The 144179-nt window shown below is 40.5% G+C and overlaps 3 protein-coding genes across 3 annotated transcripts; 1 reads left to right on the forward strand and 2 right to left on the reverse strand.

Moving 5' to 3' along the window:
- Positions 1-19710: 19710 nt before the first annotated feature.
- QRSL1 (glutaminyl-tRNA amidotransferase subunit QRSL1) lies at positions 19711-34363 on the reverse strand. The gene is made up of 11 exons (XM_075707156.1): positions 34340-34363; positions 33909-34068; positions 32649-32747; positions 31104-31200; positions 28141-28317; positions 25651-25826; positions 25413-25525; positions 23682-23874; positions 23172-23289; positions 20694-20899; positions 19711-20161 (listed from the first exon to the last, which is right to left on the reverse strand). Exons 1-11 carry the CDS (start codon positions 34361-34363, stop codon positions 19953-19955), a joined length of 1572 nt encoding a protein of 523 aa, XP_075563271.1. The 3' UTR covers positions 19711-19952.
- Positions 34364-34667: 304 nt separating this feature from the next.
- On the forward strand, positions 34668-59060 carry RTN4IP1 (reticulon 4 interacting protein 1). The gene is made up of 9 exons (XM_009492539.2): positions 34668-34923; positions 37010-37161; positions 37960-38028; positions 38273-38397; positions 43637-43685; positions 45227-45363; positions 47534-47717; positions 49033-49125; positions 58944-59060. The coding sequence occupies exons 1-9, from the start codon at positions 34668-34670 to the stop codon at positions 59058-59060; spliced, it is 1182 nt and encodes a 393-aa protein (XP_009490814.2).
- A 2831-nt stretch (positions 59061-61891) lies between these two features.
- On the reverse strand, positions 61892-104079 carry CRYBG1 (crystallin beta-gamma domain containing 1). The gene is made up of 22 exons (XM_075708120.1): positions 103313-104079; positions 98048-98098; positions 96152-97616; positions 95891-96067; positions 93281-93328; positions 93054-93172; positions 91539-91701; positions 90415-90554; positions 87538-87664; positions 87174-87209; positions 86627-86769; positions 86239-86365; positions 86002-86147; positions 79558-79684; positions 79355-79387; positions 77480-77589; positions 77080-77209; positions 73145-73284; positions 69245-69368; positions 67889-68047; positions 64866-65028; positions 61892-61980 (listed from the first exon to the last, which is right to left on the reverse strand). Exons 1-22 carry the CDS (start codon positions 104062-104064, stop codon positions 61892-61894), a joined length of 4569 nt encoding a protein of 1522 aa, XP_075564235.1. The 5' UTR covers positions 104065-104079.
- Positions 104080-144179: the final 40100 nt, after the last annotated feature.

Raw genomic sequence — 144179 nt, forward strand, 5'->3', positions numbered from 1 at the left:
AGAGCAGATCAGACAAGTATCGGGAATTAAATATATATACTGGGTTTAACTCTCAAAGAAGGCTGGTAAATTATTTCCTGGGATCTATTTAGCTTTGTTTTCTTTTTTGTCCTTTCCGCCCTCCCCCCGCAATAGGTGGGTCTTTAGTCCTTTTCATAGAAATCCCTGAAAAACCTGTGCCGCCTGGGTTATAGCCCTGAGGTTTCTGTATCACTAGCAATGAGTCAACTATTAAACCATGCGCCGAGGCACCTCACGGAGCCGGTGCTTGTCGAGGCCTTTGTTCATGGACATGCTTTCCTTTCGCTCTCAGACTGAGCGTGGTAATCCCCAAATGTGGGCTTTCCTCTGTGACCTGACTGCGGAGTCAAAGCAACCCTAACAGTGGCCTTCACAAGAGGGGAATTGGGCAACCACTAGTGGCTTATTGCCAGGGAAAGTAAATTCATAAAACCAGCCTTTAATGGCCATCTGGATTAGAGATGAGCCAGAATAACCAGGATTAATTCAGCTACCTCTTAAATATCAAAAGAGATATGTATGCCACACAGTTATGTGGAGTCTCACATGCCCTTCTTGTGATTTTCATTTCAAGCACAGAAGTGCTCATGGCTGACAGTCAATGTCTCATGTTGAGCTATTCACCGACTTTGGCAAGATGTCATTCTCGGAGTCATGGTCTCCCACCTCAGGATCAGATTTTAATGCATTTGTTTCTCTCTTTCAAAGAGCACACAGAAAAAGATGGGGTAACTGGGTCAAGAACATTAATTTTAGAATACGTTCCAAAGCATTTTTATGTTACTCATAGTAATAGATCCTGTGCTTCATCCACACTTCACCAGGTGGCATCTAGCTTTACTGACATTGTTCTGTCAGCTTCTAGTTATCTTGTGATTTACTGGACACTTCAGATTTTGAAATCATGCTGAGTAGCCTATAACTTTCTCAGGTCATACCTAGTAGCCGCCTTTGGCAATCAAGTAATTCACTCGCTGAGTTTGGTTTAGCACTTGGTGTAATCTTCTCGCTATTTCTGTTGCATTTAGCTAGTGACAACTGCAAGATTGTCTTAGTACCTTTACACTGTAAGCTAATTCCCAATAACACTAGTTATAATAGTAACTAGCTTGCAAAGACAGAAAAAGAACAATCTCTTTGAAAACACCAGAATGAGTGAGAATGAATGAAAGTTTACTGATTGATTTATAAATGGGGAAATTAAAGTTAATTTATAATGGCTTATTTAATCCCTAACTGAATGTAGCAGTAACTTTCTAATGAGAACAAACATGCATATTAATATAAAAGTTAAAAAATATAGTACAGATGTTTAGGGATTTGTTGGTCGACCAGTCTGGCTTTTTTAACCAGTGGCTCAAAACTAATAACAAAATAAGCATGTTATACAATGTTACAGCTGTAAGACTTTTAATGCTGGCAGGGGAGTGCTTAAAGAGGTGAAGGAAAAAGTTGCTTTTGCCTTCAGACTGGCTACAGGCTGTAGTGTGGGTAACACAAGGACTTGGGCAACTGCTGCCAGTGCGGTCTTAATGGGAGGCTACGCTGAAGCAGAAATTCAATTCAGTTTGGATTTATATTGTATTTTCTCTCCCTCCTGAACATTCATACTGGAATCTGGCACTGTGTCTGAGAGGACAGACTCTGTCTGAAGGACTCAAGATACATATAGGGATCAATCACATAAAATACAGGATGCAGAAACAATTCACTGAAAATTAGTTATTTGAACCACAGCCACATCAAGCCTTTCTCCTCCTTATAGGCAACCATAAATCTATAAAAATTAAACTATCCTTCCCTTCTCACGTTTTGCCAAGAAGTTACACAAAACTTCCTGATCAGCATTTTTGTCAATGCTTTTCGCAAGGCTTGGTGTTATAACTCATCTTTATTTAAGCCCGGAATAGTGCCAGAAACGGGACTGAAAAATTGTACCTTGGACATTTCAGAAGGAAATGCCTGACTCTTGCCCAGAGCAAAAGAAAAACTTCCAGAAAAATTTATTTGCAATGCCTAGATCATTCCTTGTGACTGCAGCTGTCCCACTGGAGAGTATGGAGCCTGCTTCCTCCTGGTGCCTCCAGGAGGGCACACCATCCCGAAGGCGCAGGGAGGAGCTGGAGCTGAGGTGGCACTGCCCCCCTCAGCATTAACCCAGGGTGTTGGCTGGCCTTCAAAGGAGGGAATAATGCATGACCAAAGCAGATGGCAAAGCCCAGCTTCTCCTGCTCCGCTCCTCTACACCTCCTGCAGGTGTACCTGCATCCTTTGATATCCTTAAAATCAAAGGGAGCTGCTGAAAAGTCTGCCTAGGACTTTCTAAAACCCTCATCAGCAGTCCTTGCAGGTCAGGTAAGATTGATAGCTAGGTATGCCCCTGGTTTCATCTTTTTTTGATCAATACAATTGCATCAGAGGCTGCTGGGGCCCCGAGGTAGGGAGCTGGGTGCAGCACAGCGCACGCTCACGCATCTAAATGAGCTGTGTGACCAGAATACAACAGCGCCGTGTGTTTGGGATACACAAACCCCTAGAAACAAAGACTAACAGTGTTGAAAAGGATCTAATTGTTGAGAAGTACAAGCCAAACAGCTCTGCAGCTTTTTGGAGGTTATGTTTTCAAGCCCTTGTTTTACGAGCACTGCTTAGGCACGGTAGAAGTGGCCGGGATGTAAAAAGAACAAACAGTTCAATGTCAAGAGCAAATCATGTGGCTGCAAGTCAGCCTGCTTGCGCGCCGCACTAAAAGTGCAGCCAGGTTACAGCTGGAAATTCCCATTCAGGACATTAAATTGGAAACTGTTTTGCGCTGAAAACAGTGGGGGCGTGGGGGGGAGACAGCCATCCACTACAGCAGGGAAACTCCTGTGTTCTTGAGAGGGTTTCAAGAAGGTGGAAAACCAGATTTCGGGATGAAGGTGAAGTAGCAATGGTACCTTGAGACTTCACTGCAGTCCACGGAGAACCTTGCGCTGGAGCCAACTATTGACCGTGCTGTTCTGCCACGCTGCCTGCCCCTACCTCCGAGCTTCCTCCGGCAGCAGCTGCTCCCATTTGGGCACCCCAGTCCCGCCAGCTGTGCCGCTGCCCCACGGCCACCAGGCAGCTGCCGGCACACAGGGGACAGTCACAGCAGCACCTGGTCAGGCAAAGTCACTGGGGACTTGCTGCCGAAGCCCGATACACACAGGCACATGCTGGCAGAGCAAAGCCAAAAAGGCCTGGGGAGGTTTGTTCTGTAGAAGTACTCTCGCCCCCCTTGCTTATTTTTGGCAAAGATATTTCCTACGCTCACTTTAGCAGAGGACTGACGATATGTAGCGATCCTTTTTTGACATTACGCTGTTCTCGGGGCAGCAGGACTCGCTTCTGCTTTCTCTCCCTGTTTAACAGTTAATGATCTGGAAAAAGCAATGAGGGGTAAGGTGACATTGGCAGCGCTGCAGCTCCCGGGGGAGACAGGCTCTCTGCGGGGGCTCGTGCCCTGTCTGGACATTGGTGGCCAGTCGTGCCACACGGTGCGCATGCCAGGGAGGGACATCTCTCCGTAGGGGCACCTAAACCAGGGTCTGCGCTGGCCCCACAGTGCCCTGGCAGCTCGGCTGGGACAGCTAAGGGATGGTGGGGTGCTGGCACAGCCCAGCTGGCAGGGTACTGGCTGGCCATCCTGGGCAAAAGGGGTTGCAGCCAGAGAAGATGGCAGACGGATCTCTGCGAGTGGGTAGCACATCAGGAACAGAGTTCAGGTGGTGGCACATGTGGGGAGAGATGCAAAGGGAACTTGAACTATCTGTGTTGCAAATGTAAGCCTGTAAGAACAGCCACACTGAGAGGTCAGCATTGCCCCAGGTGGCTCCGAACCAGGGCCAACACCTTTGTATTAGTCGTGGCTGAACTTCTCTTCCAGGAACGTGTCCCGTTGCAGTAATGGGCTGGTAAAACCGCAGTGCACCGTTAGGAGCTCTCATAAGCCTGTGTGGCGTGCTCAGAGAAGAAAAAGGCTATTAAGATGCCGTGGCTGCTGTCTGAGCAGGGACTGAAAACACTCCAGCCAGCAAAGCATCATCTCGTTGGCGGCACTGCAAGTTGGACACAGCCCGGCCTGTCAGCCCATTTAGTGGAATTGGTCACAACACCAGTGTCTATACAGGCCTCCTTGCCTGTGGCTCACAAATGCCCTTTATGCTGCAGCAAATAGTTTAAACAAAAGTCAAAATATTTTCTCATGGTAGGGACAGCAACAGCTAATGTTTGTGTCTCCTGACGAATGCACATGTGCGTGTGACACATCACTTGTGTACATGCCTGCGGGTCTGTGCGGGCATCGTGTTGCAAGGAAGGGGCTGGTGGCCCAGGGTGCCGCAGACCTGATTGCCCTTCAGCAGGGCTCCAGACACGGGGCTCATCCAGGAGCCCCCCTGGAAGGAAGCTCCAGCCCAAAGAGGACTCAGTCCTGGCATTTTTTGCCTTTATAAGAAATGGCAGTAACAGCAGTGAGGAAGAAAGGGGGCTGTACATGTTGCTTTTGGTGGTAGATGCCTCTGCACATTTCCAGCCTTTGCTGCATGAGCCTGTCTCGCCTCGCAGAGCAGCCCCATTGTTCACTATGGAGGTATGGCTTCCACGAACAGCATGTCTGCATGTACTGGCCTGGACTCAAGGCATGAGACAGGCAGAGAAAGATTTTGAAGGTTGAAACAGTAAAGGCTGGTGATGGAGAGAGCAGCCCTTGTGTGGGATGCAGGCAGAGGCAGCTCTGCCGTGAAACCGGCCTCTTTCTGCTGACGGTACAGTGACAACTGTGGCAATGGGGGTGTGGAGGACTGCAAGAAAGCAGCAAACAGTGACTGTTGAACTTGCTGGGGCAGCTAATAATTACCAACGAAGTGCTAATTCAAATGAAATTAAGATACGCTTGACGTAGTTGCTTGGTGAAGTTGCTACCCACGTCACGGAGAGTCAAAGCTCCTTCAGCACCTGCAGGAAGAGCTGTCAGAAGCACGCTGGGTCTTGCAGTGAAACCCAAATCTGGACAGGTCCTGGGATGCGAGAGGAAAGTTACAATGCAGTAACAGGAGTTTAGCTGTTCCCATTACATCTCTTATCCTTGAGACTGGGATGGGAAGGCAGTACTGGGAACTGCAGAATACATGCTTTGAAAACCATTGCCAGACCAGGGTTGACTTTATTGGCCATCCTGGACTTCCAGAAGATGTATTTTCAGGGAGAAAACTATAAATGTTTGTGAGATACAAACACCCAGTTGCTGTTTTAAAATTGGCAACACATCACGGCCCACTCAGGTATCAAGAATGTCATCAATACAGCAGTGTGATAGAAGCAAGGGACTTTACCTCCTGCCTTGGCTAAAAATACCATCATATTGTAATCCTAGTCATAATATTCTGATTCTTCAGTTTATAGCGGAGAACAGAATCAGAGGTGGTGAGAAAGCATATTTCAGTTTTACACTCTCAAAAATATTTCCAGTATATTTATATTTTTAGTTGGGTGAACTGCTGGAAGATTAAAGGCTTTATTTCTTACCTGAATCCAAGTAAATGTGAAGCATTGATTTAAGAATAAATAAGCATTAATCCCTGTAGTCATTGTCACTTTAAAACTCACAGTGGCAGTGCTGCTTGGAGAAGGTGAACAATGTATTTTGTTGGCTTTTCAGTTGCACAGCAGAGAAGACGAAGCTCTTCCTGCTCAAATTTTTGATGGTGCACTGCAAAATGATATGATAATTATGTCACATGGGGTGCATGTTCACAAAGTCAGCAGCTCAGTTTTGCTTAGCTTGCCACATGCAGTGGGCGCTTAGGGATGCTTTTCCATTCACCAGTGGGATGGGATGTTTTGCACAGCAGTGTGGCTTTGGGACTTTAGACTGGAGATAATCAGAAGATATCTGCATGGTAGTTTCAGTTAGACCTTCTCCTTCTGCTCCTTCAGCCAAATCATACATGTGTACTCTCAATATTCATATTTCTGTTCTGATGTCAGTCTTTTCTGTTCTCACTTTGTTTCTGCGGAGAACAGTTCTACTGCATTTTTTCGGAGGAATGATCAAAAAATGCAGGTCCCCAGGCTTCAGAAGCATAAAAATGTCGTTGGTTCAGGTGCTTCACTTTAGAAAGGTGAAACCATAGCAATTCAGACTTCTCAATTTCCCTGCATCCCATCATGTGAGACACCTTAGGTCAGGTTATATGATCTGGAAGGGCAAAACGCTTGCACAACCGATCACGTGCAGGAGAATACGATGAGACTGCCTCGGCACAAGGATGCATGGGCTGGTATGTCTGCACCCCTGCGCCCCCGGGGAAGGACCTGGGGCTCAGTGATTAGCGATGCTGCAGTGGGGCAAAGAGAGGCTGTGGCACAGCGCTGCTGCCAGGGATACCGGTGGCACTGGAAGAGGACTACAGAGCTGCAGTCATCGGGCAGGTCTGATCTCGGAACATGGAGCTGAGTGAGCCTCGGGGATTCAGTGTCAGATTCAGGGAAAAAACTTCCTTACAGCACGAGTGGTACTGGTACTTGCTAAGCAACGAGCATTTTGTTTGCCAAGCAGAGTAATTAATTCCAAATAACCATGATCCCAGTTCATGGCATCCGTGGAGGCTGCTGGGGACTGGTTGCATCCTTGCTACCTGTGCCAGTAGGTTTCCTCATGTGAGTGGTCCTCAGTAACTTTGGTAAAGGATATGGGCAAGGCAGGCTGATCAGAGCAGCTCTTTGGAAAACGTTAAAAGCTTTAGGAAAGAAATTGCCCTGTCTGTGGGCTGACCATGGAGGAGGTGGGGAGTAACTGTTGCTTAAATGCAGCTCCGAAATGCAGGAAACTGTTCTAGTTTCACCTTTTATGCTCCTTAGGACATGCCTAGAGAGCACAGCTTGTTCCGCTATGGTCTGTCATGGTAGATAAAGTGGCACAAGCTCATTAATGTGGGTACAATGTAAAGCAAGCAAGGTTCATAAAGAAAGTAATAGCCCTTGTTAGAGCAACCAGTGCACTGAAGAAAACAGAAGATTTCAGGTACTTGGGCCTTTTTGCAGATTGCCTGCTCCTTACACAACCACAGATACAGGCATGGTTACTACAATGCTGTAGAGATGCAACGTAATACATAGCTGTTCCTATGTGGAAAAGGAAATACACACAAACTTATGTAAAACAGGTAACAAGCCCTGTAGCGGGTTGTTGTATTTAAAAAACAAAACAAAACAAAACAAATCAGATCACACTAAAACAATCGAACCCTTCCCAACTCAGTTTGGCTTTAAATCAAGCTTTAAAACCCTTAAGTTCATCCTGCCACATATTACTAACACATGACTTCGCAAACAAGTCTAGGTTCTCCATCTGCACCCCTGCACAGCAGACAAAAGCATAAGCTTTTTCATTGAAATGTAAAGCTAATAATTTCTTTTGCTGACAGACCAATTTACATAAGGCAGGTACACCTGGATGCTTGGTGACAAGCAGGATCTTAAGATTGCTTCAAGGCTCCTGGCTGCCGTGACATGAGGTCAGGGCAGGCTGGAGAGTCCGAGCAGCCGCTCTGAAAATTGATGAGTGATCAGTGATGAAACAGCTAAAAAACTCATTATCCAAATGGTTGTCCGCAGCTTGGTGACCAAGCAACCCATTGAAATGCGTGAGGCAATTCACGCTTTCCAAACAACATTGATTTAGTCTGGCTGCCAACTTTGGGAATTAACGCTGTAGAGATTTGCACTTGTTTCATGTTTTCATAGCCGTAGATCTGGAGACATAGATCCAAAACCAAAATCAAGCCCCTAAATTTTGGAGGATTGGGGGATCCTGAGCTCCATGGAGTATTGATGAAAGAGTATAAAATCATGGATGTCATTCAGCCATGCTTATTAACACAGCCTGTACCTTTGTGCTTGGTGGCTATTTTCTAGACTGTATTTTTTTATTTCTTTCTTTTTCTTTCTTCCAACAGACTTGCAAGGAAATCTTTTAGACCTACAATAGCCTTGCAGTGGTATTGGCTTTGAATTGAATCAAGTTTCTCTAGGCATTTGAAATAATGAGTTCATTAAATGTGAGTTTTGTATTGGGCTAAGCAAACTGAGTAAGAAGTGGTTACAGAGAATGCAATAAACATCTCCTAAGTAAGAAAATGCTTCAGATGTGGGAGGAGAAAAAGTCCTGGCTTTTAAAGTGGCTGTATAGACAATAGTTCCTTTAGGACCCTCAACTGAAAAGTTGCTTATTTCATCTCCCAAGAAGATGTAAGATCTCTTGGCAAAAATGCTGAGCCTTTAGGAGATTTGGATTAGGAAGGAATCATTTCTGTTCTGAGAGTAAGGGAATACTGCAGCTGAGATTTTTATTCTACAAAGACATATAAAGGGCTAGCAGCAGAACATTGTGCTACTGTATTGGCAAGATGACAAGATTTGAAAGTGGCAAACATTAAATAAATAGGTGGAAGTGCAATTACTTTGAATAAAGTGCTTTTTCTCTCTTCTTCTTTCACTATTTTTCTCACTTTCTTTCATTATTGCTGTTAAGTACTAATTACACTACGATTTGTATTACAATCTGTAAGAATAATTGGTCCTGTTTTAAAGCACATCCTGTAAAAGGACCATTTTACAAGGCATTGGCAGGAGATTGCTAAAGCTGTTCTCATTTGGCGTCCAATACATCTCTGATAAGACGCAGCATTGATTTCAAGAATGGGCTTCTGCGGTTTTGATTATTTGTGCAGGATAACCATCCTGATGAAATTTTGGATCATACTAGAAATCAAAGGACACGACTGCATCATGAATGCCTGAATTTATGTGCAGTAAAACAACTTCAACCTTTAACTGACCTCTGATATTTTTAACGCCACATTTCCTATAAAACAATGAAAGCTAAGAGCAAGGATATGGATACACACAAAGAATAAGCTCGCTTTAAAGGTTCATTCCGTCTACCTCCTCTGAGGTGCAAAACTACTCATGGGGCAATGTTTTGGGTTCTTTTTTTAAGGGGGGAGGAAGAGGCAAAGCGACACATGGTCAGGTATTAACCAGAGTAATGACAGAAACCACTTGTGCATGCCAAAGAAAGGCTGCAGGCATAAATTTGTTTAATGTCTCCTGCCTTTGGCTGTGGGGGAGAAGGAAGGCTCCTCTTCTTGGAGGGTTTCTGGTGAGCGGGCAGCCCCTGAGCCAGCTGGGGGAAACTCCGCTGCTTCTGCCCCTTTGTGAGAAAGGGACCAACAGCAGACAGTGTGGGACCTCCGGCAGCCCCGGCGTTAGGAAAAAGTGAAAAGGGGAAACAAAGGAGCACCCATTTAACCCCAAAGCATGCCATGGTGAATAAAACCAACCCAAATGCCCAAGGACATGATAAGGAGAAATTATTTAGCTGCTTAAACCAATGTGAGGGTCCTAGACAATAAACAGAGGAACTGGAATTGCTCATTTATGAGCATAAATTCAATAGAGATGGCATTGCTGGAACTTGATGGGAAATTTCTGGTGACTGAAATCTTTAAATCACTGGTTATAATCTCTTAAGAAAGGTTTAGTGGACAGAAGGGGATGAGAAATGGCACACTATGACCAAAAAAAAGGGCATGATTTATTTACTAGTGACAAATGACAAAGAAATGATCTCATGGATTGATTTCCCACCATGAAAAGTGCAAAATGGAGTATGAGTTGCTGTCTGTGAGAGAGCAGCCGTTTTTATGGAGGAACAGGTGACTGGCTCCTTCAGCTACTATCTATAATGTATAGGAAGAAAAAGAAAGTTGCATTTTCATTAATCCAAATGACATATGCTGGCATTCTCCTGCTGCCAGCACTGAAGCATCTTCAGAATCACTAAATAACATTCTTAATTTTCTTGCCTAAAAAGTATTGCACCAGAGACCAGGGAAACTCTAGACTAGACTTTTGCCTCTGCAGAGGGGAGGAACCACAGTACTAAAAATTAGCAATACAATAAATAAATAAAAATGTTCATAACTTGATTACATTTGTTGAAGGCAAACAAAATGCAAATCAGTAGCTTTAGCTGATACAATTTCACAAAGTGGAAAACAATTCTGAACTAAGTCAGTTGGGGGAAAAAATGTAAATGATAATTGGAAAAGGTCTAAGAATATTTTACAGGTTGCCTAATAAGCCATAACTGGGAAAAAATAAGGGTACATTAGTTTCAAGAAAAACAACAACATCCTGGCTGAGAGGGAGCTGTTAAAATAATAATCCTCCTCTCTGTGCATATATAATAAGTAGAAGAATGGGGAAGCTGAGAGTGACAAATATAAGACAGCAGCTTCTAACTGGAAAAGCTGATACAGCTTTCTGTAGGATGAGATACTAAACACTTGAGAAAACGTAAGATATTAAACACTTGAGCCCTAAGCTTTCTTAGGAATAAAAATCAACCTTCCCTTCTCAGCCCAGCTGTGCTCCTGGTCGCCTACGGGTGCCACTGGCGAAACGAAAGCTTTGTCTCTACCAGCAGAGGAAGGACTTAAAGATATTTCTAGATACATATATATTTCTAGATTTCTAGCCCTGGCATACAACTGTATGATATCTTCCTCTCCAGTAATAATTTTGGAGAATGCTAAATTGCAGCTTAACATTTGAAAATGCGTAACTTTCCTCCAGGAAACTGAGGGGGGCTGATGAGAGGCTGTTGTGAGCGTTGGCATGGCCACTGGGGAAGCCCCAAGCAAGGAGGTGTTAAACCTGTTAGCATTTCAATGGGCACAGCCAATCACAAGTCTGTTGGGTCTTCGTCACACGAAAAATAATAGAAACCATGATGGGGGGCCTGGACTGATAGCGCTTTGAAAATAATATAATGAGTGTCAACAGACTGATAGAAAAATGCTTCCCGTCAAACTAACCTGAGAGCTTTGTAATGTTGTTATAAGAGGTGGTTGATAAGTAGGGAACTGACAATGTTAGCCTTATAGAAACAGTTAGATATCTCCAAAGGCCATTCATAAATAACGAAACTTATTTTCAGATTTCATCTTCATGTTTGGAGAGTTCATAATTTTTCAAGACTGTTTCTTGCCAATGTTCCTTAATGGTAATTACAGATAAAGGCTAGTGCTTGCAGCAGGTCCTAGAAAAAAAAGGCTTAAAAATGGACTAGATCAACAGAATAATCAAGTGGTATTTAGTCTTCCTGTCCCCCACCCATCCACTGTGCTAACTGATACTTAAGGCAATGACAGCAATTTCTGACTGTGAGAACTGAAGTTTGAGATGAGTTAAATTCTCGTATCTTAAATAAGGTTGAAATACATTCTAAAATGGCTTCAAAGCATTGTTAATTCAATAGCACTTTTGCTCTGGTAATGCTAGATTGCATGGAAACATGACGTTTGTTTCGTGAGTTGGTTCATGAAAGCCACACATGATGGTTTAGGGAGTGTCTGTGCTTTCAGAGTGAAGAATGGCAGGAGAAGGAAGTTTTGGACACCTTTGTTAGACCAGCACACACGTTACTATGTTTATTGATGTCTCTTCTTGACAGCAGCACATCCATTCCATTTACAGCAAGTAGAACCAGTCTTCTTCTCACTGTTGAACAGTTTCCTCCACCATCTCCAGTCTAGCAATGAATTCCATGTTTATTAGCCAAATTCATTAGGAAATCTTGGTTTTAAATGGAGTAAATTTAGTGGCAATGAAGTGTCAGACTGGAAGAACAGGAGTCAGAAATGCTCTACATGTAAAGTGCAAAGGTTGCACAGAGCAGAGCAATAGTTCCCTAAAGTTCCTTTACGCCGTAACTTGTCTTAAGTCTCACTTTTAAAGAAGAAAGGGAAACATTACCTTCTTTATTTTCAGTTAGGATGCTAGTTCAGTGCAGGTTCAGCTGAAATCTGTTTTTCACCAGGTTCAAAGCATGTAGATCAAGTTCTAATCCTTCAGTGCTCCAATTCAGTCTCACTGAGATGATGGCACTGGAGCAACGCACCTCCCTTTCATCAGGCTGTTTGCAAATGTAACTGTGCTTGAAGAGCAAATGCATTAGAATATTTTGCTGACTTGCTTGCAAAAATAATTTTCTCCTTTGGTGTTCCGTTTCGCCTCCCCTCATTTTTTAAGGCATGCTACAAGTTCCCCACCACCATGCTTTCCTCTTGTAGCGTGTACTAGAAAAGGGGAATCTGATTTTCAAGAAAAACTTGCCGGGTGGGAGAAATACACTTGGCACCTGCAATGCCTCAGTCTGTATTCTGGGGACAAAACAAAGAGTATTTTGTCTAAGAATAGTGTGGTTCACCGAGTTCCTCCCCTGGGAGAGATACTAGGAGGTGTAATCTCCTCTTCCTTCAGCTGAATATCAGTAGGGCCCCTTTGCTTGCTGTGTGAGGGAGTCCCTCCTGCCAGGACGTGCTGCGGTCCAGCTGGGCTGCCCTCAAGTGAGAAGGTCTCACGGCAAAGGTGTGCAGCAGTGATGGCTGCAACACAGAGTCAATGTTTTTCTGGTTTTGAGGGTGATTCTGTCAACTGGATGCTGCAAGTCCCAAATCAAACAGGCATGAGCAGAGCTGGGTTCTTGTTCCTCCCTTTAGACACATTCCCCAGGGCAGACCTTATGCCTTGGGATGTGTTCTCACCTCGACTGCATAGTCAGTGTTTCACATAGCCCTTGTGGCTTTTATATGTTCCTCACACTCACTGTGTGCTGCTATGCATGCTTTGAACCTTGTGATCGATTCAAGATTCAAGACTGGGATGGGAAATGAAACCCAAATTTAGCTTTGAGTCCTTGGAAGCTAAGAAGCCGAATAATTATTATCATCACTGTGCTTGAAAACTCTTAAGTACAGACCTATTGAAAAACAGTCCTGAGAAATGCCTCTCTCCTAAACATGATATTAGCTTTCCTATGGGCCAACACTTCTGGAGAGGCACCAGGTCTGCCCTCATGTCTCCCCAAAGACAGCCTTTGCCCTGGTGTAGTAGGTAGCCCTCTCAGTGACAGCTTTTCTTCCTAAATATCTTCTCTGACTTGTTGTGTGGCCAAGCTGATGGAGCCCAGCACCTTCCCACCACCACTCGTCTGCACAGCAGGCAAGTTGGTGTCCCTGGGAGCGGGCAGATTGACTCAGAGCCGATGCCTCTCTCTGAAAGTCTTTTTGAGGTATTTTTGTGCTCTCCCTGAGCCAGGCTATATTGGCAAAGTCTGTATTTTCAGTGTCTGTATTATCAGCGTGGTTGTGTAGCACAGGGGACAGACACAAATACAACCCGAAATGGAAGACCCAGCTTACAGTTCAGTTCAACAACATGAACATCCCCCTGCCTGTCACATTCCTGATCGGGACTGCAATAGAGGATTTTGTTGCTTATCTGTTCAAATACGGTGAAGTTAAATGTTTTCTTCTGTAAAAGAAACGGCATTGTTTTACATGCTGTATGAAAAAAGCACAGCACAAACTTTGCAACACAATTGTGCTTTTCCCCTGTTTTTTGAGTTAATAACTGCCAAAGTGCTATGACTACAATATCTTTTTAAAGTAGTAACATCTTCCCTGTTTAAATGATGCCATTTTCCTTCATGGTTTATCCTGTCCACTCCTCTCGGGGTAAGTCTTAATTTTAAGCATTAAACAAAATGCTACACTTTGTGTATGAACAAGAAAGTAACATAATGGCCCCTCCTTCTAGCCCCAGTCGCAGTGACCATCTGGAGACTTCCCTGTTCAACTTTGCATGAACTTCAGCTGAAGTACGAGAGCCAGTTTGGCTCCATACAAGCTGTTCCAAGCCTCATTGTTGCTATTAGCAGTTTGTCTTAGTGACAAGGCTGCATTTTGCCTATTGAAGGTTTGGTTTTAGTGATTCAGCGTGTTTCCATTGTTCGCAATTGAGAGTAGATCATTCAGGCTCTTATGTTTCCAGCGCTGTGGATACAAAGCAAAAAGGCAGTTCTCGTTCACAATAGCTTATTATCCTGGGGCGTTTTTTTTGTTGTTGTTTTTATGAGGGGTTTTGGATAGACGCACAATAGATGCAAGCTTTCTTTCTTTTCTTGATATCCTTGCACAATGTTTATCGCAACGGGGCTCTGTTTGCCTGTAGCCTTCAAAGCAAGCCAGTTATGGAATAGGGTGAAGATGAAAACCCCGATTTTTAAGGGTGGCTGCAGCTCCTCAGTCTGTATCCAGCTGTTGTCAACAGGCAGTGCATTGTCACGATTCATCAGGGCACAGGTGACACTTATAGAGGCCACATAGGAGAAGCTGGATTTTATTGTCCTCTAAGTCCCTTGGCAACAACAGCTTGGAAAATGATTGCAATGAGGGTAAAGTTATGGCAATAAGTAAAGTTATTCGAAGGACACATTCTTTGTTTCTGACGACATGAAGCTGGGAGTTACTGTCAAAACAGCAGAGTTGGACTCTACAGGAAAAACTGGAAAACACTGATAATTTGAATAGCAGTAACGAGAAGGAGTGCAGGGTCATGAACCTAGAGGCTTAATAATGAACTCTCAGCTCATACCAGAAATGCTTAGCCATTGAAAGTAATGGAGACAGAGAAAGCCCCGAGTGCATTGGCTAATCATAAATTGGCTTTGAGCTACTGGTGTGGTGTAATGTGGCTGAGTGAAAGACAAGAGCGACTCCAGAGTGTTCTGGGGAGGAATTTTTCAGGAGCAACGGGGAAATACTAATGCTGGTGCGCTTGTAAAACTGCACCTGGGATTGTCTTTACAATACTCGTCACCCATGTTGGAAGACAGATGAGTTCAGCTGGAGCAGGTGCAGTGAACGGCTACAGGGATTAGCACTGGGCAATCTAATATACAGGAGTAAACTGGAAGAGCTTGACTTATTCGTCCTAGCAGAATAAAGGCTAAGAAAGAATGCAACTGTGCTCTATAAATACATCAGTGAATTAAACACAAGGAGTGAGAAGGCATATTTAAACAAAAGAACAATATTGCCTTGGGCAAATAGGTGTGTGTGCCTTGGTTGTGATTAAAGTTTCTAACAAAAGGTTCTGGAATACTAACAGGAGAAAGAAACCAAAATACTCTTTAGATAGATTTTAACAAATTTATGGAGATGACTGTATGAAATAGTTACCTCTGAAGAGAAATCGAGCCCATGAGGTCCCTTTTGCAGTGTGTTCTGAGGCTTTCTGAAGTCTGTTGTTAGTAACGTGTTTTCCTTTTCATTTTTGTGAAGCACATATTATGTGTGCCTGTGCCAGGCATTACGTGTGCCCAAAGAGCACTCACTTTGGGACTAAAAGCTGGCAAATGCAAGTCTTAAACACCCTGGTCTTGGACTAAATAAAGCAGACTCTAGTTCAGAGAGGTATAATTCACAAAGGTACCCACCTTCAAAGATTTCAATTTAGGAACATGAAGTTGGGGCCCCTCCTTCACCAGAATATTTCTACTTCCTCATTCCTGTGTCTTTCACCTCTTCAATCTTCCTCTCCAAAGTCTCTGGCTTCTCAAAAGAGTTACCAGCTCCTATGGCACTTAATCCATCCCCACTTCCACGTGTTTTCTACCTCCTGGTATTTCGCATCCTGCCTAAACAACCTTTCTGTGCTTCTGTGTGTCTCTTCCTAAGCTGAAATGTCCCCTCTCCGGTGGCACAACGAGGTGCCTAGTGCTTTTACTCCATACACTGCAGCGCAGAAGCTTGTCTCCCCCTTGGGATTAGTGCTGGCAAACAGCAGTCGCAACCCAGCAGCTGTCCCCGTTCACAGGACAGTGCAGGCAGGTGCGCATTTGCTGCCGGCCAGTACTGATCACCTCCCCACCTCTGCTCCAGCTCCCTTATCGCTCCCTTATCTTTTACACCTGCCTGCAGCAGCCTTTCAGCCAGTCTTTCCTCTGGCCTGTAAGTCCGAGCCCTTTTCCACTCCCACCTCCATGCACCCTCCCCTGAAGAGGGGCATCTAACCCAGGAGCCTCCGCTGCCGCCCCAGCTGTCTGAGCCAGCACACGCGACAGCAACCCGTCCATCATACGCCATGAGCAGTGCGGCGAGACAGGCCACACAAATCCATTCACCAACCAACGCAGCGATGCGCAAAAACAGTCCCTCTAGCTAAACAAATCTCAGTTCCCACCACTTTGAAATCCATTTCACCACATATTGCGCCGCAGCATTTGCTTACGACCCTCGACAGCACGTACACCCTTATTGTATGGCTATCAAACCGCAGACCAAGCTAGAAAACCGTACGCAGGACCAGGCAAAGCTGCCTGGCTGGATTCCCGCTGCCTTCTCTGAATGCCCTGCACTGCTGAGCTAAAGACACCTTTTATCGCCATTCAACAAGAAGCACGGCAGGATGCCCACGCTGGGTGGGAAAATAACCTTTCTTGTGTTTACAAAAAAAAAAGGTTAGCTTGGAATCCCTTAATTGCATCTGGACATTAGTCAAGCAAAGGTGTGGTAAGCTAATTAAGATGATTCTGAGTGTTTTTCATTTCCTGCCTCTTTCTAACATTCCTGTAATTGGATACCTTCCCCTTTATTTGGGAGACATAGTGAAAAATAACAAACTTAGATAAACCTTTTTTGCTCCACTGACTTTTTTGCTTTTTTCCTTGCCCTCTCTGGTGGCATTGTGGGCACCAGTTTAACATGAAGTATGACTGCCATATAACCCCAGCAGTCTCTTAGATTTTTAAACAGTCTGTGCACACCTCTTCATCCTTTTTCAGTTGCCTATCTTCTGTATGTGAGTCCAGTGGCATTGCTCTCAGTATTCTGGGGAGCAGAGCTGAAGGGGCAGCCCCTGGGACACCCCAGGTAGGCTACAAAACCCATTCCCCATTACAGCTTTCCACAGATCAGTTCCTAGGTGAATCATAAAAGTGATGGAGAAGTGACTAGCAGTATGTAAGGGGAAGCTGCAAGGAAGTCGCAGTAACTATTGAGTGCCCAGTGCCTGAAAACTGACAACGGCAGGAACTGAGAAGTAGCAGCAGTCAAGTTTGCGTTCACTCCTTACAGTGAGTCTGTTAAGCAGGGTGAAGGGAAAAACACATGTACGGAAACTGCATGAACTGCAACATCAGATAGCAGATGTATTTAAAAACATCTTACAGCAAAAGCTCTTAGCAATTTTCTTCTCAAAAATAACTTTTCCACTATATAATGTCCTCATGGTTTCTCATTACCTGAAGAAAAAATTTCACACCCCCAAACATTTAAGCAGATGGCTTGTTTCCTAAAGGTCTAGCTTGTGTTTCCTTCAGGAAGCACTGGAATTATCCAGGCTCACTCCGTGCCAAGGTTACACCTACCCCCTGCTGTGGCTATGCTGCAATGCCATAAAACTTTGAACTCTATCGATAATTTCAGCAAATTGTTTTTCAAAACATCTGTCCAAAGTGTTTGTATAAGCAGGGGGTTTTTCCCGGTTTTTTTTTGTTGTTGTTGTTGTTCCTTCCTGCTCCCTGGAATTCCTCTACTTCTGTAATAAGGGGTTTTGACAGTCTAACTATCCATCATAGGAACTTTACTGTTGTAACTCTGGAGCCGTGACTTGGCACCAGTAGCAGCTGCACAAAGTCCTGCTCAGAGATACCCCCCACAACCACTGTATCTACAGGCAAGCCGGGGTGTTAAAACTACTTCAGGAACTGCTGCGAGGCCAAGCCAACTACTTTGAGATGGCTTTCTAATGTGAAGACAGCAAAAATCTCTAGATCTCCTCTCGCAAAACTTGAGGAACTCTTGCACACGTCCTAAAGCTGCTTGACCATGCTGGTTCCCAAGCTCTCACCTTGGCTTAGTGAAATTCCAGCATTAGATAGTGGAGGACAGAAAGAGGTATATGGTCCCCAAAAATGCAAAACAGCTGAGAGGGGAAGAAGTCTACTTGTCTGGTTTGTACCTTCTCTACTGCATATTTCATTGCATACTTATTCTATACTCGGAAATCTACTAACAGAAGAAACTCTAAATAGAGGCAGAACAGCCAAGAGTCCTGATTTTCTGAATGCTTGTTTAGAGGATGCTGGAGACTGGAATCAGAGCCCTGCTTTAAAAAACAGTAGTGAGAACAGTTTCCCTTCACCTACCACTCCTCCAGCTGCTTGGCAAATGTGGAGTGGGGATCTTTGCCTTGATCCATTTTTTCCATCAGATTTCTTTTAATGTTGGGGGAAGTTTAAAGAGAAAGATTGCCAAGCATAAGTAGGCATTTTCCTCTGGACCAGAAGTCAGTCCAGAATCAATTCCCCAGGGATAGCACGATTCTCTGCTTGTTCTCTTCTGTGAGTAACACTCCAAGGCTCTTCATGTCCCTCCAGGAATACTATCCACAGGCAGGATTTTCTCTCAAGCTCTCAGCAGAAGACACTGACCCTTACTTTTTGAAACAGCAAGTGGCAGGTCTGGGTTTTGTGACCCGACTGCAAATCAAAGAGCAGGTATTTCAAATATATATCGAGGTATTCCAACTTGGACAATGGGTAACCTCACTGAGAACCCTGGCCAGCAAGCTGCTATGAGCATGCATAGTGACAGTATTCGAACACACCTAAATTATTGAACAAGACAGCAGTGAAAATCTTCTGTTGGGATCCCCACTTCATCATTGCCCACTAAGAGAAAAAGTAAGTTCCTTGGATACTGTTATATATAAAGAAGCCAGATAGCATGAGACTAGAAACAAGGTATACCTTGGTTTTTAATATTTAAATTAATTTTAAAAATAAAATTTTATTCATGTGGGATTTTTAATCATGTACCATTTTAATCATGTGGGAAAGGTATTGTAATAGTTCATCTTGGGGTGTGGAAAATTCACTGATTCATTCGCAATTTTGAGAAATAAGGTGATTTTTTTTTTTTTATACAGGTGACAGTATGGTGTAAGACAAGATGTAATTCAGGACGAATCTGTATGTTACCATATCAGACTAAGTCACAACCATTTTCCCCACCCTACACTTTTTACATCTGTGCAAGCTGTAAACTATGACTGAAAGCAAATCTGATGCAGAACCGAATCTACCAACTTATCCTTCTTTTTAACTTTCGAAAAATGGGAACTACAACATTCACAACAGGTTATCAGTTGTTCGGTAGGTCTTCCAGCCTACCAACATTATGGTTTTGAAATTTGTTTCGAATTAGTATTGTGTTGAATGACCATCCATGAAGGAATAGCTGGTATTACTCTTACGGAGAGTTACACTGAAGAGTATAATTTCTTTCTTAGTAAGTATTAATTTTAAGTGCTGATTATAAAGAACAGTGATAAGAAAGAAGAAAATAACTAGTCAAGGACTAGTAGGCATCTTTCCCCAGAAGAAATCTGGAATTCATAATTCTTACAATGAATGTAACCAGGGTAATCTGCATGATTTGTAAACCTGGAGTTTATTTTACCTCCTGCATGAGTTTGCTAGAAGGGATTTTTTTTTTTTTTAAAATTAACTATCTATATGTTATTCCCTTGTTTCCTTTCATATTTACCTGTTGGTGAACAGATCCTTGATACCTTTGTTCCATTAGAGCTTGTCTGGTTGTTCCATTACAGAAGTCTATGCTCCAGAAGGAAACCAACCCTTTGGCAACGATGCAATTTTCACAGGAAGGTTCAGGTTAGTTCTTTAATGGGCCAGATACCTTACATGCCCTCTGGGGATGGAAAAAAGCAGCTCAGCCATAAGATATATAATTTCAAACTGGTGTTTTTAATATCAGTTAGAAATGGTTCTTAATAACAGACATGTTTACTTAATGATTCACTTTGCCCTAATTACATAGCAACAAGCTGTGATGATTCCACCCTGCATTACTGTATATATGGTCTCTTTAAAATGGATTATTATTTCTACAAAAGAGGATTAACTGCAGGAATACATTTTTAGACCATCCCCACAGCCTTCTTGCTTTAGCTGACTAGCGAGTCCCATGTTATAAAGAAGAAGCAGACTTCTGATGCTGAAAGGCACCATGGTCGTTCCTCTTCATTTCTAGCTGGATGATTGGGAATTTTACTTGTTTTTCAAACCACTTGGCTACAGTGAGAAGCTGCTTCTCCTGGAACGGCCGTCCAATGAACTGAAGTCCAACTGGCAAGCCTCTTTCCGAAAGACCTGTAGGAACATTTATGGCTGGCAGTCCTGAAAGAGAGACACATGCAAAGACTTACTATTAAACAAATCCAGTTAGAGTAATTTTTGTAACAAATCTACTCTTAGAACTGTTTTTATGCAGGGGAAAAAGACTAGTTTTTGCCAAGAAAGGTTGGAACAGATGATCCTTGAGGTCCCTTCCAACCTGGTATTCTATGATTCTAGTTAAAATAATTTCAGTCAAATGAACTAAGGATACTGTTAAATGATCACAAGAAATGAACTAGCATGATTTAAGGAGTCAGTATCCTCTGAAGAGAGAATAAACTCTCCTAAGAAAGAGATTTTGGTCTCTGAAACTTGAATGGATTCATCTTATCTGCAGCCCCCACCCATTTTAAAATCTGGTCTTACATTTTAAAGCATTTCATAAATAAGCTACCCTTATACCTGGTTATCATTGTAAGAGTTATAAGGTGAAATATTTTCATTCTAAAGACGAAGTTAAATAGCTGAAGGGAACGGACATGAAAAATGACTAGACCGGCAAAAATGTAGCTGAATTCCTGTCCCTGCTCACCAGCCATGTTTGCAGCCTGTGTTAGGATGTCATCTTGTGCGCTGCGGGTTCTGTTGTCTTCTTTGATGAATTCCATATATGGTACTGCATCACTCAGAGTGGTAGGAGTGAGTAAAACATCAACACCACCCCCAAAAACCTTCACAAAGTCATTGGCAATGAGACGCCTGACTTTCTGTGCCTTGATAAAGTAATTTTCATAGTTCCTAGAAAGAAATATGGACATGAGGGCCTGACACTAATTCCAAAAATACAGAACTTAATTTTTTAGTTAATGTAGAAAAGACAAGCCCAGTATTCCTTCTGGTTAAAAGACTAACGCTGGTACTTGAGTTTTTGATATACCAGAAGCTTGGTCATCAAACATGGAATTTATGCTCTCATAGCAGTGAAGCTGTCAAGGAAGGAAGAGATGAGGGCATCCTGCTGAAGAAAGGTGAAGGGAAAACAAAACTCTAGTTTAAAATAATTAACTAAAAATCAAAACATCACTTTTATCACCTTTCTGAACCTAAACCGTGTACTGAATTTCACTGCAGGGCAGCACAGTAAAGCCTAGAAACAATGCAGAACTAAGCAGGCCTGGAAAATAGGCATAAATCACTTAGGATTCAATCCAACAAGATACTTAAAGCATGTGAAGAAGTCCCATCATCTACGGAGGACTCCAAATGGACTTAAAACTATGTAGGTGTTTGTAGTATACTTCTCTGTAGAATATTATAAAGACCTTATCTTTCCCTAACCTTTTTTTCCTCACGTAAACATGTGTTCTGTGGATTTCTAAACTGTCTTTACACAATTCTGAAGCAGAAACAAATCAGTCAGCTTTATGTCTATTGTTCCTTTTAACTTCATACGCAGAACTGGTAAATGTGGAATCCTTAAATTCAGAGAAATTCAGTTTCAAAAGTAATTGTCATCTAAAACCACAGCTATTCTAAAGAAGAAAAAAAAAAAAAAAAAACAGGAGGGAGGTAGGGGGGTATTAACAACTGCTACATGCCAGAGTTTAGATAAAACAACTGAAACTGCCCAAACGCCACTTTGTTAGAGTAATCTAAAGATTTACATTTCTGAAAAACTGCAATGAAAATGGTTATAATCAAGAACAGACAGCAGATTCAAGTTAAGAAGTCATATCATGGGAATTAGCCATTTTTCTACAATCATCCTAGCTGTTAACTTCAGAAAAACAGTAAAAGGAACAAAAGGGACCTCAAACAATATTTTAAGCTGGATGGACTATTTTGGTTTTTTTTTTTTTTTTAAAAAAAAGTGAAAAAATACTGTTAAATCAAACACATACTCTGTTAATTCTGATACAATGTTGACAAGCTTCCATTGCTTCCTGAACAATCACCTAGTTATTTTACAGATTTCAAAAGCAAGATAAAAATAACCTGTAAAATGCAACATTTGCAGGAGACACAGATGTTTTTTCTCTACTATTTATTCTAAGAATGCTTTCTGAACCCTGGGTTCTGTTCTTCAAAAGTAATTTCGTGTGGACAGGAACAGGACTCTCCTGTTCAATCTTGATGGAAGCCCATTGCATATTCCTTCACAGAAGAGTGAACTACATGAATTTTAAAGCAGCCTTAGGAAAGCTTATCTGGACAGTTGTAACCAGGAGGAGCATACTTGGCAGGAATAACGGCATTCCATAAAAGCTGGTTTTTACATACTGACTGACAACATTCCTGCCTCCGAGAGCAACTAGAAGTCACATCTGATGAATAGTCTTGCTGACAGAGCTCCTTCTGTACTGCACTTGCTTGGAGACTGACTACACGACTAGTATTTCTGTCAGTATCTCAACAAATTAAGACAGAGAAAAACAGCACTTCTACTGACATAAATTAGGACTGTTGGATAAGGATGGAAAACTAAGAAAAAATTGATCCATGCACCAGCTTCTCTATATGAGCTGGATAAAAACCTGTCTTCTGTAAAGACATCAGTTCAGTACCTTTGCCAGTACCTTCCTTTCCCTGTATACTGAGGCAAAGAGCTATAGCTACTTTAATTGCCCTATCTTCTAGCTTTCTCTAAAAGACCTCACTAGAATGTACCAGCAGTTTTTTCTATGCAGTTTTAATGAGATTAACAGCTACAGAACTTTTAACACTACAACAGTAATGGCTTCAGTATGATTTCAATGTCATACATCGGATAGATTTTTGCTTAATTTAACTACTGGGTGCCAATAATACCCTTGTAGGGGGGAAAAAATAAAAATCACTAAGTTGTTTTACTTACTTAATTAAGGAGGCTCACTGAGAAGACTAAGGGAAAATATTTTCATTCATTATTAACAGTTCACTAGGTATTACATAGCTAAAGCAACAATAATAATACAAGTAGCTACTAGTGTAAGGATGATTTTTTTTTTTCATGTCATGATGAACAATTAATCACCATTTGCTTAAAAAATTGTTAACTTGGCAAATTTGAGTTTCAAGATGTTCTGCTTACTGTTTCAACAAGAAATAGTTTCCTGATAGAATTCTTCCTCTTACAACATCATTAAAGCCTTCTCGTCGTGTTGCAGCATACATACTTTCTGTGGACTTGTTCATGTCAGAACGGTGTCCTGAAGAGAAAAAGCAATTTGGAAATTAATAGTTTTTGTAATCCTTAAGATTTAACTACATAAGGTAATGTTATACATAGTAATACAATAGGCCACTGTTTGCTGCAGTCTGACGTGCTACTATTCTGAAAAAACAACAAAGCATATTCCTGTTTTATTATAGAAATATTAAACAGACTTTTAAGCCCACTCACGTGTCTAGAAGCGAAATATATTAAAATAGGCACTTATTTACTCATTTTTATTTGGACAGCGTTTTTACTCTATTCCGTCTTGGAGAAATAACACCAAGCATTCAACCATGAAAAGCATATCTATTCAAACTAATACTTTTTAATGGCATCCAGCAATGTTTCTATTGTCTGAGAAAAAAGCTTTTTCAAAGGCCTTACCATATTCCAGTCCATCAAACCTGGCCATATTTGATGCCACTTCTGCTGCGCACAGCACATGATAGCAGACAATTGAGTAACGAGTGTGTGGTAGACTCACTTCAATTACTTTAGCACCTGCATTCTCAAAGAGGTCAGTAGCCTTTGACCAGAGATCCAGAATTTCACTAGAAAGCCCTAGTGCGTGATATTCCTTAGAGAAAAACAAGAAGAGGAGTGATTTTACATACTGGCTTACTTCTAATGGCAACCAAAATGCAAACACTCCTTGCTAAAAATACACCGAAACTATTACCTGACCACTATATGATTTAAAGTACTTTAAAGCTTCTTGCATCTACTAAATATTATACAATCAAGCAGCATTAAATTAACAGGATTCAGTCTTCTTAAGAATATTATGTTCATCTCAGTAGGATCAACGCACATATTGCAGACCATGAAATTTCAGCAGTTTCTTCTGAAGGAGAAATTGCCCAGTTATGTACTCATTTGCCTATTCATGGAGATAGTACCACACTGCTCTGCAGTTTGTGGGTAGAAACTCTTCAGGTTTAAATCCTAATACTAGGGCTGCTGTGAGTAGGAAAGATAAAAAAGAAACTACAGCCACAGCGTATCAGTGGCAACTGGCATGCCTCAGTGAGACAAACAAAACAACCCACCAAAGAAGAACTACAATCAAGCGGTTGGGAGAAGATTTAGATAAGCTATGTTCCTGTTTAAGAATTAAGTTAAAGCTATTCTATTAAAACTCTCTATTTTTGAAGATACTTGCTTTAGTTCTAACTCACAATATCACGGTCATAATACTGTGACTTCAGAGTAGCTACAACCCATGTTTAATATATACATGTCTCTGTTTAGGATAATTTGTAGCAGTAGAAAACAATTGTCCAAAGGATATGAATAATTAACCAATACCACTATTTTAGATTTATCGAAATCTAAATGGTATGCAGTTAATTAATTTTCTAGGCATACAGTTTTTGCAGTTCACAGATCCTGAATAATTGGTCAGTGGACATCTCTGTTTACCAAATTAAATCTTTTGGTATCCCTGTTCTAGCACAGGTTCAAATACTGAGAATCAAACCAATAAATACTATTGACGTTGTCTCTTTGAAGGCAGAGCCTTTACTAAATTAAAAACAGGCTGAAGCCCCAAATGTTGTGCCTGAATTGCAAGTATCCTTATAGTTACAAACACGATTGAATTGCATACATCAGGAGCCAGATTACAGTTGTCTTTCAATCCTTATTAGAGCTCTGTGAATCACAGTTCCTTGTGCCACTCAACTGCCTTTAAAATTCTGCTTCATATTAACACAGTGCCATTTAGACAAGTATCTCAAAGCATTGCACAAACCAGTACTAAACTTGCTGTGTGAGAAGGCACTATGAGCAACTTGTTTGAGGTTATACAGGTGACCGATGAAAGAGCAACAAAGAGAACCAAGAATTTAAGTTCCCCATTTTCCTTGGAACTTCCTCACAGTGCTTCCCACAACGATGACAAAACGTTTTAGATGAAGCGTTAGCATATGCTCGCTCCGAGTTGCCTGCACAGGCAACAGAGCACAAACTGCTCTTTTCCAGGAGCTGCTCGCACTGTCTTCACTGTTTTAGATCATGAGAGACTAGGAGGCGGTGGGCAAGACACAAGTATTTTTTGTTAGGTGTCCTATTTGCTGTTCCTGCCCACAATTGTTGACAGGATTTAAAAGTTACCTTCGGAATGCCTATCGAGAGCTTGCTGACATCAGTCAAATTGGGCAATTCAAATGGCTTAAAGTTGTCCTGAATTGTGGTAGAGTCTTTAGGATCATGTCCAGCAAGTGAACCTGAAATATGACATGACATATGAAGAACAGGAAAATGTACCTTGGGTAGCCAGAACTCAATTTGTTTTGAGACAATGTTGTAAACAAAGATATGTTGTATACAAAGACTTATGTAGTAGCAATACCTAACACAACTGCTGCGTCATCCACACATCTGGTTAAGATTCCTGGCACATCCATGGAGTTCACTAGAGGAATGAGACCATGGCGAGAGATCAGTCCATATGTTGGCTTTAAACCTACTACACCACAGTGAGCAGCAGGGTTTCGGGTAGATCCTCCTGTGTCTGACCCTAAGGCTCTATGGTTTCAAAAGGATTATCATTAGTAAAATAATTCAGAACATTGCCAAATAATAAAAACATACGGCTTTAAGATGCATGGATTTAAAACTGCGTGAATTCTTCCAGATTAGAAGTCATAATCACACAGCCTAAATTTCAGTCTAGTCCCTATGTCTGCTATTTTTTTATCTGTTCTCTTATTTTTCTTAGGGTCTCTGAATTAGCCATTAGGAGAGTCCAGGTCCCTTCACAAAGCAGAGGTAGATAGGTAGAATTTAGGCCACCTGAATACGGCCCTACATATCTACTTCTGCCTTCTCTGTTGGTCGGTTCCAATTCTGTGGACCTAAAAGATATGCCTCATGTGATTCAGTGTACGATTTTCAGACATTGAGATCTTCTTTATTCAGTAGCCAATACACTATGAAGCAGCATCTTCCAGTATACAAATAAATAGTGACACAGTACGCTTCTTGCCCCTACTAACAGGGCACAATTTTCCAAGTCTAGGATGTTTTTCCTGTTTCCAAACCTACTTATCATAGCATCAGCTTACAGTAGCTTAGGTGCAATTTTAGGACACAGTATTTTTTTTGTATTTTTTTTTTTTTAAAGTTGACTTCTTGTTTTGTTCTTTCACAGGTGAAACCTTGTTCTTTCTAAATTGAAATTTTTATTTCAAAACCTGTAACGGAATTGGAAATTTGTATTGAAATGAAACCTGCTCTTCTCTTGTTTTCAATAATTTTAACTCAAGCACCACTTAAAAAATAAAACAGCTTTCATCCAAATCCTTGCCAAAAATAAATTCAACTTCAGAAGGAGGTATAATTTTTATTGAAGTGGGTATGTGACTTTTCCCATAGGCATCCGTTTCTGAGATGGCTGAACCAATTCAATTGACCTTGCTGAAGTGGAATTTTTTCAAAGCTTTTATGTTGATACAAAACATGCTCAATTTTGTAGCATTTCTGTACATCCAAATCTCAAATTGAAAAGAAAAAGACTGGCAGCATTCCTGATGCTTAAAAGAAACTAATAGAGTGGATATATAATAGGTTATAGGCAATAAAATAGCTGGATGAAAAATCTCCCTGATCTGACAAAGTGCTAAGCAGTGCAAAATGGGAGTTCAGCATGCCCAGCAACGTAACAGAAGGCGCCAGACCCTATCAGGATCAGCCCATTCCAGCTCAGGACAAGGAGCAGCAGTCCTTGGGAATGGCTGCACTGAGTTCAGTTTCAACAGTACTAAAATGTTAAGTAGACTACATCCTAGCAAAGGGCAATGAGATGAAGAGAGCTATCATTTAAAAAAAAATCTTAAAATAAATTGGGTTTTGTGTATAAAAAAAAATTATGTTTTTAAAAAAAGCTGTAATCAACTTTAGCAAAAAATATTTTAACAATGTTAAAACAGACACTTATATTCTATGGGTAAACAAGGACACAGTAACTAAAGAGCATTCTTAAACACCTTCCAGTTAAGAGCACAACTGAAATCATCTTCTATAAAATGTGCCTCACTATGTAAAAACTGCCTTTAAATTGCCCCTGCAATTTAAAATCTGCATAAAATGAAAGTTGTAAAGTTTTAAGGATCAGATTTCTTTTAACAGTTGGATGGGGAAGATAGTATAGACAACTGACTTGTTAAATAGTGTGTTCCTATTCCATGCAGATAATAATTATTGTAAAAAAACTAATTCTGGCTTGTTTAAATTCCTTTTTTTAAAAAAAAACCAAAAGCAAACCCCAAAAACTAGGACTCTCTTGTAACTTTTTAAAGCAGACAAGTTTGTAAGTATCTGGGTAGTAAGTATCTGTGTATCCTTTTGTAAAGTCAGGGATTTGAAAGCCTTTAGATCCCAAATCTCATGTATTATTACATAACTCTGCTATGAAAACAAAGGAGGGGAGGAAAGATTATTGTACTATTACACATTAAGGGATCTCCTCATCTGCTGAATTACATTTTCAGTGTGTATTTGTGTAACGCACAGACTGAGGAAGAGGATGTGTCACAAACCCAATGTTAATTTTAAGAGAGTGTGTGGGAATAACAATAAAACTGTTGTTCCTTTACTGCCATTATCATTTTATTTCATGCAGTGGAAAGTGGTCATATCAGTATGCTGAATAACACTTAAAATGAATAAGCCTAAATTTGCCTACGTGGATTAATTCTGGCCACGAGTAAACTAGGGATGCTGAAATAAATTCTTGCATGCCAGTGCAATTTCAAACTAGGTTATGAGAAAATTACAAAATTAAAACCTTCCAACATATTTTGAGACATTTAATAAAAAACAATTTTAAAAAGCCTCTTACGCAAAACATGTGAAAGATGACACAGCAGCTGCACTGCCTCCTGAGCTCCCTCCTGTTATTACCCAGTTAGACTCTTCGTCCTCAGAATGGGATTTTGGGAGAGATTTTTCCTTGTACTGTCTTGAATAACTCCAGGGATTTCTGACTGGTCCAAATACCCCATCCGTACTCCCAGATCTAAGATAGTCAGGCAGGACAAATACACACAGAAGTGACAGATGACACACTGCATTCACCAAGTTTTTCTTCCTTATCCTATTCCTCATCTTTTGCCCTAGCAAATTCAATTTCAACACAAAAAGACTGGTACACATAAATCCTTGTGCAGTCAACATCAACAATGTTACACAGAATTGTAAAGTTCATAGACACAGAACCTGAACTTGTACCTCTAACTTCTGCTAATGCCACTGAAAAGAACGTAATCACAAAAACATAAAGCTCATTTAAGGTATGTAACAGTAAAGCTGCACATCTGCTTCAAAACAAAGGTCTTCTGGTTTCCTAACCCTGCACTTGGAAGAGGCGAATGAAGATGACCACAGTCGTGTGGAAAACCATGCTGCTGGCGGGGGGCCGGGGGGGAAAGCCCCGCAATAGCAGGAAGAAGCACTTCTGTGTAAATAACACATTATTACTCACTCTGTAGCCCTCTCCTGAGGCCACAGTTTGCTGGTTCAGAGTGCTAGACTGGCTTCTCAGAAACTGGGAGCAGTCAGCTTGTGGTCATCTAAGTGCGAGCTGCCACCAGAAGCGGGGCCGGGGGGTACTTTCCTCCTTCCTCACAACCTTCACCCCATGTTCCCCCTGACTCCAGGGTGCCAGTGTCTTTAGCCAAATCATCAGAGTGGACAGCTGACACAAGAGTTGAAAACTAACCTTCCTGAGACATCAGCCCAACTGCATGAGGTTCAACAAGGCCAAGTGCTGGGTCCTGCACTTGGGTCACAACAACCCCATACAATGCTACAGGCTTGGGGAAGAGTGGCTGGAAAGCTGCCTGGCCAAAAAGGACCTGGGGGTGTTGGTGGGCAGCCGGCTGAACATGAGGCAGCAGTGTGCCCAGGTGGCCAAGAAGGCCAACAGCATGCTGGCTTATATCAGGAATAGTGTGGCGAGCAGGAGCAGGGAGGTGATTGTCCCCCTGTACTCGGCGCTGGTGAGGCCGCACCTGGAATACTGTGTCCAGTTTTGGGGCCCTCAGTACAAGGAGGACATTGAGGTGCTGGAGCGTGTCCAGGAAAGGGCAACGAAGCTGGTGAAGGGTCTGGAGCACAGGCCTTATGAGGAGCGGCTGAGGGAACTGGGGTTGTTTAGCCTGGAGAAGAGGAGGCTGAGAGGAGACCTTATCGCTCTCTTCAACTACCTGAAAGGAGGTTGTAGTGAGGTGGGTGTTGGTCTCTTCTACCAAGTAAGAAGTGATAGGATGAGAGGTAATGGCTTCAAGTTGTGTCAGAGGAGGTTTACATTGGGTATTAGGAAAAATTTCTTCACAGAAAGGGTAGTCAAGCATTGGAACAGGCTGCCCAGAGAGGTGGTGGAGTCACCATCCCTGGAAGTGTTAAAAAAAACGGGTAGATGTGGCACTTCGGGACATGGTTTAGTCTAGTCTACCCTTGACTGGTTTAGAGTGGACTTGGTAGTGTAGGTTAATGGTTGGACTGGATGATCTTAAAGGTCTTTTCCAACCTAAACGATTCTATGATTCTATCCTTTCCAACCTTAATGATTCCTAGTTTTTACTTTCATTAAAAAATAATCCAGCCACCAAGCCAGGAAACATGAAATCGCTACTCTACCCTTACCTGGTTTAGTGGTGGACTTGGTAGTGTTAGGTTAATGGTTGGACTGGATGATCTTAAAGGTCTTTTCCAACCTAAACGATTCTATGATTACTTTTGAGCTAGATCAGCTCCCTGATCAAGCTCATGGTGCAGCTGTGTTGCTGCTAGCATAAGAGACCATGCAAACACACAGACCAGAGATGAGAGGCTAGTGGTGGCATAAGCCTCTTTAGGAGTATCCTGTGCTTTAATGAGCTTAGACCAGTTGTAATACTGTATAATCAGTTTTTCCTGTGCTTCTTCCCTGCTATTCCTCTGAAGAGTGTCTCTTTGACACTGAAATTACTTTATCCAAAACAATACAGTCAAAGTATTTCTACCCTATCCACGTGAATTCCCAATCAAACCTCTGTCTTAGGTTTAGGTAAAAAAAAAAACCAAACCAAAACAAAACAACAACAAAACCAAAACACAACACTTACTGTTTCTTATAGGTAACTAAAGTCCCAGACATCCCTTTCCAGACCCAGCAGTCGTGGTGACAGAGACTCCCATCCCTAACAGCCCAGTGCTGTTCCCTGCTATAGCTTGGTTGTCTTCACTGATTTGCTGGAGAATCGATTTGCAAGAGCATTTTCCAAGGTGCTCCTGACAAAAGGTCACCACCATTAGTTTAGGCAATTTAAAGAGTTGCTCTAGATTAGCCTATTTGCAGCAAATCAGGGAGTACTCACACAAATTACTCCAAGTGGCTGACCAGCAGAGGCAGTGATTGCCATCAGGGGCATGACAGTAATTAGCTAAGGGCAAAAACCACCAGGAAGGAGAGAGAAAAAGGCAGCAATTAACTAGTGTTGTAACCAATTCTACTAACACACTACTGGATCTGGAAGAAGTCTGCTTGTCCTTGGCTTTCTGCAAAGGCTGTACCGCTTCCTTCCCCATAAACACAGCTATAGCTGAACACTATGTTCATGAAACTCAGCATTTATATCATTTACACAACAGTATAAATGCTCAGGATGAAATTCATGCAACTCTATATACCTTCACGGGTAAGTACTCACTATTTTCTAACCTCAGAGAAAGAAGAGTTAATGATTACAGATAGATCGGAACAGATGGTGTGTATTCTCTTTAACGTGCAATCACACATTAAAAATAATAAACATCACTCACCCCATTGCAAATTCATCTAGGTTTGTTTTTCCTAAAAGGACAGCTCCCTGATCCAGTAATTTCTGAACTACTGTAGCATTATAAGGGGAAATATAACCTGAAAACAATCAGAACAATTAAGAGTGATTGGTGAGACACAGCTGATTTTTAGAAGTAGCTACTCAGAACACTTCAAAGTTGTCACTATTTATGCATAAGAATTGTCAGTTCGCAGTGCCAAAATTTTGCTTCCAGATAACATGAGTAATTTCCAAAATTTAGCAAAAGTAAACCAAACGCTGTTTTGTTTGCAATGTCTTTTTTTTTTCTCTCCACAACTTACAACCCAGTAATTCTGGATTATACACTTCTAGAGTGCAGCGCTAAGACTTCACATAAACAAGTTACCACAAGGGTAGCAAATTACTGCATTCAGCCAACTTGCAGGAACTGTCTACAATTAGAAGAAATGAGAAACAGCTCTTTACAGAAAAGTGCTAAGCTATCTTGAATTATCTCCCATTACCATGAGATAAAGGAGCATATGGTTAACCACAAGCTGAAATACTAACTGGCTATCTTGTGATCAAACATGTGCACGCTTGACCACTTAGACCTTACATAAACTAGCACGAGAACCATGACATTTACATGAGATCCTAGGTAGCGACCGATTCCTTTTGTGAATATTGGCAAGGGTTTCTCTGACCCCACCCTCAACAGGAGCAATAAGGACAACATCACTCCCAACACTCAGCCATGACATTGCAATCAATCACAATGGGTCTGAGAATGTGCTTTAAGGAAAAGCATCTCAGGTAATATAACATTCTTTAAAATGACAAAGTCATATTTTGTTTCTTCTGCTATTAAAAAACCCCATAATCAGATTAGGGTTCTGCTGATTTACTTGAGCTATCTTCCACAAAACATATCTGTTTTATTCTGCAAAAAGTAAAACTGAAAAAAGAAATGTTTTCTTCTTTTGTTTTTACTATGAAAACATTCTAACACCTTGAAAACATTCACAGCATGTTAACACAAACAATGAGCTTAGGAAATTTCAAAAAATTAAAAAAGCCTTATAGAACGTGTTTGTATATCAGGTATATAGAGAAAAGAATTGTTAACGTCTACTCTTCCTACAGCCATATGAAAAAAAACTACTTAAGTCAACAATTATCAAGAGAACAAAAAAACCCCCAGACTGTCTCTAGATTTTGCTAGACAGAACTGCTCTCCTGTAGACCTAAAAGTAACATGAAGCAAAATGCAAACTATAGAACAATTCTATTTTAGTATATACGGCATAATAAACATTGCGTTATTAAAAGCATGTAACTATATGAATAAAGGATGTAATGTGCTTACACAAGAAAAAGATGCATCTATAATACCAGACGAGCTTGTCAGAAGAAATGAGATAAACTTATCTTCTCAAATGAGTTCAGCTCATTTTTTTGAAAATATTTAGATTTCTGGAAGGCTCCACTCCATAAACCCTCTACAGAGAAGAGCAAGAGCTCTGAAATGAGATCTAATTTTACTTTAAAAGCTCTACTGTACCTTTTAGCATGTTTGATGCACATGTTGTCTCAATGCCAGCTGTATTAAAGTTGTCTTTTACTGCAACAGGAATTCCATCTAAAACACCCAGCGGCTGACCTGCATTTGGAATTATTGTGAAGACAACAGAGATTAAAGTATGCTATATGTATAGCTGTCTTATAAATTACAGTTTATTTTACATGTCCCTTCAGGTGTTATTTAGAAGCAAGAATGCTATCCACTTAGCATTTAATAGTTGTCTGTTACATTTTCAAGAACCATATTCCATTCTAACTCTAGCATTGAGCATTCTGCCCAAACCAGACCTGGCCCCACAGAGCAGAGCTCTGAAAATGTGTCTAAGCCCACAAGACAGGCAGCTGCTTTCATATAGGTTAGCCATCCCAAAGGAGTGCTTACCTCTTCAAACATAACCAGAAATCCTTATTTCAGCCACAGGTGCTGTCTAACCTTACTCCACCCCTATGCTGGGAGCTATAAATTTTGCCTACCTGACATACACAGTAGATACGATTGAAAAAAATTACCAAAGCAGAGAAAATCTTCCCTAGGTGATCAATTATCCACCACCCAGCAAAAAAAAAAAAAAAAAAAAATTAAAAGCCTATGTCAGGAAGCAAAACACTCTGGCTAGCGATTTTCTTAAGCTACCAGAGGACAGCAAGTGTCACCCAGGAAGGAAAAAAAAGTACCCTATTAGGTGAAAATTTCCCTTTTCTGTCTTCTGGGAAATGCAAAGGAAAATGAGGACGGTCAGCCTCTAAATGCTGCAGATAACAGGACTGACTGCTGTTCCGTTTACCACCAATAACTGCAATTAACTAAACTGCTTTATTTTCATTTGCTTTCTTAATTGAAAACCTGATAGGCTGAGCCAGGTTGTTTGTCTACCCGCGTCAACAGGCCTGCAAAAGACCACTGCATCTTTCTCTTTGTGGTAACTGTTGGCTACCAATTCAAAATAAACTGCTGAGGGAAAGAAGCTGCAACCAGTAGCAGTGCTGTTCACGAAGTACAGAGCCTATTTAATCTGCAGCGCCTGGTGTGGTCCAGCTTTTGGCTCTGATTTCTTGAGCTGAATACACTACTGGGTGCCAAGCACACACCCACAGAAGCCTCAACTCAAGCCTCATCCCCTAATAGCCAAACAAGTAGCACGTCCACCACCTCCTTTAAAAAGAAAACCTGCTTCATCTAACACAAGAGCTCCTCCACAACAGCCTTTTAAGGACTAATATCAAGTCAGAGCAAACATACCTCTTCTGTATCTTTTCTCTGATTCTTCAGCCTGCTTCAAAGCAGTTTCTTCCGCTACGGTAATGTAAGCATTAAGAAACTTGGTGCTTTTGATGAGGGAAAGGCACCTCTGGCAGAGCTCCGTCGGAGTGACATGTCCTTCCTTCAACGCTGCCGACACCTGAAAGCGCAATCCCCCTCTCTCAAGGCAGCTCGCTAACAGAGCCCGCCTCGGGGTATTAAGGGGATAAAGCGCGATCCCCGCTGCCGCTTCGGCAAGGAGCCCGCGGAAAGGGCCTCCCCGGGCCCCGCCGCCCCAGGCTCCGGGCAAGGGACACGGCGAGGGAACACCGCGGCGGGCCCGCTCGCCCCGGTCACCTTGCGGGCACCGCCACCGCCCCGCTCCTCGGCGCGCCCTCCCTGGGCTCGCAGGGCGGGCTGGCGCTACTCACCTCACGGAGAGAGGCGCGCAGCATGGCGGCCCCCTCCCCGCCGCCTCACGCCCGTGGGCCCACCGCAACCCTTCTCCCGGCGCGGCGGCTGGGCGCCGCCATCTTGCCGCAACACCGAGCGGCACCATTGGCAGGGCTGCCAAGAAGGCGACCGCCCATTGGCCGCGAGTGCCTGCGGGGTGAGGGAGGAGGGCAGGCTGGGTCGGGCCGCGCCGCGCCTCTAGGGCTGAGCGGGGAGGCGAGCGGGGAGCGCCGCGTCCCAGCCCGATCCCGCGGGGCACCGGCTGCCCGGCCCGGCCCGGCCCGGCTCGGCTCGGCTCCCCCGGCCATGCTGTCGCGGGGGGCGGCGAGCGGGCGGGCGCTGCGCGGGGCGGCGCAGGCGGGCGGGCCGCCGCCGGTGCGTGGCCTCCGCGCCTCTCCGCGGGCGCGGTCCGCCATGCCCTCATGGGTCATAGACCGGTACGGCCGCAACGACGTGCTGCGCTTCACCAGGGACATGGTGTTCCCCACCATACACTTCCCGAACGAGGTCATCATTAAGGTTCACGCTGCGAGCCTGAACCCCATCGACCTTAGCATGAGAAGTAAGTGCCGGGCCCGAGCGGCCGGGGCCAGGCTGGCGTGGTGGCAGGGGGTGTGCTTGGATTGCGGCTTCCACACGTCCCCCGGCGTCCAAAATCGTAGAGACATTGTCACCGGCCTGCCCCGCTAGGCACCTGTCTCGGCAGCGCCGAGGGTTGCCTCAAAGCACGCGTTGCCCTGAGCCCTGCGGGAAACCGCCTCTTCAAAACTTATTTTTTTCAAGTACCTTCAGGAAGAACGGTACAAAAAGCCATTGCCCTTCTGAAGACAATAGTGTGTGCGTGTTGTGGGGGTAAGCTTTTAATCTGAGTGACTAATTGCCATCTTCTGCAGGCTTGAAGCTCGCAAGTCTGCTTCCTTTTGCTAGTAGCATAGCCATGGTGGGGTTTATTTCCCGGCCTTCTCCCCCGTCCCCGCCATCTGGGTGGTGGTACTCTCTTGACCAAGGGCCTAGCCCTTCCAAGGAGCAGCATTTCCCCTGAGAGGTGCTGGATTCTCCCATCTCTTTGAGGTGAATGGGGCTGAAGGTCAAAGTTACCGCAAAGTCGGCACGTGCGATCTAATCCAAACCGTGTTGTTGTCATGCCCTTTCTTCCTGAATTGGCATCTGGGTGCCTGCTGTCATCTTGCTTAGGAAATCTATATCTTTCATTGACCAGTTCTTTGACCCATTTAATCAGATTTTTTCCTCGGTTTCAAGGTTCAAAACACAAGAAGGAAGTTGTGGTAGTAGAAGACCTTATACTTCATGTTGAGAAGTGATCTTGCATATCAAATCAGATTCAGTAGCACATGCAGAGATATCTGCCGGAAGCCTGCCGACAGAGCTGTAATTTGTGTTATGGGTCTCTAATAAATGAATTTTTAAAAAATCTTTGTGTATAGTTGTGGGTTTGATTATGGGACATTTGCTATCCAGGGATTCCTGTTGAATGACCCACTTGAACTGTGGGCTGCAACTAGTATTTGGAGCCACTGTAAAAGTACTTGGAAGAAACTACGTTTTCATCCTGCTTTTGAGGTGCCTGCTTTTTTGTCTGTTTCTTTTCTTTTCAATATTAAACCACTTTCTAGCGTAATAGGGCACCCAGGCAGACTTGTGCAAACGATTGAAAGGGCATACATGCCCGAATGCAGACCTTTTTTAGGCTGAGCAGAGTTATTAGATGGGTAATTCTGAGAGTTCAGAGCATTTAGCTATTGCTTAGTGAATAGAAGTTCAAGTTACTCATCTTGGGAGATGAGCCTTAATATATTTTACAGTGATGTTCATGTTGCTTTTTACAGTACTTTATTTGAAAAGACAAATGGAATCATAGAATCGTTTAGGTTGGAAAAGACCTTTAAGATCATCCAGTCCAACCATTAACCTAACATTACCAAGTCCACACTAAACCAGTCAAGGGTAGACTAGACTAAACCATGTCCCAAAGTGCCACTTCTACCCATTTTTTGAACGCTTCCAGGGATGGTGACTCCACCACCTCTCTGGGCAGCCCGTTCCAAGGCTTGACCACTCTTTCCGTGAAGAAATTTTTCCTAATATCCAATGTAAACCTCCCCTGACGCAACTTGAAGCCATTACCTCTCATCCTATCACTTGTTACTTGGTAGAAGAGACCAACACCCACCTCACTACAACCTCCTTTCAGGTAGTTGTAGAGAGCGATAAGGTCTCCCCTCAGCCTCCTCTTCTCCAGGCTAAACAACCGCAGTTCCCTCAGCTGCTCCTCATAAGACCTGTGCTCCAGACGCTTCAAAAAAAAGCTAGGAGTTCTTTTGGATTTGTAGCTACGTGATGCTGTTGGAAAATGGAGCATTTCCAGTGGACTTAGAATTTCTGACAGTGTTATCACATACTAAATATTTTTATAATGGAGAGCCATTTCATGGACAAATAAGCCAGAATGAGATTTGCTCTTTATTTGTAAAGTCTGAAAAAGTATAAACTATTGCAGATTTTTTGCATGCTTAATTCATAACAGAAATGTGGCACATTAGGTACAGACAATGCTTTCTAATTGGAATTGTCCAGTTAATAAATGAAAACTCACTACGGTATGTCATGGTTAATTTCATGTTTTGCAGGTGGTTATGGTGCAACCGCATTAAATATGAAGCGGGATCCCCTGAAACTCAAAAGCGAGGACACTGAATTTCCACTAACCCTTGGTCGAGATGTCTCTGGTGTTGTTATGGAATGTGGACTGAGTGTGTCCTATTTCAAACCTGGAGATGAGGTGATACCATCAATCTCTTTTTTTCCTAAAATGTATAGTTAAAATATACTATGAGATGTGCACCTTTCATTTTTCTCTTAAGAAAATTTTTTTTTAATGTTGTTACACTCTGAATGAGGACTGTCTGGCAGTAAATTCCTAGAATGCTTTCTTCCCTACCTTTTCTCTCTGAAAAACATGGTCTTTCCCAGACTTGCTTCTGCAAGTTAATTTCCCTTCTGTTTTTTAATTTTGGTCCATTTTAGTGATAGCAATAGAGGAATTTATTTATTTATAAGTGCACATTCAAGATGCTGCTTCATTTTTGACTGAAGATAGAATTCTAACAGGAAGGGGTTAGTTGGGGTTTTTTTTGCCTTGAGTAACTTAGGGTTGGAACTTTGGCATAACCCAAGCACCACTTCATGAGTCCCCACATAAATACTAATATTGTTTGCTTTCACCTTCACCAGCTGCTTTCACATTTCACCAGTTTTAGTATAGCAAATTCAGATTCCTTCCTGCCCCATCCCCTCCAATCTGGGCTTTCTTGGCATGGAAGCAGTTTGGAGTTTTTGAAAAATTAAGTCTTATACACAGTATGGTACAATTTATTTACATAGCTCTACAGTCCTTCACTTAGTCAGTCTTGTGATTTTTTTTGTGTAAAGAGTAAGCTAAAACTGGTTTCTGATAAGCAATAGTGAAGACATTCTGCAAATTGGAAAAAAGATTTCTGTAATGAAGAGAACTTTTCTGTGTAGGTACAATCATGTGCAAAGTCACAAAAATTGATAGTTGTTTTCTGTTTGGTTTTAGGTGTGGGCAGCAATTCCTCCGTGGAAACAGGGCACTCTGTCAGAGTTTGTGGTAGCTAGTGGAAACGAGGTAAACCTTCAGAAATGTGGCTAATGGACAAAACCCCAAAATTGTAAAGACTGGGGTGGTGTTTTTCTTCAGTGTCTAAGCAACTGTCTGTTTCTTGGTGCTTGGATTGATTTAGACTCCAGCTAGTTATGAAGATAGTTGAAAATGTGGAATACACAATCTGGAATTCAGTAAAGCTTGTTTAAATATTTCAGTGTCACATAGGATCTGCTGTGTGACTTAGATACGATTGATTTTATTTCAGGTGTCTTTTAAGCCAAAGTGCCTCAGTCACACGGAAGCTGCCTCCTTACCATATGTAGGTCTCACAGCGTGGTCTGCAGTTAACCAAGTTGGAGGACTGAACCAAAGTAATTGTAGTGGGAAAAGGTAAGTAAATAGTTCTGATGCTAAAACTTAAGTGTTTTGTTTTTATACTGATCAGCTGCTTCTAAGACATGTCCAACAGTGATGAAGACTGTTATACCATGACATTCATAAAGACCAGATGGCCGGAAGATGCTAGGTTCAATCTACACAACTGTTGAGAGAGAGACTTCTTTAGAGGGAGACTCATAGGAGGACCCTGAATGAAGTGTACCTAGTTGCTTCCTGCTTGCTTCCTCTATATAGTGACTATATAGAGGTAGTCCAATGTACATCTAACGTATAGGACTATATAAAGAATTTAAGGATGGTATCTCTAGGAATTTATAGGGACTTTGCCTTTCTGTCTGCTAGGACAGCTGTCCAAATGTAATATCATCTCTCTGAGTTACTTTGGCAACTCACAAAAAGCCCTCTCAAGCACAGAGGTGTGGTTCACTCAGTTCCTGCATGCATGGGCTATTTGGAACAGACTGGTTTTCCAGCTTTTTAGAAAAAAAAAGCAGGTGACTGGGTCTTATTTGACCTGTACGCCAGAACTTTGGTGAGGTCAGGAATGCAGAACAGAAGAGGAAAATGTGCAAGTCATGCTGCTGAATCAAGTAGAAAAATTGGCTTTGTTTATCAGCCTGTTAATCTGAGAATGGCAGATGGAGGACAGAAGAGGAAAAATGCATTGAAAGATTGGAGCAGATACCGTTTTTCTCATGATAATTGAAATTTGCAGTTATTTTGGCTTTTGGATGTTTCTGTAAATAGATAGCAAAATGCTCAGAATGGAAACAAGGGCAAAAGTAAAAATACTGGAATTGAAAAATAATCATTAAAATTACTATGCTGCACCAAAAATTTAGGTCATAAAGTAATTATTGGGCAGTAGGAGTCTAGATGCCTGACCTCCTCTTATCTTGGGTGTTACTTTTGTAATGCAACACATTGCAAAGGACGCTAGATTTATTGAAATTCTTCACCCGCATCTTTAGAAGATAATTGAGCGAGTGGTTGTTCATATGTCATGGTAAATTTCATCATGAAAATATCAAGTAATTGTTTGTTGTAAAGATAATCAATGTTTTGAGGAAATTAAATTGCAAAATCTAAAGCAATTTCAAAGAGACTTAATTGAAATTAACTTCCAGCTAGTGATAAAAATCTAGATACGTTGCCTTCCTTTTTATTTTTCAGTATCTAGACTTTTTAAATTATCTTAACTTTCACATGTAAACAGAATTAACCTAAAGATACGTTGATAGGCTAGCCTTGTTTAAAGTATCTTTCCAATCTTCAGGTAAGTGTTTAGACTGTTAAAAGTGAGATTCATTTGTATCATGTCTTTACATTTAACATTTACTTTCCTGTTCCCAGTAAATATTCAAATACTCTGTCAGCAAAAACCATTTTAATGTACTTAAAAAATTACGATGTTTCCCATCTAGAAGTTTTGAATTGTAAAAACAGCAGAGAATGACTTACGTGATGGTAGCTTTTTTCCCCTGAAAAATTTATTGTAGGAAAATTCATAAAATGCATTGAAGGGGCTGTGCAAAAGTATATTCCATGAAGTTTACATCACTCTCTCAAGGCAATAATTTCAAAAGAAAAGAATTTACATAATGTTTCTTAATTTATTGAAATAATTTAATATGTTTGGTAGGAAATTACCTACATATGTGATTTTATGTTGGTCTTTTTGTCTCCTGTAGGTGTATGTAAGTAGCTATGTACAGGGGTGTATATACACACAAGAGTGTGTCTTATTTTGAAAGAGCAGCTGTATTCCTTGATGAAAGCTACTTCACTGATACTTTATTGCAGTGTTAAGACATCTTAGAAACAGCAAGATTTTTCTATTGGTGTGTATTGTTTTCTTTGCTGCTTTAATGTGGAAGGGTGGGCTAACCGGAAACACTCGCTAACAGTCCAACATCTGACTGTGTGTTGATCTGACAGGAGTATCTGCTGCATCTGCACATGCTTTCACAAATTTTGTTTTTACAGGTTACCTGAAGTGTGCTTACATTGTTCGTGAGCTCCAGTCGTTTCTCCATAATTTTTATCCTATACCACTGTAATTTATGTCAATATTCTTGCACAAGCTAAAAGTGAATGTTCTTGTTACCCAGAATGTTCAGGATGACTCTGTTGTTTTGAAGTTCTCTGTGGATAATACCTGGAGAGCTTCTCATATGTGCCAGTGTCGTGTTTTGAGTAGAAGGGGGATATGCTCGTTCAACAATAGCTGTTAAATATCCTGCTAGCTGTATTCACAAAAAGCACGGTAGAAACAAACGTGGTAATTTGAGAAGTTCTTGAAAACATTTACGTTAATATTAAGTAAAGGTCTTTTATATAAATACAGAGTCAATATTTTATGTGTTTAAGTATACTGGGGAGAGATGCTGGATTCCATTACTGTAAGCTATTAAACATACACTCCTGGTTTACAATGAACATTTGAATGATATAATACCCCAAGAAAATATATTTTTTTAACCCTATGTTATTTCATCATTTTATCTGTTAAGAAGTACAAAGTGAGTGTAGGCTGTAAAACTTCTTGATAGGGTAAATGCTTCTTGATATAGGAATAAATGTCTTAGGGATATTCTGTTGGTATAATCAAATGGAATTTAATTTTTTATAGAGATATATGAAAATTGATATATTTATTTAATAAATGTAATATTTTTTATTTGGCATGTAGCTGAGTCACTGAAAATTGTTAGTTTTTTATAATCTGGAGAAAGCGTTAGTCCTTGACTAACACACTTGTACGCACCCACTCCCCACCCCCTGTATCTTTGGCGGGGGGGGGCAGGAATGACACACAGCTGAAACAGGTCCTGGCTTTCTGATGCTAGTTTCTGACCACACTGTAGTTCCAAGCAGGGCACAGGGAGAAGGGCTAAACTCTCAAATCCCATGGTATGCTCCTCTGGAGAGATCTGACTCTCTGATCATCTGAAGTGCTAGAGCCTCATACGGGGCTTGGTGAATGCTGGCTTGAATTACGTGCCTTTGTCAGAAGGGAGCAAAGCCTGGGGTATGACCATTTGTTTTGTTCTTTTGAGAGAATTGGTTCTCTTGGATCTCTGTTCAGGTCAAATAATTTGTTAGTTTGTTCCCTCATGCACGTGCTTATATGTTAGTTTACTCCTGAGCTCACCTTTGCAGTGAAACAGGTAGTTTCTCTGATATGTTTTCTCCTGGCTGTGTTTTCCTGGGGCAATGCCACCAAAACTGTGCCTGCTTTGGCACTTTCTACCATCTGTGGTCCTTCAGTACCGTCCTAACAGGTCCTGCACCTTCAAACGCTTCCCCACTTTTGTGCTGTGCCAAACAAACACTGTCCTCAGTGCTGTAAAAATGCTGATCTCTTGAGCTGTGGCACATGGATCTCCTGTGCAGACATAGTTTGTCTCTGAAGCAAAGAGCTTTCTTAAAATCACAATGTATGGAGAGAGTTTTAATAATTAGAAGGTTTGGGAGAAAATAGCCCACATAACATAGGAGCAAACCAAATCTGGAAAGTATTTCTGCCTGAAGAATCTCAAGGGCTTTTATTGAAGGGGAAAATAAAAGAAAGTCCTAGCCAAACAGCTCCCCAAAACTGAAAATGTTACCTAAATCCTTGAGCAAAACGTACGTTTTAAAATGACAGCTTTCTCCAAAATGTGTAGTGGAAGAAAGGCCCTTTAGGCAAGCAGTAAAATTGGAAAAGGCAGTTTGACAAGGTTTTTTTTAAAGGATTTAATTGTGACTGTCCTTTGTGAGTATAAAGATGGGCTTAACCCAGTATCTTGAGTGTAGCATCCCTGAGCCTTTTCAAGTATAATAAAATCTAAATATGAACGTTGCTTCAGGCATCTGTTGTTAGAAGCATGGTTCTGAGGATAAGTACTTTTTGGCAGATTTAAAATCTGTGGGCATTGTGGTTTCAAATTCATAATCTGAATTTTGCAGCTTGGATCAGTGAAATAGGGAACAGAATCTGATCAGTTACAAGAGAGGAAGCATTTTAAAATGGATTCTGTGACCAAAGCCAAGTCTCTTAGGTTACTTCAAAGAATTTTTGTAAACTGAGACTCCAGATTGTATAGTACAATTTCACACTGTAAAAAGCAATTTCCTTCAACATCCAGCACAGTGAGATTTAAAACAGGACCATCACCAGCTTCTGAAGATGCTGAATTTTTTCTGGCAAACAGAAGTTCTGAGAAACATGATGTTCCCCTGTCCTATGCCAAGACTTCATCTTGCATCTTCCTTTTGTCCTAGAATTAGCAAATGGGTCCAAAGTCCAAGCACTGTTTGTAGCTTCAGCAGCAAGGATTTCTTACTAATTCCCTTTCTGAAGTTCAGTTATTTAATAAAATATTGGGATGAAATTTTTGAGCAGTGACTAGGCTGCTAGCAGTAAGGTTCTCACACCACTAAACTTGCATTCATTTTTATGAAATTTTGGGTACTAGTTCAGTTAAAATGAACTCTTATTTGCTAATAATTTGGCAATATACTCTTTCATTTTCTTGCTTGTGTGCCAATTTCCACAACCTGGCATTTACAGGGTCTTGTTGAGATGTACTGAACTAGAAAAACTCTACTGCCTTTTTTCTAAAGAAAAAGGCACATGTCTTAATTTAATAGAACTTAAACTTGTTTATGGTGAGGCTACTTCATTGTATTTTTGTCTTTCTTTTAGATAAATATTATGCAATATGGGAAAATTATGTTCCATATATTCTGAAGTTCCCAGTCTTCCTAAATAATGTGATACTAAACCACTTTTTCTCTTAGATAACACCAATTTATGTAAAATGTTGGTGAATCAGATTTTTTTCTTTAGGAGATATGACAGGGGAGTCTGGGAGACAGAAAGACTCTTAACTGATTTTGTCCCAAACTGAGCAATTGTGTTTGGGAAACTGAGGACAGGGACAGGACTTTTGCGTGATAAATGTTACTGCCTGATGGCTCCACTGCCTGGTTTTAGTGGACAGCACATATCAGGGAGTCTCTTTGGCTGTGCTGAGATAATGCTCTTGGCACAGGAAACATGATCAGCAATGTTAAGTCACATTACTGGCTATCTGAGGAGTTAACCGCTGAGTAACACTGAATGACAAGTACAATCTTTTGCTTAAAATAATTTGGTGTCAGAGATGTAAGAAGCATTAGACTATGTAGTTACTATAGAGTTTATTTAAAGAACTATTTAATATATTTTAATTTTCTCTTACAGAGTATTAATATTAGGAGCTTCAGGAGGAGTTGGTACATTTGCTGTACAGGTAATACAAATCAGCATGCCCAGGATGTATCTTCAAACTATTCAATATGAAAAAAAAAAAATAATGGAAAGGAATTGAGGGAAGGAATAGTGAAATAGCAAGCTACTGATCAATCTGTCTGATCAATATTTCCAAAAGCAAAACATTTTCAGATTTATTGCTTTCTATTTGTTACATTGTGTTGGTTTAAAGTAGGAAGCAGGGACTTTCAAAGAAAGGAGTTGTGAGCGTAGGTAGTGAAAGGTCGCATTTCACAGTTTGGGTGCAGGAAACCTCTAATTGGTGTAACTTGAAATATGTAGCCTGTTTTCATTATCTTTCAGTCAGCTCTGCTCCATAAATATGAGAAGAACTTGGCGTATGAGTGGAAAAACTGATGGAGAATGTATCATCTAGCGTAACTCTTGTAGGTGGTCAAATGATATGAGAGGCACCAGGCTTTTATGTGCAGTGTATGTAAAGCACAGTGGCTTAGACTAGCTTTCCCTCACCGTCTTTGCCCTGCTGCCCTGTCTTCATTCCAGTAGCTCTAAACTTTGGAGAGTCAACATGCTTTTTTATTGATCCATTAATTGTGGAACATCCTCTTTTCATTCTCTCATGTATTTGGAGATTTTGATTCTAATCGGTGTCATCTCATGCTGAAACATCTTTCTCTTGAGAATATACAAAAAATATAGAAGTTGGGTGATTGCATCACTGCATTCCATGTCACTAGACCATAAACATAGTGGTTTATAAAGAGGCTTACAGGAGAATTTTTAGTGATACGCTATTTGCCTGATCCATGATAAAGCAGGTGGCTAAATTAGATCAGTACGAAAGGCTGACCAGCCACTGACTAGTTGTGATTTCTACCTGATTAATCCTGAGTAAACTACATTAATTAATCCAGAATATATGTAAAAAAGATTACTGTGAATGAAAAATGAGATTACAAAAGAGATAAATTTAACTCACAAAATTCCTTCACTTTGCTATAGCTTTTGGAGTAGATAACCTGACATCCTCCCTGTGGTAAATCAGAGATGACTTCCTTCTTTTTCTCATTATTAATATTTAAGCTATTTACAGTGAGATAGATATATGAAATACTTAATGAGCAGGTAGGAATATAAAATATTTTTATTTTAAATACTTAAAAATATTTAATGGTTGATGTAGTGACAATTTCATAGATTGGTAACTTGGACAATACCTCTTGGTACACATTTAGCTGACAGATTCAGATGGCAAACTGAGTATTTTATTTGAAGCCTTGTTTATCCTGAGACCTGATATCTGTAGATGGCTTCTTCCTTCCTCCTTCCTCCACACCAACTCCTCCCTCCCCAAAACCTCCTTAAATGTTTATAAATTCTAACCATTGTTAGTCTGTGGGATGTGTGACATGTTATCCTGTGTTGGAACACAGTCTGCCCACTCCCTATTAAAGGTGCTCATTTATTATATAAATATAAGACGATTTTGGCTTTTTAAGTTGTTCTCAATGTTTCACTAAATTTTAAACTTTGGACTTTTTTTTTTATACTTGTTTTTAGCTAGTGAAGGCCTGGGGTGCTCACGTGACAGCAGTTTGTTCTCATGATGCCAGCACACTGATGAAAAAGCTTGGAGCGGATGATGTGATTGATTACAAATCTGGAAATCTGGAAGAGCAACTTAAAACATTACCCTTGTACGTGTTTGTGTTGCTTAATACTGAGATGAAGGAGTTGGCAGTCAGGCCGCCTGCTTTTTGATTGCTTGACTCCAGTCTATCAGAACTCCCTCTTTTTTTTGTTTTTTCCCTATTTCTAAAGCGTTACTTTGTAAAGCAAATTCATCCCAACCCTTTTTGAATGCAATTCGCCAAGTGAGTATCCCAAGCGCAGATTTCATTGTAAGATTAAGCCAGTTAATTGGGCTCGTGGAGGCAAGCTCACTTTCACATGCTTCTCTTCAATGACTGTGATTTGAACAGTTTTGTCAGCTTCCATCCAAGAATCTTGGAGCATTTACAAAGCATGAATAAATTAAAATAGGTCTCAGAAATCCTGTGTGAGGTTAGTAAATAGTAAAATTGATCTTCTAGGGGGAAGAACTATGTCATGAAGCAGTTAAGTGACTTGCCTAAAGGTCTTTAGCCACTGTGCAACTTAACTGGGAGTAAATTTCTCTTCTGTAACATTGGGTACGGCTGCCTCTGATAAACAGTCGCACTTATCTTGTCACAGCAGTTATGTTTAAATTAGCTTGGGGGTTTTCTTTAGAACTGAAGTCTTTTTTGCTTTTGTAATCTTTCCATCTGTTGAAACTTAGTCTACTGTGACTTGTATTTGAATATGGTATTTACACTGCTCTTTTTAGCTAGATTGAGTTAACCTTCTGGGAGGGGAAATAGAAGCTGTTCAATCTATGAAAGAATCTTACTGGTAACTGTGCTGAGAAGGCATATGCCCTTTACCTATGGTGTGGTTGTCAGCTGGCCTGAGGTCAACTGTGAGGGTACTGGTACTGTCTGTGTGGGGAGGATGTGCAGCAACTAAGTTAGCAGTTTGCAAGCAGTGCTAAATTTGCCTTTGTGCAATTCAACATCCTAAATGCTAAACACCCATTCTAGCAAGTGACCCTTTTTAACAGCTCTAGTGACCCTTTTTAGCAGCTGTCCACAGCACTGTCTTAGGGTGCAGTTTTATGATTTAGCTAAGCTGATCAGTCAGGTATACTGAGGGGGATGGTCCTACCTGCCTCCCCTTTACACTTGTAGTGACTCTTCAGACTCCATGGTGAGCTAGTTTTCCCTGGAGCATTAGTTTTCATGATCTTAATTTCTCTTGCTGGCAGCTAACTGCTAGGTTGACTGAACTGTAACATGAAATCACATCCTTGGAAGACAGGCAGGAAAACTGTCTTTCCAGGGATAAGAGCTTTTCTATTTAATTTGCATAAAGTATTTTCCCTCTTACTTGTAGGTTATTTAGATTCAACGTATGTGTGTATACATATCTGTTGCAATCTGGAGATTGCTGGAAATTTACAGATGACAATGAGAATGAGCTGTGCATCTAACAGAATAGGTGCATAGGTCCCTGTTGCCCTATTCAACCTTTACAGACTCACATGCTGGGATAACGAGAAGGAACACTGAAACTGTGGCTTGTTGCCAGAGGTTGCACATAACCAAGGTTTTAGGGAAGGTTTTAGACCCTTTCCGTTGTAAGGTTCTACGTCAAATAGGTAGATTCAAAGAAAAGAACTGTCAGTAAAGGTAAAATGGTCCCAAAACAAATAGGGAGGTCAAAAAAGACTTCCAGAAGTGAAGCTGAGAATTGGGTCACAGAAAAGGAGGTAAGGGTTAGTAGAATAATTTGTTTATGTAACTTTGGCCACTGGATCCAACTTTCACATGAGTACAGCATGTACAGGAGATGTTCCTAGTCAGGGTGTGAGTCCAGACTAGTTTTTACATGCATGTAGCATATTGTTCAATGCTAGGACCAGACCTCAAGACTGTTCCAGTAGTCTCAGTGGGAGGGCTGAAGAGACAGAGCTCTAGAAGGCTTTAAGCAAATAGAGAATGTAGTTGTGCATCTAAGAGTCTGGAGTTTGTTACCTAAATAGCCTGTGTCTGCTGTGCAGTGAATGGGCAATAACCTGTAAATTTAACTCCCATTGTACAATAAAGCTGGGATTTAGCTGAAGTCTTTGGACTTTCTTGCTACTGTCTTGCAGGAAGTTATTTTAATGCATTGCAGTGATCTGTAAAAATGTGAACTACAGCCAGTTTCTGATATGAATTAGCTTAATTATGATGAAATTATTTTCCCCATATCATGATTTTAAACCTGTTCTTTACATGTCTGCAGATTTGACTTCATCCTAGATAATGTTGGTGGATCCACTGAGAAGTGGGCTCTCAATCTCCTGAAGAAATGGTCAGGAGCAACATACGTTACCTTAGTGACACCTTTCTTGATCAATATGGACAAACTTGGAGTGGCTGATGGCATGTTACAAACAGGAGTCACTGTTGGTTCCAAAACTGTAAAGGTATTTGAGAAAATCCTATATACTTTTATATTACATAGTACTCTAGTGTCTTCCTTTGTGGCTTCTAGTCCTGTGGCTCATCTGTCTTATTTTTCTCATATATCATGGAGTATAACTCAGATGCATTTTTATTCTTTCCTTCTTTCGTGCACTGAAAAAGAATGTGTTGGGGTGGTGCTGATTGGTGTATGTGGTAGTTTGGGGTGCTTTGAAGTTTTGACATCCTTATTGTGCTTTTCATTGTGGCCTTTTCCATATGGCCCCCTAGTGAGTTCTGCTGACAGCTAGTGTTTCATAGTAAACAGAGCAAATCCCTGCATCATTGAAGTGAGGGTAATTTTGCTACTTGCTTTAGGCTGGTCAGGCTTTCTCTCAAAACATTGTTCCATGACTGATTCTCTTCATCCTATTCCAGCACCAGAGAGTAATAGAAGTGGTTGAGGGTGGCTAGAAAGTCTTTCATCTCTTTCATGTTCATGTGTCTGTATGGTGATACTGATTTTTCTAGTTTTCGTAAATGGATCTTAAAACATTCAGCCAGTGGCCAGATCAGTGAGGCTTTTTAGAACTTTTCTCTTTCTTCTCTCAACATGTGTACTTGCTCTCCAAATGAATGCTTTTCGAGCAGTTGCCATGGTATTCCTGTGATGGCATGGTTGAATGAGATTCTAAGTCCTGCACCGGTACTTTCAAAGGAAAGCTCAAAAACAAAATGAAAAGGCTGGGAAGAAATAATGTAGTATTATTTCTCAGTGTGCATATTTCCATGGAGGAGCATTGTATGCCATGTACTAAAAATCATCTGGCCCTCTTATTCCTACTATGACTTACTCAGAGGTGCTCTTGACTTGTGCTTGTGAGATCTTCCCAAAATGCTTTTCATGTGAGCTGCCATCTGTCATTGGACGGTGATGACTTTGGAAAATTTAATCACTGACACTGAGGTAGAAGGTTCTAAATGTCACATTGCTGAGTTTATTTCACCCCCTTTGTGAGTGTGTATAAACATATAGTATCATTTCTCTGTTACGAAACAAATAATGCTGTTTCTAGCTGCAGAGACAAGGTGGTTGTTTTTCTCAACTAGCTGACTTGTGCAATTGGACACAAAATTCACCCTGATCCTATTGTGGTAATACAACATCCCTGTCTGTACATTTAATCCACATGCTTAGGTGACATTTTTTTCAGACACTAGCATATAATTTCCATGTCTTTTCCCTAAGTTACTTTTCTAGTGTTTCTGTCATTAATTTTAGTTCTCATTTCAGTTTCCTCTCTTGATTTTTTAATATATTTGTGATCTTTCTTGCAGCATCTCTTTAAAGGAGTCCATTATCGATGGGCATTTTTTATGCCAAGTGGCCCAAGTTTGGATGAAATAGCAGAACTAGTTGATTCTGGAAAGGTATGTCAGTAACGGTTATTTGGCTCTTTGTGCTGAAAGAGGTGCTGCTTTGACTCAAAAATGGTGTAGTCTACAACTAGGGAATAAAATATTAAGAGAGTCACAGTGAAGAAGACTCGTTAAGAATTGATTTGCTCCAGTTTCTAACTTCTGCCTTTTGCATGGAATTTAGAAGTTCGTAATCCTTGGGACTCTAATACTTTCTCCCTCTCCACCCTACCTGTTTTTAAAAACAGAAAGCTTACTAAGTTATGAGGAAAGAATGTCCAGCAATTGTTTATTTTTGCCAGTGGGAATCATTTAGCATGAACTCTGGTGTTGAAAAGGGTATGTTTGAAGAGGCCTCATTTGGTTCATTTGGTCAGAATGAACATGACTGTGTGTATCTACATATGCAAAATTGCCTAGCCTGGGGGATCAGGAGTCCTGCCCGTAACGTGCACGGAACTAGAATATTCAGGTTATTGCAGGTCATAGACGATCTGCATTGGCAGAGTGGTGACAAGAATCTTGTGTTTCATTAGTTCAGTGCTTCAGAGTATAATGTTTGTGCTAATTCAGCACAGTGACTTGGAATATTGTAGGCATTCATAAGCTTTTGGGGAATCTCTTAGTGGACTTGTGGGAAAGGCATGAAGTGGCAGATAGATTACTGCTTTATCTGATCTTTTCAGGTTTATGAGCTTGTTACAAAATGTGAGAGTGAGCAGTTGATTGCCTGTTTATTGGACTGTGTGGTGCTGTAGGTCCTGGCAGTGTCCTCTTTTGGATAACTTCATGTTGCCAGAATTCCCAGAGTAGAGAATACGGACAACTGCTGTTAATCTTTCTACATGGTACCTAAGCAGAAGAGGAAGCAGAGTCTGCTGTGACTGCTAGCAATTCTTCTATGTGAACTGTCAGGCCATCTTGTGCTCAAAATTTGCGCATATTAGGAAAGTTCAGATCTCTCAGAGTTTGAGCGTTGATCTCCTTTTTTGCTGTGCATTATGTTCCAGAGTTTGGAGAATAGTAAATAAATTGCTGTCTTACTTAAGGCCTGATTGCTTCTGCTTGCCACCTCAGTGCTGCTGATCAAATAAAAATCTTCCTGAATTCAGCCACTCCTATTCCTGTCGTGACCAGTGTGCTGCTGACACAGCCAGTGGAAAGTCTCTGTTTCCTAAAAAGTTACCTGCTCATAAACAGAGGCTGCAGCAGCAAATGAGCTCTGGTGAAGTGTGTTCCTGGCTACAGCTTTACGCCACTCTGCTTTGCGTTATGCCCAGTGCTGTAGGCATTATCCCACAGTCAAGAAAGAAACCTGAGAAGATGCTCCTCACTGTGTGATTGCATCCAATCACACTGCTAAATTATAATTGACTAAGAAACAGAACTGCCCTTGTCTTTGTTCTTACCATTTGTCCTGATTCTTAGCCAGTCACAACTTGTTTTGTTCTGCTCCTACCTTGTATGCAAAACAAATGCAGAATTTGCCCATGAAAGCCTCTTGGGAAACACCTGTTTATGCAATAGAGGTAGGGCTTAATCAGTGTTCTCTGCCTAATAATCTGGACAGGTGAATTACAATGCCATTTAAAATGTACGTCATACGTATATGAATGTCCTGATGTACTTTTTGTTGTAAGATGATCATGAGGACAAAGATGTTTGCTTGGTCTTTTGTTCTCTGTGGAAAACCAGGTCATAATGTCAGACTGTTTATCTGCATAGTCATTATTCTAGCTGCATTTTACTCTATTTTGTAAAATGTTGTAAACACCCATACTATCATCAGTATTTTGTAAGACCCAGATGTGTTCCATTTAGACAGATGTTACTAAGACTACGGCCCTTATTGTCTAGACACAAGAGTTCTCTTAAATGGACAGATCATCCATTCAGAAGAGTAGGTATTTGGAAAAAAGGCAGGAGAATTACTGGAGGAAGTGTACCATAATTTCCTGTAACTGAGTGAAAAGAAATGTTCATGTTTGAATAGGAGAGAATAAATGAGAATTAAAAAAAAAACCATACACACAAAGCACTAAAAGTGTAGCAAGAAAACTTGGGAAGCGAGCAAAGTGAGCTCATGTAGTTGAACTTCTTAGTTTTGAGTGAATACAGTTTTGAGTAATGCAGATTTAGTTATTTTGAAATTACAGTGAATCGTCTTTTCTGTTACAGACATCTTAATTTTGAGATTGTATGAAGTGTGAATAGGAGAGCAATTGGAGAGCTCCTGAAAATGAGAGGCTTTTTTCAGGAAAGTATAAATCATGAGGGGGGATTTAAATGAAGGAAATTAGAAGGAGCTGATGGCTTAAAGAGATGATGTTACAGTAAGTGAAGCTTTGAAGAACATACCCCTGAAGCAGTTACAGATCATATTGATTTGTCAGTGTTTTTCCTGTTAATCCTATTGCACCAACACAGATTTTTAGTTCTGATGAGTTCATCATCTTCTTTTGCAAAAGCAAAAGGGTTCTCAGTCCTCCAGTGGATGAAGAATGAGCAAAAAGGGCATTTTGTTTAAAGATACTTGGCTTTCACACGGATGATCTTCGCAGTAAGGAATAGATACTTGCAGAATGTCAGTGATGAAGAGGAGTTCTTCTAACAGCCTTTTTTAATGGGGAGGAGGAGGAGAGGATTTGATGAGCTGGTAGTGCAAGGAAGGAGAATAATTTTCCTTTTGTAATTTACATCCACATCAGCTCCGTTCTGGGGACTGTAAAACCACTTCCAGTTTATGAGCTGTTTTCTCTGCCTTGCAGCTGGACATCTTGCAAAGAGAGTATTATGAGACTGAGGGGCTGGGAGGCTGCTTGTAACAATAGTGGGCATGGAGAAAATCAAGTATTTCCTTGTCAAATTTTAGAGATACTGGCTACTTTCTAAACTGCTGGGAAGTACCTGTTGTGGGTTGAACTCCGCCAGCTAATTGCGAGCCAGTAAGGATTGGCTTAACATGGGCTCCACCAAATCAGCTGATGAAGCTCATGTCAGAAGCTGGGTGTCTCTTCACATGGCAGAATGTTCCTGGTGAATTAGAAGGTTCTCATCTAAAGACAACTGAAATCAACAGAGCCTTTAGTTCAGGACTCAGATTTGCTGGCGCACTGTTCACTGAAGCATCATCACTGGTCTCTGCTGCCAGCATTGTCACTGAAAGGCTTGTTAGGAATTAGTCTGATGTATTTGTGGTCAGTGTTGTGGATTTAATATTGACCATCTTGGGCTTTGCTGCTTGCTTAACTTTTTCCTCCTTTCTAAAGATGTGCCATTTAGTCCTTGGTGCAAATATACCAAACTCATATAACTACATAAGTTTGTAGAAAGGCTCTTAATTGAGCACTTAACTTTGCTTTTTATAAAGCCTGATAGAGGAAGGCAGGCTCAAAAGACTCCTTAGTGTCGTAAGGGGGAGCACTAAGCATGTTGTATGTTCCTGCTGGACCATGATAGGATGTGGGTTAACATGCAGCCCTACAGAAATTTGACATTTTCATTTTAATTCAGTGCCATTTAAATGCAGCGTAGGGGTGTGTGTGTGCAGTGGCTTAATGCTCTTTCCTTCAGAGCAGAGTTGCATCAGATGGGCTGATGGGTGAAAGTTGATTTTGCAGAAAGAAGGCTAAAGGACAAGTAGAGTCTCCAGTCGTGAAATTAATAGATCGTTCTACTGTGTTGTTTGCTTTCTAGATAAATATTACAGTGCAGGCACACATAAGAAAAACAATTGCATGCCTATATTAATGTAATTTGTATGGAGTATTGATTATACATTTCGCTGAAGACTAGATGCTTTCAGCTTAGCACTTGCTGTTGTGGTTTGGTGGACAGGATGCTGGTTCTTTGGTCTGGCTGCTGTCTTCCTGTGCAATGCTGTACAAATCGCATAACCTCTTGGTATCGTAATTTCTCTACCTACTAATGAGGGCTAATGCCCTTTATCCACCTTTGGTGATTTGCGATGAGATACCCTGTTAAAATGTGGAATTCAATTGTTTTCTATTGCTAGTCTTGGCTATTCAGGAAGTAAGTAACACAAATGGATATGGTCATGCACTTTGATATTACTTGGGTTTTGAATTGCTTGGATGGTGATGATTTAAGATGGCTTACATTCCTCCTAGCATAGAGCTTCTTGACTCTGTATCCTAACCCGTGTGTATAGATTTGCTTCCAATTCATCTTGTTACAGTTCTGCAAGTAGCTTTTTCCCTGGCCTTTGTTGTACAGTTGTTGCAGATTTCTCTCATCCATATGAATACCAAACAGCTAATGTAACATATTGAGTCCTTGAACGTTCTCCAAATCTGGCATCTCTAGATGTGGCCTTCTCTGCAGTAATTCCAGTCTTTATCTTTAAGGCTGTGCTAAGGTATCTTAAGGTACCTGAGGTGACTTGCTCTTGGGTGGTGCCTGCTTTACTCTCCCTATCTGAAAAAGGACACTAAAGTAGCAATTCTGTACTTAAATGTCTAAATAGACTACAGATCAGTCCTCCATACTCTCTTTAGTCACTCATACTTGTTCCAACAACCATCCTTCTCCATGCTAAATTGCAAAGCTTGCACATTTTCTTTCTTTTTTTTAAATTTTCTGTTTTCTTGTTGCAGTACTTTTGCTTGCCAGGTTTGTTGGCTGGAGCCCAGAGATGTTGATCAAGGAGACGTTGCCAAAAGCTCTGTTCAGTCCTTTCTCTTCCAAAAGGAACCTCTATCTGCTTTTTGTCATGGCTACCAAAGAAACCACTGTGACTTTTATTAAAACACATCTGCTCCTCTTCCTCCAGGACATGGTAGCTTGCTTATGCTCTTTATGAAGTGCTGTGTGATCACATCATAAAATGTCTGTGAAGACTAATGGAAATTGCATACTGTGGAGAGATAGGGTTTGAATATGTAAGTTCACATAAACCATGATGAGGTCTGGAAAAATTTTGTCGTATAGCAGGTATTTAATCAAATGTTTTGCCTCAGCCTGATGTCATTGCATAACCTGTAGGAAGTCAGTCCTAGCGTTCTGAGCTCTAGTTCCCTACTGTAGGAGGGAATTACGTCCAGCACAGCGGTGAAATGTGGGGTCAGCAAGACAGCTCTTGTCTGTTGTGAGTTTAGTTTTCTGAGACCTAGGGAGATGCAGGTCATGCAGGACTATTCCTCTAATATGTATAAAATACATAATGTGCTTTCATGTATAAGCATATGTATATTCATATGTATATATATAACTGTACTGAAGTTTGTTCTGTCTTAATTATATGGTAGCATTGCCCCAGATTGATTTCATTACCAGCATAAATAGCAGGACAACTACCATCAACATGACTGCTAGGGGATTCCAGAAGAGAGAGTTGCTCTTTCCTGTATTTAGTAGTTTTTCAGCATGGTTCAGTAGGTAACTAAACTCAGGATCTTCCTCACTTCTCCTGATTTAAGCTCGGGCTAGGCTGGCACACACTACAATTCTGGGCTTGTTCCAGTTTCTTACTGCTCTTCATTGTGTTCTGTAGAAGCTGTTCTGCCAGGGCTAATTAATGAACTAGAGATTTTTTTAAGCCTTTTCTACACTCCGAACCATACCCTGATAGCCTGCTTAACTGGGATTTATCTTCTAGCATTTTAATAATTGTAGATGATACTCATGAGTTACTGTGGGCTACTGTTAGAGGCTTGGTGTGAAAGAATGTACCTTGGCTTGAAAAACAAATGAACAAACAAAACCTGGTCATGCAGTTGTTTGTAAGATGACTGTGGGAGTGGACCCCAGGACACATGCCTTCCATTCTCGTGTCTTAACCACTGCACCACCATTCTTCTCATGGGTGTATGAGACTGGATCGTTGGATCATTTTTACTTCTGTTAGGCATTTGGGACAGACATATCACATACCTGATGCCCTTTAATGTGCTCTTGGATGAAAATGCATATTCTCCGAAATACAAGTTAATCAAAACCAGTACTGTATAGTTGCAAAGCTACCCATACAACGTGATCAGAGCCAGCTGTTCCAGAAGATAAGAACTTTAATCTTTGTCTTCAGTGAGGGTTGATCCTAGAACCTAATGATGGCAAGCAATATGAAGCTCAGCATACATTGTTGCATGCCATTTTAAGGGGAAGGAAGGATGAAGAAAGGCGTGGGATTAAGACCCAAAGAATGTGGAACTTGAGTACAGCAGAGAAGGAGATGCTCAGCTAAAGGGAAGAAATTACAGAAACAGCAGTGTCCCAAGCCAGCATTTTTTCCATGAGATGACAATGAAATACTGAACGGATAAATAATTGTTTAGTTCTTTGTAATGATTTCTGTTCAAGTCTCTTGTTGACATTGAAGGGAGACTCACTGAAGGCCAAAGGAGAGCATCAAGCTCTGCATTTGTGCTCATATACCACATTTGGGCATGGTGGTAATTTCTGGAGGAAGACAGCCTTTATCTTCTAACTCAGCTAGTCAGAATGGCAAGCAGGTCTTTTCCATTACGGCAAGCCCTTAAGAGGATTTTGAGGTCTGGTGGAGCAGAACAACCAGACCAGAACAACTCTTGTTCTGTGCACGTGCACGTATCTTTTCCAAGGCGCGTACGCAAGCCATGAGCAGACTCACGGCTGCTCACCAAGGCGTAAGTATTAGCGTGTGTGCGCTGGGAGGCAGCAGCTGGGAGGGAGGCACTCTGCAAAGCAGGTCTGCCCTGCAGTTTTGACACGGCCATCCTTTACAAACCTGGGGGAGAGCCAATGGGCTGTCATTGCTCTGTGGAGTGGGGGGACTTTTTTTCTTTTCTGCTGTGAGCTAGGCTTGCTCTGAGGGCCTCTGAGATTTGGTTGTCTCTCTCCTGAGGATTTCAAGGCTGTAGCTCTCCCTCCAGTGGCAGGAAGCGGCTCCACACTCACTGGAGCCACTTGTTGCTAATACGAGGGTCAAAGCCATCTCTGTTCCCTTTGTGTTTTCTCACTTGTCCCCTCTTGATAAATTCAGACTGTGTCCTTGCTACCACAGAAAAGGGGACCTCCAAGGATGGCCTTGAATTTGCCATTAGCGGGAGTGTGTTCCTGCTGACCAGTCAACTCCTGCCAGCGCCTGTTCACTGCCTGCTGCGTTCAGAGCTGGATTGGCTGGGATACCGCTTCTGTGCTCTGTGTAGGCTAGCCTTAATCAGCATCAGCAATTACTCTTTTTATTTTTCCAAACACATGAGTTTGTTTCAAGAGACCTGAGATTCATTTCTATAGTACATCCTGCATCGGAGAGAATGAAGAGGAAGAAAATAACTTTCAGGCCCAATCTGTTTTCAGATGAACATTTCAATGCGGGTGTGTTAATCCTTTCTCTCCCAGACTTTAGTTTAATCCCTTTTCCCTGAACAAATAGGTGTCCTCTGGCAAGGAACTGATGTGTGGCTGTAAATAGGCAGTGTTTTTATTATCCAGTTAATCTCCATTTATTATCACACATTCAACAAACAGCAGACGCTCCCCTACTTGTTTGCCGGCTCACAGGAAGAAATTTTATCTTAGTCAGTGGATTATGGTAAAGGCTGAGTGAATCACTGTGCTGCAACACGGTCAGCCCTTTCAGGGTTATTCAAACAATAGGACTGACCAGCCAGCCAGATAAAATGTTTAATGCTCTAGATTGTCAGGATCATCAATTTAGTATTCATGTCTCTCTATAGCACTGCCCAAAGCCAGTGTTTAAATGGAGCTGGAGGTTACATCAATGTAGCAGATGGGCTTTGAGTGTGTGGTGGCTGCAATACACACGGTGTTTTGAACTGTGAGGCTGAATTCAGGGTTCCTCTGAATCCCTGTGTCACCACTTTTCAAATGCGATGCTTTGAACTTTACCTAATAGGCTGAGGATGTAACATACCTTGTTCTGGCAGGTTTGTAAGCTGCAACCTACAATATATGACTGCAGGTAGCAGAACATTGAAGTGCCTTGTTAATTTTTTTTTCTCAGTTGCTGCACGTGTCTGAAACTAACTTATGCCTTTCCCTGGAATCCCTTGTGCTTCACACCCCTTGTGCTGCTGCACTGCTTTCTTCCCTGAATAGGATTCCCCTCCTCCCAGCCTCTTGTCCTGCTAGGGTCATCTCTGTCCATGCTCCAGCAGGCTGTTTCTGTATTCTTTTTTTTTCTTGACTGAAGCACAGCTTTGTACATAACTGCCATTAACAATAAGTACTTGTACAAGTGCTGCACTTGTGCTTGGCTCAACAAGGTTACTGCATTGTTTTTTCCCAAGCTTCTGCTATGAAAGCAAGACTTGGTCTTCCTCAAAATAGTCACTACTGATCAGCAGCACGTTCCTCCTGCTGATAGTCACAGCAGCTGCAGTTACTCGGATGCTCAGTTTACCCAAAGCCATTATCTCATTCAGTGTTTGTGCTACCCTGGGTCCATATCCCTGAATCTGCTGATACCCAAGACAACATTTACATTCTGTGCTGGACGCTGACCAAACACGATTTTGTCTTGATCATTCAGGCCCCACATTTCTTTCCCAGTTGAGCCGCAGAAAGTGTTACATGGTATCTTTCCGGCTCTCTACTGTGTGTTACTACTCATTTTGCTAGAGGTTTGTTTACAGAGATCATCCTGGTAGAACAAAGGGAAGAAATTACCCAGCCTTGTACCCTGCAGCATGGCAAGTTTGAGGCACTTAGTGAATATGTTTATTTGCACAGTTGCTTTCATAGCGATTTGGCTGCTAATTCTGACTTTTTCTTTGGAGGAGGTTCACTCATTCCTACTTCTCTACCACGTAAAGTATCACAGTACTGCTAAGCTAGCTGCAGACTCATCTACTGTTAATGTTTTCCTCTGATAAGAAGATTAGGATCAGTTCATCAGTGCAAAAACATGCACTGAGACCAATCTCAGGGTAGGTAGGACCTCTGGGAGGATGTGGGAGAGGTACTTTTGTGCACAGATCTTATTTTGGCCTCTGGAAGGCTGACTCCGAACTTCATGATAGAAAAAGTCTCTTCCCTTGGACCAGCAGTTGCAAGTATTTTTCAGAAGCAGCTGGGATTTCTTCTGCCTCTGTCAGTACACTATGATGTCTAAAGAAAATGCTCATAGGGTTGTCGGGCTCCTTAGTTAATAATGAGGACAGCGATTAGGGTAGTTTCATTGCTAATAATGAAGGTGAGTCTAAAACAATCCAGAAGGCTACTGTACAAAACCAGTGCCAAAAGAGCAGTCGATGCAAGCTGGGCTTAATGATGTATGCCTACTGAAATACACAGTGGCTGAGTTTTCAAGTGTACCTAAATGATTCAGCAACAAATGGTCGTGGACTCTTTTTTGTACTTCATTTGTGGCCAAGTCTTTTAAGGGTACTGAGGCATGTACCGATGCAGATAGGCAATTGATTCATAGGTATCTTAATTTAAAACATCTGACCTTTTGAAAATTCTTGGGTTTAACAAGAAAACCAGCAGAGAAATATGAGGAAAAAAATGTTCTTCCTTTTCCTCAGTGTATCATTGTGGACAACAAAAAGTTAAACCACAGTGTCAGCCTTTAAAGGGACTTAGAAGTTAGAGCCTTGCATGGTGACTGTATTGTTAAGAGCCCCAGGTGAGGGCTCCAAACTGTGCCAGTAGAGAGGTCTCAAAGCTTGGGCAAAGAGCAGCAGAAAGCCTTCTCCTGCATGCAGAGGGGTCCCTGGAAAAGTTAAAAGCTAGTGACTGCATCATTTGACAACTTCTGCCCTAAATCCTGTAAAGAAACCTTCCCCCTTTCTTCATACAGTTTTGAAGTATGAAGGCGATACATTGTTTTATTCCTAATATAGTGACGCTTTTTCTTTACTCCGTAGATTCAACCAGTTATTGATGAAGTCTTCTCTTTTTCTGAAGTTCCAAAGGCCTTTCTGAAATTGGAAGGAGGACATGCACGTGGAAAAACGGTGATCAATGTAATTAGTAAAAAATAAAGTATCTCTAACCATTATTCTGCCCACAGTCAGTCCTTTACTGGTAAATTACACTTGAATGTGAATTGGTACATAGCAACTGTTTCTTCTTTAAAAGCTCACACAGGATGGCTAATTTTTTAAAAAAGCCTTGTTTTAGAAAAGCCTCTTTGATTCCTTCATACTCTGCTTGTTAATAACTGTTAATATGCAGACAAGAAATACTAATGTCCCTTAGGTGTTTCTACATGAAAACCATGTTAAGAATGTAGTTGTGACTTTTGCACAACACCCCTCACTCTTGGGATAAGAGGAACAGCTGGAAGCATTTTCAGTTGGTAGATCTTGGAGCTTTCATTTTCCAGCTGTTTTAGCTAAGTCCTGAAATGGTGAGACACACTTTTATGTAATTGTCCATATGAAACTTGTGCTGTCCTTTTTCCCTTGGCCCTTCCTAGTTCTGTTCACCTTTATTAATATATCTTATTACTCAATCTAGTTCATTCTGAGAACATGTAAACTATTCCTGTATTAAGTGGTCGCATCGCTGTCCCAAGACCAGTACTTTAATCTTGATACGGCAGATCTCTCATGGCTTAACTAATGTGTGTAGAAGCATGGAACAAAATCAATCTGTAACTGATAATTTTTCTAATTGCCTAACTCCTGGCACAGATTCAGCTGACTACGGTGTTCATGCAGGTAGGCTAGACATGATTTTGTCAGTAATCAGAAGACCCTGTTCCTCCCGTGCTCCCTATCACTGCTGGTGGTGAAGTGCTTGAGGGGTGTGTGTCTGTTGGTCTTGCTTTTAAACTTACCATTTTGCCAGAGAAGGGCTACGGAGTGACTTCCCCTGCAATTACGCAGGTAGATCGAAGGAAAGTGGTAACCTTTTAATTGAGAACTGCACATTTACTGCGATGCAACTATGGTGATGGAACAACCACGTCACGCAGCGCTTCCACCAGGGGACAGGAGCAGCAGCCATGTGAACTGCAGCCCCATGTACAAATGCAGTGAACATGTGCTTGTGTAGGAGAAGCATCCATTCCTCAGAGCCTGCAGCTATTCCACACCATGCATTCACTCCTCATTAGCCAGCTGTTGTAGAGGAATTATGGACAGAGAAGGGCACAAGACAGAAGCAAAACTAACAACCGTAAAATGTCAGCTTTCTATCTTTAAAAATAATTTCAATAAAAAGTTACCTAACTTAAATTTATTTGTAAAATGCTATATTATATATAGCAAGAGCACATCAATATGACAAAGTACCACTCTTTGGAACCAGTAATAACACATTTTCTATGAAGAACTAAAAGCAGCACATTTCAGAGCAACAAAACTTCAGTATGTCTGTACAACAGGACAAAAATTAGTAAGGCACTTCCTCTGGGGTGGTAACAATAAAAGCACCAGTATCCTTTGAGGCAATACAATAGTAATGAAAATGTTAATTTTAAACAGACTTACTATGCAAGACAAAGGCCTGGATGCTCCTAGGAGCAGCTTGTAATAACACTGGTCTAAGCCAGAACAAAACACAGCAGCATAGTACAAGACTTTGTTTGTATTTTACCTTTTTGCCAACATTATTAAGGAAAACTAACAAAACCAGATTAAGAGCAGGGCAACAGAAGAACCTCCTGCAGTCATTAGTATGTCTTACTTGTGACAAGCTCTTTACTAAAGCAGTAATGCTTACTTTGAACGGGCATGGCCCCTGTGACTGGGCACGTATCCAGGCCTGGCTATGCCCCTTCCTAGAGCAGTCTGACGCTTCTGCCCAGCAGCAACCAGGAGCCAGCGGCCCACCACCGACATTGCTCTCCAACACCACCAGAAATACTTGGGAGTCTGGCATGCTCTGTGGTAAGCCCAACAAGCAGTGGCTGAAAAATTTAGTAACCACAGTGCTTAGGTGCTGTTGCAGTCATCTTTAGTGATACTTTCTCTAAGAATTCTTGTTTTCTATATGGTTTGGGAGCTCAGGAAGACTATACTTACTGGAACTGTTTTAAAAGGTAAAAATCTGACCTGGCAAAGTAGTAAAATACCCATAATTCAAAAAGTTAGGCAGCCTAGAAGATGGGCAAGTTCTTCACATTCCGATGCATCCTTTTGCCAGCCCTTTCTTTTTCTAACAAACATCTGCTAATTTACATCATCTCTACATGAGAAAAACTAGAATTTTTTCTTAATTTAGGACTTACTATATTAGCATACTAACTATGTTTGAAGCCACATGTTAAAAATTCTTTGGATGTGCTGTGTGCTAGCAGTCTTTAAACTTTCAGTAAACCTAAGTTTGTTCCAGTGGAACAAATATATTATTTTCCAGTAGTGAATATTTCTCTACACTACAGCCCACAGGTCCAAGCTGCTGTACCCTCATACACACTGCACTCCTGTCCTTTATAAAATAAACTTTAATTATTTTTTAGCCCTTCTCTCAGTTAAAAAAAAAAAAAAACTTTAAAAAATAATTTAAAATTATGCTTATTGACTATTCTGGATTAACTACTCACTGACACAACTGTAACTCCATGGGGTCTCTCCCACCTTTAGTTCTTCCACTCTAGCCTGAGGCATACTACCACTCTCTATCTCACATTGAGTTGTGATGACTTTTGTTTTTTAAAAAAAAAAAAGTTTGAGAGATACTCAAGCTTTTATACAGATAATAATCTTAGACAGAGAGGTGAAATCATTCTGTTGCTTGTTGTTTTTAAAATTGCAAAGAAAAGACAAAACTCTCATTGTTGATCCTGTATCCTTCAGAGATGGCAGTGCCAATTCTAATGTCTGGAATAGTTGTCAATTCAAACGTCATCTTTGCTTTTTTGGGTTTATACAATTAGTGGTTCCCAACACTGCGTTAACTTTTCTTCATTGACTGTGTTGACAACAACATGGTCACGATCATATTGTGCGCCCCCTGTAAAGAAAAATTTCAAAGAGTGTAGATTATCTTTGAAATAAGAGACACGTACTCTAGGTTTCAGGGCAACTCTAGTAAGTGCTGGTGTAGACAGTTTCTCTTCTCCCCAAGGCACTGAAAAGACAAACTCATTTTCATCACTGCCTGCTTTTGGAATTAATTTTGAAACAAGGGAGACTGCCTGCTCCTCTCCACCCCTTCAGTAATTCAGTACCTCAGCTTTTTCAGCCTGGATAGGAAAGGAAGGAAAACACTGCAATACAGTCAGGGGTAGCTCCTTTAAGACTTGTCACTTCCCAGAAGTCAAACTTGGCTGTTCAGCTTCCCCTCAACAGTTGTAGTCATCACTTCATTCTAAAGATGGTGTTTACACGATGAAATAAGTCCTGCTGCTAACAGACAATACGAGCACAGCCACACCAGGGACAAGCTCTGGTACTCATTTACTCTTCACCATTTATAAGCCTGTATTTTGACCAGCTACATCACAAGTCATCATACACATAGTATCACCCAATGTTCAGCTGTTTCCACTGGCAGCTGAACATACCTGAATGCAAAATATAACACTTTCTTAGATGGGCTTAATTTACTCCTGTGATGCAATGCCAAACATGTTGCTATGGAAGAGCACCATTAGTATTCTGACTTAAGAAACTTGGAAACAAATGTTCTAATAGAGCTGAAAGTCAGAACTGGCATTTTTTTTCTCCTATCTAGTACATACTGCAGAAGCGTAGGACACATGCATCTCATGTGGTACAACACACCTTGCAATAGCAGGTAGTATTCCCATTGGAAGCAGCCATCTGAGCCAACCATTTATACAGAGCACCAGGACACTCCTACAGATGCTGTCTTCCATTCTGCACCCCTATAGCCTCACCCTCCCCAAATGAGCAAAAGACAAGTCTGGCAGCTGAAAGCTTATGATGAGTGTAAGAAATATGGATTCTAGCAGATCTCTGAAAGAAATATGCTAGGCACCTGGAGTCCTGCATGGGCAGGCATATTTAAGAGCAGCTCTTTTGTACTAAGGAAATGCCATCTCAAGCACCTTAGCTGTTCCCCGCTTCAGGAGTTTGGGGAGGCTTTCTGGTGCCACTGTCCCAAATCAGAAAGGTCTCTGAAAAGGTTAACACCAACATGATTTCTCTCCTTGCCATCACCAGGCAATTACTAAAAAGCAGTAGAGATACACAGCAGAAATACTTGCAAAGTTCTTCAGAAAGAGGGGAAAAAGAAGGGAATACCAGATCAAATACTCCCACAGGAAAAAAAAAGCCTAACCAGCAGCTACAAAAAAAAAAAAAAAAAAAATTAGCTACATAGCTCAGTTATCACTGTGCATGCACGAAATATTTTGTAAGTGGTGTCTGATAGAATGTAAACACGTTATAATGGGATAAGGTGGATTTTTTTCTCAGTGGAACAAGAGACTATTTACTTTGATAGAGCGGTGCTCTGGACAAAGCTGTGTGCTATGCCAGTATACCCACAAGGTGGCATTGGTAACTGCGCAGTTGAACAGCTGCATCCATTTGCTGAAGAATTCATTAATGCCCAATTTGTGGTCAAGAATGGATCAGCAGAATTGGCAGAAACACGTAATGTTCCTACTAGGCTTTCTCAAATGAAAGCTAAATGTACTTACTCTTTCATATTTACCATGCAGGTTTACTCTTTTTTAACCTAAGAGTGCATCTATACTTTCATCACCAGACCTATCCATTGTGAAGTTCTTCAATTACAAATGCAGAATACATAATTATTTTTAACATGATTAACTGAAGACAAGGCCATGTAACAGTATTTCCGCTTGTTTGGTGCAACTTGGAACTGACGTTAGAAAAAGGTATGCAGAGTCATTGTGACTTAAGACTCTCCCTCAAACTGAAGTCTTCCTGGTAAGTTTATAATTAATCATCACTAGCTTTTTATGGCAGTAAAGAGAATTTGTGACTATTTATGCCAGTGTTGTATTATGTTCAGACATTAGATAACCCTTTTCTCCAGTTCTGATAGTCCTGTCCTTTTTAGTTCTAAAGTACTGACTGTTGACTCTGGTTTTTTTTTTTTTTTTTCCTTTTGGTAATTGCTGTAATTAATGTCACAGCACCAATGCAAAATTAACTTTAAAACAGCTAAAAAAATTAACAGCTATAGAAAATTATTACTCCCCCCACCTGAAAATGTGGAGTTATGTAAGAACATCTGATTATGCTAATTCTGCTAATCATTCCATTTGTTGCTTTTTCAGACCTTCTATGAAACTATGAAAATAAAGTTCGGAAACAGTATCTACATGAATCAAATTGCTGTGACAAAAGCAACTGTAAAACACGCATCAAGCATGCACAGACCTTAGGCTGCAATGGCAGAATCTCATGTTTGCAATAAAGGTATAGCCATTAATAGACAAATGCAAAAACTTTTTGCATCTAATCACATCAGTGTACAAGCCTGCCTTTGCTTTCCCAATATCCTTTGGCTATTGCATCTACAACTACTAAGTAAGAAAATTTGCTCTATACAAATTAAAGTTAATGAGAAGCTAGGTTTTTCTTGCTTCAGCATTTTAAATAATTATATTCACATCACCCAGTGCCACATAAAATGAACTGAGGATATCGACAGTGAGTGGACACTGGGAATACAAGATAAGCAAGTACTGTGAGTTACTAAACTCTATGTAGGAAAAATGAAATTGAAGTCCTAGGGCCTGTATAATTCAGGAGGTCAGACTAGCTAATCGGGTCTTTTTGATTCTAGATTAAAGTAACTATAACACCATCCTTAATTTATAGGCACGTTTAGTGCCTATCCCACTGTAAATACCATGTAATTAAGACACAATGTAATGAGATAACACATTTGCTTACCTTTGATATCTAAAACCAGCTTGGGTTTCATCTTGCTATAAATCCTGCCATCAGGACTAATATGCCAATATTGTTTGTCTTCGTTCCGCTCAAATGACAGACCAAGTTTAGAGCCAGGAGTTATAAGATTTCCAACAATTGTCAAGCAGCAATCCTCTGCCATCTGTAACATCAGAAAGGCAACAGCAATTATTCAAAACGGCCTCACTTCTGGTTTCCACTGTTTTTTAATCAGATAGACGTCAGCAGGTGAGAACAGAATCTAGGAACTACTTTGCCTAAAGGAACGTATTTTTGCCCCAAACTCAAGACTACTTATTTTTCTTTTGTTCCTGTTTCTGCTGACACTCTCCACTACATAAGAACATTAAAATAACCATGCTGTATCAGATCAAAAGGTACAATTAGCACCTGCCTCTAGCAGTGGCTAATAACAGATGCCATGGAAGATTACATTCCCTCTGCTCTTGTATGCAGTATATTCCTGGTAATCTCTCCCAGTCTACAGCAATTTCCAGCCCAGAGGCTTTTCCAGAGGTGGTACCTTTAATACTCAAGACAGTTTCTGTCCCATATGTGAATTTGTTAGTCACTACCCACTGAGATCAATGTAACCCTTTTACATGAACACCCTTCTGTATCATAACCCTTCTGTGGCAAGCAGTTCCAAATCTTAACTATCACTATTAAAAAAAACCAACAAAAAGAAAAAATAATTTGACAGGCAACTGCTATAGTTTTATTTGATGCTCTCCTCACCCTGCTCCCCCTCCCTTATTTTAAGGGATGTCTTGTCCACACTATGTTTACAGAGACTTCAATCATACCATCCCTCAAACTGCCCCCTTTGCAGGCTAAAAAGTCCTAGCTATTTCATCTTTTCCTTGCATTGAAGTCCTCCACCTTCTCTGTGCATCCTTTTTTTGTTCTTTAATCGTTTCTAGTTCTGCAATAACCTTTTGAGGTAAAGTACATAACTGCACAGTATCAAGTGCATGAATTTCACAGTGTATCACAATAATATTTTCTTCTTTGTTCTATATTCTTTTCCTAGTCGTTTGTATTACTTGATTTTGAAACTCTGCAAATGTCTTCATGTTAACCACGAAAAAAAAAAAGAACTGGAAAAAAAAAAAATCAAGCTTACTTGAAAAGAATATTAAGGCTGTATTAGTAGTACATTACAGTTAATTATTCTGTGTGAACGGTGATTTTCAATAGGTCACCATAAGCCACTTCTAACTTTTGAATGGACTTCAGTGGCAGATTAAACAAACACCCATCTGCCATTGTTGATATGGCCCTAAATTATTAAATATACAGTTTTGAAGAAGTAGTACTTCTCACCTAGAATTGAAGTAAGGCGATTTAGTTCTGCAGTTCTGAAATTCTCATCTGTATCTAAAAGTCATCTCTAGTGGGACTCAGAAGACTCAAAGCTTACACATTAGATCCCCTAGGCCACTACTTCACCCATCTCCAAGAAACTCATGAAGAGTGAGGAGACCTGAATTCGTATCTGTTTCTGACAAATGAGCAAAAGGACTTTCATATCCTGCTTACTGGTTATCCCACCTACCTAAAACAGTCCCTCCTTGAAAACCTCAGGCATACCTCAAGGTACTGTGACTCAGTCAGTGAGATGACCTAAGCCTATAGGAACAAAAGCACAAGTTCTTCCAATGACCTATGTCTGCCCATGTGCGTGTACCTACCCACCCACGAGCTTAATTTTCTTTTTAAAATATGGTGAAAAACATTTTTTTGTGCAAAATACATTTACTGTCATCCAACAGAAAGATGGCAGAGCTCTGTAAGTGGTCAGTCACTTAAGATCAATGTTGCCCGCTTGCACTCTGCACTAAGCTACCTGATTGCTACACAGCATGAGTTGTGTGTTTTCTGTGCACAGAAAAACTGCTTTATCAGATACAGAGACTGGGACAAAACCCAAGAGCATTTATCCAAAGCCATATAATACCACACTGTCTTGATATGAATACTTTCAGTGAAATGTTTGAGAGACACTGTTAAGAGAGAAGTCTTTTGTATGCGATATTAAAGCTTTTAGCTTACTTTGCATCATTTGGCTGTCTGCATAAATACCTTTTACGACTGCATGTGTCCTGTAAACATGTCCAAACAATGCCTTAGCTTATTAACAGTAAGATTCTTCCCTCCAGCATAGATGACATAGTTATAAATAGCTCCTTTGAAGTTATACTATCCTATAGAAAAAGTTCACATGATTCTTTGCAGCCAAGCTGTTTAACAGTATTCAAGTAACTTAATTTTCTTTGGCCGGCATCCCTACCTAAGACGGTTCGTGCTTAAACATTATGAACTGTGCATACCTCTGCTCACCTCAATGACAATTTGCACATGATTAGTTTTATGAACTGTGAGAAAAGTAGGACTTCATTTGGAAACTTGTATAGAGGAATGGGAAAGGGATGAATTTGACAAATACAGGGATAACCAGAAAACAAAGAACCCCCCCCCAAAACCCAAAAGAGTAGGGTTTTATCTTTAAGCTTGCCTGAATGCAGAAGGGGATACAACCTACATTACACTAATCGACCTACCACAAGGTATGCATAGTTCAAAACATTATCAGGAAGCATCTGCATTTTAAAAGATCTCCTCTGCTTTGACATTTTTGTGATATTTTCATTGTGGAGAAAGAGGGCATGAAAGTGGAAGGAGCTCATGAAGAGAAATACAATGATCTTCTGGTGCTGATTGTACTTATGAGGCTGGAGTTCTTTAGGGGAAAAGTAAATCATAACTAAAATATCTCAAAATTTCAGTTACATCAAAAAAGGTATCATACAACTAGTCTGTATCACCTGAAAAGGTCAGAGTTCAATTAAAAAAAAACCCCAACCCTACAAAAAGATTATATTACAGCTGAAACAGAATAAGCCTATAAAATAAATTAAGATGCTACAGTAGGAATTGAATTCAGAAAGCCCTGCTATTGGAGAGAAAAAGAGAAAATTCACATTGAACTTGAACCTCACCCGGCACTTTATGAATCCATCCTGATAAACCCAGATTTGATCATCTGAGTCTGTATCTTCTGCAACCTGTATTCTGAGAAGATTCAGATTGTCCAAGTTTCCATCAGCTGACATGAATTTTCCCGTTTCCTTGTTTCGAAGCCTGAAGTACACACGTTTCTGCAGAAAACAACAGAATGCTTTAACCACAGTCTCAGCACAGATCACATCCTGCTTTGGTTAACTTCAGAGCAACTACTGTTCAGTGCTGAACCCCGTGCCTCCCTCCTCCTTTCAGAAAGCTTAACTTTTGGATTTGAGAATTTAATTCCAAAGTTCCTAAGTGTGTAAGACAACCCAAACTTTGAGAACTCGCCAGTCTGCATGGAGAGTTCTAGGCTTTCCTATGTACCGAGATCAGCACACAGTGGAAAGCTAAGAATTTTTAATTCAAAGCAGCACTAACTTCTCTCTGCTAACTTCTTGTATAGATGCTCCTAGCTTTCATTAAGGGTGGACTTGTGCAGTGCTGCTTATTTCACAGGCAGCGAGTATTACACTGCACATTCATGCTGTGGCTTGTTACACATTAACATCTCTGTTTAGACAAGCTCTCGGCCAGGGCACTCAAAATGCATTACTCCTAACTGCTTAAGGCTATACAAAGACAATGTTATGACAGCAAGCAAATGCATTTGGTGACAGGTACAAGTAATCTGTGAATTAGAAAAAGTTGTTTCCTCAATAAAATACAGCTCAGCAAGAACCTCAAATGTTAAAACTCACAGAACTGCTGCAGCATTGACCCAAATCACATGGTCTTTATTTAGAGACCAAAATGGAAAGGACACCATGAGAGTAAGTTTTGCATTAGATTTGCAAATTATTCTGCCAACTAATAAGCAGGGAAGGACCTTCCCCCCTAAATCAACACAAAATCACTACTACTTGAAGTATCCAATTTTGTTGGCCAATTTTCTTGTTGTTCCAAAAATAATGCATAGTACAGACAGTACGCCAGTGACCAGTTTGGGCACTAATTATAAACCAACTTAAAATAATTTTTATATATAATAGTAATATCCATTATTTGTTAAAATAATTTAGCCAATCCTCATATGCTGTCTTCTATATTTTTGTTTTTTTAAAGTATGCTTAATGAACAGTTTAAACAGTAGAACTGCAAAGCTACGCAGCATAATCAATTAGCTTTTATTACAAGCAAAACTGTCGAGCTATTTCTTCACACAATTGCCATTGCTGAAGCTTGTGACATACATCAAGACTGTAATATTGCTTTCAACTGTATAATATCCCCCCAACACCATTAAAAAATATAAATTAGTACTTGACAATCTCATGTCAGAGCCTACTCACCTGCAGTAAAGGTCTCAGAGAACCTATCTGACTATAGCCACTCACTTCATACCAATCTGGAATTTCATTTGGTGATAACAACATCTGACGCCCCCTGTAATTACTATGCTCATAAATTATCCAGCTATGAGAAAAAAGAAAAAAAGAAAGTTTTTACTGCCAAATCCTGTTTTGGAATCAATAAATGGGTTTAATAGAAATCTGTCCCACAAAGTAGTAGTGTTTAGCTTTGGAAAGCCAATGACCTTCTTTTTAACAGGTCTTCAAAAATAATAAAATCATGTCCTGATTTAGATCAGCCACATTAAGATAAGTACACTGGAGTTCACATTTTAAAGCCCTGTGATTTAAAAATTACAAGCTGAATGAAACAAAGCGTTTTCTTGCCTTTAAGGGAGAACCCAACTTTTAAATATCATCTGTTTTCATGAGGTACTGTGACTCCTCAAGGAGCATATATGTGTATGTTACATATGCTGTACATGCTAGATTGCTGCCATGTGCAGAACCAGCAATTCTGTGTATCTTAATTTGTACAGGCTTGACTCACATGGGAAAGAACTACCAGGGATGCAGACTGCAACAAGCAAATACTGGAAATGCAACAGGGTGAAGTTCTCCAGGGTATTGTGATAGAAGTTTTATTTCAGAATACCTTTCTTCTTTCCACATACCGGGGGGAGGCGGGGTGGGGGTGGGGGGGATCACATCGAAAAATTTTTTTTAGCATTCACAGAATCATAGAACTGTTTAGGTTGGAACAGACCTTAAGATCATCAAGTCCAACCCTCAACCTAGCACTGCCAAGTCCACCACTAAACCATGTCCCTAAGCACCACATCTACATGTCTTTTAAACACCGCCAGAGATGGGGACTCAAACACTTCCCTGGGCAGCCTGTTCCAACGCTTGACTACCCTTTCCATGAAGAAATTTTTCCTAATTTCCAACCTAAACCTCCCCTGGCGCAGCTTGAGCCCATTTCCTCTCGTCCTATTGCTTGTTACTGGGGAGAAGAGACACCCACCTCACTACAACCTCCTTTCAGGTAGTTGGAGAAAGTGGTAAGATCTCCCCTGAGCCGCCTCTTCTCCAGGTTAAACAACCCCAGTTCCCTCAGCTGTTTCTCATAAGATGTGTGCTCCAGACCCTTCACCAGCTTTGTTGCCCTTCTCTGGACACATTCCAGCACCTCAATGTCTTTCTTGTAATGAGGGGCCCAAAACTGGACACAGTATTCAAGGTGCAGCCTCACCAGTGCTGAGTACAGGGGGACAATCACTTCCTTGCTCCTGCTGGCCACACTATTCCTGATACAGGCCAGGATGCTGTTGGCCTTCTTGGCCACCTGGGCACACTGCTGGCTCATGTTCAGCCGGCTGTCCACCAACACCCCCAGGTCCTTTTCGGCCAGGCAGCTTTCCAGCCACTCTTCCCCAAGCCTGTAGCGTTGCATGGGGTTGTTGTGACCCAAGTGCAGGACGTGGCACTTGGCCTTGTTGAACCTCATACAATTGACCTCAGACCATTGATCCAGCCTGTCCAGATCCCTCTGCAGGGCCATCCTACCCTCAAGCAAATCGACATTCCTGCCCAACTTGAGAGTCATCTGCAAACTTACTGAGGGTGCACTTGATGCCCTCATCCAGATCACTGATAAAGATATTAAACAGAACTGGCCCCAGTACCGAGACCTGGGGAACACCACTTGTAACCAGCCACCAACGGGATTTAACTGTTCACCGCAACTCTTTGGGGCCAGCCATTCAGCCAGTTTTTTAGCCAGCGAAGAGTACATCTGTCTGAGCCCTGAGCAGCCAGTTCCTCCTGGAGAATGCTGTGGGAAACAGTGTTAAAGGCTTTACTAAAGTCCAGGTAGACAACATCCACAGCCTTTCCCTCATCCACTAAGCGGGTCACCTTGTCATAGAAGGAGATCAGGTTAGTCAAGTAGGACCTGCTTTTCATAAACCCATGCTGACTGGGCCTGATCACCTGGTTGTCCTGTATGTGCTGCATGATGGCACTCAAGATGAAGCGCTCCATAATCTTTCCTGGCACTGAAGTCAGACTGACAGGCCTGTAGTTCCCCAGATCCTCCTTCTGGCCCTTCTTGTAGATGGGTGTCACATCCAACACATTCCCTAGCACATATCCAACCACGCTTACAATCACATTGAGAGCAACCTGTCAGAACCCGAATTCTGCTTTTCTACTGTTGGCACAGGCAGTGAATTACAACTAGACTTTGAAACAGGCTGCAATACAGTGCAATTTGTTGAGTTTTCTCACGCTGATTTGCTGGGACTGTCCAATAGCCATTGGTTTTTGAGTACATGAACACTCAAGACGCACATTTTCCTGTTACCTTCCTTCCTCTGATTGATTTGTCAGTAGACGCCTATATCCAGAAGAAGCACAGTCACCTTAATTTTGATACTTTTTCATAGCCTAATACACATCTATCTCCAGGTATGAAATTAAAAGAATTATAAACGGATGTCTCTTAGCAAAGGAAGACAAGGCAAAAACCCCTTCAATAAGGGAGGCAGTAGGGGCAAGGACACTCTTGAAACCTGTATGTCGACACATTTCAGCAGCTGACACTGCTGTAATGAAAACAGAATTTTCATATCATACTCTATATGTTTCCAGTGATCAACCAGAAAAAACATACATATTTATTGGACAGGAAACACACACAATTCATGACTCCATTACTGGGAATCACGGTAACCATGTTCTTGGCAAAGCAGTAACTTGATGTTTGACTTCATGTTATTTCATGTTATGGAAAGTGAGAATCGACTATATTGTGATTATGGTGAAAGATACTGAAATCTCAGGAGACTTAAGCATACAGAGCATATACCTTTTCTTATGACTTTTATGTTTCAAACTTCAGTGTGCTAAGGAAACTCTTTGACCAACTTACCCAGATGGGGAAAATGGTTTGCTCTACAGATCTGGTATTAGCTATCCACTTGAGGGCAGTCTTAAGCTATCCAACAGCATCTCTCTAGCACACACCTTGCAAATTTACCTCTTCAAAAGAATACATTTAAATGCAAAGCAACACTAACGTGGATCTATCTTAATAACTCACTTCTTCAAGTTAGAAAAAACCTGAACATATACTTGGGGCAAGTATCTTGGAGGTAGAGGTTAACAACAGGAAAAACACAAAAAGAGAAATTTAACAGATATGCTGGAACACTGGAAGAACATAGTACAGTAGTTTTCAAAATGCTTCCAGACATTTTTTTAAACTTCATCACACTGTTTTTTTACATGACCTTCAAAAGTAAATATAGAGAACACAACTGCTTAAAAATAGCTAAACGAATTTAACTGCTCGATTTAAAACCAAGAGTCTGTCCCAATTCCTGAAGTAAAAGGGATTATTACTAATGCCAAAAGGGGCCAGATCATGATCTGATTGTACCACTGTGTCCATAATAACTAGGTAAAAGGATGAACGTGAAGACTTATTAAAACATTTTGAACTTATGACACATGACACGGATCACAAACTGAATGACACAGATCACAAACTGAATGATTTTTTTTATGATTGAGACCTAAACCAAGAGCACAGAAGTTGGTTTTAAGGATGCTATGCAAGCTGGCTTTTATAATATGGCATGAGAGAAGACACCGTTGTGAGCTTTATTCAAATTCATTTTGACTTCTAGCACAGGGCACCAGTCAGTGGTAACATGTTGAAACAGGATGTGAAAAGGTTCTGTAAGAAGAAACTGCATTAATGCACTACACACATTATGATATTCTAATTTTATACTCCTTGGTTTCTAACACTTGTAATTTTTCTGTTGAGTACAGAATTTCTGAAGAATGAAATTTCATTTCTAAAGAATGAAAAAGTGATTTTAAACTTACATGCCACCAAGGACTTGAACTGAAGCTATTCGAGGATTGTATCCCAGGAACTGGAGGTTTAAGATTTCTGTAATGAATTCCATTTTCTTTCCTTGGAAACCCACCTTTTCAAAAAGAGCTATGCACGGCTCAGACAGCTCCTGCAAAAGGAAGATGACACTTCTATAGGATGTTAGAACTCCAGATGGTGACTGTGAACATCATTACTCCACACAGCCCTTTTATTTCAGAGGTTTCTTCTTGATTGTTTAAGATCAAAGACCCTGAATAATGTTTTTGCTCTGCAACAGGTTACTTAAAAGAAATAAAAAAAGTAATAAAAAGCCCTTATACAAAACACAGAAGGGTTCTTTTTGCATGTAACATAAAACTTCCTTATCTTAAGGCACACACAAATTTCTCTGTGGTTGATTCTTGCACAATGTCTTAAGTATGTTTTAAAATACATTTTAATTAATACCATATCCCTCTTCCATTGCGCTGAACTCCACTCTTTGTAGGAATTTTCATCTTCAGACCTGAACACACAGTAAGATAATACTGATTTCTACAGCTTCAAATGATGACAGCCTTGTCAGCAGTGCTTATCACTTACTGCTCTCATTTTTAACTCTTATAGTAGGTTATGGTAACACCAATATCTGACTAGACAGAAGCTTCAAGATTCATACATCTGAGGTGAAATTCATGACTCAATGTAATCTGTAACATCTGAATCCTCCAAATTGCTGTGGGGAGATGATTCTTCTCCCTCTCTGTCAAAACACTTCTAGTGTCAAAGGGATTCTGCCCATATGAAGCTCCCTGCATCACTGAATCCATTTTAAATGTCAAACCTTAAATAACAAATAAATAACCTCTAAATAAATAAATAACCTTATTTATTTAAATAAATAATCTTTAAATAACAAACCTTGGGCTCTTTTCTGTGTGGCAAGGTATCTGTAGTGGACTGGAAATAGCCTCTCACAATTAAGGCCTTCTCCTGGAAGCTGGGAGGTAAGGGTTTGAAATATCTCGGGGAAAAGTCAATTAAGCCCAAGTGTCCTGGTGCTACAGTTTACGCTCATAGGTAGAAATGACCCTGCCGCTCCCCTTCTCGCAAGTCTTCCAGCAATGACTGCATAAAACCAACGCCAAAGCCAGAAGAGCTCCTTCTGGCTGGTGTACGTTTGGCGTGGTCTAAACACATCAACTGGATCGGGAATGCCCGGCATGATGCGAAGTCTCGACAGACTGCCATCTGGCCTCAGGGATAGAAACAGGCCCTCCAAGGCAGAGGTGACGCTGTACATGCACGGCAGCGGATATCCATGCTTCCGTGTGACTTTGCTAGGCAAGACCTCATGTCTACCAATTTCTAGACAGTGCTTAAATTCCTCTTTAATATTCCTTTAGAAGTTTAAGGGCCTGGATGACAATGTTGCATGAGCGTCACCATTATCTCCGCAGCAGTCCAGGTTATTGCACAGCAGCTGAGCTATACTTCCTCATTGCACACACACTGCTAGGCTGTGGAAAATGCCAGGAGAGGCCTCTGAGCTTACTCCAAAATCAGAGTACACTCATCCCCACCATGAAAGGTTAACACCAGTCAGACTGTCATGCATCATTGTGGGTAAAGAGCCTAACAGGAACAGTCGCACCATGATGATGTCCCGGTGTCTCTGACCCCTCAGCCCTTTTACAGACCTGCACCTGCACTCTGAGACACACAACTGGTCAGGCAGCAGCCCTTGAGCCATATGCAATGCTTCAGAGATCATCTGCTTACAAAGAAAACACACGGACAGAAAAGGAAATCCTCCGATTTTCTGCCACACCTTCCACTCTGGGCATTTTTTAGATTCGGCAGCAACACTGTTATATAAAGTGTTCCCCACAGAGAGAAGTGCAAGGTCAGCTCACGAGCTTGCTTTCAGTACTTCCCATGTACTGCACTGTATGAAGATGGTGCTCCTGTATATCTACGTTTAGTTATTTCACAGAGTTGCTCATTAAAAAGAAGTATTTTCAGCATGACTGTTCAAGCATAAACTACATTCACAGTTGTTTTTACAGTATGTGCAGGAAAAAGAACATGTAGCAAATTCAAGAAGGAAAAATGCTATTTTCTTTCTGCAGCACAACCATGTGGAGCATGCAAAGCAAGCATGATCAAGCAAAGACACAGTGGTATAAAAAAAACCCAAAAACCTCAAGCTTATGAACAAAAGCCTTCTTAACTTTCACTTCCAAGTTCATCAAATATCCCTTTCATTTCCTTTTTTTATGGTTCCTTAGAAATGGATCCCTACAAAGGGGATTTAAACTAGATTAGTATAGTAAGATGACATATTAAAAATAGCAAAGGTGCTTCTTGTATAGAAATGTCACAGAAAAATCACAAGGAAACTTATGGGAACGGCAGATGGTGGGGATGAATTAAGGTTGGCACTGCGAAAAAAACAGTCCCAAAATAAACCTGACAGGTGAAACCAGTATCTAGAATAATAAGGTTCAAGCTTTTGTAAAATTATGAAAAATGAATAGTATAATATGATCATTTCCACCTAACTTCTTATTCTCTGTATTCTGGTTTGCTAATAAACTGCTGAGCAAAGCAACCCATTTTCCTCTTCTCCACAGGTAGGAAGCCTCTGAAGAAGGAAGCAGCAGCACATGACTTGCAGACAGATGCAGCTCCATGCTGCTGTCTGAAGTGTGATAAATTGCAGGGCTAGAACAAGTTTCAGAAGTTGTAAGAACTCGGAGTCACAGGACTGGCATTTGGCTGTTTTAACACAACAGTCTCTGTCACAAATAATAAATGTTCCAAAAGTAAGCTCATCCTTCCAGCTTGGAACAAGCATTTTAAACCCAAGAATTCAATACTGACATGTACAAAAAGCCTATTTTAATTCATGGTGATCACCCACCAAGCTAGGGTAGAAACACTTCTATTGTTTTTAATAGGATCTGTCTACTGAACAGCAAAGAGTTCAGAAGGCAGACATACTTGCTGCAGATGTTTGTTTACACTGTACATCAAAATGCTCCAGTGACATGAAAGAGGATGACACATTTTAGTTCTCCTTCGTCAACTACTACATCACTGACGGGTTACCAAAATTACAGTGGAGTGCAATAAAGTTGCCAAATTCAAAGAAGAGAGTCAATATTGTACTCCTCCTTTTTTAAAATTAGTACCATCTCTTCATATTGCTGAATCCATATTCCTGGATTCTTGACCACATTTTGCTAGTAATTACTTTGATCTTAAAAGATACTTGCAGATTCCATGAATGATCCATCATAATGATTAGTTATAGGCTTGAGCAAACTCGTTCCTTGCCACTAGTGAGTTACAAAATATGTAAATGTTGTTTAGTTTGTATCCACCACACATAACAACACTGTCTGGTTTTGCCAAATGGCACTGGGTGTTGCTTTACTTTATCTAGAAGGGTGCATTATTTCGTGATTAACTCAAATTGCATTTTCCTGATGATAGCAATAATGTTTTATAATTATGTGCATTTCATGTAAAGTTGCTTAGTTAAATCTGTTTTTTTAATACGCATAAAAACCAAGGTCCGCAGTACAGATATTTCTTCACACTGTCCTACTGACATGTCTCAGCCCACTCTAAGTGGTCTCTCCTACTATGAAATAAAGAGCCTGAGACATTCTTGACTCTTTTTACAGAAGTCCTTTTATAAGCTGTTAAGAACAGTGATCCCAGGCAGCTGCTTCTGTGATGTCCTCTCCTTTGCAAAAACAGCACAGAGGTCAGAAAAACTGACTGCAGCTAGGACATTTAACTGCTACTGCATTAAAATAAAAGTTCCTCTGTTGTCTGTGCGTCCCTAGCATTTTTACTGTTCCAAAAATGGGGAAGTCAGTCATCAGTGTACTTATCTTTACTTCACAGTATTTCTAATAGCTTTACTTACAATATTTATAATCTGTAAAGATTTTAGAACTGCTTGAGGTGAACAACCCATCGCTGTCAGATCAGGATAGATTCCTTCTTCTAACACATACTGGTTACCAGAGAATTCTTCCTGGTCATACAATATGCAGCTGCAGGAAGAACAAGAAGAAATTGCCTCTTAGGAATTCTGTGCAAGTAAAATGATGCTAGTGTTTCTCAGTCTTTAGCCAGAGCTACTGACAGAAACATTATTTACAATGTTTTGTCCTGACAAGCTAAAGATTGGTGTGTAAACTGCAAAGCATTGTTCTCTGCAAGTCCCCATATGTGAAACCACTCCAGGTGTTAGAAAGCTGGTTGCTTTTTTAAAACTTTTACCATTTTAGTGATTTTTGCAATATTCATTCAATATAACTTACCTGCCATCTAAAATTTTTGAAGACTTCACAGCAAATGAATCAATACATCTTGTGTTTTTTTCAAATATTTGGCAGCTACCCTTGAATTCAGGCTCTGAAAATAACTGGACCTTTAAAAAGTCATAAGCATATTTAAAACAATTCATTCTTCAACCTTCAGTAACATGTCTCTACCATTACTTCTATAATTAGATTAAAACATACTTAAAACACCCAGAGTTGCTCAGTTACATGTATTTTTTGTTACCTCTTCAGTGTTGCAGTCCTTGTTCAAGACAGCAAGGTAACAATACCAAAAATCACTTCTGTCTGTAAACCACTCAGTAACATACAAAATAACTAAAACAACACTAACAAAGATAGCTCCTTGGACTATCTGCTGGAGAAGATGGTTAAATTCCCACAGAATGGCCAGAATAGGCACATCTTTAGTAGAGGGTCATAAACGGTTTTGGTTTAGATTATTAATCCATTTAATCTCCGAAATACATACTCTTCCCACTAAGTGAAAACTATCTGTCTCTCAGAACATAAATGGCGCATAATCTTGCAAACTACTCAGACAGCATGCCAAAAGGCATAGTATATATACCCAGGGTAGATGGGCTTTGTGTGCCTGTTACACCTATAGTTACAGTCATGTCAGTTCTTTCTCTGCTTGGAGGATAAGAGAGGATATGTCACCCAGAGTCTTTTGTCCTTGTTAAAAAGAAAAAAAAACCCCAAACTTCTAAGCAGCAAACCTGCTAATTTGGTTAGAAAATAATTAACCCTGATCACACAGAAGTCATTCACATTATCACATGCCTACCAGCTTTATTCACTCTAACAGAGATACGAGTGTGGGCATGTACAGCATTCTCCAAAGAGGAACATGCTGACGAGGGCTGCAGTCTGTTGACTACAAGCCATTACTTCTTTGTTTCCTTAGGATAAAGTCTTAATAGGCACATAATATACAGATGCAAATAATTTTTCATGCACACAGCTGAAAATAAGCAGCCTTGAGATTTTTATTCCCCAGAGTTTATACATTATGCCTATGCAGGAGATTCCAGTGAGGCATGCTACTAATCAAGAATGCAAAACGAGACAGCTAAGACTTTTCTCCCTAGTTTCTGGTCCCATGACATACTCACCATTTTGACTGAAACGAAAATAAAAGTAACTTTGTACATGGACAAACATGAAAAGGTTCAGAATTATGAAAGGATGAAAAAAGCCACCCATTAGCCTCACTGTCAAAACTATGTATTAGTACTTGCACACAGGAGACAGTCCAACATAAAAATATGTTAACTCACTGAACAGACAAGTTCTGCCTGCCATTTCCTTCTCTCACTTATTGACAAAGATGGCATTAAGTTTTAAGCACAACTCAGCAATATTTGCGAGTGAACAAGACTCCCTTAGAGTGCAGCCACCATTAGCAGAATCGTTAACCAAAGAAGTAGGTTCAAAAGGAATTAAGTCACAACTGTACCATGAACAACCACATCTAACTTGTTGAGCCCTTGTCTCAGCAACAGAATCCAGGTACCTGCACCTCTGCATCGAGGGCTGTGGGCTCCAGCTCCTCAGAACAATCACTGATACCCCAAAACAGCTCACCTGCTAAAGGAAAACATTGCCTGTGCCCTGACAAAGTTCTGATGGCAACTGTGTATTAAATCCCACCTTCCTTGGGACTTAATGTGCCTTACTGAAGAGGTTTGGGAAGTAGCCTTCCTTCACCTGCAGTTCTCACTCTTTGTCTGACTAGTCAACCACCTATGCAATTATCTGGGTGTTACACTAGACAAAAAGCCATTTCTTTATTTATACACGTTACAGACACTACACAGTATGTTTCATGCACTTAGAGAAGTATCTTACCTTGACTTTACCCCTTTTGCTTCCAACAATATCCTGCAAAAGTTTGGAGGGGGAAAAAAAAGGAAAAAAGGTATTTTAAACAAACATACAGAAATTTGTTTTTAATTATTGTTTAAAGAATGTAAATAAACTGTTAATAGAAAAAGTATAGCTCCAAATACTTCAGAGAAACTTGCAAAACAAGTATAAAATTAACTCCTTACCATAATGATGGGTTGAACTGAAGATATTTTGCAATTCTTTCCCCCCCATGCCTCAATGCTGGGATATAGCCCTTTAGCCAGTATATACTGCTCCCCCGTAAACTCAGGATTCTCATAAGCCACCCACCTAAGAGAGACAGAAGAAGAGGGCAATGGGTAGAAGTCACACTACTTTTCCAAAATACAGATGTGTATATTCATTACTGTCTTAACACAAGAACAAATAAAAAATTTCTCCCTTCAAGTGCTGAACTGTGATGCTATTAAAACCCTAAACAAACCTGTGTATCTGATACTCAAAAACCCATGCAAATTTTACTTCCATTCACCCTATTATGTCAATATGAATCAGAGTGAATTGGCTAAAGCAGACCACAAGTTCAAATACATCATCTGCTAGATATCCTAAAAGCTGTCTCCAGTAAGAATATTTTGAGATGTTTCACAATTCTATTATTTTATCTAGATCAAGTTCTTCTCTAGAAAAACAGACAGACACCAGAATACAATTTTTTTGGATAAAACTAACTTTCAGACACATCTGGGCAGTAAAGATAGGAATACTGATTTTTTTAATGTTGCCTGTACCTACAGTTCAGTTGTGTTTAAGCAAACACACACCCCAACAGAAAGTTGAATTGCAGCCACAGGCGTATATGCTAATGAGAGCAGGCTGTTCCCTGCTAGGAATCACACACATCTGCAGGAAGAATATCCTTGAAAGTTAAGCATTAAAACCATCACAGATTTGACCAGATTAATGTGTTTAAATTCAAAGCTGTTATTATAACTACTCAGATCTCATGCCTGACATAGGCCACAAACTCAGATTTTTGCATCAAGCCCATAACTTCTGTCTCAGTCAGAATATGCCTTTTTGAAAGACACTGAACTTGAGATACACACTTGAAGTATTAGAAAAGCAACCAAATCACTACATATATCTCTCCAACGTTCAATTACCCCTGCAGCACTTCGTTTCTAGTCTGAAGTATCTGCTATAAGCTAGTCTTGCTACACATAGTCTACCACATTCAATAAACCTTCTATTACAGCATTCTTCTAACCCTGGCTCCACACTGAAAGCCCAGATAAAGCACTCCTACATTGGCATTTTCTGTGATAACCTTTGTTTTTGTGATAACCTGCATAACTTCTGCTGCCTTTCACTGCTAGACTTACCAAACTTCCCCATAATTACATTCTGGCTCTTTTTTAAACTCATCCTTTTTGTTTGTTTGTTTGTTTGTGTTATGAGTGCCAATATTAGAACCTGCCACAGTAACAGCTGAGTTTCATTCATTATATTTATGCAAGGATCAGGACATCTTGCTGGTTCCTGGTTCTACAAGATAATCTTCTACTCATAGTCAACCAGCTTTTAATTTTAGCCAGTGCATTGCAGAATGAGTGTATGCTAGGTTATGCCTAAACCCACTTTCAGTGCAGTCATCTTAGTTAGAGAACTAACAAAAAATTTCACATCATAAAGCAGTGAAATGATACAGAACTTATAATTTGCAGTGGAGGCTAACTCTCACCATGTAAATTCACCGTAAAATGTTCTACGTGTGTCGAGCAACTGGATTCTACTAAGCTGCAGTTTTATTCCAAGAACAAATGCCAGAGTCTCTGCAGATATAAGAAGTGTGGTAACTTCAAACTGAAATAAAGCTGCATCAACATGTATGTGCTGAGAGTATGAACTTTGTATTACTTGTCCGTGGCAAACGCTCATATAATGACTCACATTTATCACTATTCACATCTCTTGGTTTGCCTCAGATATAATCAATTATTCTAACTTGTGATGCACTAATTACTTAACGCATATTTGAAGGCATATTTCAAAATCACCTCACAGTAATTCATCAGAGAGACATGGGTATGTACAATAAATTGAGCAGACAGTTCAAATGTCTCAGGTGTCTATACCAGTATGCCACGTACACCAAAAGCTGTGAAAATGAGGTTTCCTTAAGCCAATTTCTTCAGCAGATGTTTGTTAGATTTTTCAATGCACAAATGCCAGGGTACAGCTACAGTGCATGACAGTTTAACTTGACTGACATTTATGCAAACCAGTGTTTTTGTATTAAGTGAATGACAAAACATGCCAGATACCTCCTAAGAATCTCTTGACAGCAGTTATTGTTTCCCCCATCTAAAAAGGAGCTGGATACAGAAGTAATCAACATATCTCACTTCCACATGTTTATGTTGAAAACAGTGGGATTTAAAGAAGTACCAGTCTCCCACGCAAGTCAGCCCATGCAGTTAGAGAGTTTCTAGTGTCAGAGCCTATTGGTGAAATACTGCTTTTCCACTTCATTCAGAAGCCCATACAAGTTGCTGAGAGTAGTAATAACAACATCAAGAACAGGCAGCTGAATTTAGTACCAGCTAAACCTGTCAGACCTCAAGACTATCCCTAGGAAGGAGCACTGCCTTACTCCAATTTCTGACTTAACAGAAAGGCCTGGAGAGCAAGACCGCCTCCGTATCTGAGCAACAGAGTCACATCCCAGCTGCCAGGCACCACAAAAACTGAAGTACTGCTCTGCAGCATGGCAACAACCACCCTGCCCCACAGGGAGCGAGTTCTCCTAACACAACAGTTTTTGTAACCCCCAGCCCTACAAACTGCCTTAGTTAGGTTGAGCAACAACCTCACCCCAGGTTGCGGAGACCTTCACTTCTCTGCACCATTATCACCCCTGGAACCAGAGGTGTAGAGAAAAGTGTCGTTTATATATTGTTAGTACTATTACATGCACGGTATCTTTCCCCAAAGCCTTCTATATATGATGTCTAGGAAGCGCAGCTCCAAACTGGGTCTGGAAGAGCAGCCAAGAAAAGAACCTAGACACAGATAACTTGCCAAAAACCAGCTTTGCCCACGGTTTGCCCAGGATTCATCTTACCTAACTTTATCTTTTAAAACATTGACCATTTCTCATCACGTATGCTCTTTCTAACATTAGCCAAGAGGTGTAATCCCCCTTTTTGCATTGCTCAGACTCATTTTAGGATAGGACAGATTACCTAAATCCTGGAAGGCCCTTCTCTCAGCTACGGAAGAAGTGACAATACCTTCATTAAACCAAATGCCATAGCTGTAAAAAGTAAGCTTTCAGGCACAGAAGCACTCCTTCAGGTCTGAAATAGAATCCACAAGCTTAAGTGATACATGCAGACAATGGGTTTAAATTGGCCTATACATGCTAATCAGATAGACCATGACGGGCCAGGAAGTTAACTGGCGCTTGCAGATTTGTAGCAACATTAACAGAGAGAAGAAGGTAATAAAATTCTTTTCATAGGAAAGACAGAAAACAGGTTCTTTATCATACCCCTTCATGCTTGTGATTCCTAGTATCCCAGGGACCTGTAAACTTTAATTTCATGACTCCATGAAAGGTTTTTTCAAACACCCATTCAGCTCAGGTCAGAGATGGAGGGAAGTGGAAGCTTTGTTTGAAATGTTCTCCCACTGGGCGCCCAAGGGCTCTTGCCCTTTCCAGCTCCCAGTGGAGGTTCATTCTTGTACCTCAGGTCTCCTCAGTTTCACCCATGTTACCTTCCTGAGTGTATCTAGATTACATTTACTACATTCTGGCTCTTGTATATGAACTACTCATCACCTAATCATTTCCTTAATATCACTATCCATATATATACTAGAAGCAGCCAAATCTGCACTGTGGACTAATTACTTGAAAATTAGGGGAAAACCAGGCTGATTACAGGACCACAGTAAAACAAACACCTACATAAAAAAAAACAAATCCGGAAAAGTTCTTCCACCAAGTTCAAAAGGCATCAACTCAAAGACAGGGGCTTTTTCAGTATTTTTGGCAAAAGTTTGGTGTGTTTATGGGTAAAGAAAAGGCACATTTCAAACAAGCAATTCCTGTGATTTTGATCCGTGTTAAATATAAGCTTGAAGAATTTTTAAGCAGAGAGGAAATCAAAATTGTACAACAGTTGATTTTAGTACTTGCTTAAACTTGTAAAGGGTGTTACCTGTTGCTAGTAAATACTTCCATTTGCCACCACTTAAAATTCTGCCAATTTGGAAGTAAAGATCAAACCCTACTTAAAAGACGACAGGCCTCTCCTATTATCAGGCAGTCTGGATTGCTTTCTCCCACTCCAAGGGCAGAAGAATAAAATAACCTGGATTTTTTTTTTCTGAATTTCTGAAGAATGCTCAAGAGCAAAACATCCTCATTTTTAAAGTCAGTCCTCATCACCTTCGGATATTTTTTTCAGAATGTCTTTACAATGGGTTTAGCAAAGACATTAAAATATGGCTTGGAAACATTCTTCAGAAACACAATAGCTGAAAATTTTAATGCAGCTAGCGCTCAGTTACCCCAAAATGGAATATTCACTCCCCAAATGCAGAGCTGGGCTGTCTTCAGCATACAGTTTAGAGATGCAGTTTAGCTTACAACTTGTTTGGTAGTATCTGTGCACTGCAGTGTCAGGCATTCTTTTCTTTGATATACCCTTTAAATTACAGAGCAATCAAATTAATTATGTGGGAAGTACAGATCATCTGTTATCTGTTACTGCTATAACTGCTTATTCCAGATACCTGTAGTTAAAAAATTGCTATGAAAGGTTCAGGACTACTTAGGTTTTTTTTTTAAATGAATTATTTTCAACATGATACCAGGAAGGTTATGTTGAAATATTATGACAAGCTTTTACTGAATCTGTCACAGTTCACTATGACATCATCTACATTACAGTCTAAACAGCTCAGGAAATTGCTCAACAGATTATTCATTGCTCTATGACTGATTTCTTGGAAGGAAAGATATAAAAATCTTCTACCTGAACAGTTACTTAATACTTAAGACAAAGCATTTTATTACCAAGCATGACTTAATGTGAATTATTCAACCTTTCTCACACATCAGCATTTAGTAAGAACACCACCACAAAACCCCCAAACACTCACAACCTCTTTGGAAACAAAAGGGTCATACAAGACTTAAGAGCTGAGTGCTAGTCACCTGTTATGAGCAACGCACATAAATTTTTAAAAAGCTTATTCCTACAAATTACATCTTTAAGAGACTACAAGGTGAGATTACAGGAGCAGCAGCAGAGTCTGTGGGACAAGAGTTTTATTTGTAATGACTTCTAGCCACGTTTACCATCAGAGTATTAGAGTCACTCTTAATTACTAGAATACTCAAACTCAAGTATGATTCCTATCTTAGCTGCAACAGACATTTACTAGAACAGCTACACAAAGGGCATGATAGGTAACCCACAATTTGTTTCCCAACCTTCAGAGGTCACTTTTTCCCATGAATCTCCCTTGCATATTACAGAAGACAAAAGTGCACCGTGGCTTCAAAGGTCATCAGGCAGAAAAAAACCTGCTGTCATACCATATTAATATAAAAATTAAAAGCATTCCTCTGGAATGCACTGAGCTTGATTCTGCAATCTTTATCCAGACAAAACTTGCAGAAATATCATACAGATAACACACAGAAAGATTTAGGGTGTGGCTGGGTAAGGCAGAGCTTTCAGCAACTCACCTGCACACCAGGCAGGGAGACAGACTGTACGCCTCATACTCTTTTGGTTCTACTACTTAAAGTAATTTTCTGTGTTTGGAGATGTGATTGCTAATACTCGTTTGTATTTCCAAAATACTTTGTTGCAGTCTCTAAGGCTGTGAAACTGAATCTGCAATTGATGTACTGAACAAATCAAACAGCAACCTCTATCAACTTAGCAACTGTGTGTGACAACACACGTGGCACAAAGAGTAAGAGTTGTTAACGGTCATGCCAATGCAAAGCTTTGGGAACTGCTGCGTTAAAAAAAACCAAAACAACAATAACAAATAACACCACGGTACTAAAACACTATTAACCTATAGGATTCACTGCAAAAGCAATGTTACTTTTTAGAACAGTTAAAGTCTCCTTAATATCAGAATGTATTAGTGAGCATAGTAAGAGTTATCTCCATTTTACACACAACTGAGAGAAAGAGCAAGGAATTTGCCTCTGGTCAAACACAAGAAGCCTGGGAATTATTTTCAAAACTGGAGATTAGTTCTGTAACAATTTTGCTGTTGAAATGCTTTAAAAAAAATGCAGCCACGAGAACAAGCTATTTCTACCTTTCTGATGAAAGGTCATGTCATAATTTCATACTTTTATACTTTGTCTATCAGTAAGTCAACATTTCCTGGGACTATCCGATCTTATTGTGAGAAGAAAACCAATTTACTGTACATATTGACAAAAACTTTACTTTTCACATTCTGCAGTCAAGGGCAGAAAATTTTATCTGAAGATTCCACACAGACATTAGAAGTCAGAATGCTGAAAAACATCTGCAAATACTATCAAATTTTTAAAAGAACAGCACATTTAAAATTGAACAGCAATTAAAAATATCACTTACACGCCACTTAGCACATTTATAGACTGCGTCCTCAGCCCATATCCAGTGTCTTTCAAATTGGAAATAATTCCTAACACATTAATATTGGAACCCTTTGATCCAAAGTCTTTTTCACTGTACATTATCATATGGGAGCTTGTGAAGTCCTGTTAAAAGAAAGAGAAGCATCATAAAGAAAATGCAACATGATGTCTCAGTGCACTCAGAAGATGCCTACTACATGTTCTTGGAACTTACGCCAACAATCGGTCGCAGTGACTGCAACTCTTCATCATAGCCACCCCAGTCTGTCCAATCCCGATACGCTCCTTCTTCCAGCAAGTACTGATGGCCTTCAAACCCAGGCTTCTCATAAGCAACCCAACTAAACAACAACAACAACAACAGAGTCTGCGCGTGAAAATGGACAACTGCCACTCCGTGTTGTTATGGAGCAGATACAGATGTGTGAAATTTGTTCTTTTGCTGTGACTATTTGCAAATTTAACTCCAGCATATATCTAAACCCCTAAACTAGGAAAACAGAGAAAATAAACGGGTACTGAATTTGTCCGCTGCATTTCCAGCCTATGGAGTTACTACTTCAGCTGAAGGGGAAATACTGCTGCTGTTTTCCCACACTTACACTCCTCCCAGTACTTTCATGGATCCCACTGATGTAAGTGGTAGTCTTGTCTTTTCTTCTGATTCCTTGCCATCAAGCATAAAGATCTCTGATTCTATTTCCACATGTCTGCCTTCAAAGAAAGGCTTCTCATAAATGATTACCTGTAGCAGAAATGAAGTAAAAGAAAAATTGCAGAGAGCAGGATAAATTCTGACAACGGTTTCTTTTGCATGGGCACATATAGAGGGAGAAGGCCAGATTATGAAACTAATTAGTGGGATATCTCTATTCTCTTCAAGAGGTCCTTCCCTTAGAGATGCAACATGAGGGCTTGAATGTTCATTACCCATCTGCATTATCCAGATAGCTGTTAATACTGTCTCATATATGTGTGATGGATGCATAAACGTGACAGAAATTGCAGTTTCATGGTGTGGTCACATACAGTAGGACCAGCCACTAAACCATCAGTAGTTGGTACATGATCAAGATGTATTTATCTACCCATGTGTAGTTCATGTGTTATAAAATACCTTTGAGCAATCAAATAAATATTGACTTTTACCTTTGGCTCTCCACTGAATTCAACTTTGCGACCACCCTGTTAAAGAAAAAAAAAAAAAAAAAAAAAAAAAAGTTGTCTATACTTAGACAATTTACAGGCAACTATAAGAGTCATCAACTCTTCACAAAAAGACGGAATTAAGATGAAACCTTCCTTGAAGAACACAAGTGAAAATAAGAAGGCAGTTTTTTAAAAGCAGAAATGGATGCAATCAAGTGCTGAAAGTTCAAGAAACTTAGACTAAAAATTTTGGGTTTTAAAGAGTTACATTTTTGTGAGTCTTGAAAAATCTAGCCACCTTAACACATTATTTCTAACACATAAACACAGGTCATGTAACTTGCAAGTAATAACAGTATTTTACCATTTTCAAGGGCCTCATGGACCTAATGTAGGCTTCCTTCTTCTCCCAGAATGCTAAATTAGGATATTCACCAGGCTCCAACATTAAAGGGACTCCCTGGAAACCAGGTTCTTCATAAATTAGCCATCTAAAGGTGTGGGGGGCAAAAACAAAAGATAAAAACCCCAGAACATTTCTGAACAGTAAAGAACAAGACAATATGCTCATTTTAGAAAAAATGTCATTGTACCCTTAATAAAACTTTCTGTCTTTACCACTAAAATTGCCAACTACAAGCTGGCATACTAGCAAACTTCTGTGCCTGTGCAGGAACCACCAATAATGCATGTGTTTTGTTTGACTCTGTCTTGTCTGAGTGCAACTCAAGTTTTAGACTGAAGTTTCAAGACTTAAGGTTACTCTGTATTATTTTTGGAATAGTTTTAAAATATACAGAACCAATTTGCAAGGAGTCAAAAGATCTTTACTAACCTAGACTTGGATTTGTTGCAAAATCTGTTCAATAAAAAATTCTAAACTTGTGTTATTTACTAATACATTGAAAAACCTGACAACTCCTTAGGAATCTACTTCCTCATGGTTTGTATCTGCTAATAAATCTGCTTTGAAAGACTTAACTTTCAAAATTCCTGATTGGGACAGCAACAGTAGTTTTTCAAAGCTTTTTCAAGAAAATCTTAGCCAGTAATCACTTACTGGAAACAAAGAAACACACCGCTGATCTCTGCGTAAGGATGGCAATGGATTTCTTCCAGTTAAATTTACTGATCTCTCAGAAGTGCAGCATGGAGCAGTATAAAACAAATACTAAACAGGAACACTTTATGCAGCCAACCCTTAAATTGTGTAAGGATCATAATGTATAAATCTGGTAGTATCAGAAAGATGCTAAAATAATCCATCACTCTATCATGCTTAAAAGGCAGATTCCAAGCTGATGTAAACTGGCACAAGTTGGTGTAGTTTCACTGCAGACATAGTTCCAAGAAACAAACAAGGAGCTTTAATTTCATTTCTGTCTACAGCCAAATGTTTGATATATTGTGTGCCCTGTAGTTGCACCACTCAGTAAGCCCTCAACTTCGCTGCAAGAATTTAAACACATGGAAGACCAAGGAGAGAGTACAATCAGAAGATTAAGGTGCATTGACTCATTTTTGTTGGCAGCTTTTAGTAAACAGCAATTAAGCACCAACACTGGGAAAACTTAAGCAGATACAACCACACCCACATGGCAAGGTGACTCAGAATTAGAGCCTCCCTCAACTGCAAATACAGTAAACTGTCACGCCTGTAAACTAAAGGAAAGAAAAACGGCAACATGCAAAAAAGCAGCAACAATTTACTGAATTTCCCATGCAAGCAACTGGCAGAAGCAACTTCTTTCTACACTGGACTAATGACCTGACATCTGAGAAAGATTATTTTTCAACTGTCTATTTTGCTTTCTGGGGCAAGTATTAGTCTGCCTTCCCTCAAGGGATCCAAATGCAACAGAGAGACATTAAGACTGTAAGAGTTTACACAGATTTAATGCAAAAAATGCTGTCACACTGATGCAAAATAAGGACCAGTCTGAAGTCCGAGAGACACGCACAGGCTGCTTCCTTTCCAAAAATTTTGTAATTTCACTATTCACAGAATGCTTTTAAGTGAGGGACAGAAATACAATGGAGAGGTAGATGAAGTCAATTAATAATTTACCTCTAAATAACATACCCGATTTCATTACTCTCGGCAGACATGTAATTTGGATTAAGCTTGCAGTTCAACAGAAATAAGCTCCTGTCAGAGAACCAACTACTTGGACATTCTTAAAATTTCCCTATATATCCAAGTACTTCATTTTTTTCCCCAAATCAAGGTGTAAAGATTTAATCAGATAAAACACTCTTTACCTAACAACTAAACTGCACCATCCATCATGTAGCATATTTGAATACATCTTTGCAGTGGTATGTAACACTTGTCTTTAGTTGGGCAGGTTTTGATAGGTAAATACACCATTTACAGCAGGCAAATGCCATCAGTGCCCAAACACAACATGGCCAACAGGTAACAACCAAGGTAGGTACTCCCTTGTAAAATGGTCTGCAGGACCCAACATCACTGAAAGTGGTTCTACTCTCTCACTTTTTCTGAAAGCAGCGTCCCCCTTCTGCATACTTTTCCCAGTACCGCTGTGAGGCATATTTTCAGTACCGATTTACAAGTTTGTTTATTAAGTTATCAAAACTACTTTTGGTACATTGTCTGGATTGTTCCTTAGAGGTCTCCTTTCCCATAGAAGCTTGCTTAGTTCATGTCATACATTACACTCCTAACTCAGATGGCTAGGTATTTTCAGGTGACATAACATACATATCCTAAACATCACCATAAAAACACTGATTAAAATGCACTGTGAAATAACAAGAATGCTGCCCAGAGTCCACACATGACACCAAGTCTTGCTTGGTAACACAAGGGCTTCAAAATTTTCTTCTTTTAGTACAATGATTTCAGGTTTAGAGGAAAGCAAGTAGGAAATGTCTTATCGTAACAGTTCATCCCCCCCACTCTCACTTATGGTAAGTTTGCCTGAATGAAACAGAGCAGGAGAGGCAAACTCATTCCTTTGCTACAAATACACAAGTGTTACTCTGTCTTTACCACATGCAAGCAGAAGAAAAACTGGCTCTAACAAAACATTTCAAGAGGTCAGCCTCTCCAAGGGTGAAGCATTACAATTATGTACTAATGCTACTGTCAACAAATACTACCAAAACATAGGACTAGAATAAATATAGCCTGCTTCCACGTCTGATAGGTGTAACCAATGGTTTAAAACTAATTCCTTTCATAGCAGTACCCATTCCTACAGAACTATGCACTTACATGCCCCAGTGTACTTTAATAGAACAAGTCTTCTGAGTGGTGCCGAACACCCCCGTTTCTTCAGTGTCGTCAAAAAAGGAAGTCACGATTCCTAACCCTTCCGGTTCTGTATACAAATCAATTCGGCAAACCCTGTAATCCTGAAAAAGTGAAGATTGCCATCATCACTTAATCTGTGCTGTGAGTTCTGTAATTAATGTGGGTAACTAAAGCAGTTTTGAAACAACGGTTTATTTTAAATTGTTTCCCCCCTTATCAATTACTACTGCTATCAGATGCCTATAATAAAAGTATAACTAGGCTAGTTTGCCTGTCCCTGTTTGGACCAAGGCAGTCAGTCAATCTCTGATCAGCATTTACATTGTTTACTCGCTGCCACCTAGGCAAGAATGCATCTTCTTTCATCAGTTAACATCTCCTCTAGCAAATTAAATCCTAAGATAACACAAAGCAAGCCATTCTTGAAGCGAACTGCAATTTAAACAAGAATTGTAGTTACAAGCAGTATTTTCCCTCCTTTTTCCTTTCCTAGTCAAATAGCTGTATAGCTCATGCTTGTTTCAGCAACCTGCAAAAGGTAACTACTTAACAGTAGGTTAAAAGTGCATGTAGGGCTGTTCCATCCTGCATGAAACTCCCTGATAAGTTCGCGCATACAGGGCTATTTTTTGAGTATCAAACAAGGTTTGGTGTTTGACACCAATATTCGTGTCGAGTGTAAATTTGGATTTAAAAAAAAAAAAAAAAAAAGAGGAAAACCCACACACATCTTTTGAAAATATGAGTCTGTGGAATTACTGATGTTTTCTGAGATGTTTTTCCTGAGAGACTGACCAGGCTAAAAAGCATATGCTGTACATAGCATCTTGGAGGCTATTCTAATAAAAACCACTAAGTTTTCTTCTTGCCCTATCCTTCCAGTGGATGTTACCATAAACCCCATTGTGCAAAAGCCCCCACATTTATTTTGTGATTAAACAAGAATTTCAACATGGAAGATTGTTTCATGCATTTACAACTCATGTTACCCTTGCGTCCTGTTACACCAATCACACTTTTTATCAGTACAAAATATCACCAAACATTAAGATCTATACAAAATTTTCTTTACTTATATTACTTGCCTTAACAACATGTCTTATTGAACCAATCACTGCAGGCTTTAGAGATTTGCATTCATTTTGCTCTTCAGAAGTACCTGCACCCCAAATATCTGGGAGTTCCAGCTCTCCTTCTTCCAGGGGAATAGAGGGGCCTTCAAAATTTGGTTTCTCATAGAGTATCCAGCTTAAAATAAAAATTTCTCATTTTTAATAGTGCTGTATTAAGCATCACTTGCAAAAGTCATGCTCTCATTTAACAAATCCTTTCACAAGAAATATTATTTCCAAGCCCTTCCCGCCACCCCAATACAGCTTATCCACCCAACGCTGCTGATGCAAGTCATTTCTGGTCTCTGTGAACTTCTAAAAGCAATGATAAAAACAAAGATGCCTACTGCTGACTCTGTAATTTCATCAAAAACTCCTCCACCTTTTTAAATTGATGATTTGGGGCAGCAAGACTGCTGTCTATGAACACCAGACTTTTGCATGAGATACTAATTAGAACCGATTTGTAGGTCAGAAAATGTTGACACTGCAGACTGCTGCATCATGCATAAACAGACAAGCTACTTGGATCCTGTGAACAGCAGCCTGGCGTTCCACAGGCGCTGGTGTAGATGTGCCAAAGGATGATAAGACTGCTCAGAAGACAAGCACAACTTTATTTTTAACAGCAGGTTTGAATATTTAACTAGATAAAAACTATATCCATCTGCAAATACGAAACCCTCCCCTGGAGCTCTCAGTTGAAGGGGGGAGAAACAAACCCAGTCCCCTAGTCCGGGCTGGAAAAGAAGACCTGGTTCACACAGATCAGAAGATTTTCATTCCAGTTTTCTGAAGCTAAACAGCAATCAGGGTGCTTCCCAGTACCTCCTACTGCAGCTAGCCCTTGTTTCTACTGCTTACTATCAGATCATTACTTCTGAGAACCTGCTATTTGACTGTATTATAGCCTGGACACAACTTAACTTGCCATGCTATCCACACTAATAATGGCTGTTCTGTTAATGCTATGAGGAGTATAGGAGATTAACTTGTTTTGAATTACTCTTAGGCAATCTAGCTTTTAAAAAAAAAATCCCCTCCAGAATTATCAGGGAAACAATTATCTCTACAGCACCACCTTATACCTTTGGACACAGAATTAATCTTCTGCATCCAAACCCATGTCAGACTGGCTTTAAAATCCTTTGCTAGCCTTTTAGCCCAATCCAAATGCTATGCAAGAACCCAAAAGGGGAGATGAGTCAAAGGGCAGCCGAGCTGGACAGAATCTGTCATTTCAACCCATGCCTAAGGCTGGTGAAATGTTGCACCCCTCCAGATGGTAACGCTCACTCAATTTGTCAGCAAAGTAACTTTCCTGGCCCAGAACTTCCTATTGCAGAGGTAAAATGCCACATTTCTGGTTCATAGGTTTCTATGTTACATTGTCATTTGCAAGGAAGACTTACTGTGAATCACATGCTGGTTCTGGTTCAAAAGATTTTTGGACAGACCAATGATAAAGAGTAAAAATTAATCTCTTACCATCCTCTGATGACTTTAACTAAAATTGTTGGTGACAGAACCCAAGAACTGCAATCCAGAACATCATGGAAAACTTCAATACCATTTTTTTGATAGTCTGATTCACAGTATATCACCAACTGTGTTAAAAAAAAAAAAAGACAACAAACCAACCAACAACATATAATTCTATCTTGCTACGCTTTAAATATATAGAGGAACAGTAAAGATAATAAAATTGATCTCACCTTGCCAGGTCTGGGATTGATTTTACTTTGTCCATTTCTTGAAAATGCCTAACAGATAGTAGGGAGAGAAAAGTCACAAGAAAAAAAAAAACAAACCAAAAACGTACTCTATAATGCTCAGCTATAAAAAAAGAACTAGTGGAACAAAATAAAAATTAGTCTGAATAGTAAAAAGTTGATAATACTTCAACTTCACCTGCTTACTGCTTCAATTCCTTTTTCCTCCTGAAGGGCAGTATCTTGCCACAAATGCACAAATTTACACACTTTTTTTTTTTTAAACTCTGAATTACCATCTCACTAAAGCCAACTAAACCTCAGACTTGAAATGCTTTAAAATGCTTCTGATCAGCTTCCTATATATTCCAGGAGTCTCATACCAAGAGACTACTTAAAAAACTGGCATTTAATAAAGTACATGCTCTACAATGATAAAGATATTAATCAATCTTTAAATGTCTGGTAACCATAAAGCATGAAGTAATTTTGAAGGAATGTATGAAAAGACAGAGGAAGCATGATGGCATATACATGTATGAACTAATTAGCATAATAAGTTTTGTGCTGAACACCTTGTAACAAGGTAGGTTTCTTCAAAAAGCATGAGACTGTGCAATAAGTGATAGATTAAAAATGCTGAGAACAAATAAAACACACTGAGGTATACAAAATCTAAAACAATGCTGAAGTCAGTGGTAAATTATATGATATAGAATATATGGGAAAGTTGTGGTTGCATCACATCATCTTAAAACGAATAAAGCACTGGAATTATGTGTTTGGTTTCCTAGGAAGGACAGGAGTGCTCATTCTGGGACAGGGTCCAGCTCTTCTAGGAACTATTCATACAAGCAAAAAAACCCAAACAGATCCTGCCCCTAAATAGGTTGCAGCCTAAGATAACAAGCAACACGTGCAAGAAACTAATGAGAACATATTAGTCAGCATGCAGGGCAGGCAGTGGTCTCAGGACAGAGTTCCTCACCACCATCAGATTTTTGTAGGCATCATCAAGACACGTTGAAGCATGACTGGTTTTTTAGCCTGTGCTTCAATTCCAGTTAGAACTTGCTCTGTGTTTTAAGCAATGCCGAAGTAATTGTTTTGGGCTGCCCTTACTCTTTTCCTTCACATTACCCATTAGCCATTGCATCACCATTTTCTTAGTCAGTGGAAGATGCACAGTAGGTACACATCATACAAACATTCTTGGTTCCTGTATAGCTTAAGCAAGACACTTCAGAGCCAGCAACAGTGCTGCAGAAGTCCTAGAACCCTACAGAGCCTAACGGGCCTCTCTCCAGAGCAGTCTTATGTGTGTACAATACCCCCTTGCCATATCAGGCCTCCACACTCTACTGAAAAATTGACACCCACTCCGGGACAACAGTTTATGTACCAAAAAAAAAAAAAAAAAAAAAAAAAATCAGTAATAGTCATTCAGCTTTAAAGTCAGGTTTTGAAATCCAAGCAGGACCATCCAGAGTAATAAAGCCTCTTTAACTGGCAGCATAAGTCTACACCACTGCAAATAACCCCCCTAATTTTCACCCCCACACTAATTAAAAAACTTCCCATGAGAGAAAAATCTACATCCTCAAAATTGCAAGGTAGCATAGATGATTTCCTTCTGCAAGGTGAAGAAGAGAGGAGTTATTTCTACTACTCCCCTACCCTTTTAGTAGAACTGTAACAGCAGATAACCATTAGCTTTGGAAAAGTATTTCTCAAACTTTTTATATGCTGCTTCAATTCCACAGATCACATTAATGCGGCTGTTAGACTTTGGAGAATATGTTTCTTCCCATAGTTCTTAGATCTCTTGATTATAGTTTTCCTCTTGGGTAAAAGTAAGGCCCCACATCAACAGAAAGAGCAGGTATTATAGGACATTGGTTCATCATTTTTTAAAGAGAAATTACGAAGTTCTCCCACATCAGGATAAAGTCACCTTGAAGGGAAAACACAGGTCTGCCTTCACTAATGATGAATAAATACTCATAATCAGACAAAGGAACAGCCCTCCACTGTAGCAGCACTTTCAATAATCACTACTATCCACTTCTTAAAGTGTTATTAAGGAATATGTATTTTCTATCAAATGCATGGGAATACTGGGAACAAAAACAGAGGGCTAAGAAAAAAAGTTTGCCCTGTTACTCGTTTAACCATGTAATGGCTGAATGTCTTGCTGGAAGAGGAGATAGATTACTGTCAACAGAAGAAGCAGGCGCAAGTTTTCTTAAGTTCACAGAAAGCATTCTACTAATTTACAACAAAAAATAAAGTTAGCGTGAGATCTGTTTCAAAATAATACAAAATCAAGTATGAAGACATATTGAAACATACACTTTCAATTCATATTTCTGAAGAGTCTCAAAATAAGGGCACCATGAAGAAACACAATCACATTAATAGATGCCATCTCATTTTCATGTGTACCCAACATCAGATGAAACTAGTACTATACCTATGTTCACCTCTATGTATTTGTAATCTATGTATGCCCCTGACAGGGGAAGCAAAACAAAACAAAGTATGCACATCATCTATAGAAAATTTAAAAGCTGGGTAACTTTCCAGGCAGATTTTAAACAACACAATACTTACATCCACATCTAATAAACCAGTAGGGACATTTGACTCATATCTGCTTGTCCCTAACCAGCTGGAAAAACTTTTCTCAGGGTTCCCATAGCTGGGCATTTGTAAACTTAGTTCTTTTTTTGCATTATCTGCTTGCATGTACTTCTCCACAAAACTTGGAAACTTCATATCTGAAAGAGACTGAATTGCAAAATCAAAATTAACAGTCATTCAGCAGGTAGACAAAATTTTACATGGTTGCATTTCATGAATGACCTTTATTACCTCAGATTTCTGAGGCATGCTGAATGGCCCAGAAGCATCCTGTTGTAAAGGAGGCATCCCTGAGGAGTCAGTTGTAAAAGCTGTTGTGGTGTTATTTATTGAGGTGACAGAAGGATTAAAAAACTTTTCTTTAGATGTAGAAGACAGCAAGCTTGAGAAGAGGGAGCTTTTTTCAAGCCGGGATCTCTTAATTTCACCATCTGTACCATCAATATTCTCTTTTCCATTTATTTCCTGAGTCAAGGCAGGTTCCTCTCTATTACATGACTGCAGGGCTTTGAATATGATACTTTGCTCAGTTGATGCACGCTTGGGCCTGACTCTGGCTATCGTTTCCAGGCTTTGCATTTTAATTTGTTGGGCTGGTAACAGATCCTGTGTTTTTTCCCTCCTCAGTCCCAAACCAAAAGTAAATACACTAGGATCAAATACTTTCTCTAAGTTGTCTTCATGAATGGGAGGCATTGCGAAGTGGGGTGCTGGGGACTTGGGAAGCTTTGACCTCTTCTTTTTCTGGGGTAAACAAACTGAGCTGTCCAAATTTTTTATTGTTTCAGCAAACTTCTTCATGTCAGATGGGGAATCAAAAACGCTATTGTCTTCAGCAGATCCATTACAGGTTTCGCCTGGGCTCTTTTGTGTATCGAGGTCGTGCTCCGATATCAATACACTATCTTGACTGCTGTCATCATACTGCAGTGCTGCAAAGCTCAAGTCTCCTGGCTTTGCCTTTTTATCTCCATTTTCCATCTTCTCAAATTCTGATCTAGAAACCTGATGAGATAGTAGAGGATATTTATCATCATTGCAAGGTGATAAAACCTCTGTGTTTGGCAGCATCTTTTCTTCATTTCTGTGGAATTCTGAGCTTGTGTTATTTCTTTGGTAGGAAGTATCTTGAGCATTTTCACTTTTACTGGGTGAGTGCAAAGACAGTTTAAAAGGTGAACTCTCTTTTTTAGCTGTGGTTAATTCTGAATCTGGTTGCTTCAGAGAGACACTACTAGCATCAATTTTGCTGCTTTGGTTAAAAAGGGATATTGCAGCTTTTACTTTAAGTTCTGTTGTCTTCCCAATATCCTCATAAGAGGCAGAGCCTTCTTCATTTTTGCCTTTTAATTCTGCAGCGCTTTCTTTCTCTGATGTGCCATTCTCAAATAACTTCTGGCGACTGCTTTGCTTATTTAACGTTTTATCAGGCTGTTCACTTTCCTTAGGTTGTTTTCCAAATTTCAGTTTTGCTCTGCCAACAAATGTGCTTGGTACAGTACTATTTTTTGAAGCAGGGATGTCAGTTGGCCTCTGGCTCTGGTTAGCGCATTTATTTTCAAACAAGGAAATTTTATTGGCAATGTTGCTGTTAGTTTTATTAACTGGTTTTTCAAGAGTATCCTGCTCACTTTCTAAACTGTCTTGATTTGTAGGTGCTTTAAAATTCAGCTCTACATTCTTCGGTTTGGCTGGACTACAGGAGGCAAAGTGATACAGAGTTACATCTTAGATTAACCTTCAAAAGACTTGTAACAATTTTCAAAACAATAAAATGTAGCATTATAATGAAATTTTCCATAGTCATACTCAGTTTAAATTTTGGTATCTCAAAAGGAATTAAGTAAAAAAGGAATAACTATACGAATGACAAAAAAAAAATCAGACCCTAAATAAGGAGAATATATTTCAAATATGTACACAGTTCTTTAATGCTCAGTAAAACAAAAAACACAGCAGCCTACAGCATCTGCAATTGACACAGAGAACTTTACTTATGACTGACAGACATGAAAATTTAATAGTGAACAGGCAGAATAAATTATACGCATGCAATTCCCTACAGAGTTTAGGAAACAAATCCCAATTCATTAAGGTGATAATGAGTTGGTTAACATTTGAATATACCTCTCCAACAAGTTTTGAAGACATCTACCCAGATTCTTTGCAGTCCTTGTACTGCAGAAGCAACCTTAAATCGAGTGAAAGACCTCTTCTGGCCTCACTAGCGCTGGTGGAAAAGGTAACACTCTCCAATCACTACATCACCTCTTGGCTAAGCAAGCACCACATGTGAGGACTCTCCCATTTCCTTCAGGTAAAGTCAGCTAACAATTCAAATTGTGTAAACTAACTCTGCTGATTTTACAAGAATTGAATTAGGGAACACTTATACAAACTTCTCCATCAGCGTGGATAGGGAAGCGTGTACAAGTACGTAGCACCTAGTACTCACGTACTATGGCAGAAGGCTGACGACATGCAGCAGAGCGTTTTAAGCCTCCTTCCTCTGAATATCTAAATCCAGGAAAAATAATTTGTCCATGTCACTTTCTACTGCAGGAACAGTATGAACAGCTGTGAAGATGCAAGACAGGTATCTTCCAAATTTATCAGTCAAATATAAGGAATGTCAAGGAGCTCACCATTACCTCAAAAGCAGACCTGTTCTCCCAAGAGGAATCTGGAGACATTCAGCCATGGGAGAACACACAGCAACTGCACTGTGTGAAAACTGACTATGGTGGGAGATAAAAGAAACTAGCTTGCATCAACAATTTCCGAGACCTCAAATGCTCTATCAATCAATGGATGATTCTGGTATTTAAGTGCTTTCTTCTTTTTTACCTATATGAACTGTGTTCACTGAGCTCTCAGACTGCTCTTTAGCCCAAGAAAGAAGTGTGAGGTTCAAGTGAGTTAACATGAACAACCCAAAAACTGAGATAACTCCTTTCTCCTCTTCCTCAAAATATCTATCCAAAGTAAGAAAGTAACCCTACCAAAGCAAGACTCTCCATTGTACAAGCTTCTTTTCTTGAGAAAAGCATGAGGAACAAACCTACTGAAACAACAGAAGGAGCCCAAAATCAGCTGCCTAAGAATCTATACAGAAAGCAACTGTTAAAAATCACCATGTCTTTTTGGAGAAGACTTCCTGACAGCGCTCACTGTAACTACCAGCCTGCTCATGTTGGCTCATAACTGGAAGGCTCTTACAAAGAACACGTAATCAATAAAAAAAGGAAATAGTAAACTTAAAAATGACTGGCTGTACTTCAGACAGGTGCTAATAAAACACACTTGGAAACCTTAAGTCTAGAAACAGGAAAAAAATTACTCCTGAAAGGGGGAAGGCAGGGAGGGAACTATCACATAGCATAAAATTAAATATATTTAGACGCTACTTTTTATTTGCAGTATGACTGTTTTTCCTAAACTTTTCAAAATCAAATTATACTATGATTTTTCTTGGAAAATGAATAAAAGTTGCAAGGGACCTCTAAAGGTTAGCTAGTCCAACTTCCTGCTCAAAACAAGGACAACTTCAAAGTTAGATCAAGTTACTGAAGGCTTTGTCTGACCAAGTTCTGAGCACCTCCAAGGGTCAAGGCTTCACAACCTTACTAGGGAAGCACTGCAGGTCAGCCACTGACACTGGGAATTATTTTTGACTGATATCCCATTTAAACTTCACTGTTGCAACTTGAAACCATGGCCACTGTCCCTTCACTGCACACCTCAGGGACGAATCTGGCTCTGCCTTCTGTACAATACCTCTGTAGGTAGCAAGAGATGATCGAGGTCTACCCACATCCTTCGCTTCTCTCAGCTGAACAAATGAAGCTGCCTCAGCTTCTCCTCAAACATGGTATGTTCCAGTGCCATCACTTTCTTAATGGCTCACCGCTGGACTCATTCCAATTTGTGAACATCTCTCTTGTACCAGGAGAAGAGAGTTGGAAGAGGAGGGAGGGGTACAACTTGATATAATGCCCCAGATGCAGCCTCATGAGTACCAAATATCTTCTTCTTTGACCTGCTGGCTATGCTCCTGCCAACGTAGCCCAGTACGGGCTTAGCCTTTATCTGCTACAAGGATGCGCTACTGACACATGCTGAATTCGCTGTTCACCAGGACCCTTCATGTCCTACTCTGATCAGAAAAAGGTACTTATCCTCTCCTTCTACCTGTCTTTTCAAGAGGTATCGCTAACAGCCTAGTTATCTTAACAGACTCATTTCCACACCATCCTTTTGTCAGCCTGTCACTCGCACTGCTACATGCATTTCAACATAACAACACCTATCTTCCTAATAAAATCCATCTCTCCCTGTGTGCCTTGACACAAGCAAATGTAATGGTTAACACTGATAGTTATCAGCCACGCCTAAAACCTGTTTTAAATGAACAGCTAGCACCTCAAAGGTATAGTTTCAAGCTTTGCAAATTTATGCAGAAACAACCACTTCAGCACTTCATGTTTTTCATTCTGCAGTATTTCTGCACAGTAGCAGAAAAAAAGCCGAGACTGAAAAGCAATAGAAAGCTCAGCCCTAGAGCTCCATCCACTACAGCTGGCCTACTCTAACTAGTCTGTTCTTCACACCTTTTTCCACACTAAGAAATACTGATTTTAATACAGCCAAAAGATGCACCTTATTGCATGGACTGAGTTTCTAAGCTTGTTTAAAAGGAGGAGATGACATCTGAGTATCCTTTAAACCTCCCCTCCAAGATGGGGAAAAAGCATTGAAAGATGGATTCCCTTAACAGTGCAAATGCTTTCTTACAAACAGCCCAGCGTGGCTGATTCCTTCTACCCACTGCTGATCCACAATGCCAGGAACAAGCAGGCACAAGAGAAATACCAATGTCCTTCTCTTTGGCTACGCCTTGCAGCTAACCTGTGGAAGCAAGCAGTTAAACCTCTCCCAATATAGTCATAAATGGAAGGTGAGTCACGTAGTTGAAGCATACTGTCCAAACGACCATGTAAAGCACGTAACTGATGCCAAAAAACACTGATGCCAAAACATCACATTGAGACGAGCAAAGAAAAATGGCATGTTAACAGAGCAGAATAATTCAACAAGTGGGCATAAATGCAAAGGTAACTACAAAACCACGTCTGAACATCAAATATGACAATTGAAGCCAAGTTTTTCGCTAAACACATCAAAGTAATTACTGCCTGAGGTTTTATTTGCTGATGAAGATGTACCATCAACCTCAGTTTAGTCTCAAACTCGATAGGTTTGCCTTTCAAAAGCTGGAAGCAAAGTATCCTGTGACTTCCAAGTTGCCCAATACACAGACATAAAAGGAGAAAAGACAGAAAACGCTATCATTAGTTGCAGGGAACCAGCAAAACCGACTTCTTTTAAAATTGTTTCTAAAGAAACTTGATTCCCAGATCTGGCACAATGTCATTAGCAAGAGACACTATGCATTTTTAAGTGAAAGCGACTTTGATTATACAAAATCCATCTTATAGGAGGCAAATGAGTCTGTGAGTAAATGAGTATTAGCCCCTTAAAGGGATTCATGTGAAGTATCTAACAATATTTTTTTAACCTTTGAAAATGGAGAAGTTATCTGTTCTCTAGTTCAAAGCAGTAACAAGAGAACAAAAACCACACCTTCTTCTAGCAATGGCACCATCTCCTCCTTTCCCATTTTACAGCAGCTAAATATCCACATCCAGGTTTCTAGTTCATGTGTTCTGATGAATGACTACAAATTACACCAGGTAATCTGACCATATTGATTTGCCTGGCTAAAGAAACTGTGTGTGGTACTGTGCAATGACAGCTTTCAGACGCATCAGGAACCTTGCACACAACACAGCAGTCCCCACCCAGGGCTAAAGTTCCTAAAGCAGCCGATAAGGCCAAGACACAGAGTGCCACACACCCCACAAAACCAGGTGAAACAGAACAGGCTGTTTATTCATTAAAATTAAATCTGTCAGAAAGGATACTTGTCTATTACTTTATGAATACAGCAGAAAATAATTCACTTTACAGCAAGCCCAGGAGATATCCAGAAAAACGAAATCTAGCTACGCAAGCATTTAGAACTTCATCATCACTAATGACAGCGACACAAAGAGAAAAATATGAAAGCTACCTTTCCTTTGAAGTTGTGAAGATACAAAACTTCAGAGTTTAAGATTTGCGATTTATACTGCCCAACGGCAAAGCATCACCATGTACAAAAAACCCACAACTTAACTTTCAGTACTAGGTGCTTTTAATTCAGTTACAAATGAACAAATCAGATGTAGAGTATTACAAATCATGCAAAGGAAAGTGTTCCTAATGCTCCTATGCTTCTCGATGTGGGAAGCATAATTGGAAACATATGTGTTTCTTAAGCCATAATGTTGAACCTTCACATCCCTCTAACACAACTGAATGACAATTGTGACCACTCAGTGTACCTCAGGTGGATCTATAAGATTCAATGTACTCTGACACCTATAACTGAATGTTTCAGAATGAGGAAATCAATAGAGGACAGCACATAAACGTGACAATCAAAAACCAGAAATGATGGATGTAATAAAATGATTCAGTGTAGAAGAGAACGTAATAGAATCCAGGAAATCAATTGCTGGACTCATACTAGTGATGACAGTGAAAGTTATAAATACATCCACTTCTTTACAATCCTAAGGAAAGCATTGATCACCTCTGTTTGACAGATGACAATTTCTTTGAGTGTAAAACCAAATCCTGCAACTAATACATGCATAATTCTGCAAATGCCTGGTGTTATTCACATGCATAAAAATTTACATGATTCATCCTGCACATACTTATGAAAACAACTATAGGTATTCAAATTTCTGGACTGTGATTTATCATATCATTTGAAGGATTGAGCTCTATGTTGCATCCTACGTTTCTTCATAAAATAACAGCAAAACTTATGTTGCTTCAAAGAATTACTTGAACACATTCCTTATTCAAAGATTTTCACATACAAAATCTTCAACCACATTCTCAGTTGGTTACAGATGGCAAAACTACATTAAGGTCAACGACAGCCGAGCTAATCTGAGCAACAACAGGGGCACTGATGATGATGACAGAGCAGCTTTTATGTATGTTAAATTATTCCATATAATGGAATTGACATACAAAGAAATTCCCTATCCATAAAAAAAAAAAAAGGAAAAAATTTTTTCTAACACATGTAAACTACAGTGCTTGTTAAGTGGTAACTGTAATTCTGATAATTTTTTTTTAAAAAAAGGCAGTTCTTAATTGAAAATAGTCTAGATAGATAACAGATACATAGCTAGTGTTCCTATAGAATCCTAAACACAGATACAGGCAAAATTACAGCTACAGGGATAAGGTAAACTAGTTTACGTTACTTACAGGCTAATCTTTGTTGTGACTGTTCTGGAAGCATCCAAACTCTTCAGCTTTGAGCTGTCTAAATCAGAATTTGTCTGTCTCTCCGCTGACATACACAGGTCTCCATTTTTAATCCCATCAGAACGCAAGAAAGCTCTTCCATCCGAACCATTACCATGCTTTACCGCCTTGGTCTCATTTCTGCCTTCAGCAAACACCAAGGCAGTGTCTTCTGTCTTATCAGCCAAAGAAACTTTGGGAGACTCCAAGCTGTCTTCCCCAAAAGCCACAGGTATAGCTCCCTTTTCCACTGAAGTTCTTTTTGTCATTGGGTTACTTTCTGGTGATGCTATAGGTTGCCTTTTTGAGGAGTAATCTTTTACCTGACCCTTCAAACCAGTAGGGGAAACGGGGACAGTGTCCGACTGACTCTTTTTATATGATCTTCTCCTTGCAGGGGTTGTGTTTGAGACCTGTTGCTTGCCTTTGTCAGCTTCAGTTTTAGATGCCCCTTTGTGAGCAGATCCAACTTTTAGGTCCTGATTATTACCCGGGGAAGACAAATTCCTTTCAGGAGTCTGTTGAGAGGACTTTGCTTTTCTTTCCGAGTTTATTATCTTGTCTGAAAACACCTCAGAAGGGACATCATCCTCAAAAACAGATTCTTCTCTTGCAGTAGTCTCAGTCTGGTTTCTCTCTCCATTTGGAATGTCACTAGATGACTGAGATTTTCTCCGTTTTCCAGATCTTTTATTAACAGATTTTTTATCCATTGTGTCCGAGTCACTACAATTTTCTTCTGATGTAACAGTCACAGGTTCATTAAGGAGTTCGTCTGTTTTTCTTAGATAGATATCAACTGTTAACACTCTAGCAGAATGCGTGCGTTCACTCACTGCAGATTCCAACTCGTATGGCAAATCCTTCGGTTTTGCATGCCCAGGCTCCTCAGACACCCACGTGTTCACGAGCTGCTTGTGGCTCAAGATACTCTTTTCTAAGTCTTCACTAGGCAAATTTCTCAAGGTTTTTATGAAATCTGGAGTTGTGGAATTATTTATATCTGTGATGGATTCTTTCTCCAGTTCCAGGGTTTCCACATTCAGGCTACTCTCACAGAAAGAGTTTTTAATGGTTTCACTGCTGCTGCTCCAATCTGCTGACCACTCGCTGTCAGAAGAGACTCCCCTACTACTCCATTCTGAAACAGTATCGTGATACAGAGGTCCTACTTCCCCACTGAAATTATATTCCCGCGTCTCAGAAATGGCATTCACGTTTCTCACTTGCTTCTGTACTTGAGGAGTTTCGTGTCCTTCCTTTACGTGCCTACAGTATATCGGCTGTGGTCTGTGAGGAGAAACTGACCTCTCCCCTTTTGGATGTGAAGTGTGTTCTAGTGAACTTTTGACATTTTTCCTTTTCCCTGTGCCAAACAAATTTCCAAGTCTTTCCAAAACCGGTTTCTTTTTATTCTCTTCTCTGGAAGAATCTGGAAATTGTGAGGTGGACTATAAAAACAAACAAACATACATTTGGTTAATGTCAAAATTGTTTCTATAATACATTTGTTTGTATTAGCACCACCTATAAATTAAAAGGACACAGTGAATGGAAACAAAACAGCTTACTGAACAATACTGGCTCTCAAAAAAGAACAAGAAAAACAAAACCCTCAAAAAACAATTAAAATCCCGAGATCCTTCTGCATGTTTTTGCCTGTGTTTGTTTACAAGTGCGCTCATCTTGCCTTACAATACCAGCATTATATGTCCCAGATCTCAAACTTTTGTACAATTAGTTAACATCACTCCAAATAATACAGGAAAGCCTCCTGGTGTCTGCAAGACTGGGGACAAGCTACTTGGTCTAAATTTCCGTTGTAAGAGTGGGGAGTTTAACTTTCCTCTCCATCCTGGCTGAGTTAGTTTTGACACTTGTGCTGGTAGAGAATAGTTTCAAAGTTGCAAGTCGTAAATTTGAATTGTAAATTCAATGAATTGTAAATTCATACATTTCTCATTAACGAAGTCAAATAAACACTCGGCTTGTGTTTTGGGCTAGAAAACCCAGAACTGTAAAAGCCACTGCATCACTCAGTGAGCATTACTGGGTCAAATACTGCCCTGGATTACTCTCGGTGAAGTTTTCCCTTACAACTTCTAATTAACATGGTAAACAGGAAACACGCAACAGCATTGCCGAGTACACATGCATATTTGCATTTTAATACATTAGCACTTTTTACATGCCGGCACGATGAATACTTGTTTTGAGACGTCTCTTTCAAAACACCGCGAGTATTTGCTACTTCGGCGGACCAGACCTCCCGAGGAGAGCGCGGGTCCCCCCCGGCAGCACGGAGGCTGCTTCGGTGCGGTTTTCCCTCGGTTTTTTGGGTTTTTTTTTGCCGCGGACGCCGCGACCCCCTGCCCGCACCCAGGCGCCTCCTCCACCGCCGAGCGCGGCCCGGGCGCCGCTGAAGCACCCGCGCCCCCCCCCCACCCCCGCCACCGCTTCCCTCCCCGCGGGCACGGCGACGGAGTACGGGCCCAGCCGGGCTGCCGGGCCGGTACCACCTCAGCGCCCGCCGCCCTGCGCGTTACCGGGAGGGAGAAGCCACCCCCACGCCGCCCCCCGTCCTTCCCCGTCCCAGAACGGGACGGGCGGGAGGAAGGAGCCGCGCCGCATCCTCGCCCGGCTCCGCAGGTGCGGGCGCCTCGCCTCGCCTCGCCTCCCCGCCCCGCCAACGGCCCCGACACTCACCGCCGGGCCCGGCACGGCCCGGCGCGGCTCGGCTCGGCGGCCCCGGCGCGGAGCTGCCCCACTCGCCGCGCACCGCGCCGCTACCCGGGCGGCTGCCCCGGCGCCGGCTGTCTGAGCGCTCTGCCCCGGCCCGCCCCCGCAGCGCGCCTCGGCCCGCCCCGAGCCACCGCCCCCGCCGCCGGCGGCGGCTCTACCTGGCCGCGGCGGCTCTACCTGGCCGCGCCGCCTCCCTCGGCCGCGGCGGGGAGGGGCGGCGGCGCTGCACCGGCCGCCAGCCAGGGCGAAGGCTGGGGGGCGGCGGGAGGCGCTGGGATAAGCGGGCGCCCTCGGCCACGGGCGAGGCGGAGCGCGAGTGGGCGCCGCGCCCCGTACGCGCCCCAGCGGCCCGCGCTGCGGCGGCTTCCCTGTTATTGAGGGCAAAACGCCGCCCCGGGCGAAACCCACACGCGTTTGATCTTGAGGGAGAAGCACCCAGGCTTGAAGGCGGGCGGTTCACGCCGCCGCACGGGCTGCCCGGCCTGACCGAGCGCCCCGACCAGAAGGGGCCAGCGCTCTCCCTCCGCCCGGGCGAGGGGAAGGGGCAGCCCGGCCCGGGGGCAGCGGTGCTGCGGGCGCACCGGCTGCCAGCGGGCGCGGTGTTGCCGCCGCCCGCGACGGCTGCGGGGGCGGCGGCCCGGCCTCCCCGCGGAGGTACCGAGCCCCAGCAGGGCCCGGGAGGAGGCGTCGCTTCTCCCCAGCCCCGCGGCGGGACCTGCCCGGGTAGGCATGCCGGGGCCGGGGCCGGCACCGCCCGGCGGCTGGGGCCCTTGTGGGAGATCTCGGTTCAAAGCCCCGCGGGGGGGGATGAACCCGCGTTTTCCACCTCGCAGCGGCGGGGCCGGCGGGCGCGGCCGACTGCTGCCTGTGCCTGCCGCCTCGGCCTGCCCCTGGCACGCCGCCCGCGGCTGCGGGGGGCCGGGGCCGGGGCCCGGGGCGGCGGTCGCCCCACGCCGAACCGCCCCCCCCCCCCCGCCTGCCACCATCCCCGGCCGGGGCCCCGTGAGAATGACTCCGCGGCCTAATGGTGCCGGCGCTCTCCCCGGGCGCTCAATTAGTATTTAATGTTTAATGAATGCTAAACTAGTCCTCTTCTAATTAACGCTTAATTACTTAGATGAAGTGGAACAGCTTCAACAGGAAGGACCACGCAAAGTCGCACTCGGGCGCTTCTGAGGGCCCTGCGTGGAGGCGGGACAGACACCAGGTCAACCCGCCTGCGGCGGGCCGGGTGGCCCAGCCTGCGGTGTGTCTGGCCCTCTGGCTACTGAAGAAAATAAGGGCCTTTTTTACACGGTCGCTTCCTCCTCCTGGTGAAAAAGTATTAAGTTAGTTATTTTTGCTTCATCAACAGACTAACGTTTGGGCTCTCTTCTAAAACTCTCCCAAACATGAGCTGTGAAACGCAGTCTCGGCTCCAGGAGAGCCCCACAGAGCCTACTTACTGCAAGTAAAACACAGCAGCAAGGCTTGCCCAAACACATGAAAGATACAGAAAACCTAAACTGGGGAATATGTAGAGTTAGCATATCATACTGCAGCCAAACAAATCCACGGGAACCCTTGTCTTTCCCTGCCTTTCTTACGTGTGTTGTATAACTGATAAGCAACTGTACCACCACTGAAGTCCTGTCTCTGCACGCGTAGTGATCTTCCCCCAGCGGCTTTCAAGTAGGCCAGTCTATGATCATGACCCCAAGCTCAAGTGTTTGAGTGGTTGGGGTTTTTTTTTTTGAGATAGTGAAATAATCTGCAAATGAGAAAATTTGATGTCTGTTGTTTCCCTCCCTTTGCTGCCTTCTTTCAACCAGTGGAACCACAACGCTAAATAAAGAGGAACATTGAGGGCTGCACTGAGTTCATACAGCGCAGACAGTTAAAGTGCTTTTGCGATAACAAAAACAACTATAAATTTCCCTATCAGATGCAACAATCATGAGTAATGCAGCCCAATTACTATCTAATTTCTTGATTCTACATACGTATTGCCAGTACTAATTAATTACAGGGAAGGGATAAGGAGATGCTAACAAACATTGCTAGCTAAAAAAAAGTAAAAATACAAAATTTTCAGGAACACTCAAAGCAAGCCAATAAGCAATGAGTGACGCTAATTTATGTGAAAATTCATAATAACTGCAAGTGTGAGGAGGATGTTTGTATTGTTTGTATTAAAAACCAGTGAAACACCAAAATAGGGGAAATTTAATTTCATTATGGTGTCAATCTGCATATTAATATTTGGATGCATAATAGCTGCCAGTGCTCTAAATTAGTTGGGATTACATTATCAACCTGAGAGTCATTATTACACTTGCAGTCAAGCTTTGGGTTTGCAAGATTACGCTTGGAAAAAATGAGTTATTTGAACTGTGGATCTGGATTTCTCTCTTCCCAGCAGCTGATTTTCATAAAGTCCATGGGAACTTAATTATCTTTGAGACGTCTCCCCCTTTAAAATGTAGTTTAAACTGCCCAACAAGTTCAAAAGGTATTGGATGGAAGGGAGGAGGGACAGCCAGCCAGTCCAGTCACATAAGCCTTGTTTCCTCAGGGAACGAGGCTAAAGATTTTTTCTTGATCTTGAAATAGCTGCCCTATGTAAACTGTTTTGAAGTAATTTCTTCATACAAAGTACCTTAATTATATACAGCTCTTTCAAAACACATAAAAGGCCAGGTACTTGCCCTGAAGAGCTTGTATTTTACTCAGATAAATGTAGGTGAGCCAGTATTGCCAGTGCAAGAGGGCACGGAGACTGAGCTACTCAAGAGGCTCCAAAGTGGGGCCCAGCCTGACAAGAGTGTGCACAGGAATGCTCAATTTCCAGAGCACAGCACTGAAATGTTTGCTTTTCAGAAGGCAAGAAGTACCCTTGCTCTGCAGATCAGGCTTCTTCAATGTGTTTCTGCTCAAGCGTTCTTACCCTTGAGACATGAGCCCTTTATCATAGGCGTTGGCAACTAAAAAAGATAGAGGACTTGCCTATCCGTTCCTCGGACAGCATGGAGGAAGCCTTTTCAAGTATACGGCATGAATCTTTAAAGCGCTGTTCTAATCTGAAAGCAAAACGCCGCCTTCTTAACCAAGAAATGTAAATCTTGTTTGTATTTATATTCATACCTGTTTATGTTAGCATTAAAATATTTCCTCTGTTTTTGGCTGAGGTTTTTTCTCATTAGCTAATGTAAGTTGCCACAGCCAAACCCCTAATTTAACAATGTAATTAAACATGTGCTTTGCTGGTCTCCAGTGGAGAGAAAGCATAAGCTACTGTGATTTGTTGAATCAGAACTTCAGGCTGTGTCTCAAGGGATCAATTGGATGTTATTTTCTTAGATTAGTTCATCTGAGTCAGTTGAACATGACTGAAAACACTTCTTAGAGCACACATTATAGAAAAAAGTAGTATTTTTACTAGTCATTAGCAACTTTGTGGTAACATAGGTGGTAATTTCTAGTGTGGACAGTTCTGTAATTTAAACATTTATTTGCTAGCATATGTTCACCTTCAGAGGGGAAAGAAGCAACAAACAATATTTAGTGAAGATTAAGTTGGAACTTTATCATTCACTAGAAGGTCATAAATAATTGGATTTCAAGTAACATGAAACTCTGAGACCCTTCTATCTTGAACAATTCTAATAATGTAGGACCCTTCTAAGTTCATACCGGAATGCCAGTAACTTTGGGTTTGTCTTTAAATCGCAGTATTATAATTCTCACAACCATGAGAAACAGAAAGCCTCGGAGTTCTAGCAGTCACATGATATCCCAAAAAGTGCATAAGCCAAAAACATTTAAATAAATAAACTACTACTCTTCAGGCTCTAGGATTCTGCAGCGCCTGAGACTCAAATATTCAACACTAGCAGCGCCAGCCTTCGTTAGGCTGAAAATTCATCTGCAGTATTGTTGGCACAATGTGCTACAAAAATGTTAGGAGGAAAGCTAGAAGGAAGGCTGTACAAATCAAAGCTGAGAGAGAAAAGTCTGAGAAGCGCAAGACCCACTCGAGTTCCTGTTTCAACTCCTACAGAGAGAAGATTTCATACTGCTCTCCTACAGGTGAGTGCCCTAACTACTGGCAGAGGGCGGGGGGTGTGTGTGTGTGTGTGGGGGGGGGTTGTAGACAGAAATAAAGGCTTGCTGCCTTTGCTTGTGTTCTCATTTAAAAAGCATGGGAAAAAAATTATACTTAACAAAACATTTGACCTGAAACAATTTTTTTTGTGATTCACTGAGGGAAAAAAAGCAATTATATTCCAAGTTAACCTAAACGATTTCTAAACTTAACCAGCTACCTTGCCGTCAGTCAACCAGATTTGAATTACTTCAATTCACTAAAATAATTTTTCCTTGTTTATGCTGACCCTCCACAACGCCACAAAAGAGGGGTTACTATTATGAAAAGTACAACTTATGTTATTTTAACCCACACACTGCCTTCTTCCGAATACCAAGAGTATGGCATATACACATTCAACTTTTTCAGCATTTCTTTTAAATAGATCAGATTCCAGGTTGACAGTGTCCTCTTCAGAGGCAGAGAAAGAAACACGCTTTAAATTTAACAAGTCCACTCTAGCACGGAATTTACTCCCTGCCTTTTCCAGCTCTTTACCTGCTACACTTACAGAGGATATAAACAGCAATAGCTGGATTTTAAACAATTTCAGCTTTACCTGAGCTCTGTATACAAGGAGTGTAGTTATCTAGATTGGGGAACTTACCTGATTAACCAAGGAGCTATAGATCTCAGACTGCTGAGCAGAGTGAAGTGAAACAAACACAAGTTCTCTTAGTAGTCGTATTTTTCCACAAACTATTTATATCTTCTATTTTCTCTTAAGTTAGGATATTTTAGCAAAGCAGGTCATGCCTTCAAGAGAACAGGACCTATCTGCTTTCAGTTTACTTTTTCACTGTAAAACTAAATTTTTAGTTCAAATTGACCATTTTGCAACAGCATATAGACTAATGAAAGTACTGAGGACACTGAGCCTGCATGTTTAACTGATTTTCTGAAAGGAAATAATCAGTTCATGAAGCATAGATGTAAGTATAAATCCCATATTATTTCTTAGGTGCCAAACACAGAGATTTAGATATTGGATGTATCAAAAAACCCCAGCAAAACTGAAAGAAGCAAATCATGCAAAATCAAGTTAATAGAAATCTTTCAAAAAAGCTCAGCAAAGACAAAGAAGCATAAATAAAAATTGAACAGATCCTTACATGAGTATTTAGGAAAGGAGGTTGATAAAAAAGAACAGGCATGTCAGAAAGGGCATGCCTGCTCCCATCTCTTCTTCCCCTGAGCTAGTTATTTCCATATACTGAAATCTTTACCCCCTCCCCTTCTGTCAACAGTAGCATCTGTCAGTTAAAGAGATGCTCTATAAAACTAATGGCAATCAGTTGATTTTATGACTTAAAAAAATTAATCATGTATTAACCCAAAGATTTCTGGTGGGGTTTAAAGAGGGGAAAAAAAAAGAGTGCTGTTTGCCTTACCATGATGATGATAATTCTTTTTGCTGTTTAGAGAAGAATAAACAAACTATGGTGTGAGAGATGCAGTCCTGTGTGTCATTAACCAAACCCTTTTTCTTAGCAATCCTCCCACGCTTTAACCCCTTCTTTCTTCTGGCAGCACTCAGTTAAAAACAAGCAAAAAAGGAAGTAGCATCTGACTTGAGCCTTTCCAACTGATAAGTCATTTGGCAGACAAATTATAGCTATGAAAGGGACTCAATTAGAGGATAGGAGAAACAGCCGCAGAAGGGTGGCAACAAGTCCTTCAGTAAGCACCTCTACAGAAGCAGAGAACCTGTTGCAAAGAACTATGAAGTTAGTGTTGGGCAAATGCCTTACGTGCGTTAATTAACATGCAATCCTAGAATGTAGATATGCAACAGTAGGAAAAAATATACCACACACGTTGGTTCTCACAAACTTAGTTACTGTTTTCTGATCCACATTTAAGATGGCTAAAGAAAAAAAAAAATCACTTGTGCCTTTATTCAGCAAGAGATTGATTTATGCAGGCATCCTTGGTTCTTTGGCTTCCTGAGTTGGTATAGTAAATCTGTATTTTTCTAGCAACTTCTGGAAAAATTATACTAAAAAGGGACTTGAAAAAGCAGAAAACAAGCAGCACCAAAAGTAGCAGCAGGGATCGTTCAACACTGAAGAACTGAGAGAATATTTAAACTCTTCTGAACTTGGAAGACTGCCAGAAATAAATTTATATGCAAAAAATAGCATTAACATAAATGATTGTAACTTTTTGTGTTTCAGTGTAAAAGAGAGTGAGGAAGTTTGATATGAGTTAGCCTCACATCTTTGCTCTCAGAATTTTGAGTCTTGCTGCTGGATCGGAGCTGTATTATTAGATAATCTACTCAGTGTAAAGATTCAGCGAGACATCACCTCTTTTGACATAAAGTGTGAAAATAAACATGTATTGTCTGTTCTTTGTTCTAAGAGGCAGGAACTTGAAAGTACTGTGTCTGTTCAGCAATAGAGGATAAATGACAAAAGCATTTTGGAGGGGAAGAGAGGGGCTTGGAAGTCTTCCAGGTCTCCCTAACCAGAAGCCACAACTAATAAATGTAACCCCTTCCCTTTTTTTCAATTCTGAATACAATTCAGAATGATGAAGAATCTGTTACATAAGAGGTTTTGCATTTACTAGGTCTCTTTCTTCTAGGTTTGTAGGTCTCTTCTGTTTTGTGAGAGCGTACAGCGTCCCGTCACTAACTCCAAATGGTGTATATTGGTACGTATAGATTTAACATAAGTTGTCTAATTTAGATCTACAGATCACGGTAACACTTCCCAATTCCTTTTTTATGAAGTATTTAGGTATAATTACTGGAGATAGGAAATAGGATTCTTTTGCTGCAAATCTAAGAGTGTCTATACGACAGACTAAGCTATATATATATGGGCTCAAGCTGCGCCAGGGGAGGTTTAGGTTGGAAATTAGGAAAAATTTCTTTACGGAAAGGGTGGTCAAGAATTGGAACAGGCTGCCCAGAGAGGTGGTGGAGTCACCATCCCTGGAGGTGTTCAAAAAACGGGTAGATGTGGCACTTCGGGACATGGTTTAGTCTAGTCTACCCTTGATTGGTTTAGTGTGGACTTGGTAGTGTAGGTTAATGGTTGGACTGGATGATCTTAAAGGTCTTTTCCAACCTAAACGATTCTATGATTCTATAAATATCTGGAAATCAGCTCTTTCCTAGGCACCATCAATCTTGATCTCTTCCCCTTGCTTTCACACAAAATTGTTGCCATCAGTAGGAGCTCCACAGTCCTGAAAGTATATGACATTTGGAAAAGTCTTGCAGCATTTCAGAGCACACGCAAGAATTTCATAAAAGCATCAGTAAACTCTCTAAGCAACCCAAAATCAGATACTACGACAAAGACTCACAGTTTTCACTAATACTACTGAGCTTACAGTCAAACAGAAACTGCTGGTTAGGTCAGCTAAAAATGCACAAGTGACAACTCATTATGTTTTCCATTCTGCATTGTTCTCAACTAAGAAAAAGCATTTTAAGTAGCAGTCTGAATTTATTTCCTTGCTAAGCACTTAGATACAGTAAAACTGATATATATTCCCAGAAGAGAAATTATGCACACTGAAAACACCTTTGAAATCAGACTGTGGAAACTGTATTAAAACTGTCAGACTCATTGTAATCCTTGGATCTCAGTCCAGATACTCTAATCCGTCTTCTCAAGACTGTTTATACATTTTTACATCAAATGATTATGGGACAAAGAGGAAATAATCCTAAGGAGCCACATATCTTATTACCCTTTGCCAAACACGGCACTGATGTGGCTACTCTGTGTTGGCTAACTGAGCTGGCTCTTCCTGGGCTAGCTTGGGCATCGCTACATGATTCTGCATGTAGCTCAAGAGCAAGTCAGGATTTCTAATATGCTCCTGTGCCCAGTCTTTCTTGTTAGCTAGGTTTAAGTGCTCAGCAGATGAAGGACATAGATTGTATCACTCTCTGCTTGCACTAGGTAGGAAACCTAGGTCCTTACCTGCAGTTTTAATTCAGTCTAGGGAAAATATGCCTAGGAGTTAGTTTAACTAACTAACTAACTAAAGCACCTAAGTGTTTTAGTCCTTCAGCGGCTCTAGCTCTAGATACCTAAAAGTAACTTATGTCATTTGAAATTTAGAAAATGGGGGTTCTTTTCATTGGTTAAAGCAGATAGTCTGCAACTATAAATGGAAAACTAAAAGCCTTTTGCTAGAAGCACGAGGACTTTCCCCAGGTGAGGCACAGTAGAAGATAGGCTGTCACAGACATACAGGGCAAGAGGCAGAAAGCCATCCTTCTGAGCACTGTGGTGTTAATGTGAGACTGTAAAACTGCAAAAGTAAACAAGCTGCAGTTGGACTGCTAATCTGACCACAGCCAAATTTCATAAACAACACAGTAAACCGCTTGTTTGACATGCTTGCTTTGGGAAGTTGATGTGATGGTCCTGAAACAGGAAAAAATTACCGTATGTTTATGACTGAAAAACATTCAGTAGGATGAAAAATGACAATATTTAATCCAAGTGTATTTAAATATGAAATCAATAGAATCTCTCTTCTCCACAGAAGTTCTCATTAAATAGATAAAATCACACAATGTAACTTCTATTACACGTTACGCCAGGGTACCATTTGGTACCTTTAAACAGAACCTTTCAACTGAAATGTGTCTCAAGTCAACCCCCCAATATGAAGGCACCCAACATAGCAGCTGCTTTGGAAAATTTGGGCTTGATAGTCTATGTGCTTCAAAGAGCCCTTTTGTAAAATGTATAAAGTGTTCACACCCCTTGATAACTTCTTTGATGTACAGATTTTTCATCATGTACAGATGAAGAGTGTTAAGTACAAGGAACTATTATTACTGAAGTACCTTATCCTGACTTTATAAGAATGGCTGGACATCTCATTTTACATTTGAATGACAATGTTATAATTTAGCATTTATTCTAAATAACAGTGTTCACCTAAGGCTCCCAGAATTCCCTCAAACTAATCATTATAATAATTATTACAGAGAATTGCCTTATTATTAATTAGAATAAACTTTATAAAACCAGTACAGAGAAGATAGGAATGACTCAAGATCCACTGGTTCCCTGCAGTGCAGTGGGCAAAAATTAAATCAACTGCAACAGTCCTGCAAACTCTTTGCTCTTAATCCCACGATTACATCAGTATCCCCTAATATTCACCATTAAGCAAGAGAAACTTCTAAGAGAACATGTTTTAATGAAATGCATTTATATTCTTAGGTGTGTTTATTTTAGGCTCCGAACAGAACTAATTAGTATATAAAACATTAAAATAAACAATACGTGTCTGTCCAGAAAACAGATACATTATTACTTCTGAAGAAAAAGGGAGATGTATGTTTTCCTGCTATTACAGATATATTATTACAGACATGTTGCATTATCCTACCATGCACCCTAACTACTAAATGTTAGCTGCTAAAGAGATACAACTACAACAGCATTTAAATCTCACTGCTATTACTAGTGGATAATTGGATCAAAGTTTGAATTCCTACCTGTTATTCTTAAAAAAAAATTCAGGTCTTACCTCTAAAAATATATTTTGTTGATTAACAACAATGCGACAGGGAATTGGATCAAATGGGGTGAAACTATACTGTTCAGAGATACCAGCATTTCCACGAAATGTCAAGAAATACACAGGATTATTGATTCTGCACTTGAATTTCTGAACAAGACATTAATTTGGATTTGAACATACTCATAGACTCACAGAATCATAGAATGCTTTGGGTTGGAAGGGACCTTTAGAGGCCATCTCCCTGCAGTGAGCAGGGACAGCTTGAACTACATCAGGTTGCTCAGAGCCCCGTCCAACCTGACCTTCAATGTTTCCAGGGATGGGGCCTCCACTACCTCTCTGGGCAACCTCTTCCAGTGCTTGACCACCCTCATTGGAAAAAATTTCTTTCTTATGTCTAGTCTAAATCTATTCTTCTTTAGTTTAAATCCATTATTCCTTGTCCTGTCACAACAGGCCTTGCTAAAAAGGTTGTCCCCATCCTTCCTATGGGCCCCCTGTAAGTATTGAAAGGCCGCAATAAGGTCTCCTCGCAGCCTCCTCTTCTCCAGGCTGAACAACCCCAACTCTCTCAGCCTGTCCTCGTAGGGGAGGTGCTCCAGCCCTCAGATCATTTTTGTGGCCCTCCTCTGGACCCGCTCCAACAGGTCCATGTCCTTCTTGTGCTACTCTAGCATTGGCTTTGGTGTCTGTGGCTCAGAACAAGAGACATTACAAAGGTACTTTTGAAGCTAACCCTTAAAAGCATCATGATTAACCAAACACAGTTTTAACTACAACAGTTCTAGTGTTGGGCTTAAACTGTTTTAGACCCTTTCTAAATAAAATACGGTAAAAACACTCCGTTAACAACTCTCAGAGACCACTTTGCATAAGTCCACTCCACTGTCAGTGCTTGAGAATACAGGAGGGAGCTGGCTGTCTACCATTAAAACCTGGCAGATGACAAGTGCTTCCTGTACGTAGAAGGCAGGCATGTGTCTTCTCTCCGGTTCCTACTTTACCGCTTCCCTCCCACGCCTCCTTGGCACCTGGTGGGAAGGGGGTGGGAAGACAAATCTCTGCTATTCTGTATGGTTTTCGTCTAGCTACCTACCCTTTTCGTCTGCAAGTGACTCCATCTTTTGTCTCTGCTGCAACTCAGGCTTTCCCAGCCAGCCGCATGATGAACCTGACAAGTCTCTTCAGTTTCCCAGCTGTGCACAAGGCTCTGAACAGCAGCCAGCAACAAGCAGGGTGAGCTTCTGTTTCACTGGACGGCTGCTTAGGAAAAAACCCTCACACACTGTCTGTACCTTTTTCATGTTTGGAAAGTGGTTTTCTTTTTCAGGTCCAAGAGTCAGAAATTTATCTGATAAAAAGTAAGTCTTATGTGCCAAAGAAAAAACATACCCTCAGCATTCCCAGAAGTAAAACAATCAAAACTCCCCTAGAGAAGAGGGAAGGGGAATATCCAGAATTACCACTGATAAGCCTTCTAAAATCACAAGTTTCTCTAGATGAAATACAAAAAAGTAAACAGATCTTGATGTTCTTTTTATCTAAATTCTGGTTGCTAAACATTTACGGTGTACTTTGTTTGGATTTTTCAGACTTTTCAAAAGCTACACTTTGCAATCCCTATTTTTCTCCTAGACAATTCTTCACTTTTTCAAGCAAATATACCCTAGAAATCAAATTGGTAAAATGAAAAGAAAAAAAAAGGGGAGAGGAGTTGTAAAGATGGGAGAGGAAAAGAGGCTATATTTTTATTTGCATGTCATAAGGTATAATTTAGAGGAAATTACGATGTCAAGTTCCATTATAAAAAAGCAGTGTTTGCAGAACAAAACATTATATTCTGTTTAAATCTTTAGATATTGTTTGCAACCACAACAAACTCAAAACTTACCGTTGAAATGTTACCTACTGTGATTTTGAAAATTATATGAACAATGCTAGTTTGTAGGAGTGGTAGATTTCTTTTAGAACCTCTAAATCTTACTCAAACAGTAGTTATGCAATTCTTTAATAAAGTGGTCACACTTTGCTTTTGCAGATCCTGAGCCATGGCAGATTGAATGCTTGTTTTAAAGGGATAAGTGAAGGAGCATTCCAGCTTGTTCACTATAATTCAGTTCTCAAGAGAATAAAACCAGAAAGATGAAGTTTTTCATGACTACCCTTGGCAAACCCATTATTATACTGCAGCTGGAACTACAGAGCAATAAATTACACATATATGTATATATATACACATCCCTAATTGTCATATGCATTATATAGTGCATAAAGTGGCAAAAGCCTGGTCAGAAGGAATGAACTATTACTAAAAGCTTTGTGTCGCAACCTTCTCAGATCTGCGGGTGCACAGGTGTACCGTGCATATGCTGAGCCACCTGGTCACGTAGCATGGCAAAATGGAAATAGGGTCACACCCAAGGAGAGAGCACAGCTAGCTGCCAAGGTCCTGAAAACCATTCCAACACATTGCACAAGTGTGGAAGTGGTACAAGAAAAGCATGATGCAAAACCGTCGACAGTTCTCCACACAGATCACTGCACAGTAGCCTAGCGTGAAGGCCAGAAAGAAACCCCTGGTGATTCAAAGCGCAACTTCACAGGACTGTACTCACCAAGGGAAAGAGAAGGGAGGAGTATGCCCTTTGGGAAGAAGGCAGTAAAGTGCCTGGTGTCATCCTAAGAAAAGAGTTACATACTAGCATGAGCAACACCAGTGAAATGTTGCAATGCTATGTAGCTAGGTGTTTGGCATGATGATACACAAAGGTGGGGCAGATAAAGGATGGCCACTGATAACATTGGACTACCTGGTGCATGCTCCCATGTCACCATTACCAGACTCATTACATACCGTCCATGATTGACGACAGACCTCCTTAATACTTTGCAGCGCATGAATGGTTCATTGCCTTCCCTGGCCAAGGCCACCCTGAGTATGTGGCTATCCACATTATCTCACTCCTGCAAAGCGCAGCATTGTGCCAGTTTGATAGACCTTACATTTTGTCACTGCTATCACTATCACATTCCTGGACCATTGCTCATGTGACTGTATTTTAAGTTGTCACTAACCCTCTCAAACAGAAACACATTTTCATCCATTGCATAGTCTAAATTTTTTCACAGTATTACATGGAGCATGCAATAACTAAGATGAAACTCAATTCCAAACATAGCTCAAGACGAAGACTATGCAGGATGCAAGTCCAATGTAAAGTTGGACATAGCCTTTTTATAATTCTCCTGCATCAAGGTGGATATGTTGAACTGCTTGGAAGGAGAGTTCTCCAAGTGACATCTGTCTTAAGTTGCCAGCCAAGAGTAAATAAATGTAAGCTGTCTGATACATGTTACGGTTTGTTTTTTTTTTTAAACTGCATGTAAAAAAACCCAACAATCTCCTCAATAAACTTGAGTACTTGAAAGATGTATCAGAATAAGAATTTACTGGTATTCCTACTCTGCCTTCAAATGTATATCTATTCTAAAGGGGTGGAGGGAACCTTCTTGACTCAGTGCATCCATTGCCATCTTGAATGCCAAAGTGTTAGACTACAAGACAGATTCCTCTTGTACCAATATTCCAGGAACTATGTTCCTTCTATGAAAATGCTAAGTAACTCCATGCCATCTTCCCTCCTGTCTTTTGCACATCTCTAAGGCCCATGCTAGCTGTCAGCTGTAGTCCTGTACACCTAAAATCAACTGCATCTTAAATGCTCTTGTGCTAAACTCCTCACCAAAAAGCAGCAGAAATACAAGAGAGAAAGATGTTTTCGAAGTCTCTCTGAACCAGCCATAAGAACTGGACATAACCTAGATGTTCTTTTTAGGAAATGAGAGTTGGTGTCTTAAGCCAGGTTGGAAATAGCAAAATGAAAACCTTTTTAAGTTAATACTGAAATGAATTTGTGGTTCAAATGGGGATAAGAGGAATAATGAGCTGGGAGTATGGAAAAAAGTGGACCGACAAGGAAATTGCAATGATGCCATCAGTCTAGTCAGCAGAATGGTATTTTATTAAGCAGAGAAGTAATTTCGTTGAGCAATACTCACAGAGGTTCTGTCATGGATAGCTGAGAACCTCTCTTGTGCTGTAATTAGCCATGAATTTCCAGACTTCTTGAAAGATAAAAGGATGAGCAGGTCTTTAAGTGAGCTGTGTTACAAAGCCAAATCATAATAATCAGATAGTTTTATAGTGGACCTGATGTCCAAGCTTTTTGACATTGGGACTTCTCTGAATTTTGGTCTCTGCCTACACAGTAAGTATGACTGTGCGTGTATAACTAGCTGCTGGATTCTTCTGTCTTCATTATTAACCAATGCAGTTAAACTGAGGGCACCTGGCATTTTCTTCTATGAAAGAATCATCATTTTGTATTGAGAGCATCTCTGCTGCAATGCTATGGATGCTTGCTGTGTCCTGGGAAATCCGGGCAGAATGATGCTTAACCAAAGGTACATACCATTATGGATACTCTTGACTCAGGAATTCTTAATTCTGTGGTACGCTCAGACAGATCAATCATGTTAGAAATAAAATTCTATTACGAATGGCTTACTCTTCTGGGGATGCGATTACCAGAATTGTAGTTCTTTAACTGGAGACATAAAATAAACCAGACTTACAGCAGAATCCTAGAAAGCATAAATCTGGTATCAGGTAACTGAAAGCACTTAAATGACAGAAACAGCTTATTCTGTCTTCTGAACACTCCTACTTACATTTCTGGGTTTGCTTTCTTTCCTATCTGCTGTGAATTTAATCTATAAACAATGAATTGTTCTTGCTTTAGAATAGAAATAAATTAGAATAGAAATTTAGAATAGAAATATTTTTTTTTATTAATAAATTTAGAATAGAAGTAAATTGTTTTGGCTTGCTTTGTTTTCTTTGGCTTGCTTTGGTGCTATCTTTTTGGTCTCTCCTCTCTGGTATCCCTCTTGTCCCCTCTCCCTCTTCCTATCACGGCCTTGACAAAGAACAGATACAGATAAAGCAATGGACGTGCAATTATCGCAGCCCAAAAGCAAAAGTACTTGATGTACACAAATTCATATCACGTTTATCTTTATTTTTTTCTTTAAAGCAGACACGATATCTAAGTTCCGTCAGCCCGAGAAGCATTGCCAATGGTGACTTACAACTACGGATGGCTGTCCCAGTGTCCTGATTCACCATTCCTACAGGTACAACAGTACCCATGGGCTATTAAAAGTAAATTGCTTGTATAGGGGCTCTGCTACTTCTACAGTTTTTAGTGTCGATGTTGAGAAATATTTATATTAAAAGACAGCACCCTAAGTTATTAAAACTGGAAGAATCAACAAAAACGTACTTTAGTCGTCTGCTGTTATTTAGTACTGTTCTTTAGGAAAAACCGGCCTACATGTGGGTTCTTGCTAGCAGGTGGTATTATACAAAGACTATCTGTACATACTGGAGCCAGTTTTGCTTTGTTTCCATGATTCTGAGCATCCCTTTCTGTCAAATATGCTTATGGTAGTCAACGCTGCCATTATGTCTCTGTAGACCATACTCTTAAATATTCTCTCAATGGAAAGCGCTTCCATAGAAGCTATCTTCAAGTTATTGCCCCTGTACTTCGTGGGTTTTAACATTTTACCGTATCATTTCAGGTTATTGGTTTATGACACTACTCACCAAATACTGTGGGCAAGTAATTTAAGATACAGTGGCTTCTTGGAGCACAAGTGTTCATGGGAGACATCACTGTGACTTAAATGGTCAGCATTTAAATTCTATCCGAGTTCTGTATTTCCTGACATCCATGATGATTTCAGTGCTATTTAAATTCTGTTTGCTTCTTACTGGTTGTGGTGGTGTTGTGGTTTTACTTATGAATTGCACATTTATCAACTAAATAATTCTGAAAGAATATTTCAGTATTAATCATCTCAAGCTATTGCAAAACATAGCGTGACTCAGAGCTAAATATCCTATAAAAACTTTAAAAGTTTAAAGGATGGAGCAAATTAAAAATTTGCTAAGTGTATAAATCCTTTGTCAACCACGTAAGAAATGCTGGCATGGCCAGGACAAAATGAGGCATTCTTCTTCCCTTCCCACATCTCTCCACCCTACTCAACTGGTTTGGTTTGAAAATTTGATTACTTTTTTTTTCACCCCCATGAATTTCAAAGTAAAGACTTCAGTGTTCTTCTCCTATTAACATCACTTTCTTGCCCAAACCACAGCATGGTTGCAGCCCAAGAATAGGAACAAATTGCGTAGATAGGATAAAAGGAAAAAACCCAACTTAGATAAGCTATTATGTTCTCATGTTTTCCTAGGCATTTTAAACCACAATAAGGAATTACTGTGCTGGCCAGCACAATAACTTCCTATTAAAATCCATATTACAAGGCATACAGACAATGAATAATGTAGCTATTCTGAATGTTGTCAAAGAGCTCTCATGTGATCCACACTTCATCACATTTAATCTTTTTCCATTCTCTCTATATACCATTCTCTTCAATTCATATAAATATATCAGAACAGTGATCCCAAATCCATGGCTCATGGATAATATCCCCCAAACTTTCTTCAATTCATACATACATTTAAATATACATCCATACATATGTATGTATATACATGTATTTAAAAATGCCAATAAAATTCCTATATCTATTCTACCCTATAAAAATATCTATTGCTGTATTTTTTGATTGATCTAAACCGAAGAAATGTATTTCTCCAGATTTCCCATAAATTAGTGCACTAGGGGCACATAACATGTAGGTGACTCTCATAGGCAGACCGGGCTATTTAAAGAGGTTAAAACTTATGCTTTAAATTTTAAAACATGTGAGGCTACTCTCTCCTTTCTGCAGGAATGACAACAGGGAGCAACGTGATTAAAAAGTAGCCCTACCGGAGTGAGCGCAAGCATGACTCATTGAAAAGGGAGTAAGTGAATGCCAGCTTTTTGTGAGGATTATCAAGGGATTTTGAATCTATCTGTCTAGTAACAAGGGGGAATTCCTGGTAGGAAAAAAGAAAGAAAAGAAAGAAAAAAAGGAAAGGAAAATGATTCAACTTGTGAAGTCCGGGAGGGAGGTAGAAAGCACGACCATTCTTTCAGGGGAACAAGTTACACTGAGGGGAGGGGGGTGCCTGCAAGCACCGTACAGTAGCAGTGAACTGTCTGCACTGAACACATGCTATCAGTGAGACCTACAACCCAACTTCAGCGACCCTTGCTATATTTCCCAGATGAGAAATGACAGTAATTTTACCAGGTAAAGAACACAACAGTTATACTGAAGAAGAGAAGAAAAAAAAAAAAACCAACAGAGAAAAGTGCATTATTTTGTACAAAAGTTGAGCATAAGTTAAGCAGAAAGAAACCCTGGCAAGAACCTGGATGTCCATCACAGCACTGAGCAGGCTTTTTTCCCTGGTTGGTTTTTTTTTTTTCCCCCAGGTAATACAATAAAACTTTGTCCTGCTGCAACATTTAATTAGCTGGAAAGGTATAACTTATTCCAAACAGTTGAGGACCTATCCAGATTTTAAAAGGAAACCAACCAAACCCAAGAACCAGGCCACCTCTCTGCCCCACCTAGACCCCTCTTAGGTGACTGCCTTGCTATACCTGCCCTTCACCCCAAAAGAAAACAATTCTATGGTGTCATAGAATTTCCTCTTCCTTTTTCCCCTTCAGTCTGCACAAGGCAGGTTAGTGCTCTCCTGAAATCATTTTTTTCTTCTTCTTTGAGAAAACCTACATCAGCAAATATTCTCAGCCCCTGCATGACTCACTTCGTAGAACTTTGGCTACAAGGTTTTGTTTAGCTTTCTGATTCCAAGCTGGAGAAGGATGCCTTCTCTTCTTTCGGTCTCAAGTTTTGGGAGGAGATTGGTTAACCACTGAAAGGCCTTATCTATTAAAAATTGTGGTGAACCTTAAGGCAAAGACTTGTTCTTCTCCGGGCAGGCTCCTCTCACCTACCCACAAACTGATAATTTTGTTGTCTGTTACTTTGTAAAGTGGCTCACCTGCTTTCTCACTTACTTGGTATTGGAAGTTCATCAAATGGCAGTATAAAATCCTTTGTTTCTACCATTTAAACATCCCTCTGGGAGGTGGTTTTGTAATCCCATGGGATCCCAAATAGACTTTATGTTTTGTTATTTCTTGAGAAAATAAAGCACTATAAGGAGAAGCAGTATGAGAACCTGGGCTGGATGTCTTACTAACATTTCTCTGAGCAAGACAGAAATGAAATTAAAGCAGATGAGGAATCCTAAGCTGAAAATATCCTAGACCTTGAAGAACTATCATCTTGAAAGATGAGTTAAAGGAGCAGGAGGAATTAGGGATCTGCATATCTGCTGTCTCAGGAATATGGCAAAGGCAGTGATAGAATAAACTCATTTAATCCAGTAATTTGACACAGAATCAAAATGGGCCTCCACAGCCACACCTGGGTGTTAGAAGTACTCCACCCAGTTTCCTTCGTTAAATATTCATGTCATAGGACTGAATCTTTGTGTGAAAGGTAGTGGCTGTATTCAGGTAGCAAGTAGGTGTGAGAACTCTTATCTAGATGGAGAATCCTGAGAAACCTTGAGACAGGTACCTGGTTATAGGTCTGAAAATATGACTAATCAACACCTGAATATAAGAGGAGAGACAGCAGTAAAGCACCTAGATGTGACTTAGAAAAAAACCTGTTTAGACCTAAGTATCTTACATGGAATTTTAAAGTCTAGATTTTTTGTGTTCATTATTCCTAGTGTACAGGAAATGTATAAATAATAAAGGATTAAGAACTCTCTTTTCATCCACTCATTCTACTATCAGCAGAAGCCAATCAAAATTTGAAATTGTTCTCTACAGGAATAAATGCCTGTCAGCTTAACTGTATGGAAACCTATCAGCTTAAAGCCTATTTGTCTTTAACTACGTAATTTAAGGTCATTTGAGTCTGCTGTATCACAGGTAGGTATTAGTATTTTGTCACTATTGAAGCTGTATGACTGAAAAATACACATTTATCTGTGATGTGGTCCTCAAATGTAATTATTATTTACTCGAAGAGAACGGAGTGAATCAAACATTCAGGAAGTTGTTTCTTCATTCATAGTGAGAACATTAGCCGCATTGTTTTATTAATTAAAGAGTCTTAAAGATATAAAAACCCAGTCATAAAATTATGGCCACCGCTATCTACTTCATGTAGTATAGGTTATATGACAGCTCAAATCATCTTCAGTGTGGATCTGCATAGACATTCTAAATACAAACAGGAATCAGATCAAGCTATTTTGCCTTTATTTGCAAACAAACACAAAGACACCAAATACTCCTCCTATTTAGCTCCACTGAGCAAAACTGGATTGTGCAAAATGTAAACAGAGATGCAATGCATTATTTGGGAAAGGGAAAAGGTATAAGCTGAGTTTTAGAAATCTAGAAATAGAGTATTTTAGAAATAGAACTGACATCTAGAAATTTTTTCTGGGTTTTTTTTTTTTTTAGTATTTAATAGTGTGTTACCAAACTTCTATTTGCCAAAATGCCAAAAGAGAGACTGCTAACCTTCATTTTCATAAAACAAATGTTTTGCACATTAAATAGTACTGGACTGGAAGAGTCAAGAAAATGAAATGTATATTTAAATTTGTATGATTTATTAATTTCTCATAGATCTAGTTACCTCCGGTGATTTAATAAACACATGCTATTTATATATTTGATAAGAGCACTTTAAATCTCTCTTTCATTGTTATATAGCTGACATTTTCAGTTGTTCAAATCAGAAGCTTACAATAAAACTAACTGATAAATTCCAGACAGCCTTGCAAAGGGAAAAAAGTGGAAATCTTTGTACAGAACTAGAAGTACATCTGAATCAGCATCAGAGGTATTTGATGAGAAAGCAGTATTGATACAGAAGGATGTTGCTTTTTTCCTAAAACGATGTAGTGAGAGGAAATATTTTTGCCTTATAATTTGGGGAAACACAACATTTACTCACTGAGCAACACTATCAAACAAGTGATTTTAAACATTTTTTCATTTCCTGCTGTTTTACCACCGCTATTTATGAAAGTCAAACAAAAAGAAAGAGAAACAAAGTTACACTGTATATCAAGAACAGTTGCTGTGAAGTACAGGAATAGGTAAGATGAGGATTTGTTAAACAATCCTGGAAGAAGATGAAAGGGGAAAAATAGGGTATATTATGATAGAAGTTTATTATACACTAGTTAATTGGGTGGAGAGAAGACTGTTTTTTGATCAAGCAAGGGAAGCATCCAAAAGGACAGAACCTGACGGCTTTAATTACTTCTTGGAATTAATTTTTTTTTTTCTGTTGGAAAAGAAATACAAGACAGAGACAGTCCAACAAGTTCTTGGAATATGCTGGGGACAGCTTTTTCTTCAGAAGGTGAAGAAAACCATTAAGGGAGTGGCTATTTTAGATCTTCTGCTGACTAGTAGGCACGAACTGGCTGAGAGTGGAAGGGAATTTAGGTGAAAGTGAACTCCATCATTTAATGATCGCTACTACAAGAAGGAAAGGGAAAGGAGCAAAATAAAATTACTTTTTTTTTCCCAGAAAACAAAACCGAATGTTAACAAGCTCCAGAGACTGATAAGCAAGGTCTCCTAGGAAGACTGTTTAATTAATAAAAGAATGCAGGAGAGCTTGTCTGTTTTAGTCATTGCTGGAGTCAGCTCTTAATTATCTGAGGTAAAGGGAATAACCTAAATTAGGCAAAAACAGAGGATAATACAAATTAGGCTGTGTAAATTAGTCTGCAAGACTCTACTTAGTACATTCAGCTTTAAAAGGCTTATGAACAGATTTCCATAGAGAGAACAGCAACAGAAAGGAGCCTGGTGCAAACAGCTTGCGTTCTGTGTCATGCACCGTTTTCTGCTGCTCTCCCACAAGAAATACTGAGGGAAAGCAGGGCTTCGTTAAATCCCAATCCCCATAAACCATCTATCATCAGCAGGTGACACTCTATTACTACACACATTAGCAGATTATCCCAGTGCAGAAGAAAGTGCTGACCTCACACACACACACCATGCACACAATTTCCATGATTTTTATGATTTAGCTAACAATCAGACCTTTGTGTTATGCATCAAAGTATAAAATGATGTGGCCTGCTCTGATACTCTTTTAGATGCTTCACTTAAAGGCTTTTAAATGTTCTTAGTAAAATGGATTGGTTCCAGGTTAGAGGAATGACACCCCAACAGTTTAACTTAGCTGTAAGTATGAACAATTTATTTCAAAAGAAGAACAAAATGCCAACTCAGAGCTCACTAAGTAACAGCGGAATTCTGCCATTCTTAAATTTCCACTGAAAAAATCAAACATCTACTTGCTTTTCTAGGAGTTCTTGCAAGGAGTTAATATACAAGTCCATCCAAGACAGCAATAGGGTGAACAGCATTTTTTTCTGTTGGAAAGCTAACTCCCCAGCTAGCTCCACTGCAATAGAAATGTCATCCCATCACAGTACTGCACCATTTCGCTGTTTGGTAACTGTGAAGAACTGAGCTCTTTTTGCAGGCATGTTTCTACAGTATCAATAGAACTAAGATGCTGAATGAGACCACAAAGGATGTTTGGGATTTATATTATTTGTGTATTCAACTAAAGACCAATGAGTCATTTCCAAAGGCTTCATATAGAAATTAGTAGATGAGATTTGCTGGCTTAAGAAGACTAGGCAATAAATTTATTTGTTTTAAAGACAGACTATTTTAAGCTCTCATCAAATATATTCAGACGAGTATTGGTTCCACAACCAAGAAAAAAGCAACTTTTTCAATTACTGGCCTGCTGTGTACTTTTGCTAATGTGGAAAAAAAGTATTTCTCTCTCCATGGAAAGATTACAATAAAGACAAGAATGGCATTGCACAACCTTGTCTGCAATCTGAAATTAAGTTCTCACATTAGAACAGAAGTAATTAGCATTTTCCCTAGCTTGCTTCCATGCAGTAATACTGCTGCCAAGCAAATGAGTAACACTATATGAGCTAAATGAACACTAGAAAACAAACGCATAGCCATTTCTCCTTCTCTGGAATAAAACTTAACATAGAAAATAGTACAGGTTAAGTGAGAAACTCTAAAAGTGTAGGTGCTGTTCCTTTATTATTTTGGCTTATATATATTTCATGAACAAAAGGAAAAAGCCATACGGTTTGTGAGAGCATGTGGAAGATGTCCTCGAGCCATTTCCTTTGTTGGCTTTTCATGCCAGCTATAGTCATTATGTACCTTCCTTATTTCTGTATATGATATTCATTTGAAAATTTTCCAGTACTTCAAACACAGGTCTTTTAAAGGAAGATTACAGTTATACCTAGTGTTAAATTCTGTTTTCAGAATAGTCATCTTCTTTATGATATATGTAAGTGTGTGTATATATATGTGTATATATATATTTTATGTAAACACACTATTTAGTTTTCTCTTACCTTTCTAAGTGCTGCTGGTAACGAGGCAGTAGACATCGATATCGCTGGAAGAACGTAAGAGTGTGGACAGATTACTGACGGTATTTGATCTTCTTGAACAGTATAGCGTCTGCCTGATGTATCATAGTACCTGAAAGGAGAGTAAACATCGTTCAATTAATACATCCTAGTGAAATAAAGTCTGAGCTAATATCTGCTGTATTTCTCAACAAAACACACTAAGCTGTTTTCTCCTGTTGTAGTGGTTCCAGGCCTCTGGTACTTCTAAAGTTTATGACTTTATTTTAGCCAAATTACTTGCTCCTCTTATTAGACATTAATTCATCTCACCTGCTTTAGCTATCTGAAACTCTTAACTTGTCAGCTTTTTCCTGATAACAAAACAACCAAAACCCAAATACAATATTCAGCAGGATAACCACATCAGAGCCACAAGTCAGAAAAATTAGTCGTCTTATCTTATGTCACTCCACCTCTACAGACACAGCAGATTACAACATTTGGGGTTTATCACTGCACATTACATCACATGTTCTGTTCACCTTCCTTCTGGAAGCTGTCTCAGTAAAGAATCAGTTGAATTCTCAAAACAGAAGGTCATTTAGTGGGAAGATGCTGTCACAATGAAAGTGTGTACAATCTTTAAAACAATACATTAATTTTTAGGAAGTCAGTCCTGAAGCTTAATGGACCTAATTTTTCTTATGTTTATTCTGCAGTGTCAATTTTGAAATTGTGAATCCAAAGAACGTGGAAAAGTTCACTTAGTCTCCTAAGAGAGAAATAAAATAGTAAAAACTGACCAAGTTATGTCATCTCTTTCATTTCACTGTCTGAAAAATCAAAGTAGCAAGAATACAGAATTCTCTGAAAATATGGTTTCATTAAAAAGGTTGATAAAAATGACATTTTATATATATAGTCCTTCAGATGATTCAACAATTAGTTAAAATCCAGCTTTTTTATGTATTTTGCTATTTTTATTTCAAAATTGGACTGTATTTTTGATAGGATCATAGGACAATTCAGGTTGGAAGGGACCCCAGGAGGTCCCTCGTCCAACATCCTGCCTGAAGCAGGGTGAGCTATGGGGTCACACCAGGTGGCTCAGGGCTTTAACCAGTCAGCTCTTGAGAACATGCAAGGACAGACACATCACAGCCTCTCTGGGCAATGGTGAAAATGTTTTCCCTCACATCCAGTCTGAATCCCTCCTTTCTCAAATTTTGCCTGTTGTCTCGTCCTCCTGCTGTGCACCACTGTGAAGAGCCCAGGTCTGTCTTCTTGGTGACCTCCTCACATGCACGGGGGGGCCTCCAGGCCCCTCATCACCCCCCAAAGCTGCCTCTTCCCCCAAACTGAACAAGCCCTAAATCTCCATCCTCTCCTCACAGGTCAAGTGCAGCCTCACAGGCAACCCCTGACCGTACTGGTGGCCATCTGATGAACTCACCCCAGACTGAAACACTGAGAGATCTTTAGGCAGAAAATAACCTCACCAAAAATTTTGCTTTCAGGGGAAAAAAAAAGTCTCAAAATATTTTTGTTTTCTTTTGTCCTTAAAATATGCATATTTTCCATCTCAGTTGGATCAAAACTCCCTTTCCCATAGGCTTCTTTTCCAGACTCATCACAAAGTCCAGCTCTGTTTGTACAGCTCTAGTTGCAAACTTAGTTTTATAACTGACTGCCATATAGAGTTTTCAAAGAGTAAATAAGGGAGCAGAAAAGCCTCAGGCATATTTACAGAGGTGTTCAGTTTATTGCATAATTGTGGTGAAAATGTTTTGATGTTTTAACACATATCCCAATAAACATGTGCAATTATTTTCTTTATTTACTATTTCTAAGGAAGAAACTGCATCCCTCTCACTAGCTGGTTACCTTCTCTAAGCCACAGTTGACTTTGAGCTGTCCATCTTGATTTTCATTTTCTGCCTCTACCAACGGAGTTTGCTTTTGGGGTGGCTCCACACACATTGTATACAAGAGAATTCAAAAGTCACATCAACCAGCTGCTCACCTAGTGCTGAAAGATCCTGTTGCACCCTACCCTGTCTAATGTATATACTGGATGCCTCTGTAAGACTGCTCAAGGGAGCAACAGTAGACTGAGGACTGTCAACTCAGTGACTCGGAGCAGTGGAACAAGTGACATGGTATGGGCAGGAGACCGGGAAGGCGCTTGGTTGAAGTCTGGGTAAGAAGTCCAGGTAAGGAGGAGGAAAACAACAGCACACCATGGGAAGCAGATGGAAGAGCTGTCAAGCGCTGAGGTGACACCAACACTCTGCGTAGGGCCACCATTTGCAATGGCGCTGCTGGGCTGGTGCCAAGCATCTGCACCCCAACTGCTATATAATGAACGTATGTCAGAAAACAACATGCCACTGATCCCACACATCAAAATGCGAAGAGGAGGAAGCTCTGGGAGCAAACACTTCCTAGGTAGGAAGTCATGACGTTTCCCCAGGATCCCCTGTGTCCTGCTGCAGAAAGGGGCTGTGCTGGTCCCCAGGCAAGCCAGCAACATCCACCTGGGAAGCATCTGCCGGCTCTCCTCCAGCCACAGAGGCAGGGCCCCCCGGGACACCCTCACACCTCGCCCCCATGGGCCCACTCCTGATGGGCCATCGGTCCCCGAGACACCGTCAGACCTCAGGGCACTGGTAGGTCCATGGCGTGGTAGCCAGGAAGCCGTTGCTTTCAGAGTATGGTGAAGCAGCATTATTTCTTTCACACACCTTTTTTTAAAGGATGCAGTTTCACGCCAAAAGCTGGAGCTGACAGAAGCAGCATGAAAAGTTTCAAGCCAAAGACGGCACGCAGGAAAACGGCCAACGCCAGATTTCCAAATGGGCGAGAAGAGGCACTCTTTGAATTTCTTCATGGTTTAAGGCCTATCCTCCCAACAATCTGCTGATGAGCTGAGCTCACCAGAGCCTCCCAAAAGCTTTACTTTATGGCACTGGGCAGTTTTCCAGGGAAACGCTGCGGTACGCTTCCCGCCTGAAGGCATGGGCATGCACACAAGCTCCCGGAGGCAAGCTGGTGTGTGAAGGCACAGCGCTGCACCTCCTCTGCCCTAACTGCCCAGCCAAATTCTCTCCTTCCAGCCCAAATGCGGAGCAGCTCGCCCCAACTCACTGCAGAGAAACTCACCGTGGGGCAAGGGCAGGCGGGTGGACAGTTACCGTAGAGGAGCTGATGCACCGTCAACCCACACCCTTGCTTTCCTCACCCAGGCTTGTTTGTGTAACCATACCAAGTCGCTCAACGCCGCGAGGGCCTGGGGGGAAAAGGGTGCTTGCAACATGCTCGGTATCTTATGAAACCCTCCCAGATGTTTTGCAAGGCCCATCAGTTGTTGGAAGCACTTGGAGAGGGGCTTTGCCTGTGGAGGTAAGAATTTTTAAGTCAGGGAAAATGGTGGGGTGACTATTTATGATAGACTGAGTAGTTTATTGTTTGCTATATGTTTGGCTACTAAATAGTACAACTAATTAAGTCAAAAACACTCAGAGTATGTTTACCTGCTCTACAGCAATGTGTGCCTGGCATGTTTTCATATAGCTAATGAAAATAATAACTAATTTTACAGCGAAGCAAAGGAAGAGCAGGTAGGAGGCCTTGGAAATTACCAAGCTTTTGAAGACAGCATGAGGCACTAAAAGGGGGAAGGAGAAGCTTTGTAGGTACATACATCTTCTATTTACCAGTACAGGGATACTCATTCACAGCTGAACTACTGACTGGAAAAGGAAACCATCAGATAGGAATTAAGCTGGAGAGTGCCCTCTTTATGCTGCAGACCACATATCTCAGCCCCACTGCTCATACCTATCCGTGCCTAAGTCCTTAGTAGTGACACAATGCTATCCTATAACTGTCTTAAGGTATTAATTGTCTTAAAATACAATGACAATTACAAAACATTTTAAAGGCAATTAACCTGAAGACAAAAATATATAAAAACACTAAGATAGGACCAATAAGCAAACAACTCACAAGGCAAAAGAAAAGAGGAGATGGCCATACGTTTTAAACTAATAATGCTTACTAAACTGGCATCCTTGTAATTTTACAGCCATGGCTTCCCTCATAATCCATCATATTCAACCCTGATATCCATCTACAGCCTACTATTTTTTCAAAGAGTCTTCAGTCTGTACCCAGACTTGCATATTAATCCCCATTTTCAATCAACACTTTTACACAGGATGAGATCATGTTTTAAAAAAGAGAGAGCATGTATGAGCAAGAGCAACTTGATTAAAACAGAAAGACATTTTGTTTGTTTATTCGGATCCTCTGCTCAGTCTCCCCCCTCCCACGCCATATCAGCACTTAAATTTTTCCCTGGGACCAGCAACTATCAATTTGATCAGCAAAGTGTCTGCGCTCAAGATTTACTGCAAAACATAGAACAACATTTGGAGCAGTAAAGGGCTTTTCCCCAGCTCACCCACCACCTAGGTGCTCATGACTATGACGGGTGCACCTATGCTGTCAAATAATTTACCTCCCTGGTTCATTCCCTGGTCCTGGTCCCCTCGTCAGCCATACTGCATGTGCATCACTTTGTGCTTGGGCTCTGCTCTGGAGGAAACCAACTACTTCCCTCTGAGGGAAAGTCAAAGTGCAGCTCCGTGGACAGACTGCCCTACGGATGGCAGAGCAAGGATGGGACTATACCAGCTTTGGCTCCTCCTGCTCTACACTATCCCAGCTAGCCTCCTGCCCTCAGACACCCCCTGTACGCCCCACACTGCACCCCACAGCATGCAGCATACCTTTGGCGTAATGCTATAAAAACACCAGTCTTGCAGGCAGCAAAGCAGCCCTCACATTACCTCAGACACTTTGAACTGAAGCCACAAAAGTATAATTATGGTCTTAGAGCCATGGGGGCATCGGGCCCAGGTCAAGTGTTAGGCAGCTCAAACACAGCCAGTTCACTCTAGAGGCGTGTAATCTTGAGAGGTGTGGATGCATATATAAGGATCGCTCCCTGGGGCAGATCCTTTAGCAGTGTAGACTCTATTTTAAACAAGTTTTTTTTTAATTGCACATTATTTGAGTTGCTGTAGTTACAGTCTTAATATATTTTGAGCATTTCAAACAGCCTGCTCTGGGCTGAAGTTTTCCATACAAAGCTACTGCTTGTTATACCTTCTGTCATCTCTTCCACAAAACCAGTATGTGGACTTCCTGAACAGTCTGCAGCAAGCTACACACCGCATTTACAGCACCTCTTCCCACTGCCTCAGCAGTCCCATTACTGTATCCCCGGTTATAGAAGAGAAGAGCTGCTTCTCTTCCCTTCATTAGAGCACTGTTCAGACCCAAACCAACTTCAGCTCCTATACAAAGTGGTTTGTTACACTGTGGTAACTAAACACCTCTTGTACCTACCTACCTACCTACCCACACGGGGTTCCAAGCAGTGAAAAGCCGGAGCAGACGCACGCGTCCTTGAAGGGACACGTGCTTGGGACACAGCTTTCTGCCTTGGGAGTGACAGGGTGCGTGTGTGTGATTTTTATAGGAAAACTGAGCATCTCAAACTTCTCCCAGGCCCTAGGACTGATGAGTGGCTCTGGGCTCCTCCTGGGGCATGGCATTAAGAAGTGGCGGGGAGGCACGTACGCTCTTGTGCCAGCACCCTGCCATCTAATGGCCAGGCTTCAGATTCACAGGTGAGTCAAGTTTTACCTTTCTGCCTCCACCTTTCCAGATCCTAGAGATAGAAAAGTCTGTTTAAACTACCTTAGGTCACATCTTGTCAGGGCAGATGTATTCCTACTGGCTTACTTCGAAGTGTTCTGTCATCTTAATAACAGGTTTAATACCTCACCTAAAAGTACCCTTTGTTATAGTTACTCCACTCTGCCTTACTATGTCAGCCTAAATAATTCCTTCCTTTGTTTGGCAAATTCACATCATTTAAATATTTGCAGGCTTCAGCTGTATCTCTCACTCAGCCATTATTTAGCATAATCTTTCCTTTTGTAAATGAAATTCCCGTGTTCTCCTTTGTTTCCTTCTGACAACATCTCTGGCAAAGATGTGTCCAGAGCTGGACACAACGTTCCCGCTGTAGCCCCACCAAAAATCACAAGGAGCAGGTCTACTGCCTCGTCGCTTTGTTCCACGATACATTTGCACACACAAAGACTGCACAGAGCTTTTTCTGAGCCACTGTAACACCACAAACTTGTCATACTTGTTGTCCACTGCCATACCTACATGTATTTGTTTTTTCAGCCCTACTGCCTTCCCAGTACAATATATTAATTTCAGGTTATTAAATGTATTTGTTTGCATTTGGCAGTTTGTTGAAGCTCTGAGCAACTGCTCATGAGATGAAATCGTTTCAAGCTTCAGGGTTTCTTGAGCTTCAAACAGCATGCAATTGGAAATACTACAGTCATTAGTCCTTCAAAACATGTTTTCCCGAGTCCTAACACAGATACACAGTGTTGCTCTGTTACCAAATCTTTAATACAGTGAATCCAAGCAGCTTCTGATTTCTTATTCCAAGTAAGTGACCCTTTTCCATTTTGCAAAATCAAAAAGCCCCGCTGTCATAGAAATTATTGCAGTTATTCATTATGTTTAAAGTTAACTTCTTTAGCACCTCTACTAATTAGGAAATAAACCAAATACAGACACTTCAGACTGAGAATAGTTGCATTTGAACTACGAGGTTATCTCCTAGATAATCTGGAAATGTAGTGAATGATGTCTTTAGCTGCACCAGAAGCCCAGCCATTACATAGCTAGTTAAAATCTTTATGAATAGTAGTGTAGAGCTTGATCTACATCAGGCCTGTACCAGATGCTCATCACCATTTCACTCTTTTGTCTCCTGATAATCTTAACTACAGAATTTAATCACTGTAATAGATTTAATTCTGTATCTTGCTGGCATCATAAATATCTTCTCAGCAACTCCACTTTTTCCCTTTTTATATCTACAAATGAGATAATTATCATTCTGTATTAATGTTGCTATGAGAAGATGCATCATAAATTTAACACCTACCACAACCACTTCTCCTTAATTGTACTTCTAGCTCGTTTGCATGGGAAAAAAGCAAAATCTAACAAAACCAACAAAAACAGCACCTTGGTTTTGTACAAAACCACTTGAACATACACCTTCTAAAACCTGGTTTCAAAGGAGGAACACATTTTGTCATTTGATTACTTGGAGATTATTTGAATTAACTGAAGCTCTTTTTTATTCTGTAATTTGAAGGCCATTAACAAACTTTGTCAGTTATTACTTTTCGAAAAACTAAACCCCATGTGCTGATCATGAAGTCTAAAAAAAAAAATTATTGTCCTGGTTTCGGCTGGAATAGAGTTAATTTTTTTTTTTTCTTCCAGTAGCTGGCATAGTCCTGTGCTTTGGATTTAGGATGAGAATAGTGTTGATAACACACTGATGTTTTAGTTGTTGCTAAGTACTGCTTATGCTAGTCAAGGTCTTTTCAGCTTCTCATGCCCTGCCAGCTGGGACAGCTGACCCAAACTGGCCAAAGGGATATTCCATACCATATGATGTCATGCTCAGTATATAAACAGGGGGGAGTTGGCCATGGGGGGGAACCACTGCTTGGGGACGGGCTGGGCATCGGTTGGCAGGTGGTGAGCAATTGCATTGTGCATCACGTATTTTCTATACATATTTTTTATCATTATTATTATTATCCCTTCTTTTTCTGTCCTATTAAACTGTCTATCTCAACCTACGAATTTTCCTTTTTTTTTTCCAATTCTCTCCCCCATCCCACTGGGGAGGGGGGGAATGAGTGAACAGGTGTGTGGTGTTTAGCTGCCTGCTGGGTTAAACCACAGTTTTTATTAAAAAAATTATTGTAAGATGCCCTCCTTTGATCACGCTTTTTTTTCCCCCTCTTTTTTTAGTCAGAAAAAACTCATTATTACCATCTGGCCACTGGGTGGCACCTCTACATAGATGCCAGATGTGCCCCAACAAACCCATGTTCCCTGTGATAACCACTATGTTCCTCCCACAGCCAAGTGTTGACGTTAGATCAGCTCTGTGGATGCAGCCATGTTTGTGAGACAGCTAAAGTTTCTTACTAAAAATTGACTTTGCAAAATATTCCTGAAATTTTCCATTGTAATTTTACTACTCCTAATTTTTGGGAGAAATGAAGCTGTATAAAACAACCTGGCAGTGGAAACCTGATTCTTTGAATATGTGTAAGTATTGGCAGCTTTTGAGAGATGTGACAGAGAAGATACATAACGATCTTTGTTGCTTTGTATAAATAGAAAACAAATCATGTCTGACATTGCGGTAGCATCCAGTGAGCCCAAGCAAAGTCAAATTCCAGTTTTGGTGGGCAGTGAATAGATACACACCGCTAACATGCTCACCCCCAGAGATCATTTGTAACCATGCTGCACTGGAGTAGCTCACTGAGTGTAGAGCTAATCTTGATATTTATATTCTGGCCTAGCTTTAAAGCATTGTATAAACAATAATCATCACATTGACTTAACCTAACAAAGGTAATATCTCATTTTATATAGTAAGAAGCTCAAAGAACCAGATGAAGCTGTTTGACTGAGGAGACGGAAAGCCAGCATCACTCATTTCTTTAAACACATGATGCTTTTCTTTGTTCATATTGACTCACCATGACTTGATGAACAGAAATATCATGTTACCACATAATTTCGCTACTTTCTGTAGCTGCATCGAGAGATACAGAAAGATGTTTACAAATTCAAGGACATGAAAGTACTTCTGAACACACAGACACACTTTCAACGTTTTTCCCCCTGCTCTTTTATGTGAGTATTAGCATTTGGTACAAAGCGATAGTTGGAAAAAATTAGCAAAATTTGTGCTCTCTGCTCTTTAAAGTTTGTTGTGAGCATCTAGCAATCTGCCTTAGACTAAAGTTCCACTCTGAAAAAGCCCAATTCATCTGGGTATCTCTAAATATATTAGAATTCCGTTGGCAAATAGGCAAGTCTTTAATTCTTAGAAAAAAGTTTCTGCCCACAAGAAGGCATGAAACAGGTTCACATTACACGAAAACAGGCCTCTCAAGTTCCCACTGGCCAAATGCAAGAAAGCCCATGCAGGATAGGTAGAGAGGCAGCAGGAAGGGGTGCACTAGCTAAACACACCTGAACACCAGGTCTTGTGGCAGGGCCACATCTTGTCACACAGGAACGACCACAGCGCCAGGCTGCGGCTAGGGACCGCAGCTTACGGGAAAGTCCCTTTCACCATGAGATCCCAGAAGATTACACAGCCTTTCAACAGCCTAATGCTCCAGCTCTCCCCTGCTGCGGCCTCTCCTGCACCCATCAGGCTGGCGAGGAGACCCCCCGGCGGGTCCCGTGAGCCGAGCGGTACGCAGGGGGGGTGAACCCCCAACAGCACAGCCCAAGAGAACGAGGAACAGGCCAAATGAATGAGATGCATACAGGACTTGTGAGGTTTGGCTGGTGCTGCATAAACTCATCAATTCATCAAAATCTTCATAAACCACACCCTGCAATTACAGCAAAGGAACTCGCCTAAAATGACTTGATTTCATGAGCTAAATTAGCCCACTGTCTAGAACAAAGACAACCAACTAATGTGGTACCAGCCATTTTACATTCACATCAATTATGCTAAGTCTAATTGAAACTCGGGTTTTTGGCAACAAAGCAGAGCCACCTTTTGCTCAGAAAATAACACAGTGGCTTATATTCAATGGGGATTTGTGATTACAAATTGCATTAATATAAGAGTTTATTATGTCATTTCTGAGTATCAACAATGTAGAAATACATAGGAAACCTAGAAAACAGTTCCAAACATGCTACAGAAAAAAAGCAAATGTATTTTTTAAAAAGTGGCACTATAGAGGCACCAGTTAAGAACACAGACTTGGAAATTTAGCTTTGAAAGTTGGCCATTAAATTTTTACTGAGCTTTAAGCAGAAAGGAAGAACCATTTATTACAATGGTTGAGCAGCTGTTCTTGATGCCAGGAATGGAAAACTGAATTAAAATTACATAGTCAGTGAGAAGTAATAGGAAAATGTGAAGTTATACTTAGACAAGTCAGCTCATGTAATGTGAGATGTTCTGTTGCTTCTAGACTTAATAATGGACTGTATAATCTCAAGTCTCAAGTAATGATAACTTCATTGCAAAAGATATTCATATGAATTTTCTCATTTGCCTAAAACCATGCACCTGTAGAGATTTTAATATAAATCCTAATATTTTACTATTTTGGTTTAAGAAACCACTGATTACTCTCTGCATATTTCTATGTGGAACAACTGAGTGAAGTTTGAATCATGTCTTAAAGTAATAGCATGACAATACTCAATCACTATTTATAAATGTGTTCAACAGGCCAGGTCCATGGCTGTCATGTCTTAGAGCAAACAGTCTTCATGTTATATGTGTATTTACAGTTATATTTATAAGAAAAAAACCACTAAAAATGCTTTAACACAGACATATTTCAAGATACAACTTTGAAAAATGTTTTTTCTTGCTTCCTGTGGTCCTGAAGTCATGAGTCCCACGGAAAAAGTAGTTCAGGGAAATCTTGGGAATCATTAAGCCAGGAGAACAATGGAGAAAGTGAAAAGGTGACTCACAAGCAACACGTTATCAACAACACAGATGCAGCATAAAAGGTGCTTTTGTCATAAACTCTAGCACAGCACCAACATGAGGTACCATTTCACTGTACATCCTGTAGCCCTACAGATTAACATCAACGCTCTTCATTGTTATATTCTGTTGAGAGCAATGAATACAGAAATTTAAATTGTCAAAAGTTACACATCAAATTAAACACATGGACGTGGATGGGCTTTCTTCATACCTCCGCAGAGGACAGGCTTTCTGCCAGCTCAAACAGACATCATAACATCGATTTACACTATGAAGTGCTTCTTTGAAGTCATATTGGCTTTTTAGGAAGGACTAACTCACAGAGCAAGTAGCAGCAGGCTTCGGGATTCATCCTGGATATGAGCTTGCTGCAAGGCAAGCCTACCTGCATCTCTACATCTTAACTCTATTATAGAGTCAGAAGACCATGGGCTTCACTTCAGAGTTTGTTTTGCTTCACCTTTGGAGGAATGAGAAGTTGTCTCCTGACAGTATTTTTGCCTCTTGTCAAACCCATGTATCACTCCCCTCTTTCACCTCCTTCTCTTTTCCACAGTTATTAAAAGTGATCTTGCAGGCAATGAGGGAAGGTAAAAGAAAGGATGTAAAAAACAGGAGAGGGGGAAATGAAAAATGAACATGAGACGATCCTGAGAAAGTACAGGCAGACAAACTAGAGAGAATATTTTTTTAACTGGGACATTGACAGCCCAGTTAATTTTGTGTAAGGCTTTATTATTTAAAATTATGAGCATTTTCTTACAATTCAGTACACTTACTTAATGCTGCTTCCACTTTGCCCATTAACAGCTCTCTTCTGGATTACTAAACTACACAGCCTTCAACTATTGGTTATGAACAGCTCATCTTCCAGCCTCAGTGCTTGTTCATCCTAGGATGCTTAAATACCTCCTGAGCAGGAAACACCTTCAAGTTAATTACATTAAATGTCTGGGATAGAGACTGCCAAGCGGTTCTGAACACAGGAAAGCAGGCAGAGACTCTCTGTAATGAGTAAAAACAATGTGCTCCTATAATGAGATCATTATATCAAAAGAGACACCCTAAGAAAAAACTAAGTAAGTTTTTAACTTTGAGGAAGCTGGTTAAGACAAACTCTTTCTTTCTATCTCTTGCACTGATCTGTGGCCACACCCCTATAAAAGAAATACATTTATCTTGTCTCTCAGATTCAACAGATAGCCAGAGCAGAGGCAGCTAATCTCGATGCACATGCATGTCTGAATGAAAACAAGTTTGATTTGTCCACCATAAGCCGTAACTTTCAGCCACAGCTCCTCTTCTGATTGGGTCAAGTCTATTATTAATGAAAGTTCCCTTTCCACGTGACAAGCAAATTTAGATACAGTCCTCCTTATCTTTGATTAAAGATGTCATCTATAAAATTATAAGATTACTACAGTTGTGTTTGAAGCTGAATTAAGAAGAAAAACTTAAGGGAGTGAACTTGCTCTTACTAGCCTGCAGCTACGGCATCACATATTCTTACCACGTCTACCTGACTTGCTCTGTACCTAGCAGGAGTAACCGCCATGCTGTTTGCTGAAGGAATTAATTTTCATGTCTCAGTAAGCGTCATGCTTCAGTTCTGTGTCGTCAAGAAATGAATTATTTTGGTACAGCACTAAGTGACAAACTGTACTGTTTAAGTGTGCATGCATACTATCTCAGTGATTCTGATGCTTTATGTACTTTCAGTATGTAAGCTCCTGAAAGCTTCTAGTCTTAAAAAGATCATGTGACCATTTAAAAACAAACAAAGAAACAAAAGCACCACCTATGACGTTTTCTGGTGTTCCTTTAGAGCCAAAAGAGTTTATACCATCCTACTATCTTAGTAGATTAGGTAGCTCAGTTTGGATCTGGGTCTTATGCAAGCTATCTAATTGACAGTTGAGTACAGAGAGTAATTAAGTAAATATCTCAAATCACATAAAATAATTCTACTACAATTTCAATCACATTTTAATTTTAAAAAGGTTCACACATTAAACTTTATCCTAAAGCATCATTTGGTACAAACATATTATGAGTCTTGGACTTTACACATGAAATACAAGTCGTTCTGGAGCCAGTTCAAAGACTGACTTAAGTCATCTAGTATGTCCTATTTACAATAGCTTACTACAGAGTCATCTGCCAGCAACTCTGTACTTACCTGCTAAAACCTTCTATTTTAATTTCTGCATTTGCCTACTTTCAACCCTCTAAGGGCTAGAACCAGTTTAACAAGGCATTTATCTTGTCATTTGTGACCCAGATGGGGCAACTCCTTCATAAGGGACAAAGAAATTAGAATCTCCCACAGATAAATCCTCAGGATTTGGGGGCAAAACATTTTTGGTACTGGGTTTCAGACTGCGGAGTATTTTGTCTTGATGATTTTTCAAAGTATAACATAAACCCCTGCTTTCTTAAAAAACTTCCTCTCGCCTAAAGGAGCACAGATTCCTTTTCAAACCCCTAAGTAATCTCCAAAAAAGAGGAAGAGTAACCCACTAAAGTAATCAACGCTCTGTTACTAGAATCGGTTATGCAAGGGAAAAGCAAGCAAGAGGTCATGTTCTTCTTGTATTACATACACAGTGAAACAAGTGACAGTTTAAAACTCTTTGGACTCAGCCTCCAAACTCAGACCTTCAAGCGTTCTGAAAGCCTGACTGCTCTAAGCTGCTGTGTACAGTAAACGCACATTTGAAAATAAGTTAATCTGGCAGCCGACCTTTAGGGCTGCAAAGTTTCTTCCTGCAAAGATACAGACTCTGAAATCTCTGTCAAGAGATATTCATTACCCATAATGAAGAACTGTATTTTTTTCTGTCTTGGTATGATGAGATGATATTCACTTCAAAGAAGCCAAGTATCAGAAAGAGGCAACCAAGAATGACAGATAAGTGCTAAATACTTGAAGTTTATTTTCAAGATCAATCATAGTTTAAATGTTGTAAATTGCTAAACTATAGATGTAAAACTAAAATGGCATGATTTGCTGAAGCATCATAAAGAAATGACCTTGATCTGAACTATGTTTCCATCAGAAGGCAACACTAAAGCTGGGTCTGTAGGTCTGTTAATTACAAATCTTTCACATAAAAAAGTAAATGAAACATACCGTTTTCTATTAATGTTTCCATTAATTAATGGGAAAAAACAGGAGCTACAGAAACAAGAGCACACTGAGGTCTTGGTTTCACTAATTAAAGCTAGTTCAACATCATTTTAGTAACGCAGGTCTCACTAATTAACACGTGCAATAACATTTTTAGGACCTTCACAACAACAGTGGCTGCACCTGTAAGCAAGACCCTATCATGCCCTGGCAAGGATCTCTGGGTTAAGTCCAGTTGTACAAAATAACTTACACAAGCATGCCTAATACTCTCCTTCCTTAAAGACGTGTCACAAGACTAATGAAAATGGAGGCAATAAACACTAATCAAGCTTTACAAATTTCAGCACAAAAATCTAGAATTAACAACTTTCATTTTACACACCCATCTCACTATCAAACCAGCTCGTTCATTAAAAGTTTATTTTCTTACCACATATGTCTGTATAATTTAAGTATTACCCCAAATCCCTTTTTTTCCTCTCAGTATAGATGTTTGATCAGAAGTCACAAAACATGTTAAAATACAATGTTGGTCTCCTAAAATAAAAGGTACAGCTAAGGTATAGCCAGTATAGCCAAACACCTGTCTATGTTAATTGGCATAACACAAATTAATAAAAGCAGTTAGTGTCAGTGATGCAGAAGAAAAGATGGAAGCCCTCAACTAGTAGATAAATACAGGAAGGTGCAAAACAAACTGATTATGTTACACTCTGTGGTGGTTTTAGCTTAATTCTATGTCCTTAGTCATTCTTTTCTAATGCTCTACTAGGCAAATATTCAAGAGCTGGCTCAAAAAGTAGTTTTGCTATAGAAACCTTGGCAGACACTTGGAAAACTACTTCTGTTAAAAGGCTCTGCTCGTCCCTAGCAAAAAGGCGCGCATTTTTCATTAAAGAAAAGCTTCAGTTCCCCTTTGGGTTTGTAAGCTGTATACAGCGGTATTTCTGCACCTCACTCTGTACACAAGTACAAGAAAACAAACGAGCACCCTGAAAAGCTCAAGCAGACTGAACCATAGACTTCAATAACAGAAGATGCCAGATGACTGAAGGGTTTTATTTTACAGCTAACTTTTGAAACTAGAACCATGTCTCTTCCTCAATCCTCACCTTCATTATTAAATTGTAATTTGGGCTAGATTAAAGGACAGTGAAGCAGCATAAAAGGAAGGGTGGAAAGCTAACCAAAATAAGCACATTTGTAAAGGCACTTGGGGAGACGAAAGATTATTGAGCAGATTAAAATAATGAGACTGTTGCAGGCATATGAGACATACAGAAATCAGAGTGGAAGAAGTAAAACACTTCTGAAAATATGAGAGATGAGAAAGGTACTTTAAGAAAGGAAAAAGAAAGGAGGGTAAGGACTTCTTTAATAATTAATAGAAGAAGGTCTCCTCAAGCCATTTTTTTTGACCGTGTATTTCTTACTCTTGGAGGAAATGGAAAGTAGTTTTAGGAATAATTAATTTGTATAGACATTAAAAAACTGTCTATACTGATTCAAGCTTTTGCAATTTGTTATTTTCTGTTGCATACATGCTATGTAGGCGCCATGTAAAAACTCAGACCCAAATATTAAGCAATACAATGTAATCAACAGGTAAACCATATTAAAGACAAAAAAGAGGGCATAAGAAGTAAAATCTAGCATTCTTTCCACTGCAATTACGCTGAGAATCTTCAGAGTCTCACTGTGGTAGGTCCTGTGTCAAAAAGTGTGTACTGCCAATAAGTGGGAAGGGAGGAGGCACAATTATGCTGAAACATCTGCAATTATCATAACAGTTTCAGAACAGCAGCTGCTTCACCAGATGTATCACTACCAAGACCCAACATCCGACAGGGAAGACTCGTGGTGGGAAGCATCAACACCAGGTAACAGCAGGTGTGAACATCAAAGCCAACTGATAGGATGTGAGCAAGCTCCTGGGAGTCATCCAAGACACACCCAACGTATGTACCTCTGTGGTCTTTTGAATCAAGATCACGGGACAATAGTGACAGTCACCCAAACCTGATGGCACTTCCAGTAACCTCCAGGATAACAGATGCATTAATGATAGCACTTCATTACTAGCTAAGTAATGATGCAGGACAGCAGGGAACGTCACACCGTGGTAAAATATGTCCAATTGTTTGTTTG

Source organism: Pelecanus crispus, chromosome 3, assembly GCF_030463565.1.
Source record: "Pelecanus crispus isolate bPelCri1 chromosome 3, bPelCri1.pri, whole genome shotgun sequence".
NCBI classification, from domain to species: domain Eukaryota; kingdom Metazoa; phylum Chordata; class Aves; order Pelecaniformes; family Pelecanidae; genus Pelecanus; species Pelecanus crispus.

Bases quoted from the DNA above. Each gene is read 5' to 3' on its own strand.
- RTN4IP1 (XM_009492539.2), top strand. From the start codon at position 34,668: ATGCTGTCGCGGGGGGCGGCGAGCGGGCGGGCGCTGCGCGGGGCGGCG. The intron at 43,686-45,226 runs GTAATACAAATC...ACTTGTTTTTAG, and splicing joins TTGGTACATTTGCTGTACAG to CTAGTGAAGGCCTGGGGTGC. The intron at 47,718-49,032 runs GTATTTGAGAAA...TCTTTCTTGCAG, and splicing joins TTGGTTCCAAAACTGTAAAG to CATCTCTTTAAAGGAGTCCA.
- QRSL1 (XM_075707156.1), bottom strand. From the start codon at position 34,363: ATGCTGCGCGCCTCTCTCCGTGAG. The intron at 23,875-25,412 runs GTAACTTTTAAA...TTTTTCTCTAAG, and splicing joins TCTCGATAGGCATTCCGAAG to GAATATCACGCACTAGGGCT. The intron at 20,162-20,693 runs GTGAGCAGGGAC...TCTCTCTTTCAG, and splicing joins ACAGGCTGCAAACATGGCTG to GACTGCCAGCCATAAATGTT.
- CRYBG1 (XM_075708120.1), bottom strand. From the start codon at position 104,064: ATGGATAAAAAATCTGTTAATAAAAGATCTGGAAAACGGAGAAAATCT. The intron at 91,702-93,053 runs GTAAGAGATTAA...TTTTATTTTAAG, and splicing joins GTTAAAGTCATCAGAGGATG to CTGGATACTCTATGAGAAAC. The intron at 87,210-87,537 runs GTAAAATACTGT...TTTCTTTAACAG, and splicing joins CCATGAGGCCCTTGAAAATG to GGTGGTCGCAAAGTTGAATT.